This window comes from Sciurus vulgaris, assembly GCF_902686455.1.
Source record: "Sciurus vulgaris genome assembly, chromosome: 2".
NCBI classification, from domain to species: Eukaryota; Metazoa; Chordata; class Mammalia; order Rodentia; family Sciuridae; genus Sciurus; species Sciurus vulgaris.
In genome coordinates, this window is record NC_136462.1 from 6,180,403 (window position 1) to 6,316,212 (window position 135,810).

The window sequence follows — 135,810 nt, forward strand, 5'->3', positions numbered from 1 at the left end:
AACTAATTAGAACAAATTTAAAAATCAAATAAACAATAGTTAAAAACAACTCCTGAGCATGCATGACGTGCCATACACCACGCAAGGGGCTTGGTCACTTAGTCCTCACAGTGGGCCTCTGAGGAGCTCATTTTCATCACTTAACAATCAAGGAAACTAAGAATTGTGGGAGAGGAGTCACAGTTTTCCCAACAACATAGAGGAAAGAAATGAATTAAATTTATCTGATTTCAGTGCCTACAGGCTTAAACACTGAGCGATATTAGAAAAAGAAGCAAAATTTCTAAAGATGTAGAAAATCTGAAGAATCCAATAAATATAAAAGCAATAGGAAACATTATGAAAGACATAACCTGGAGAGTTATGTGAACGAGTTCTTTAAAGTTTTCAAGGAAAAGATCATTTGAATGATGCAATATGGTACAGAATGAAGAAAAAATGAAACGTTCTCATTGATTTTACAAATCCAGCATCACCAACACCCAGATCAATCAACAAACAGATTTAGAAAATCCTAAACACAATACTAGCAAAGAAAATCTTATTAAAAGAATGATATCCCACAAAAACAGAATTAGATCTAAAAATGTTTCAAAGCTATGAAACATTATAATTCACTATGTCAACAGATCAACAGAAAAACAACACAAATAATTCTTAGGTATCAAACGTGCATTTCATAAAATTCTAAATCAATTCCTGATGTTAAAGTCATCTATGAACTAGGAATACTTCATTAGCAATATGAAAAAACTTCTAGACTAAAAAATGCTTAGTAATCAACTTAACATAAACTAAAAATAAGACAAGATTTCCGTTATCACCAATATAGTGTTTTAGAAGATCTAACCAATGCTATAAGGTAAGAAAGACAAGGTAAAATGAAAATTTGCATTATATAGATATGAATGACTTTTAACCTAGAAATTACAAAACACTCAGCTAAAAGCTTGTAGAACAAATTAAATAATCCAGTGAGACAGACAATAACTACAATAAACACTTCCCTACATACCAGTTGCAGCCAGTTAGAAAATATGAGGAACAAAGAATCAAATTTACAATAGAAGTAATATTTTATTCCTTAAAATAAACAATGACAAATTGTGAATTTGTCAAATTTGACAAATTATTTTTATATACATAAATGTAAAACTGCAAAATATAATGCAAAGCCCAAATATCAAAAATATCAGTTCTCTTTAATTTTCCACCAAAAATCTAAAATTCATTTTAAAGAATAGATAAATGAGATTACCCAAGAAAATCTTTTAAAATAAGAATGAAAGAAAACTATTGAATAATAATATGTTATAACATAACACATTAAAAAGGCAATACTAGCCTAAAAATTAACAAGTCAATGGAATAATCAAAAGCCCAAATAAGAACCCAAACTATACAAGTGTCTACCATGTGGCACATACGGAAATGGGACAGATAATTATTTCTCACAAGAGTTAAATTGACAGATTAAGGATTCAAATATAAAAAAATGAAAGAAGTAGAAAGAAAGAAAATTGACTATTAATGAGTTCCATTTGGGAAGGGTCCTTATCAGAAAGTGAAATGCAAATAAAGAAAATATAAGGAACAACAAATGATAGATTATTAGATGACAATTTAAAAACTAACTTAAAATCTCCACAAACAAAATTGCATAGCAAATGGAAGCAGGGGTGGCAGTGGGGGTGGGGGTAGGGGGCAACAGTAACACAAGGTGGACAGAGAATCACTAGGAAAGTGCTGGAGCAAACGGATCCCTGTGCACCTGCGAATACGCCCCAGCGAACCCCACTGTGCACACTTACAATGCAATAATTAAAGCACACACACAAAAAGAGATGAGCACACCAATAAAGAAGGAAAGGCAGCTGGTGGACTGCAGGCTGATGCTTGCTGTGCACCCCAAAACGGGGCCAGGAGACGGTAAAGAGCTTCTCAGACTGAACCTGCACAGGACAGGGGTCAGGGCAGAAGAACCCTGCACTGCTGGAGAAGAAGGCTGGGCTGAACCCCAGAGCTCTCACAGGAACTCAAGAGAAAAGAGCGGACAGCACCAGGGGCCTCTGGGTGGGCAGGAAAAGCTGGGCTACAGAGGAGGAGTTGGCTGGAAGGCTGTGAAAGAAGAAGCTAGAACCCAAATTTCTCAGCACATGAAGAGCCCTCCAGGAGCCCAAGGACAGCCTGAAAATGTATCCCTCAGAGAAGGCAAAGCAGAGGGTCTGCGGCAGAGCCAGCAGGTGCCCTTGAGGATAAGACTTCAAACCCAAAAGGGGAACAGGGAGAATGTACCAGCTGGAGACTGAGAACCCCAGTCCTCCACATGCTGCTCAGAGCTGGGCCAGAAAAGGAGGAACTCAGAACAGGCAGGCAGTCCACAAGAAAGAATCCAAGGTGCTAAAACTTGGTTCCTGAGGGAAAGACCAGCTAGCTCAGTCAACAACAATGTCCAGAGTTCAGAGAACAGCCAGAAGTAGCAGGAGCCCCCAAGTAGCCAGGGTGTGTGTGTGTGTGTGTGTGTGTGTGTGTGCGCGCGTGCACACGTGCGCACATGCACGCATGCATGTGCTCACTTCATTCATACCTATATTTCTGTCCATCAACAGGGAGTTCAGAAAAGCATCTAACACCCAACTAGAGACACACACAGTTGGAAAAGTAAAGATATAATCTTAGAGACTGTGCAGAGAAGAGAAAATTTTCAAAAAAAAAAAAAACCTGCCATGAATATTATGAGGGTCATCAATGAAGCAATTATATCCATGAAAAAAAGTCATTGAATAATATTGAAGGCATAATAAAAATTTTAAATGAGAGATATGAAGACAGGTAAAGGCCAGGGAACTCTTGAGGAAAATCAGAGGGAAGGGGAATATTGGAGATTCAGCTAAACAGGCCAACATGCAATCCAGTGCTAGGAAGGTGAACAGGGGTGAGGAAGGCAGCCAAGCAGTTTTCCCTAAAAACCTTCTAGAGTTGGGAAATAGCTCAGCAGCGGGACACTTGCCCAGCACAGGCAAGGCCCCGGGGTCCATCCCCAGCACTGCGGACACACACACACACCAGAAAAGTCTCGGGAATTAAAAGGAGATGAGTTTCCAGATAAAAAGGGCCTGGCAAGATAGATGAACACAGATCCACGTCAAGACACAAACACACGAAATCTTAAAATGATGGGAGACAACGAGAAGACCCTACACGTTTGAGAAAGGTTGTGGACTCACAGAGGTGTAGGATTTTGATCCAAAGCTCTGGAAGCTATAAGACCGTGATTTAGGACTTCAAAATCTGAGGAGGAAAATAAAAAAGGTTTCTGGCTTAAAATTTTATACCCAGCCAAATTATCAATGTTGGTATGGACATTTTCCTATTCAGAGGCGAAAGATCTCCAATAATTACCTCCCATGAACTTCTCTCTAGAAATTGCGGGGATGTACTCTAGTAAAACAGAGAAGTAACCCAGAAAGGATGAGAACATGGGATCTATGAAATTAGGGGACCAAACAAGGAGAGAGGATCCAGGGACCCCCCAAGATGGCACCAGGATACCTCAGTGTTCACTGACCTGTAACACATCAGGCACGGAGGATTCGGGAAGAGATTTCTTCACAAAGATCTTTTTCCACATATTTAAGTTGGGTAAAAAAACACAAGTAATGTAATTGCATGTATGAAGAGGCTTGTAAGGAATCTGAGCTCTGTTCAGAGAAAAAAAAAACTAACACATCAAAGAGAAAGGAACACAGGCACACCTACATAGAAAGGGAGCGTTAACTCCGGGGGGAAATCGGGAGGAAGAAGATCCTCACCCTGCTCCTTTGTTCAGCATTCAAGAGTGTTTACATTCTTACAACAATGTAAACGCTGAATGTTGATTAAACCAAAACCACAAAATAAATATATGGAGAGGATGATACACAGAGGAACGTGTTGGGGTCAAGCCAAGGGCGTATGCAAAGTAGACAAAGTCTTCTCTTCTGAGATAAGTCAAGATAATGCCTGAGCTTTAAAAAAGTCAAGATAATGGCTAAGCTTAAAAAAAAAGAAAAGAAAATCATGAAGTAGAAAAATAAGAATGTTGCTTAGGATTATGGATGTAAATGTCAGGAGAGTCAGTCAGGGAGTTGCAAGCTGCCGCACCCGAGCAAGAAACCTGGGTGGAGTCGGGAGGGTGGGAGGGCTGACGCTTCCCTGTCAGAGAGTCACAGAACTCTCTGACTCTAAGTGAGGCGTGTGCATGACTTTGACAAAAATAAAAACTAAATGAGAAATGAAAAGTGCAAAGCCTGGGCTGGCAAATTAGGATACAAATAACCAAAGAAGCAGCAGGGGAGGGCTGCGTGCTCAGACGAGAACAGAAAGCCCGCAGCAGAGCCACATAGGCACAAACTTGGGCCCCACTCAAGCTACCTCCAGGACACACGTGGCCGTGAAGTCTGTGGGGGCAGCTTGGCCACAAGGCACTCACGCCACTGGGCTTTCAGAATGAACTGCGGGAGAAGAATCAGATGAATGCACAGATGCCCACTGTGACCTGCACAACTTGGATTTTAAATGCATTCTAATACCAACAAAAGCAAATCCACAAAGTTATTTATGATACAGTCAGTAGCGAGAAGACTCTGTGACCTTTAAGGAACAAGAATAAGAAACTACTTAATAGCATAGGAAATGTTCAGGATATATAGTTAGGTTGAGATACAGAATAACAACCAGTTCAATCACACACACACACACACACACACACACACACACAGACCTAATTTTCAGAAGTAAACAAAAAAACAGAGGCTGGTCACCAAATGTTGGCAGTGATTATCTTTGAATGGTGGGACCAGGAAGATTCTCATTCTTCCATCTGTTCTCAATATTTTATAAGCTTTGGCAAGAAATATGTATTTCCTTTTTCAATCAGAAAAAATATATATTACTTAAAATCACTATTATTTGTGCCCCTAATGACTTAGGGTCTTTGCTGAGAAGATCTCACATGCTCCTACTCTTTGCTTTCTCCATGACAGTAATTAACGAACGGACTGCAAGGCTCTGGATACGGGTGAGAAGGTAACCCTGAGCCCCAGCGCAAGCTGCCAGAAAGGATGCACAGTTGACATGGCCCCCACCCCACGGTGGAGATGAAGGACTCCTCTGGCCAGCCCTGGCCTGGACTCAGAGAAGCAGCTGCCAGAATGGCGCAGCCTCTGCTCACTAAGGCTGGAGAAGCACGTGTATCGTGGCCCCTCTCAGAGGCACTCAGACACACTCTGGCCCTGTGTAAAGGTCATCTGCGACCACCTGCAGTCTCTGCACGTTCTAGACTGGCCCTGTCACAGGCACACAGCTGTAGAGAGTAGCCAGGAAAAGCAGAGCTCACCCTGCAGAGCCGCCACTGCGCCCATGGAGTCATCCTCTGGGAAGCCAGCGGCACGAGGGGCCACACCTCCAGGGCTCCGTGCAGAAGGACCTTCCAAGACAAGAGTTACAAGCAAGTCACAGACAAGACCCGGCCTTTCAAGCTGGTGGCTGTGGGGTCAGGGGAACCTGTAAACATTCCCTGGGAGGGATCTGGGGTGTGGCCACTTGGACCCAGCTGGCTCCTGCCCTCTGTGTACCCTTAATTCAATCCACGCTGAGCAAGTGTGGGATTAAACACGGGAACTGGGACAAATGCCCCCCAGCAGGTTTGGGCGGGGCTGGGGGATGGCAAGGAGATCTGGAGAGTGAATTGGGGCGTTCCAAGAGCCTCAGCGAGGCAGGAGATCCTGAGGCACGGCCTGGGCACTCTGGGTGCAGGGACACAGGAGGCAGAGGAAGGGAAGAATGGCTGTCAAGTCAGGTCAGGCACGGAGACGAGCCCCGACTTCAGGGGCAGCTGGGAGGAAGCAGGGAGGGATGGAGAGACACTCAGACACACGGGGGACCTGGAGCGTGCCGGAGAGGAAGGAGGGAGTGGGGCCGTTTGAGACAAGAGATAAAGGAGCCCAGGAGGGCTTGCGGTTTGGCTCAGAGATGGCGCACTCACGATGGGCACAGCTGAGTTGTCGCTATCAGCATCATTACTGCCACTGCTCCTGCCCCTGAGCTCAGGTCATGGCACTGGGCTAACCTGTCAGCCCATACCTGTTATTCCATACCTGTCAGCTGTGCTCTGTGAGTGGCATCTTCGTTTAACCTTCTGAGGATCCAGAGCACACCTGTGAGGACACCACTGTGACTGACATCCACAAGGCCTGCTCCCCGGGCCGGTCAGTGGGCCCACAGGCTCCAAGGTCACGGTCTGAGGGACCCCAGGCTGGGCTCCATTCCTGGGCTCAGAAGCCACCCCCTGGTGTAGTCACTGACTCTTTCGGATCCGGACAGTCTGGCCACACACTCTTGACCTTGGCTGAGCTCAGCAGGCTCTCTCCTGCTGTGGAGGGAGGGGGACTGCTGTCAGTGACCAGTGCGCATCCACCTGGACCCTCCCTGAGGTCACAGGAGGAGGTGTCTGGGGACAATAGGCACCAAAGGCCAGGTGCTTGGTGGGACAGCCTGGACAGGCCGAGGGTGACCCCCACGGGAGCACAGCAGCTGCTGCAGCCCCTGTGTTTCGCACCTCCGGAACCACAAAGAGTTTTCCAGTGCTTTGCTGCAGGGCCTGAGGCAAGGTCTCAGCGGGTGACGCTGGCGGGAGAGCATTCTGCGAGCTCATCCTGAGGAGCAAACCACTAACGCTGCTCTGGGGGCTACAGCTGGTCCTCACAGAGAGGCCCAAGGCAGAGGCCCCAGGCCCCTTCTGCTCCAAACTCTCCAGCCCAGGCATCCCCGTCCGCGGGTTTCAGTGTCCCATCCGCAAAAGGAGAAACGGAGGTCCCCTCCCACAGACTGCACCAGAACTACAGGGAGCGCGTCAGGCTCCGCTGATACAGGACGGGCACCATCTAACCTGTTTTCCTCCTCCTTTCAAGGCCCCAGCACTGCCCAGTGCTGCTCCAGTGGGCACGGCGGCCCTGAGCACCCTCTCCTCTCCTGGCCAAAGTCCCAGGCCCATCTACTGTCACCCACTCCTCCTGTTGTCTCCAGGACCGATCCAACCCCTGCTGGCTCAAGGAGGACTTGGGGCTTTGGCCAAAAGTCTGAGAGGGGAGCCAATGAGGGGCGCAAACACTCCAGCTTCAACAGCGAGCAAAACCAAAGCGTGGAATTCCAAAGGCAGCTCCTCAGGCTTCTCTCCCCCCATCCCTTCTCCAAGAGGAGGCCCCAGGGACCCCTCAAGCCAGACTCAGCCCTGGCCAGTGGCCACGGGGTTTCAAATTTTGAAAGAGGCCTTTTGCAAAATGCTGGGCTTCAAGCCCTAGTCGGATTGCCCGCATCCTGTCCAGACCCCTGGGGAGTGAGATTTACTTAAGGAGGGAACAAAATCCCCATGTTCATGCCACTGAGTGAAAACCCGCTCCATCCCAGGCGATTCCAAGGATTATGGTTACACATCTCTTAATGAGTCACAGACGGAAGGCAAAGTGGAGCTGGCGGAAGGAGGGGCCCAGGCCTCGCCATGAGGAGGTTCTGCTGCCCCCTCGCCAGCTCCCAGGGCCCTGCCAGGGATGTCCTTTGTCCCCAGTGGGGTCTGGCCGTCCTTCTTCAGTGCATTCGCAATCCTCCTCCCTGGTACCCACTGCTGTCCCTCCTTACCACCAGGTTCTGTCCTGCTTTGGGGACCTCAGCCAGGGCACTCAAGGTTGGCTTGACCCAGAGATGTGTCTGAACACAGGTCAAGTGAATGACTGGGTTCAGACTTATCCTGCCTGGGGGAGGTGTCCCATCGCTGCTGAGGAGCTGGGTGAGGGGCCGAGGCCAGGGAGGGGTGGGGCAAGGCTGGAGCCAGCCATGAAGAGCCTTGGGGTGAGGTCAAGGAGCCTGGGCCCTCTCCTGGGGCCTGGTGGCTGGAGAGAGGGCTCTACAGGGTGCAGGGCCCGCAGGGTACACCCCAGTAGGCCACATTGGAGCGAGTAGGAAGGCCAGTTCAAAGGTTGGGAAGCTTGTACTGGCATGGTGGTGGTGGAGGTGGCAGAGAAGGAGATGAGGAGAAAGGACCATGGGTTCAGGGAGACGCTAACGGGGCGGGAGGGTGCTTTGGTGTGGACTGAATAGTGCAGGCAGACCTGGGGAGACTGGGGCGATGGTGCGGCCAGGCAGGCCGCAACGCCATTACCAACCAAGCTCTTCCTCTGCAACACGCTGCGAAGCTCAGAATGTTAAGGAAATGTCAACTCCTCATCCATTCTACCCTCAGTGTGTCACCTGGCAAAACATCTAGAGAAATACCTGAAGGCTGACCAGAGACCAGAGAAGACCAAACACTTGGCAAAGACTTCACCAATACACACGGTGCTTGAGTGAAGGGCAATGTCTCCTGCCACAGCTGCAGGAACCCCCCAAATCCACAAATCTTTTCTCTTTCCTCCACAGTGAGCAAAAAGCCCACTCTCCTGACCCCAAGGAACCAAAACCACCAGAAAGCGCCAACCATGGCTATAGCCTTGTCCTTTGAATCCTTCCTCAAAACTAGGTAGAGAAGCAGAGGAGACTTAGGAGGGTCAAGACCAGCCCAGCTGGCCACACTAACCAAGACCCCAGCAGCTTGGCCTCATAGCGCTTATCACAGTGTAATTAAATAATCTTGCCCTGAATGAATGTTAATTTTAAATCTAATTCCCACCCAGGACTTGGAACTCTGCAAAGGCAGAGGTGGCATCTGTCTTGTTCCTTGCTGCTTTTATACAGCCTCTGACACAGAAAAGACCCAATACTTTTTGAATCCATGAATGAATGAATGAATGGTTAACTCAGTGAACCCTGCCCAATGCCTAGACCTTCTCAGGCTCTAAGGATGCAAAAAAGTCCTCTTCCCAAGAAGCACGTAGCCCTTTGGGAGGTACTGGCAGCTCATAACTAATAATATACACAGTTCCACTGGGACATGGAGTGGGGTGAAGGGGGAAGAAAGGATGGACCCTACCAAGGGACTCAGGAGCTACGCGGGTGAGACACTGAATCCTCAAGAGTGAGTTACTTAGTCAGCCATGAATAAGACTGAGAAGGAAGGAGCAGACATCTAGAATCAATTCAGAGTTGAACGCGGTGAGGTTGGGAGGCTTCACTTACCCCGGAATTCTGGGAAATGGTGGGCTCCTAACTCAGTTCCCTGTATCTGCACACATTTACCAAGCGAATCCCAGATTCCAGCCCAAAGTCTGCTGCCCAACTCAGCGTCAGAGAACTCTCTTGCCACAGTATGCCTGGACGCTTCTCATGAGGGGCGAGGGTTTCCCAGATAGGAAATAGCCAAACTGGAATGCTCAGAATTTCAGATGTCCAAAATTAGAAAGGGGCTCTTCAGTTTGGTCTGAAGCAGGAAGGCCAATGGCTTAAGTCCAGATGAAACCCTCACAAAGGAGTAGGCTGATCCCACACCAGACGAGCAAGCACTGACCCCCAAGTCCCCAAGCGGGAGGTAAGACCAGGGCAAGATGCCATCCAGGGTCAGAAGCCCCAGGGGCAGTGGAGGAAGAGGAGTGGCCAGTGTGAGGCCGTGGAGGTGCCGGATGCAGGAGGGGCAAGAGAGGGAAGATGGGATGGGAAGTGGGTCTTGGGCACAGGAACTGGGACACCAAAGTAGGGCCAGCTCACCTTCCTCTCTGCTCCCTGGTAGAACGGCATGTTTCGATGCCGTACAGGTGCAAGGCCTGGCCTGGCCTGCCAACTGGCATTCTTCCCAGAACTTTGATGAACCCTCTGGTCTTCTGGAACAGGAGAATTTGGGTACCACGTCTATTTGGGAGCTTTTAAACCATGGCAGTTGAAATCACCAGGTATAAAGGTGCTGGGCTGCAGAAGGAGAGGGTGGCATGTGACGTTTCCCAGGCAGCGGTTTCCTCCCAGGTACCAGGATGAGTACAGAACACATCTGAAGACATTTAAGGACCCTTGTAAGAAGCCCTTGTAAAGCACACAAGCCAGTCAGCTCAGCACCTTTGCCCCACCCCCAGATGCAGCTGAGGTCAAGAGGGGCTTCACATTTAACCCAAAGTCCCGCCATTAGAAACAAGAAGAACGTGGTTTGCTTGGAAAGGCAAGGAGCGGGCCCACTCACTGGAGACATAAAAGCAAGACTGGGTTATTTTCAATCTCCTGTCTTGGCAGAGCCCAGGGCAGCTTTCGGGAAGACCCAGGGCTTCCATTCCTCCATGCCAAGCCAGCGTTGCCCAAGGATGGGCCAATGGCCAGGGCAGTCAGAACTGCCAGTATTCTGGTGCACTGTCTGGCAGGGACGCTGGACTCCAGCGGGAATCTGGACTTGAATGGGAGGATGCCACAGACCATCTGACAGGCAGCACGCTTCTCCAGAGAACAGCTCCCAGGCCATGCCGCTGCCACAAAAGCACATGTATTTTTAGTTACTTGCTCGTTCATTCATCAGTAATTTACTGGGCGCCGACTAGGCTCCGGGCTGGGCCGGCACTGGGGATACCGAGGAGAATGTGACCCAGTTCCCGGCCCTCAAGGCACTTCTGTTTTAGTAATGACACGTAAACAACACCCGTGACCAAGGAGGAGGGCGCTCCTGCCCAAACGTTTGCTGGAGCCGAGGCGGAAGCAGGGCGGCAGGAGCAGCGAGCTCACCCCTCCGGGCCGGCCGGTGGCGGCTGGCGCGGACACCCGTTCACTCGCTCATTCACAGAGGCTGACGGCCCCGGACCCCACGTCACTGGCTCCTCCGCTCTCCCACCGGCTCTTTCATTCATTGGCTACTGGGGCTTCACCCGGCCGTCCACTTGCCTCTTCAGGCACTGATTTATCATTGCATTCTTTGACTGTTGACTCAGCTAATATTTTGCATATTTTCCTCTTCTCCTGACTTTTTCATTCACTCACTCGTCCTGCACTGACGGATAGAGTCCTCCACCTGGAGGCTCACGCCCGGCCCCCTGGTTGCCCGGTTGCACACGGGCGTGCTGGGTCCTCTGTTCCCTTGCCACTGGCTAGGCTCTGTGTATCCATCAGCTGGAGAAGCCCCGGGGCTGAGCCTCATGGCCACCGTGCACCTGGGCACTCGTGACCTTCAGTCACTGACCTTTCGTCCTCTTCTATCCACCCACTCCTCAACAAGCTCCTGCTTGTGCCCAAGGTTCCAGGCACAGAAGCAGAGCTGAGAAAAGAGGGCGGGGTCCCAGTGCAGGTGCGTCAGCGCCCTCAGATACCAGGCGCCAGAACATGGGGAACGAGGGGCATCAGGGCCTCCTATCAACGCCTGCAAACAAACAAGTCCAAAAGTCTGTGCCAGAGACAAAGACTAACCATGTAGATACCAAGAAAATATCCAAAATATTTCAGTATCAAATCCCCAGCACTGCAAAAATAAAAATAAAAAATAAAAAAAATGAAAATTCAGGAGTACATGCAGAGGGGTCCGATCACTGCATGCCATTAGAACAGAGATGCAAAGACAGAGGCCTTCTCTCCTGGATGTGGGCAGCACCGAAACATATTAATTATGACTCTTGTTCCAGAACACATCGTAATCACTGGTTCCTGATTTGATTGCTTCTGATTTACATTTTCATAAACTGATTTACTAAATAATAATAATGACAATGCTAATTCTGTGAACCCACCAAAATATAAGAAAAAAAAAAACAATGAATATTTTGACACGTCTCTTATTTCTTTATACATAGAGGTAACAGATTAAATCTTTCTGGTTAAACAAATTTCAGAGGAGCAAAATTAAGTTGATGGGAATATTTGTTTCATGAAAAAATTTCATCATTGCATAATCCTGGTCATTTTAATTTTCTGTATATATAAATTTTCCTTGTTTATTAATTTAGTCAGTTACCCATTTTAGAAAATAAATTCGACAACAAAGAATCTACAGCCAAACAAGAGCAGGGGGTTAACAGATATAAGTCTTTGCATGGACTCCTTGAAGACGGTAAAACAGCTGACCCCAGATGAATGAATCCTTGTTTCATGACATGGTCTCATGGGTGAACACTGTATTTACTAACATTTTGACTTGTTTTGCTATTTATTACTTTTAATAAAACAACAAAACCAAAAGGAAACACAATTCAACCAAGAATAAGGCAAGACCTTCGGCTGAGTCCAGAACCTACTAATAGGTTCATCTACACCATTTAGCAAAGTGAACGGGTCTCCATGTTACTCAGGACACATTCTTCTCACTGGCCCAGTCTGGGCTTCTGTCATTCTGTGATTTCATGAAGTCACTCATTCTTTAAAATAATAAACAGTGGCAGACTCTAATAAAGAGATGAAGCAAAATAAAAATCTATCACTTAACCCATTGAGATTGTCCTTGGACACAAAGGTAACACACAAGATCTTCATCCTTACATCATGATTCAGACATCCTGTGTGCACACAGACAGGACACAAAGAGGAAAGAAATGTCCTTATCCCTGGTTCACATCTCACACTCACATAATTGACCATTTGTTTATTCATTTGTTTGTTTCATTTTAACCCTTTTTTCATGATAAATCAAAAACCCAGGAGTCCACAGCAAACTAAAAACAGAACCTCACTGACAGAACATCTACCTACCTAGCTGCCTCTCGTAAGAAAGGGTAACTACTTTAAAGTGCTTTTCCCTTTCTGAAAAACCATGGTATTTCAGAACTGACTAAATCAAAAGTATCCCTTGCTTCATAATATATCCTCCAAATTGGCTCATGCTTTGACTTGATTTTCTTTCCTCATGAATAGGTTTGCTTATTGACCCATTCGTTTATTCACTAAACACTTAGAAATGATAGCCATGAACCCTCTCAAACTCCAGGAGGAGGGCTGGGGATGTGGCTCAGTGGTAGAGAGCACTTGCCTAGCATGTGTGAGGCCCTCGGTTCCAACCCCCACACCACAAAACAACAACAACAACAACAACAAAAACCCTTCAGGAGATCTCTTCATGGACTTCTCTAAACCCTTCATGGACTTCTCTAAAATCATTCCCAAGGCAATTCCCAAACTCTTTTTTGGCAGTGGACATCAGTTACACAAAAAATGCTTGACTCTGATTTTCACTCAGGAGCATGCCACTCACATCCCTGAGCCACAGGAGGCCCTGCTGCGCTGAACGTAAACGTGCAGATGCTGTCCTGCTCAGTGACACCACCCGACTTCCTGAGAAAGGGGCTATCAAGAGGGGGTGTTTAAATAATAAGACATTTAAAACTTATGAAAATTAATGGAAAAACCAAGGTTTTCTTCCCCCCCTTGTACACCATCGTGTGTTAAATTGGACTGATTTTGGTTTATACCACTTTCTTATCATAGGACTGGACGTGGCCTCCTAAAATCTAATTATCTTTATAATGACACAGTGGAAACCATGAGCTAACGGCCCAGATCAAGAGCTTTATTACTCACATTGCATGATATTCTCCTTACCCAGAGGGACAAGGCACAGACCCTCACGACTGGAGGATGATTTAATCAGATATGCTACAGGCACCTGTGGACATAAAGAGGCACCAGCAAATGAAAATCTGAGATTCAGGCTTAATTTAGTGAACATGAGGTCCCATCACAGAAATTAATCACGAAGCGTGATTTATGCCACATTTGTATCTCTGACTCATGGAAGGGCCTTCGTTTTATTAATTAATGTAGGCAGTTATCCACATTGATAATATCATGGACATGCTTAAGTGAACCACCCACCCAACCTGGAGAACCAGGAGCGTCACAGGCGTCTGGTGCTGTCCCTTACCAAAGGTGAGAGCACAGGGCTCCTTAGATGTCTTTTTTCCACCCAGTAGTGGGGATTGAATCCAGGGGCTGAATCCCACTCTGTTTTATCTTTTCATTTAGATATAGTGTCTTGCTAAATTGTCTAGGCTGGCCTCAAACTTTCAATCCTCCTGCCTCAGCCTCTGGAGCCACAAGATCACAAGCATGGCCATAATACCCCTCTAGAAAATTCTTTAAAAAGGGTTTCCATTGTGTTGATCTGGATACATCCTGAACCTCGACTGATAACCATCTCATCACCGGTCCTTGTGTGATCTTCCTTGAATTTATTCCAGATTTTTAAATCACACACTGAAAACTTTAAACAGACCAGCACCCAAAACACAAAATCTTGAACTACAACTCACATTAAACCACAAAGGACTCCATCATTATAGAAAGATCATTGACGGGAGTTGTAGACATTCTACAGAATGAAAAGCAGATGGCAAGAAAAAGGCAAGAAAAACTTAAAGAGGGGGATGAACATGCATCATTCTGCGACTTTAAAAGTCTTCCATTCATCCAAGTAACTCACAAAAAAGGGGGAAGGACACATGGACTTCTCTCCATCGATCCATGTTTTCCCCTCAATTTATTCAGCTGTTTATAATCAGGTCTTGATTAACTAGTGAAATTATTTATTTCCATTTTTCTTAATAAAATAGATTTGGACTCACAACTGTCCCAGAGTAAGAACATTAACTATTGTTTCTGGCTATGTGACCTTGACCCAGAGAGGGAACATCCCCAACTGACTCATTTGTTAATAAACTGCAGGGTTCTAGGCTGACCGCTGATGGTTAACATTTGAGAACTCAGGTAAATGGCTTTCCTATTTAGTTATAGGAAACAGCAGACACACTCAAAATCCATGCGTTTCTGAGAGATTAACATCAACACCCACAGCACACACAGGTGCTTCAGCTCCTGGGGAGCAGACTGGCAGGGCCTCCTGCTTCATGGCCGAGCCAAGGCTGGTCTCACACAGCCGCAATTCTGCTCAGTTATTCCTGCTTCCTGAGTTCTTCAGGCCACTAATTCACTTCTAATCTCATCAGGAGCCGTGAGCCACAAGAGCACAAGAACTGGATAAGTGGATATTTGTAACCACTGGCTAGAAGATCATTTCCAGCAGAACAATAGACTACCTTTCTCTTATGTTGAGCTCAGACTTCCTGAAGTAGGATTCATCAGCCTGACTCCAGCTGCCAGGCCTCTTCACAGACCCAGGATCACGAATCCTCTCTTCCTTTATACCTCGTCCACTCATTTTTCATTCATTTCTCGTTTATAACAAGGAAAGGTTCATGCGCTGTGGGGTGGACCAAGAGCCCCTCTATCCCTGACATCTGTCCTCAGATCACTGCCCACAGAAATTTGAACTTGGTGTTCCTAACAGGGCACAGTGACCCTGTACTATTGACTTGTGCAGTATTCCTCATACACAACACTTGTGAAATGTGCAAAGGACCCAGAGCAGGTGCCTTGACTGTGGCTTACCAAGTGTCTGACCCGCTGTCATTTCTTCCCACTCCCTTCAGTGAACACCACCCCTCTCCTGGCTATACGTATGAACACCTGGAATGCACCTCACTCCTCTCATCGCTAGCTGCATCGACAGGTTGCTTTTTTATTTGACTTACATTCGTGCCATTGGAATCCCAGCACAAGACGGTCTCTAACACATCATGACCTTCGGGGTTTTTCCAACCCAGGGTAGACGGAATTTCTACTGTGCTGAACTCAGTACCAGACAGGAGTAACCAGTGGCCCACATCGCACACGCCAGAAGCAGAAGCAGCATCTCTGGCTCCGTGATCATTTTCTTTGCGTTTTTATTGATTAATTCATCAGCTCACTAAAAGTAATTACCTAAGAGACACAAAGTTTAAGAGTAAGATCCTTGAACATCTCTAACACTTTCTTCTATAATGACTACTCACAGCAATACGCTTCTTTCCTTAATAAGTTTTACCACCCTCTTTGCATTAATCAGCATAGTTTTATATTAATCCCGTTTTTACCACCGAGTCAAAGTTTCCTTTTGGTGATCATACTTTACACTTTATAATACCGTGGATGCCTTTTTCAAAACACTGACACCAAGAGAAGACCTGTGACCATGAAGTGCTCACACAGGTCTCCATACTTACCCCGCAGAGGGGCCGTGGACAGGCTGGCCGGGAGAGTGCCGAAATCAGCTCCAGCGGGCTGGTTCTCAGGAGTGCTGAGCAGACGGAGAAAAAAGACGGAGACGTCGTCTGCGCCGGCCTCTGCCTTCACCCACTCAGCCAGGTGAGCAGGCGACAGAGATGTCGCGTACTTTACTTCCCCTCGTGTGGACACTGGCGTGGAACCTGAGCCCTGGTCCTCCACTGAAGACACTAGCATCTTCATGGTGCCCAGGCCCTGATGGGGGTCAGAGCTTCCAACACGGAGAAAACTTCTCCTGCCTACAAACACTTTCCTCGCTAGATGGGGCCGACCCCTACTTAACAGCATGTGTTTGGATCCTGGACTTGTCATCGACGCGGTTGCAGCATTAGACTGAAAATGCACGTCCACCAGAGTGGCCTCAAGCACTCTGTGTGTCCCTGGCACCTGTCTGTGGCACCACTTCTAAGGGCCAAAGGAGCTCAGTTGCCATGCGATGAACGCCCAGGCCTCACTGAGCTGGCCCCCAGTTGCGACCCACCCAGGATCAGCATCTCTTCGTTTATCACCACAATATTTCTTTAAAAAGTAGTAGATTTTAAACACTGTGACCCACAAAACTCCAGGAAGAGCCTTGATATCGCCCACCTGCACATGTGGACGCCTTGTCAAACACTGGCACCCTGACTCCACACACGTGCCTCAACATGATGCTCACACCCTTCCCTGTCAAACACCTGCTCTGTTCTGCTTCATGTCTTTCTTACTCCTCTCGGCGTACAACCTAGGACAGCACAAGCGCTTGACCCTCACTCCTAGGTCTGCAAATTCCTCCAGCAGTCAGGACCATGAGGCACGAGAACGAGCAGAACGGACCCAGCTAAGGGTCCTCTCCCTGGGGACCCCTGGGGCTCAGCTTGTTAAGACTCCTTTAACAAGCAATAATGTGGAGTAAAGGCAGTTCATCCCCTTTTAAGAAAAAAATGAAGAACGCTAAACTTGTGATCGACCCAGAAATGGAACACTGTCTACTCCACCATTAGCCAAGCAGGGGAGAGGTATGTCAGGCCACACTGAATTCAAAATGTTCAAGAGTATTTCTTGTCTCACCACATATTTTGATAAATTGAATAATGCCTAAATGTATCATCTTGATATATTTGCTTACTGATTCTCACATTGACCCATTTAAACAAGTAGAACTAATGGCGTAAACACAACACAAAAAGAAACGTAGTCTATGTTCCTGACCCCTGTCTATAGGATCATTTGAAACGGGGCGAAGAAACTTGTTAGCTTTGGGGATGGACCTCAAACTTCCAGACACCCATAAACCACCTGTGGCCATCTTCAATCCACAACTGGCCCACGATTCATTTCTACGCTGTCTATAGACAGTCTTAACCCACTAGGTATTTTAAGCCTATAAATCAAAAATACAAAAAAATTATTATTCCTACTGTACATATAAAATGACTTGAATATTAAAATATTCATTAATATTTAATATAATTATCCTCAGCTTTAATGTGCATGAGCAACAGAAAACTTCATATGAATTAGACATACTTCGCCACTTTTCTCTATTTATTCATACATTTGATTCTTTGATTCTAACAGCTGCGATTTTAAATATAAAATAAAAATATGCAACCTCAAGAAAAGAATGGAGATTTCATCTTTAGTGGACCTCAGACGTGCAGACATCTGTTCATCATTATGACTCATGTGTCCCCAACAGCCATCATGAATCCTGGATCCATGTTTTTTTCCAGTCATTTCTATGCTGTCTATAGATTAACTCATTATTTCCTGATAATGATTTGAAGCCTATTAAAATACAAACAAGCCCAACACTTCCTGATCTATATATGGAATAAGCTCTTAATAATCAATTGAATGTTTCCTGTCACAACTATAATCTTCATGGGAGGAATGTGGTGTTGTGATTTGAATGTGAGTTAAGTGTTAATTAAGGAATGTTCGCAGGTAAATGATTAGATTTACAAGGGAGATAACCTGATGGATTCAGCCGAGCCGAATGGTTAGACTAGGTGGTAAATGCAGGCTGGGCAAGGCTGGAGGAGGGGAACCAAGGGGTACATCTTAGAAGGGTTGTGCCTCTTATTGTCCATCCCCTCCAGCGCGCATTGTGCTTCCTGAACCCCCAATGCTGAGTAGCTTCACTCCTCCATTGGCCGCTTCCACCATGATGTCCTGTCTCACCTTGGGCCCAAGGCATTAGATTTGGCCATCTAAGGACTAAGACCTCTGAAAATGTGAGCCCAAAACGAAATTTTCCTCCTCTAAGTTGTTCTTATAGGGCATTTTGGATACAGCGTCAGAAAGTGGCCTAACACAGGTGAAAACCTTTGATGAAACTGGACACGTTTAGTAACATATGGCTCTGCTGAGCACAGCACTCACAGGAGGACAGGGGCGAAGGCTCTGACCCACGTGGTCTCCCAGCTCCCAGCCTCGAGGAAAACAGCAGTGACCAAGGAGCAATCCTACGACCAGCAAGCCATCCCTTCTAAGAATACAGAGACAAAAGAAGATAACGAAAGAGACACTTTCACTATGGATCCCAGATTGCCACCCTCCTTCACTCTGTCATTTAGTACATTTATCTCACTGACTCTTAAATATGTGAATAATTTCAAACTCAGAAGCAAATCAGAACTGCAATGGTGACTGTATTCTCAGAATCATCTTCAGCCAAAGAGACAGAGGGTGGGGGTGCCTCCGCTGTGACCTAGGAGTGCTCCCTCCCCTCCTGGTGTTCTCACAATGGAAGAACAGCTAATCTTATTCATTTAATTTCCTTGTATTTGTTTATTCTCATGTTGATTCATTAGAAGAATAGGATGAACTAGCAGGAATGGATCTATGAATAAGATGAAAGAAACATCAATATCTGAGTTTTTAAAGGACCTCAGATCCAGAGGCGGTCACCGTCCTCACTCAGACACCTCCAGCAGTCATCATCGATCAGCAAGTGGCCTCAGTCTTTCCAACCCTTGCTACGTTGTGATTAATTAACTTATTAACTCAATAATTAATTAATTACAAGCCCTATGGTTCACTACAGCTGAAGGGCCTTGTTATTACTGGTCGGCATGTGGAATCATTGCAACATGGAAACATCAGTCCTTAATTACTATCGCACGTGCATTATCAGTGCCATGCTTCCTGCCCCTCCAGTTATCTACTGAAAGACAGAACCTCACATGTGTGACCATGCTGTACCCCTCCAAAGAATTCATACAATGGTCTTAAAGAAGCCACCCCGTCCCCAGCAGGAACTCTATCATGACTCACACTGGCAGCAGCTCCTTCTCAGCAGGGTGCTAATGGTGCCTGACCATGGAGAAGTCCTCCCATCCACAGGCCACATCCATCCTGAGGAGCAGAGAGCAGAGAAGATGACAACAAATGGAGAAGTGTCCTACTTGTCACCTGTCACAGTGACACATTACACAACCACCCATGATTGGAGTCAGTGAAGGACCTCAGATCCAGAGGTAGTCACCGTCCTCACTCAGACACCTCCAGCAGTCATCATCGATCAGCATGGGGCCTCCTTTATAACAACCATTGCGACTTTCTCATTCATTACTTTATGAATTCATTAAGGACGAGCCCTATGCACGCCACCCTGACCCAAGCAGGAACGAGGACCATGACTCACACTAGTCTGCAGCTCCTTCTCAGCAGGGACCATGCAGGACTCTCCAATCCGCAGGCCACACCCATCCTGAGGAGCAGAGGACAGAGAAAATGAAAACAAATGGAGAAGTGTCCTACTTGTCACCTGTCACAGTGACACATTTAGACAATCACCTATGATCGGAGATAGTGCAGGACCTCAGATCCAGAGGCTAGTCACCGTCCTCACTCAGACACCTCCAGCAGTCATCATCGATCCAAGATGGGGTCTCGTTTTTTCCACAATTGCTATTTTTGGATTCATTAACTTATTAATTGAGTAACTCTAAGCCCAATAGCTCACTACATCTCAAGAGACTTGTTACCACTAATCTGCATGTGGAATCATTGCAACATTGACACACCTATGTGCCATTAATTACTGTCACATAAGCATTATTGTGCAATGCTTCCTGTCCCTCCTGTTACCTACTGAAGGTACAGGACCTCACATGTGTGACCATGCTGTACGCCTCCTACAAATTCAGAAAATGGTCTTAAGGAAGCCACCCGTCCCAAGCAGGAACTCTGTCATGACTCACACTGGTCTGCAGCTTCTTTCCAGCAGGGTGCTATTGGCACCTGACCATGGAGAAGTCCTCCCATCCACAGGCCACATCCATCCTGAGGAGCAGAGAGCAGAGAAGATGACAACAAATGGAGGTGTGTCCTACTCGTCACCTGTCACAGTGACACATTACACAGTCCCCTTTGATTGGAGTCAGGGAAGGACCTCAGATCCAGAGGCTAGTCACCGTCCTCACTCAGACACCTCCAGCAGTCATCATCGATCAGCATGGGGCCTCCTTTATAACAACCATTGCGACTTTCTCATTCATTACTTTATGAATTCATTAAGGACGAGCCCTATGCACGCCACCCTGACCCAAGCAGGAACGAGGACCATGACTCACACTAGTCTGCAGCTCCTTCTCAGCAGGTACCATGCAGGACTCTCCAATCCGCAGGTCACACCCATCCTGAGGAGCAGAGGACAGAGAAGATGACAACAAATGGAGATGAGTCCTACTCGTCACTTGTCACAGTGACACGTTACACTGTCCCCTATGATTGGAGATAGGGAAGGACCTCAGATCCAGAGGTAGTCACCGTCCTCACTCAGACACCTCCAGCAGTCATCATCGATCAGCATGGGGCCTCAGTCTTCCTATCCAATGTTACTTTGAGACCCATTAATTTATGAATTCACTAACTGACTAATGATGAGCTCGACACAGTCCACCCCATCCCAAGCAGGGACACGGCCAGGACTCACACTGGGCTGCGGCTCCTTCCCACACGCTGCTAATGGCACCTGACCACAGGGCAGTCCTCCTTCCACAGGGCACGTCCATCCTGAGGAGCAGAGGGCAGAGAAGATGACGACAAATGGAGATGAGTCCTTCTCATCACCTGTCACAGTGACACATTACACAGTCCCCTTTGATTGGAGATAGGGAAGGACCTCAGATCCAGAGGCAGTCACCGTCCTCACTCAGACACCTCCAGCAGTCATCATCGATCCCACGGACCTTCTCCTCTTCTCTAAGCATCACCACATGTGTGTTGACTAATTAGTCCACTAATAACGATTGAACGCTATTGTTCACAAGACTCAAGCCGAGTGCCGACGTGCCTACTGTGTGGCTTGGACAGGTTTTAAATTGATAAGCCTCTTTCCCTATCATCCTGTTTCTCATGATCGCATTCTCAGTAGACTACCTATGTCAACCCATATCTATCACTGTGATTGTACCATACCCTGTGTTAGCTCATCAAATACTCTGAGCAACCCACCCAAACCCAAGCAGGAACTCTGGCATGACTCACACTGGGCTGCAGCTCCTTCCCAGCAGGGACCGGGGAGGACCCTCCGTCCACAGGCCACGTCCACCCTGAGGAGGAGAGAGCAGAGGAGATGACAGCAAATGGAGATGTTCTCACTGCTCATCCCTCCTGATCACCAGCCACTGAATAATTATGTGGAGCACGTTGATCGTGTTTTCACTTTATTCCAATAATCAAAGCATGTAACCACGGACAAGAACACGTACATCTTACGTGTCTGAAATCTGTCTGTCTATGCTTTTGACATATAGGAATGGACCAGATTTCTTGCAATGGACCTGAGAGTTCCAGACACGGATTCATGATACCACTCGTATGCCACCAGAAGGCATCATTGATCTAGGACTGGGCCCTTGTTCCAGGACTTTTTATACTGTCTGTTGCTAATTAATTAATCCTGCAATAATAACTTAAGGCCATATTAATCCTGAATGTGTGTGTATTCATAACACATAACTGTGTACATGTGTGCATGTGGTACACATAGGTATGCGTGCATATATGTAATGTGTGTGTGCATAGGTGTGTGTATATGGAAGGCACAAATGTGTGTGCATAGGTGTGTCTATATGTAACACATCTGTGTGTACACAGGTATGTGTGTGTATATATGTAACACATGTACCACAATGACTCCCACCTTTATATATATCTATGATATACTAATTTTCTAAAAAAAGGAGGTAAGGTGAAGGTCAAATGATCTAGACAATCTTTGTTTCAAGTACAGCAAGTTCACCATGTCTTCAGAAATGAAAAATGTTGATTTCAATCTAATGAATAACACTTTATGCCCTACTCCATACTTTGTAATAAGATAATATTTAATCTCTTTGACCTTTATTTACTTACATATGTTTATGAATTCTCATGAGTCCATTCTAAAAAAGAATGAGAACACATGAAACATAGGCCAAAACAAAATTCAGCTATATAGCTGATATTTATCCCTGTAATCATATGAGTCATTGACAGAAAAATTATCGTCGGATTGCATCTCAGAATTCAAGAAAAATATTCATTTTTTATGAGTCAGACATGATCGGTGCTCATCATGAATTCAAAAGATCTTTTATATTTTTCTCCATTATTCAAGAAAGTTAGTTCATTAATCCATTGTTTCACTAATCGTTTTAAATACTATGAGTCATAAAGCCCACGACTGTGCTTGACATTCCTAATCTGCACCCATATTGCACCCAATCATTCCCATATTGCTACATCTGTCTCATTAATTGAGCTCATTTTCACATGCGCATTATCACTGGGACACTTCCTATAACCCCATACCTATCAGTGACCCACAGGGGGCCATGATTAATTATGCTACACTTTTAAACACTACGCTAAATATCTCGAGCAAACCACACAAGCCAAGAGAAGAAGGTGACACTACTCACTCTGCTCTGCAGGCTCCTGGTCTGCACCCTGCAAACAGCCCCTAACCCTGGGGAATGATCCGCGGTCCACATGAGAGGGTGCACTCTGAGGAGAGGAGGGCAGAGAAGATAACAACGCTGAGGTACTGCCCGACCGTCCTGCCTCCAGCGTCTCACCTGGCATGGGGAAACACTTCCGAGTACACTCACTGGATCCGTAATAAGAGAAATGAAGAGTCTGAGCTGCCACTGACAAGAACATAGGTCACCCATGATTTCTCTGTTGATACCATCATCAGCCCAAGTGACCGGCTTGTACCATGCAGTACTCCTCCTTGCCATCACTGATTTTAGCATATTTACTATCATCTCGAGACCCGCCACACACATTCAAGTAAATGGTCAAGGCTTCACTAATTTTATCTCCACTTAATTATATGTTTGTCCACTAAGTTTGCATTGATCCAATTACACATGGGGTCAAAATATGTCACACAGAGAAAAACAAATGCATTCTCTGATGTTAACCTCTCTTGGAAAGATCATTTGAAAAGCAGGAAAGGGTGAGATTCTTTAGGGATCTGTGTGTGTGAAGGACCTCAGATCCAGAGGTAGTCACCGTCCTCACTCAGACACCTCCAGCAGTCATCATCGATCAGCATGGGGCCTCAGTCTTCCTATCCAATGTTACTTTGAGACCCATTAATTTATGAATTCACTAACTGACTAGTGATGAGCTCGACACAGTCCACCCCATCCCAAGCAGGGACACGGCCAGGACTCACACTGGGCTGTGGCTCCTTCTCACAGGCTGCTAATGGCACCTGACCACAGGGCAGTCCTCCTTCCACAGGCCACGTCCATCCTGAGGAGCAGAGGGCAGAGAAGATGACGACAAATGGAGATGAGTCCTTCTCATCACCTGTCACAGTGACGCATTACACAGTCCCCTTTGATTGGAGATAGGGAAGGACCTCAGATCCAGAGGTAGTCACAGTCCTCACTCAGACACCTCCAGCAGTCATCATCGATCAGCATGGGGCCTCAGTCGTCCTAACCATTGCTCCTTTCTGAATCATTAATTCATTAGTTCACTGATAACCCCTGATTCACCATATCTGAGGCACCGTGTCACAACTGACCTTCATAAGAAATCATGCCACATTGTAGCACCTCTGTCATTAATTAGGTCACATGTGCATTATCAATGCCATGCTTCCTGTCCCTCCTGTTGTCTGTTGAAGTACACAACCTCCCACGTGTGACCAGGCTGTAACCCTCCTAAGAATCCAGCCAATGGTCTTAAGCCAGCCACCCCATTCCAAGCAGGAACAGTGTCCACAACTCACCCTAGTCTGCCTCTCCTCAGCAGGAGCAAACAGCACCTGACCAAGGAGCAGACATCTGTCCACAGGCCACGTGCATCCTGAGGAGCAGAGGGCAGAGAAGATGATGACAAATGGAGATGAGTCCTACTCGTCACCTGTCACAGTGACACATTACACAGTCCTCTTTGATTGGAGATAGTGCAGGACCTCAGATCCAGAGGTAGTCACCGTCCTCACTCAGACACCTCCAGCAGTCATCATCGATCCCACGGACCTTCTCCTCTTCTCTAAGCATCGCCACATGTGTGTTGACTAATTAGTCCACTAATAACGATTGAACGCTATTGTTCACAAGACTCAAGCCGAGTGCCGACGTGCCTACTTTGTGGCTTGGACAGGTTTTAAATTGATAAGCCTCTTTCCCTATCATCCTGTTTCTCACGATCGCATTCTCAGTAGACTACCTATGTCAACCCATATCTATCACTGTGATTGTACCATACCCTGTGTTAGCTCATCAAATACTCTGAGCAACCCACCCAAACCCAAGCAGGAACTCTGGCATGACTCACACTGGGCTGCAGCTCCTTCCCAGCAGGGACCGGGGAGGACCCTCCGTCCACAGGCCACGTCCACCCTGAGGAGGAGAGAGCAGAGGAGATGACAGCAAATGGAGATGTTCTCACTGCTCATCCCTCCTGATCACCGGCCACTGAATAATTATGTGGAGCATATTGATCATGTTTTCACTTTGATCCAATAATCAAAGCATGTAGCCATGGACAAGAACACATACATCCTATGTCACTCTAATCTGTCTGTCTGAGCATGGGACAGAAGATTGGACCAGGTTTCATGCAAAGGACCTCAGAGTTCCAGACACGTATTCATAACATCCCTCATACGCCACCAGCAGTCATCATCGATCCAGGACTGGTCCTTTTATCCAGAGCGTTCTGTTTGTTGATTATCCCAGTAATAATATCTCAAAGCCTTATTGACCATAAATCCTCAAGAAGAGGCCTGGTATTCCGACTCTGCATATGGAATCATTCTACGATTCATACAGCATTTCATCAGGTTTTAGTTTTTCATAGGAACATTATCAAGAGAATACTTGACACAACTCCTCCAAGTGTCCCTGGATATGGGCAGCCAGCACTGATTAAATACTGATGTTTTCCATGCTATTTCAAATGCCCTTAAGCAAAACCCACACCCACTCAGGAGTGTTCCCTGTTGCTCTTCAACAAAGTGACCAACATTTCACTCAATCCTTTTAAATGAACCACTAAACCCAAACAGGAAAGTTCCTGAGACTCACCTGCCCAAAAAGCTCCTCCTCTATGGCGTGCTTCCAGAGCAGCTGACCGTGGAGGAATCCTCCCATGGACGCAAGTCATTCATTCCAAGAAAGAGCAAACAGAAATGGAGATGAAAACATTCAGACAATCTCACCCTGATCCATGCATCCCCCCACCATGTAATCCCGCGTGCAGTGTTTCAAACAAAGATTATGTACTTTTATTTTTCTCTTAAAATTTTCTACAACCTACAGAACAGTACTTTGTAATACTTGTTTACACTTCAATTGTACCTAGTGTTTTTGAAAGAAATATAGTTTTTTGATGTGGATTCCCCAATCTTGAATTCGTCTGTGTGCAACGTTGCATGACACATTGCTCTTCTGATACCACTGCAGTTGAACAGAGGTTTCACAGCTTCTATTTTTCTACTGTTACTAATAAGCATGTAACACAGACTGTATCTTACATATAGTTGGTACTTCAAGTAAATAGCTTGTATAGAAAAAAATGAGTATTCTCAATCATGACAATGAACACAAACATGAACAGTGTCTACAATTTACATTACCTTACCTCAAATAGCTTAACTAATAACAGATAGGGGTACTTTATCTTAGAAATAAACTGATTTAAGTAAGGGTCAAGAATAGAATTTCCTTCTTCACCTCATTTTATAGTAATTGGACAATGTCAATCATATTGACCTTTACTTATATATATATATGTTGAGTCTCACATGAAATCATTCAAGGAAATGAGAAATCATGAACACAGAGGCCAAAACAAATCATGATCTATTTCTGATATCAATCAACATAACCATCTGAAACATTTGACTTTGTTAAATTTGATTTTGTGACAGATTTCAGAGTTCTGGAGATGTATTTATAATTTATGATTCACATGTCACCAGTGGTCACCATGAATGCAGGATCTATTATCTTTTTCCAATTATTCTACCAGGTTTGTTCATTAATTCATTGTTTCACTAATCGTTTTAATACTATGAGAGTCATAAAGCCCACGACTGTGCTTGACATTCCTAATCTGCACCCATATTGCACCCAATCATTCCCATATTGCTACATCTGTCTCATTAATTGAGCTCATTTTCACATGCGCATTATCACTGGGACACTTCCTATAACCCCATACCTATCAGTGACCCACAGGGGGCCATGATTAATTATGCTACACTTTTAAACACTACGCTAAATATCTCGAGCAAACCACACAAGCCAAGAGAAGAAGGTGACACTACTCACTCTGCTCTGCAGGCTCCTGGTCTGCACCCTGCAAACAGCCCCTAACCCTGGGGAATGATCCGCGGTCCACATGAGAGGGTGCACTCTGAGGAGAGGAGGGCAGAGAAGATAACAACGCTGAGGTACTGCCCGACCGTCCTGCCTCCAGCGTCTCACCTGGCATGGGGAAACACTTCCGAGTACACTCACTGGATCCGTAATAAGAGAAATGAAGAGTCTGAGCTGCCACTGACAAGAACATAGGTCACCCATGATTTCTCTGTTGATACCATCATCAGCCCAAGTGACCAGCTTGTACCATGCAGTACTCCTCCTTGCCATCACTGATTTTAGCATATTTAATATCATCTCGAGACCCGCCACACACATTCAAGTAAATGGTCAAGGCTTCACTAATTTTATCTCCACTTAATTATATGTTTGTCCACTAAGTTTGCATTGATCCAATTACACATGGGGTCAAAATATGTCACACAGAGAAAAACAAACACATTCTGTGATGTTAACCTCTCTTGGAAAGATCATTTGAAAAGCAGGAAAGGGTGAGATTCTTTAGGGATCTGTGTGTGTGAAGGACCTCAGATCCAGAGGTAGTCACCCACCGTCCAGCAGTCATCATCGATCAGCATGGGGCCTCAGTCTTTCCAACCCTTGCTACTTTGTGATTCATTAACTTATTAAGTCAATAATTAATTAATTACAAGCCCTATGGTTCACTACAGCTGAAGGGCCTTGTTACTACTGGTCGGCACGTGGAATCATTGCAACATGGAAACATCAGTCCTTAATTACTATCGCACGTGCATTATCAGTGCCATGCTTCCTGCCCCTCCAGTTGTCTACTGAAGGACAGAACCTCACATGTGTGACCATGCTGTACCCCTCCAAAGAATTCATAAAATGGTCTTAAAGAAGTCACCCCGTCCCCAGCAGGAACTCTGTCATGACTCACACTGGCAGCAGCTCCTTCCCAGCAGGGTGCTAATGGTGCCTGACCATGGAGAAGTCCTGCTGTCCACAGGTCACATCCATCCTGAGGGGCAGAGGACAGAGAAGATGACAACAAAATGGAGATGAGTCCTACTCGTCACCTGTCACAGTGACACATTTAGACAATCACCTATGATCGGAGATAGTGCAGGACCTCAGATCCAGAGGCTAGTCACCGTCCTCACTCAGACACCTCCAGCAGTCATCATCGATCCAAAATGGGGTCTCGTTTTTTCCACAATTGCTATTTTTGGATTCATTAATTTATAAATTGAGTAACTCTAAGCCCAATGGCTCACTACATCGCAAGAGACTTGTTACCACTAATCTGCATGTGGAATCATTGCAACATTGACACACCTATGTGCCATTAATTACTGTCACATAAGCATTATTGTGCAATGCTTCCTGTCCCTCCTGTTACCTACTGAAGGTACAGGACCTCACATGTGTGACCATGCTGTACGCCTCCTACAAATTCAGAAAATGGTCTTAAGGAAGCCACCCGTCCCAAGCAGGAACTCTGTCATGACTCACACTGGTCTGCAGCTTCTTTCCAGCAGGGTGCTATTGGCACCTGACCATGGAGAAGTCCTCCCATCCACAGGCCACATCCATCCTGAGGAGCAGAGGGCAGAGAAAATGACAACAAATGGAGAAGTGTCCTACTTGTCACCTGTCACAGTGACACATTACAGAGTCCCCTTTGATTGGAGTCAGGGAAGGACCTCAGATCCAGAGGCTAGTCACCGTCCTCACTCAGACACCTCCAGCAGTCATCATCGATCAGCACTGGGCCTCCTTTATAACAACCATTGTGACTTTCTCATTCATTACTTTATGAATTCATTAAGGACGAGCCCTATGCACGCCACCCTGACCCAAGCAGGAACGAGGACCATGACTCACACTAGTCTGCAGCTCCTTCTCAGCAGGGACCATGCAGGACTCTCCAATCCGCAGGCCACACCCATCCTGAGGAGCAGAGGACAGAGAAGATGACAACAAATGGAGGTGTGTCCTACTCGTCACCTGTCACAGTGACACATTTAGACAACCACCTATGATCGGAGATGGTGAAGGACCTCAGATCCAGAGGCTAGTCACCGTCCTCACTCAGACACCTCCAGCAGTCATCATCGATCAGCATGGGGCCTCAGTCTTCCTATCATTTCTTCCTTCAACTCATTAATTCATTAATTCATTGACTAATTATAAGTCCTATGGTTCACTAAATACGAAATGAATTATTACAAATGCACATGGAATCATTGCAACATCAACACCTCTGTGTCGTTTATTTATTGTCACATAACGCATTATCAGTGCAATGCCTCCTGTCCCTCCTCATATCTACCGACTATGTAAAAGCTCACGTATGGGATTAAGCTGTCCACGTCCAAATAATTCAGTAAATGGTCATAAGCCAGCCAACCCCATCCCAAAAAGGAACTCTGTCATCCCAAAAAGAAGGAGTCCTCAGCTCCTTCTCCACAGGGTTCCTCAGCACCTGACCATGGACAAGTCCCCCATAGACAGGCCACATCCCTTCCACAGAATAGAAATCACAGGAAGTAGATAAAGAAACAAAAACTGGTGATGCTCTCACAGCTCATCCCTGCCTTCTCGTTATCAGTGGTCATGTAGACAATCACTCACTGTGTTTCACTGATTTCATTCCTCCGTAGAACATGGATAATTTCAGATATTTCGATAGCCCAGAAGTTCAACACTTTACTACAATTTAGTCTCTACACCATCAACTGCCAAGACAGTGATAGGTGGGCTCCATCTCCTTCTCTGTGTACTTCAATGGTCTCTTCAGAGGTTAATATGATCCTTGACTTCTCACATTTATAGAACTGGACAATGCTCCACGCATTTATCTCTGTGTATTTATGTTTGGTTCTAAAGGAAATGGACCACATGTTTTTTATAATGAACCTTGGTGTTCCACATACGTATTCACCAACCACGACTCGTGTAGAACCATTGCTCATTAATCCTTGATTGGTCTACTTTTCTAACCTTTCTGTATCATTCATTGTTTTTCACTAATGATAATTTGAAACCTGTTAATAAAAAAAAACTAGAAAAGCCTAATTACATATAATTTGTGTATGGAATCATCCTAACTGTGATATATTACTTTCACTAATTCTTTTGAACTCTCAATAGTCAATTGACTGCTTCCCATCACTCTTACTCCCTTCACTGGAATAAAGTGATGTAATGGTTTCTGTGCTAATTCAGGAGTATGCAGACCTGAAACGATGAGATTCTAAGGACTGTAACCTAATGAGTCCATCCTAGTTTGAAAGGACTGACTGGGAGGGGAACACAGGCAGGGGATGTGGTTACAGGAAGCAGGTCACGGGGGTGTTGATCCTATTGCAGGTCTTCCCCCTGGTACTGAAAGTTTCCCCGGTACAATGAGCCCAATCTACATTTTGTGCTGCCTCAGCTTGGGCCCAGAACAATGGATTTGGCAATCTATGGACCTCTGAACCTGTGAGTCCCAAATAAACTTTTTTTCCCTCTGTGTTGTTCTTGTAGGGTATTTGGGTCAAAGTAACAAAAAAGTGGACTAAAACAAGTGACCATGTTGGATGAAATTGGACACTTAAATAACCCATGAGTCCTCCTAAGCAAACTATTGAGACCAGGACAGGAGCAAAGGCTGTGACTCACGTTTTCGGTCTTCAAGCTCCCAGCCTTAAGACAACCAGCAGTGACCAAAGAGGTCCTTAAACTAGCAAAACCAGCCCTTCTAAGAACACAGAGACAAAGACAACAACGAAAGAGACATTTTCATCATCGATCCCAATTACCCCCATCCTTTACTCTGCCATACATGCAATCGTTTATACATAGAGCATATTTATTTCATTTCCTCTAAATAAATGAATAATTTCAAACACTGAAATAAATCAAGATATGAATATTAACTATATTGTCAATAACTTCAGCCAAGAGAGGAAGTATGTGTGAGTGCTCCTCTTTGAACTAAAGGGTATTTGCTCTCTCCACAGTTTTATAATTGAAGAACACTTAATTTCATTCACTTCAATTTGTCAAATACGTATTGACTGATTCTCACATTGATCCACTTATACGAAAAGGATGAAAATGCGTGAACACAAGAACCAAAACCAAACTCCCCTATATTGCTTCCATCTGTTGTACAGTATTTTTAAACAACCAATTTTGTGTTTTGAGGATCTCAGATCCAGAGAGTATTCTTGGTTCTCACTCAGACACCTCCAGGGGTCAGCAGCACTCATCCCACATGACCTTCCGTCTCTATTCACTTCCATAGTGTTTGTTGATGAATTATTTCACTAGTAATAATTTCAAATACCAGTGTTCATGAAATCCAAGAAGAGTATCGACGTACCTGAATTGTACATCGAATGTTTCTAACATTGAAATATCTGTTTGTTTATGTGTTTACTTTTCTTCTTCTTCTCCCCCCGCCACCAACCCCGGTACTGGGTTTGAACCCAGGGACATTTAACCACTGAGCAACATCCCTAGTCCTTTTTTTTACATATTTTATTAGACATAGGGTCTCATTGATTTGTTAAGTACCTCCCTAACTTGCTGAGGCTGGCTTTGAACTGGTCATCCTCCTGCCTCAGCCTCCCTAGTCACTGAGATTATAGGTGTGTGCCACCACGCCCAGGGTAATACATCTGTTTCACTGATCATCTGCAGTTTTCACATATGCATCCTGAATACACTACTTCATATCAGCCCCATGTCTATCACTGGGTAAATTTGGCCATCTCTGATACCATACACTGAGTTATATTTCAGTAAATACTCCTTATCTATTGACACTGACTATGTCAATTCCACAAAGGAGAACACAGAAGACAAAAGAGAGAGAGAAAGAGAGAGTGAGAGATGTTCTCACTGTTCATTCCTGCTTTCTATTTATCGTTACTTGGCCATTTAGACAGTCATTCATTGGAATATACTGATTTCATTTTCTCTATAGAAAAATGACCAATTTCAGATTACACAGGCCAGAAGCTGAACACTATATAATTCACACTGTCTACACCATCCATATTCAACACAGTGACATATAGGCACAGCTTTACTCCTATTTGGACATCACTGAATGCTTTAGATATTAATAAAATACTTGCCTTCCACATATTTATACAATTGGAAAATGAAAGCTTTATCTATATTATATTGATTTATTCATCTTTCATTATTGATTCTTGCATTGCCATAATTAATTATGCATATAGGTTAAAAACATGTAACACAAGAAAATAAACAAATATATTCTCTATTACAGAAATTTTCCAAAGGAGTATTTATATGAAGACAATGGACCAGCTTCTTGTACAGAGGATCTCAGGGCTCCAGCAACCTTTCCATCAATTATGGCCACCTATACTCCTCATTAATCCTGATTTGCTCCTATTTTTCCAATCATTTCTATGCACCCTGCTGATCAATTCAGTATTTGCTAATAAAAATTTGGAGCCTGTTAATAAAAAATACTTAAAAAATCCCAGCTATACACATGGAATCATTTTAATAATGACATATCTGTTTCATAAATTACCCTTGGCTCTTAATAATCAATTGAATTTTTTCCATCTTTTCCATATCCTTCTCTGGGACACAGTGGTATTATGATTTGTATGTGAGGAGTTCCCCCAAAAGCTCCTGTGTTAATGCAGGAAAATTCAGAAGTGAATAGCAGAGTAAAATGATTAACCCAATGAGTCCATTCTAGTCTGAAAGGTCAGCCTGGGTGGTAAGTGTTGGCAGGTAGGGCATGGCTGGAGGAGGAGGGCCACTGGGGACACACCTTGAAAGGGTTGTTCCTGTTATGCCTCCTGCCACCTGCTTCCTGAACCCTCCATGAGCTAAGCAGCTTCCCTCCTCCGCTGGCTTTTTCCACCATGAGTACGACATTGACAGGTAGGTAACATGCACTTCTCTTTTGACCTCACTGATATCTTCCAATGTTAATAAATCCCAGACTTATTATATTTAGAGAACTGGACAATGTTCTAACCATTTTATATCTACTTATTTTTATACTTGATTATTCATACACATATATTCCCAACTGTGCACAGAGAATAAAATATGTAAACACAAGGAAAAACAAATTAATTCTACATTACTGTAACCTTCAATGTAGTGTTTAAATGAAAAGACCAGAATTACTCTGTAATGAACCTTAGAGTTGAAAACACCTATTCTTCAGTTAGGCCTCATATGCTACCAATACACAATATTAATTCTAGTTCAGATGTCTTTTTCCAAAAATTATTACATTGTTTCCTGATTAATTCATTATTCACTAACAATATTTGAAAGCCTATTAATTTAAAAAAAAAAAAAAAAAAATGGAAAAGACTAGCTACTCCAAATCTGTATATGGAATCATTCCAACAATAAAATACTAGTTACATTAATTTTTCTGCATTCTTAGCAATCATTGAATGCTTCCGATCACTACTATATCCCTCCCTGGGACACAGTGGTGTTATGATTGGATGTGAGATGTCTCCCAATAGTTCCTGTGTTACAACAGGAATATTCAGAGGGAAAAAATGATTAGATTGCATGAGCGATAAACTACTGAGTTCATCCTACCTGAATAACTGCCTGGGAGGTAAAGGTGGAAAGGTGGGGCGTGGCAGGGGACTGGTCACCATTGTGTGCTGTGGAAGGGCTGCTTCTCCTAGGGCCTCGTCTCCTCTCTTTCTCTGGAGCCTGACTTTTCCATAAGCTGAGCACCTTCACTCCCCCACTGGGCCCTTCCCCCATGATCAGCAGCCCCACCTTGGGCCCAGGGCCGTGGATTTGGCCATGGATAGCTTGCGAGCTCTGAAGTTGTTAGCCTCAGATGAACTTATCCTCCTCTAAGGTATTTATTTGGTCAAAACAACAAAAAATCTGACTAAATCAAGTGGCCACCACTGATGACACTGGACGTATTTGGCAACCCGTGAGTCCTGCTGAGCCCACCAACACACGAGGCAGGAGTGAAGCACCTCTCAACCTCCCAACCCTTGATGCAAACAGCAGTGACCAGGGAGGAATCCTATGAGCCATTCCATCTAAGAAACAGAACATAGGACCATAAAGAATGAGACGTATTCACCATGGGCCACAGATGCCCCTCCACATTAATGCAGTCATGTAGGCAATCATTTCAATAAAGACCATTATCATTTCATTTCTTTCTAAAGAAATGAGTAATTTCAAACTCTGTAAAGAATCAGAATATAAATACTGACTACACTGTCAATATCCTTAGCCAAGAGAGAAAGCAGGTATGAATGATTACTTTATGAACCAAAGATTATTTCCTGCCTCTCCACATGGTTTCATATTGAAGAATACTTACTCTTTATTCATCTCAATTTACTTACATTTGTTGATGGACTCTCACTTTGTCCAATTATTGAAAATGCCTAAACCAAGAATCAAAACCAAATTCACCTGTGTTGCTCAAGTCTACTATAAATATTTTGAAACAGCAAAGTTTGAGTTAGTGAAGGACCTCAGAGGCAGAGGGCAGTCACCCTCCTCACATCACACCTCCCACACACATCATCCATCCCACGTAACCTCTCCCCTTCTCAATTCATTGCCACATGTGTGGATTGGTGACTTCACAATAATAATTCCAAAAGTTATTGTTCACAAAACCAGAGAAGAGTGCTGACGTGCCTACAGTGGACATGGAATATTTCTAACGTCGATAGTCTGTCTCCATTCTCAATTGACTGCTCCTTATCACCCCATGTTTATCATGGGGAAACAGCTGCTCAGTTCAGATTATAAAATATACTGTGATATATTTCATTAAAAATTCCAAAGATCACCCGCCAACCCACACAGGAACACTGTCACACTCACGGGGGGGGAGCAGCTGCTTCCCAGCAGGGTGCTAATGGCTCCTGACCATGGGCCAGTACTCCAGTCAACATGCCACGACCAATCTGAGGAGCAGAGGGCAGAGAAGATGACAACAATGGAGATGAGTCCTACTCGTCACCTGTCACAGTGACACATTACACAGTCCCCTTTGATTGGAGATAGGGAAGGACCTCAGATCCAGAGGCTAGTCACCGTCCTCACTCAGACACCTCCAGCAGTCATCATCGATCAGCATGGGGCCTCAGTCGTCCTAACCATTGCTCCTTTCTGAATCATTAATTCATTAGTTCACTAATAACCCCTGATTCACCATATCTGAAGCACCGTGTCACAACTGACCTTCATAAGGAATCATGACACATTGTAGCACCTCTGTCATTAATTAGGTCACATGTGCATTATCAATGCCATGCTTCCTGTCCCTCCTGTTGTCTGTTGAAGTACACAACCTCCCACGTGTGACCAGGCTGTAACCCTCCTAAGAATCCAGCCAATGGTCTTAAGCCAGCCACCCCGTTCCAAGCAGGAACAGTGTCCACAACTCACCCTAGTCTGCCTCTCCTCAGCAGGAGCAAACAGCACCTGACCAAGGAGCAGACGTCTGTCCACAGGCCACGTGCATCCTGAGGAACAGAGGGCAGAGAAGATGATGACAAATGGAGATGAGTCCTTCTCATCACCTGTCACAGTGACACATTACACAGTCCCCTTTGATTGGAAGGACCTCAGATCCAGAGGCTAGTCACCGTCCTCACTCAGACACCTCCAGCAGTCATCATCGATCCAAAATGGGGTCTCGTTTTTTCCACAATTGCTATTTTTGGATTCATTAATTTATAAATTGAGTAACTCTAAGCCCAATGGCTCACTACATCGCAAGAGACTTGTTACCACTAATCTGCATGTGGAATCATTGCAACATTGACACACCTATGTGCCATTAATTACTGTCACATAAGCATTATTGTGCAATGCTTCCTGTCCCTCCTGTTACCTACTGAAGGTACAGGACCTCACATGTGTGACCATGCTGTACGCCTCCTACAAATTCAGAAAATGGTCTTAAGGAAGCCACCCCATCCCAAGCAGGAACTCTGTCATGACTCACACTGGTCTGCAGCTTCTTTCCAGCAGGGTGCTATTGGCACCTGACCATGGAGAAGTCCTCCCATCCACAGGCCACATCCATCCTGAGGAGCAGAGAGCAGAGAAGATGACAGCAAATGGAGAAGTGTCCTACTTGTCACCTGTCACAGTGACACATTACACAACCACCCATGATTGGAGTCAGTGAAGGACCTCAGATCCAGAGGTAGTCACCGTCCTCACTCAGACACCTCCAGCAGTCATCATCGATCAGCATGGGGCCTCCTTTATAACAACCATTGCGACTTTCTCATTCATTACTTTATGAATTCATTAAGGACGAGCCCTATGCACGCCACCCTGACCCAAGCAGGAATGAGGACCATGACTCACACTAGTCTGCAGCTCCTTCTCAGCAGGGACCATGCAGGACTCTCCAATTCGCAGGCCACACCCATCCTGAGGAGCAGGGGACAGAGAAGATGACAACAAATGGAGGTGTGTCCTACTTGTCACCTGTCACAGTGACACGTTACACTGTCCCCTATGATTGGAGATAGGGAAGGACCTCAGATCCAGAGGTAGTCACCGTCCTCACTCAGACACCTCCAGCAGTCATCATCGATCAGCATGGGGCCTCAGTCTTCCTATCCAATGTTACTTTGAGACCCATTAATTTATGAATTCACTAACTGACTAATGATGAGCTCGACACAGTCCACCCCATCCCAAGCAGGGACACGGCCAGGACTCACACTGGGCTGCGGCTCCTTCCCACAGGCTGCTAATGGCACCTGACCATAGGGCAGTCCTCCTTCCACAGGCCACGTCCATCCTGAGGAGCAGAGGGCAGAGAAGATGACGACAAATGGAGATGAGTCCTTCTCATCACCTGTCACAGTGACACATTACACAGTCCCCTTTGATTGGAGATAGGGAAGGACCTCAGATCCAGAGGCAGTCACCGTCCTCACTCAGACACCTCCAGCAGTCATCATCGATCCCACGGACCTTCTCCTCTTCTCTAAGCATCACCACATGTGTGTTGACTAATTAGTCCACTAATAACGATTGAACGCTATTGTTCACAAGACTCAAGCCGAGTGCCAACGTGCCTACTGTGTGGCTTGGACAGGTTTTAAATTAATAAACCTCTTTCCCTATCATCCTGTTTCTCACGATCGCATTCTCAGTAGACTACCTATGTCAACCCATATCTATCACTGTGATTGTACCATACCCTGTGTTAGCTCATCAAATACTCTGAGCAACCCACCCAAACCCAAGCAGGAACTCTGGCATGACTCACACTGGGCTGCAGCTCCTTCCCAGCAGGGACCGGGGAGGACCCTCCGTCCACAGGCCACGTCCACCCTGAGGAGGAGAGAGCAGAGGAGATGACAGCAAATGGAGATGTTCTCACTGCTCATCCCTCCTGATCACCGGCCACTGAATAATTATGTGGAGCACATTGATCGTGTTTTCACATTGATCCAATAATCAAAGCATGTAGCCATGGACAAGAACACGTACATCCTATGTCACTCTAATCTGTCTGTCTGAGCATGGGACAGAAGATTGGACCAGGTTTCATGCAAAGGACCTCAGAGTTCCAGACACGTATTCATAACATCCCTCATACGCCACCAGCAGTCATCATTGATCCAGGACTGGTCCTTTTATCCAGAACTTTCTATACTGTTTGTTGATTAATTCATTAATCCAGTAATGCTTTCTCCCTCTAGGTAATCTCCCATTTAGGCAATGCAATTATGCCAATGAACATGAACATGAACCATGTCTATCATTCATATTTGCTACTTTAAAAAATGTCAAACTACCCAGGACAAGAGAAGAAGGTTACCATTACTCACACTGCCCTGGATGCTCCCGTTCTGCACCCTCGAACAGCTCCCGACTATGGGGGAATCATCTGGTTCTCACAGGTTGTCCATCCTAAGGACGAGAGACCACAAGAATGACAAATGGAGGTGTGCACAACGTTTCACTTTTCACAGTGAATTACATATGCTCCAATCTTTGGACTGGAGTCAGTGAAGGACCTCAGATCCAGAGGCTAGTCACTGTCCTCACTCAGACACCTCCAGCAGTCATCATCGATCCAGCATGGGGCCTCAGTCTTCCTAACCATTGCTGCCTTCTGAATCATTAATTCACTAATTATGGGCTGGGGAGATAGCTCAGTTGGTAGAGTGCTTGCCTCTCAAGCACAAAGCCCTGGGATCAATCCCCAGCACCACAAAAAAAAAAAAAAAATTTTTTTTCACTAATTATAAGCCTCATGATTCACTAAATTGGAAGTGCCTTGTTTTTATTAGTCTGCGTGTGGAATCATTGAACATTGACACCTCTGTGTCATTGATTACTCAGAGAGGCATTATCAATACTGCTTCCTGTCCTTCCTGTTATCTCCTGTAGGTAGAGAACCTCTCATGTGTGACCATGCTGTACACCTCCCAAGAATTCAGTAAATGGTCTTAAGGAAGCCACCCCGTCCCAAGCAGGAACACCCACCAGGACTCACACTGGTCTGCAGCTCCTCACCACTGGGCTGTCCTCCCATCTACAGGCCACGTCCACCCTGAGGAGGAGAGGGCAGAGGAGATGACAGCAAATGGGATGTTCTCACCCTCGGTCTCTGCTTTTCACCTACCATTATTTAGTTATAGAGATATTCGACAGTCTAAGTTTCACTTTTAAGAAAAAGAATGATTCTGAACTTATCACTGGACCAGACCATAAATTTTGTTCAATAGTGTCTATGCAGTTGTTACCCAAATAGATGACAAGGGTGTGTCTTTAATTTTTTAGGCTGTTTTCAGTATATGTTAACAGTATTTGTTGCCTCACCAGCTTTTCCTAATAAGGCACTGTTTCACACAGCATATCTTTTTATGCTCCATATGTATATAGATTTTTTTTTATTGATCTAACTATAAAAGAATAAAGTCACAAGGTAGAAATCAAATACATGCTGCATTCCTCATATCTGTCTGTAGGATCCTCCACACAGAGTGCATGGACCAGACTTTAGTCAGAGGCCGCTGATTAATATCTGATACTGTTTTCCTTGGTGGTACTGGTAAGGCACCCAGAACCTCACATATGCAGGCAAGGGCTCCACACTGAGCTGCATCCCAGCCCTTTATTGAGGAAGGGGAGCAAGGGGAGGTGAGGGAGGAGAGGAGGGAAAGAGGAACTACTGGGAACTGAAGTTTATCCCATGCACATGATAACACAAATGAACACTAAAATGCACTAATAAATAATAATAATTAAATAATAAATAATAAATTAAATAATTAAAAATAACTAAAATGCACTAATAAAAACAAAAATAATGACAAAAATAATCATAAAGAATGTTGCTACATGACAAATATTAGAAGGTAAATATATTTTCCAATCCTTCTTAATTAGAAAAAATAATCTTGCCACTGTAGCATTTTTAAAACAATAAAAATTAATTTTATTTTGAGACAAAGTCTCGCTAAGCTTCTGAGACTGACCTCAAACTTGGGATCCTCTCGCCTCAGTCTCCTGAGTAGATGGTATTACAGGCAGGTGTCACTGTGCATGGCTTGTTTGATATTTTCTAATCATACTATAAATACTCCCAAGAAAAAGACTGTACCAGAGACTGGGTATGAGGCTCAGTGGTCAGGCACTTGCCTAGTATGTGTGAGGCCCTGTGTTCCATCCCTAGTACCACACATACACACTCAGAAAAGAAAGAAACGACTGAACTCAAGACATGAACATTGACTATATGACTATTTCTTTGATCTAATTAAAAAGTAGAGTAAAAATCCATGAGCAAAAGATAAATATCAGATATACTCTAAATTTCTACCATCTGTCTCCACAATCCTCCAAACAGAGGAATTGGTCCACATTTCATTTAAAAAAAAAAACACATTGATCTCCTTCAGGAGAAAGAAGAAACGGGAGAACTTAACATGACAGAGAGTTTAAAGTAGCTCAGTAAATCTGCTCTGACGACTATGAAGAGGACATCGTGGTAAAAAAATTGGGACATTCTGTCCATTGACCCATAATTTTTATCTTCAATTTACCTATCGTTTAGGTCGTTATTAATTTAGGGGAATATTTACTTACTTTTCTTCTTAGAAAGCTTCACACTTGGCCAGATCTCAGGGCAAGCACTGTTCTTGGTGGTATGTCATCAACAGTCAGCACAGCCAGATGCCTGGCCCATGAATCACCCGTTCCAATATGCACGGGTGTTCTTCCTTGTTACTACTTCAGTGCTGAACAATGTGTTGCCTCTTAACCATTATTCATTTATACATTCATTTTGATACTACCATTGATATTTTTAGGATGATATTTTCAAAGCTCAGAGCAAGACCAAGAGCCAGGTCCGAGGTGTCCCTGCCACCGCTCTACAGCATCACCGTGAATATGTAAAGGCCTCGATCCTCTCTGAGTGGTGCTCAGCGTGCCACGTGCAGCCAAGCACACCCTGTCTTCAGTGCTCAGGAACGACCTTTCTCAGCACCCACATCTACTCTTCTTCATGGATCCACAGCCCCACTTAAAACTGGGTGCAGTGGAAGACACCCACAGTCCCAGCTACTCAGGAGGCCAAGGAGATGACGCCTTGAGCCAGGAGTCTGAGATTACCCTGGGCAACCTAACAGAGTGAGTTCCCAGGAGGCAGAGAGTTGAAGAGGGGGACAGGAACCAAGAAGGAGAATCATGCAAATCACAAACTGTAAGCTCTTCAACGTCCCCAGAAGTCAATTACTTTATATTTACAAAGAGCTAAAATCTTTCATTAATGGAACTTGGGCTTCCTTTATACATTAAAATAATATTTCATATCAGTCTACAAATATTAAACATTGACACAAACCAAGACAAGAACAGAATATTACCCATGCTGCTGTCTCTGTTCCCAGCATGCCGAGGCGAGCACGGAGCGCGCCGCTCCAGTGGATCATCCTCAACCAACACAGGTGCGTCACTCCAAGAGAACAGAGCAGAGGAGAGGATGGGAAAGCCTGAGACACTCTGTCAACTGACCCCAGTGCTCCATCTACGTTCACAGTCTCCCAGGCTATTTGTGACGATATTTATTTTTCTCTTAACAAATCAAACACTAAATGTGTAAATGGCTCTGATCAAACAGTTTTATGTATTCCCTTTCCATTATCATATTTAGTCAAAACAAAATACAGGGGATGAAGTACACTCGTTCCGTTATTACTCAATCCAATTCATTAGTATCATTTTCCTTATTACAGAGTGTAAGAACAGACATGTTTGCCACCTCCAACTTTATCACTGCGTGTTCCCTTACGCTACCACTGATTCCTTGTAATACCATTGCTATGAGTTCATAAACACAAAAGCTTCATACAAGATCCTTGTATGTCCCTGGCACCGCTTGGTTGGATGGTTCCCAGGTGGGAATGGCTGTCTACTTACAAGGGTCAACATGTTTCTAACACACAGACAGAGCCGCAGAGCTCCTGCCCCTGGAAGAGGGCTGAGATCGGCGGGAGCAGGTCCGTCCTGAAAAGTACAAAGCAGAGCAGAGGACAGAGACTGCCGCTCTGCACAGATCCTTCATCTAGCCAGCCACACAGGCAAAATCATTCCTCAAAATGTATGCATTTTTCTCTTAACCAAGCGAACACCTTTGCAACTGCCATTAGCACAGAGCAGTATGCTGTAACTCATTCTGTGTTGAGCACAAAAACCAAGACCACAATTAGATCCTCCGGCAGGCCCACCATCTCCCTGTGGGAACCCTTCACACGGGGACTGGATGAGACTCCTTGGTGCTGGAGCTCAGTTTCAGACACGTGACAGTCATCATCCTTGACTCATTCGCCACCAGGCATCATCATTGGTCCAAGAGTGGGCCGCTCGTCCTTGATTTATTTCTAGGTATCTTGTTGAGTAATTCAGAAATTCACTGGTAATGATTTTAAAGCACTATGATCCACAAAACCCATGAAGAGTCCTAATATCCCTGACCTGCACATGAAATCATTCCCTGGCCAACATCTTTACTAAAATTCTCACTTTTCATAAACGAATCAATACATAGGGTGCTTCATGGCTACCGCATGCTTGCCACGGACCCTGAGCTGGCCTTCTACATATTGATGTCACAGCGGACACTCAGAAATGAACACAAGGGCACCATTACTCACATCAGTCTCCAAACTCTAAGGAACAGATGCAGCCATAGAACACGGGACCATGAAGGACGTGTGAACCATCCTCAGCGAGTCCATTCCACGCGCACATCAGAGCTGCTGATCAAGAACAGAGACTCAGTCTGCGGATCCCTGCTTTACGTTTTCCTGTTCTCATTCCGGTATCGGTAATTCTGAGTAAGCCGCTCCTCTTCTCTCAAGAAAATGAATGACTTCACACTTGCCCAACTCAGCACTCGGACACTGCCTGCCTGCCTGCCCTCCCCACTCACGCCATTAGCCAAAGAGCCGTCGGTCACAGCATTCACTGCTCTCTGCCTTCCATGTTTCCAACGTGTGTTCACCGTTTCTCTTGCCTCGGCAAATATTTCTGTACGTGGACAATGCTTTATCCATTTTATGTGGACTCATCTATCCACGCATTCACTGACTCCTTCATTGATCCAATAATAATAGTCAATAGAAAGCGGACGAGAACACAGACAAGCTTGCCTCTCTGTGGGGCTTCAGCGTCCCCGATGTGCACCATTCATAGAGACACTAGCATGTCATCGTGGGCCTGGGGGAGACCCACTGTCTTCATTCGCTTTAAATTATTTAATTCATTAATTATAATTTTAAAACACTCTGAATGACCAAAGTCCAAGAAAAGACTTAAAATCCCAGATACTCAATGAAGACCATTCTCACTTCACTAGATCTCTTTTCCTGGTCATCCTCAGTATTTCTTCTATACATTAATCAAAACCAATAATACTTCATATGAATCCCTTATTTACCACTAGGCAACAATTCACCTTCTTATTATTTTTCATGCTTTTTAATAATTCATGGTTTCAATATCTACAGTTTGAGTTACTCATAGATGGCAATGGTCCTGGAATATTTAATTAAAAATTTCAGGAAAAAAATCATATTTTAAATAACTTCTATTTGAGTATATTGTGATAACTGCCCTATTTTATCATTAGTTATCATTGACCTTTCACTACTCCTAGTCCATGATTCAACTATTTTAAGTATATACATATAGGGAAAGACTAAGTGTGTGTGGTACAGTGCTGCCCAGTGTCAGGCATTCACTGGGGGTCTTGAAACACATCCCAGATGGACCAGAAGAACCACTGTCCTTAAATAAACACCCAAATCAAGGTAAGAAAGGCTCTCCGGGTGCCTAGCGTAAATGCACGCCAAGCAGAGGCCTCGGCCAGGGGGAGGGGTCCATTTTGATAAGCATAAATGAGAGCAAGGGACTTTTTAAATGGGGACACTTTCTGCACTGGGCCTTGATCTCGACCCTGCATGTAGCCAGTCATTGAGGTGATCAGTGATTTAAAATAGATATTCTTACAAAAACAAACAATGTTGAGCATACTCCTGACATAGAAAATGAAACTTTGTTTATAACCTGCTCTCTCTAAATGGTCCTTTGCCACAAAGGGGAACAGTGCTGTGGCGTTTCCTTACGCTGGATGTGGGGTGCACACAACTTCAACAGATATTTTGAATCATCATATATTTTTACACTAGGGCAACGTTTTAGTCCGTTCCTCTCTATGTATATTTACTGATAGGTTCATTCATTGATACAAGCATAAGAGTTTGAAGATATAAGGCCACAGGTACTAGACCAAGGTCCCTGTGAACCCTGATGCCTGTCAACAGGACCGCATCCACCAGAAGGGGATAAGAGGCTGGACCTGAGCTCCAGGTGCCTTTTCCATGCATACAATTCACATGAGCCGGGCAGTTGTCCCTGGCCCAGACTGGCCCTCTCCCACCAGTCACCTGCCTCCTTTCATGAGTCATTTTATTCTATCTAGTAATGAAATTTTGAGAATATAAATTTAAAACTTTAAATACCATTCAGAAGAGTTAGGAGTGTCTTTTTGCATTAGAAGACGCTTTATAACCCTAATCTATAAATGTAGAACCACTCTCCGACTGGTGTATTGTTGCATTTTATCCTGTTTTTATAGCTACATTCATTACTACAATGCTTCTAATATCCACAGATGTCACAAGAAAAAATTGTGTAATTTAACCTATTTCACACTTTTTTTAAAAAAATAGTAATAGATTCAATTTAGGTGGAATTTAAGCAGGCAAAAAGAGTTGAAAAATAAGCAAATAGTAAGAGACTTTTCTTTCTCTTTTTCAAGTTTATATTTATACGGAGCTTAAAAGATCAAGTTAATTTAATTTTTTTCTTTTTTATTTGTCCAAGTTAATTTTAAAATTTAAAAAAGTCCTCTGTAATCCTGAATCTTGTTCTCCACACAGAATCAATTCTACACAGCCCTCTGTTTTTTGGTATTGTTTTTATTTCTAAAGACTATGCTTCCCATCCCTGACGAACTCCTTTCCTTCCAGTCCTCCCAGGTTTGCTTTAGGTTTTGAACACTGTCTATTACATAGGTCCCAATGTAGACATTCCGCTAGGAGAAGACTGATATAAAATGCTTTTCTCTCTGACCAAATTCCAAATCAAAATTTCAGATTTTTAACAAAACATGAAGACCGTGAAACCAGGGAAAAAACCTTAACCATTACTCATGTGAACCTCAGCACACTTAAGCAACTATGGAGCTAGTAACCAGGGAAGAATGGGTAAGGCACCTCAGTGCAGCATTCTGAGAGAAAAAAGGAAGTTCTGCGTGCACCGATTCTTATGTTCTGCATTTCATTCATGCATTTAGTTGTTTATTGCTATTTCATTTTGTGCTGGGTGTGTTTGTGTGTATGCATATGTATGTGTATATTGTGTGTGTGTGTACATACATATGCATGCAAGCACACACATCTTACAAAGGAATACTTCTATCTTTAGCCTAACCCAGAATAATAAATTTGACTCTTATTTACTGTCTATGCAATTCTCACCTAAGAGGTAACATTGTTTCTAAATAGCCACAAAGTGTTTTATATTGCAACCAATATTTCTTGCTTCAGTATAAATGCTCATAGAGAACACATCACCTTTTCTTCATGCATTTATTACATTAGCTTAATGACACATTAATAATAAACCTATTACTATAAATGCAATGACATCATCTGCATACATCCCTGACATTTTTCTAGCCAACTCAAATAGAGAAAAAGGATTAATTTTACAGTGTGTTGGACCTCAGAGTTTCAGACACGTATTATTCATAGTCCAGAACTCAAACGCCACCCGTTGTCATCATTGGTCCATCACTGGGTCACCTTTTCTCCATTTATTCTGACATGTTGATAAACAAAAAGATCGTAACATTAATAACAACAGAACTGCACGGTTTAGAACAAACCAGCAAGGTTTCTGAACATCGATTTAAGGAACTGTTGTCCACATAAGACTAAAATCAATTTGAATAACAATGTTTCATCTGATATTGATAATTAGGCCATGGTAAATATTTCATTCCTCTAAAACTTTTGAAGTTTTTAGTTGAGAGATAAAATTTATGTATCCCTCCAATACAACATGAGTTTTAAAAGTCTACATGAAATGTGCAATGACTTAATCTAGCTAATCAACATATGCTTCACCTCATGTGTTTTGAGGTCAGAACATAGAATTTCTCTCTTCAAATTTTATGAATAGAATATATACTATTGACAATAGTCATAATGTTGCATAAAGTATCTTTTGAATTTATTCTTATTGGATTAACTTAATCGTATTTAATTTAAAATGAACACACTCTGATGAGCAAAGCCAAGAAAGAATTTTGGCAGAAACTTACCTTCAGTCTTTCCTAACCTAGAGGAAGCAAGAGAAACTTCAATCAGGTGACTGCATCACTTCCAAAGAATACAAAGCAGGGGACATGATAAAAATCTTCTCTGTATTGATCCATACTTTCTACTATAAATGAGAAATGTATACATTAATTAATCTATTTTAATGTCTTTTCCTCTTAATAAAATGTCAAATTTACCAAGAGTAATAATTAACTATTACCTATTATGTTAGTGTTCATCTGCCTGTTATATCTGTGTTAATTTTTAAATAACTACATATTTTATTAAAAAACAATACTTGACCATCTTCATCTTTCTTAATTTCTATCTTTAATTATCCATTCTTGGTCATTTATAATATTTTCAAAACTCATGAATAGAAGGAGCAAAAATAAGACCCTCAAACACAGATATCTAAAGATAAGTTCACATAAAAATGAAGAAGGCACAGGCTCACAGTCGTCAGACCTCAGAGTTTCAGACACCAGGTACTCATCGCACAAAACTCACATGCACCAGTTGTCATCATTGGTCCAGCGCTAAGCCCTCTTTCAACTAAAACTAATAGAAATGGATTTCTTGGTCAATTCATTAGTAAATACGAGAGCAATATCATTAACCTACTAATTCACTGATAATATTGATAAGAGCCTATGATTCAAAACACCACCTGAACCAAGACAGGAACAAGGACCAGGACTCACACTGACCTCCAGCCTCCCCGTGGAGATTCAGCCAGGGAGCACCTGACCACGGAGGACTTCGGAACCAGCTCAAACGTGTCCATTGGGACAAGTGCACAGCAGACCCAGCATGGAAAAGCAAACAAACAAAACGACACTGAGACATGCTCTCCACTGATCCCTGCTTCTCATCTGCACTGAGAACTCACCTGTGCGACCTCTGCATATTAACTAAAAGTGTATTTCCTTAGACCTTATCAAAAGCCACAAATTCAAAATGGCCCCAGATTACAACATGAGCGCTGTATGACCCCTGCACTCACTGCGTCCTCCAAGCCAAGAAGCCTTGGCCATGGAACACCAGCGCAGACTAGACGTGTGCACTGCCACTAAGCGTGAGCCGTGTTCCGTGACCCACCACGAAGTTCTGTCATTGAACAACTTTTCAATTGTTCCCTCTTTGGTGTTCCTCATCTAACTACGGTTGTAGAATTTGCAAATGTGACCACCAAGAGTAAGACCGGGATCCTTGCATGTCCCCAGCCTGCACCTAGAGGTGGTGCCTACCAAAAGCAGTTTCTGTTCCTCTCGTGTTAGACATCATGTCCCAGACCCACCTTCTCCCTCTCCTGTGGCTCATGTGAAAACAGCCAAGACAACAAGGTCACGTCGTGGTCCCTTAATGTTCATTCATTCGCAACTGTGTTTTGATTAAGCCATTAATTAATGTATAAGAATAAAATGAAACATGATGTACACAAACCCAAGCCGCCGGACAAATCCGACGTCTGTCTGTGGAGTCCTCTGCCACACAGACATCTCCTTCAATATTCAACCTGTGTGTGGCTCATGATCAATTAATAAATATAAGGTTCCTCATCATATTCATTATTGGGCCACAGTTAATTTTTAATTTTTTAAGAATTTTAACAATACTGTGATACCTTTACACAAGTCCCTGGAGGAGGAAAACCATCTTCGCTATTACCCCCAGTGAGCGCCTTCTTAACACAGTGTCCTTACAGGAAGTCCCCAGCACAGCAAGATGCTCACACCAGGTTGGGACAGTCACTCTGAAGCACAAAGCAGGCAAGTTCGCAGTAAGCCTCTGAGGTTCTCCCCCCGATTGTGGCTTTCACCAATTTATGGCAAAATGTATTTTTCTCAAAATAGGATAAACTCTAACTTGCAAAAGATCAAGAGCATTGCCCAACTATAATCTATCACTGTCTACAATATTCTGACCCCAGAGGAAACACAGGATCAGCTTGTGCTTGTTTTTCTCTGTGCTTCCAGTTTCCCTATCACGTACCATGCCAGTGGATGATGCTGCAACGCTAAACGTGTTTATGTGCTCACCCTGAATTAGCATACAAGAGTATACATGAAATGCCTGGAGAGAAGGATACAAGTTCTACCATCTCCTGATGTTGCACATAGGATCCATTCCTGCCTTGGAATGGACAAGAGTCTGCTTCTGTTGGACTTCTGATTGGTTTATTGGTCCAATTAATATAATAGCATGAAACATGAAAATAAAGATCTAACCTCTTGTAGAATGGACCCAGAATTGCAGACACTTTTTTTTTTTTTTTTTGCGGGAGCAAGGGGGTACTGGGGATTGAACTCAGAGGCAATCGACCACCGAGTCACATCCCTAGTCCTGTTTTGTATTTTATTTATAGACAGGGTATCACTGAATTGCTTAGTGCCTTGCTTTTGCAGTCTCCTTTGAACTCTCGATCCTCCTGCCTCAGCCTCCTGAGCTGCTGGGATTACAGGCATGTGCCACTGCACCTGGCTGCAGACACCTTGATAGTATATGACTCACATACCACTAGTGGGCTACTGATTCCACCACTGACTCACTAATAATCGATGAAACCCCTCTCCTTCCTAGAAAGCCCATGGATGGACCTGGGGGTCCTCATCTGAACGTGGACCATCTCCCACCACAGAGCCCTTCACCAAGCACCCCCAGTTTTGCACACATGCGTACTCCAGTATATCACTCACCATTCATCCCGTATTTGGCTTTGGGTGTGGCCTGATGCATTGTAGTTCACATTTTTTACAAATGTAGCAAAGATCCTTGAATGTTCCAGCAGAGCCACCCAAGAACACTGCCTACAACTCACATTAGTCCCAAGTTCTGACGTGGAGATGGAACCCACAGGCCGATGACCAGGGAGATATGGCTCCTCTCCTTCAGAAGCAGCCATGCTGAGGAATACAGAGCAGAGCAGATGGCAAGGAGTGAGACACTCCTCCACCCACCTTCGCTGATCCCATGACCTTTAAGGTTGGACCTCAGAGTTCCAGAAACGTATTATTCATGACCTGAGCCTCATACGCCGGCACTGATCATCACTGGTCCAAGGAGAGGCCCACCTCGCGGAACCTACATCTTTCCATGTCTACATTTAGTGTCTGCATGAGTATGTTCACCTTGACCACTTGGGTTGTGTACTAATTCTTATTTTAATTGTACAAATTTATGAGAAGCAGTATGAAAACGTAATCCATGTGTGCAGCACAGGCAAGAAGTAGACGAGGTAGTTAACACTTGCATCGCCAGAAACATTCTTCTGCCTCTGATGAACAAGTGGAAACAGCATAAGTTTCTCTGCACAGGGTGCTACTTCAAAGCATGTGTACAACTGCTCTCATCCTACCAGGATCATTAACATTGCCATCATTACTCTCACTGTGGAAACTCTGTGCATACCTCTTGTACTTGTTAATGAAACATATAATGGGTTTACTGAACTGCAGTCACGGTTAATCTGCTAGTTCACTCATAATGTTCCTCAAAGCCTATGATTCACAAGCACCCAACAAGGGCATAACTCTGCAAGATAGAGATCCAATAAGATCCTCACTGAAATGTGCATCTATTGCTGCTCATCCACACTTTTTATATCTCGTTTACTCGTATCAAGATTCATCTTACTCCAAAATGTAAAGTGATTACACTGGGTGTTTATGTGGTTGTGCTACACACATTTCAAAGATGCAGGGAGTTCCCCTAAACACACCACCCACACCAAGACAGGAACAAGGACCAGGACTCACACTGACCTCCAGCCTCCCCGTGGAGATTCAGCCAGGGAGCACCTGACCACGGAGGACTTCGGAACCAGCTCAAACGTGTCCATTGGGACAAGTGCACAGCAGACCCAGCATGGAAAAGCAAACAAACAAAACGACACTGAGACATGCTCTCCACTGATCCCTGCTTCTCATCTGCACTGAGAACTCACCTGTGCGACCTCTGCATATTAACTAAAAGTGTATTTCCTTAGACCTTATCAAAAGCCACAAATTCAAAATGGCCCCAGATTACAACATGAGCGCTGTATGACCCCTGCACTCACTGCGTCCTCCAAGCCAAGAAGCCTTGGCCATGGAACACCAGCGCAGACTAGACGTGTGCACTGCCACTAAGCGTGAGCCGTGTTCCGTGACCCACCACGAAGTTCTGTCATTGAACAACCTTTCAATTGTTCCCTCTTTGGTGTTCCTCATCTAACTACGGTTGTAGAATTTGCAAATGTGACCACCAAGAGTAAGACCGGGATCCTTGCATGTCCCCAGCCTGCACCTAGAGGTGGTGCCTACCAAAAGCAGTTTCTGTTCCTCTCGTGTTAGACATCATGTCCCAGACCCACCTTCTCCCTCTCCTGTGGCTCATGTGAAAACAGCCAAGAGCACAAGGTCACGTCGTGGTCCCTTAATGTTCATTCATTCGCAACTGTGTTTTGATTAAGCCATTAATTAATGTATAAGAATAAAATGAAACATGATGTACACAAACCCAAGCCACCGGACAAATCCGACGTCTGTCTGTGGAGTCCTCTGCCACACAGACATCTCCTTCAATATTCAACCTGTGTGTGGCTCATGATCAATTAATAAATATAAGGTTCCTCATCATATTCATTATTGGGCCACAGTTAATTTTTATTTGTTTAAAAAATTTTAGAAGAGAATTGTTAAATGTCACCATTTTTCACTTATATTAACATTTACAGGGAACAAATATCTGTCACATACTGAGCTTCCTGCTCTCGTATGGATCACTCAATGTAACAATATTCATTGAATACCTCATATGGGAATATTTTACCTGCTTTGGTTATATTTAATTTTTTAAATGTAGTAAATACCTCTTAAAAACAGTAATATCGGTTATTACTCACATTGTAATCCAAACTCCATGACTCAGTGGCATGAGTAGGATCAGAATCATCCTCTCTGAGGAACAGAGAGGAAAGCAGACCATTAACACAGGATGACTATCCCCTGATCTTGGCCTTTCATATTTCCTGGAGGATATCTGTATTATTTTTACACAAAACTGAATAACAAGAAACATTCCATGTCCCAGATGTTAAGGTGCCTATCAATCAACCTGTGCGCAACACCCTCACCCAAGGAAGGTACAGCATCGTAACATTTCTTTACACTGCTGCTGATATTTTCCATATATATTACAGACTCTTGTCATCCCACTTAAGTATTTCCATATGTATGCATATATATAAATTTTTTCATTGATCCAATTACAAAAATAGAATGAAAGTGAATAAACACACAGTCCAGAAGTAAATATGTTCTATGTTACTGACACTATCTAACAGGACTATTTCAAGAAGAGAATGCCAGACATGCATTCAGGTTCTATGACTCAGGAGCCACCAGTACTCATCTATCCAGCATTGATCCTCTGTTTGTCCAATGACTTCTACTTTGCTATTAATTCATTAATTCAATAATTATAATCATAGGCCCTTGATTCACAAAACCCAAGGAAGACCTGAGTTATTCCTAATCTATAATGGAATCATTGCAATGTCAGTATGGTGGCATTAATTCATTAATGAGCCTCGGTTTTTCATGTATGCAGTATCGATACTTCGTGCTGCATCTGTATTTATCACAAGTATACAGTTGACCATTTTTTAATATATTTTACATTTTACATAACTGAGGAAGTACTCACGCAAACCACCAAACCAAGACAGAACATGCCTCTGACACACATGGATGTGCAGCAGTCCTCCTTGAACAGGGCACACCCAACCTGAAGGGCAGAGGGCAGAGAAGACAACAAATGGAGATGAGTCCTACTCGTCACCTGTCACAGTGACACATTACACAGTCCCCTTTGATTGGAGATAGTGAAGGACCTCAGATCCAGAGGCAGTCACCGTTCTCACTCAGACACCTCCAGCAGTCATCATCGATCAGCATGGGGCCTCAGTCTTTCCAACCCTTGCTACGTTGTGATTAATTAACTTATTAACTCAATAATTAATTAATTACAAGCCCTATGGTTCACTACAGCTGAAGGGCCTTGTTACTACTGGTCAGCACGTGGAATCATTGCAACATGGAAACATCAGTCCTTAATTACTATCGCATGTGCATTATCAGTGCCATGCTTCCTGCCCCTCCAGTTGTCTACTGAAGGACAGAACCTCACATGTGTGACCATGCTGTACCCCTCCAAAGAATTCATAAAATGGTCTTAAAGAAGTCACCCCGTCCCCAGCAGGAACTCTGTCATGACTCACACTGGCAGCAGCTCCTTCCCAGCAGGGTGCTAATGGCACCTGACCATGGAGAAGTCCTGCTGTCCACAGGTCATGTCCATCCTGAGGGGCAGAGGACAGAGAAGATGACAGCAAATGGAGATGAGTCCTACTCGTCACCTGTCACAGTGACACATTACACAGTCCCCTTTGATTGGAAGGACCTCAGATCCAGAGGCAGTCACCGTCCTCACTCAGACACCTCCAGCAGTCATCATCGATCAGCATGGGGCCTCCTTTATAACAACCATTGCGACTTTCTCATTCATTACTTTATGAATTCACTAAGGACGAGCCCTATGCACGCCACCCTGACCCAAGCAGGAATGAGGACCATGACTCACACTAGTCTGCAGCTCCTTCTCAGCAGGGACCATGCAGGACTCTCCAATCCGCAGGCCACACCCATCCTGAGGAGCAGGGGACAGAGAAGATGACAACAAATGGAGGTGTATCCTACTTGTCACCTGTCACAGTGACACATTTAGACAATCACCTATGATCGGAGATAGTGAAGGACCTCAGATCCAGAGGCTAGTCACCGTCCTCACTCAGACACCTCCAGCAGTCATCATCGATCAGCATGGGGCCTCAGTCTTCCTAACCATTGCTATTTTGTGATTAATTAACTTATTAGTTCATTAACTGAGTGATTATAAGTGCTATGGTGCACTACATCTGAAGTGCCTTTTTATTACTAATCTGCATGTGGAATCATGGAACACTGACACCTCTGTGTCATTACTTATTGTCACACGTACATCATCAGTGCCATGCTTCCTGTCCCTCCTGTAGTCTACTGAAGGTAGAAAACCTCCCATGTGTCATCAGGCTGTACACCTCCCAAGAATTCAGAAAATGTTCTTAAGGAAGCCTCCCCGTCCCAAGCAGGAACTCTGTCACGACTCACACTGGCAGCAGCTCCTTCCCAGCAGAGGCCATGAAGCAGTCCTCCTGTCCACAGGCCAGGTCCATCCTGAGAGGCAGAGGGCAGAGAAGATGACAACAAATGGAGATGAGTCCTACTGGTCACTTGTCACAGTGACACATTACACCACCTCCGTTGATTGGAGTTAGTGAAGGACCTCAGATCCAGAGGCAGTCACCGTCCTCACTCAGACACCTCCAGCAGTCATCATCGATCAGCATGGGGCCCCAGTCTTTCCAACCCTTGCTACTTTTCCTGTTGTCTATTGAAAGTACACAACCTCACATGTGTGACCATGCTGTACACCTCCTAAGAATTCAGCAAGTGGTCTTCAGGAAGCCACCCCATCCCAAGCAGAAATGCTAACTATGACTCACACTGGTGAGCAGCTCCTTCTCAGCGGGCTGCTAATAGCACCTGACTGTGGTCAGTCCTCCTGTCCACAGGCCATGTCCACTCTGAGGAGGAGAGAGCAGAGAAGTTGACAACCGATGGGATGTTCTCACTACGCATCCTTGATTTGTGCAATTCATTTAACTATTATTTGGAGTACATTAATGTCATTTTCTCTTAATAAAATGAAAGAGGTTGAACTTGTCATTGGCCCAAACACTGTCCATAATTATACCTGTACCACCATTAGTCAAAAGGAGACATGCTCGTACCAGTTGCCTCCGTGTGAACTGCACTGGTGTCTATACACATAACATAGCACTTGCTGTACACGCTACCACCATGCTTGCTCTACCACGCAGCCTCAGCTTACGATGCAGAGCACATGAGCACAAGGCTGGGACTCCTATTTGTGGCCCAGGCACTTCATCTTGCCCTTGCACGGTCTTGTACTGCACAGGGAAGTGGGAAATTCACTGTTCTTCCCTGCAGAAAACCCACACTACAGAACTTGATTATAGGCTGCATACACCATGCCCATCCAGAGAGGGCATACACCATGCCCTCCCGAGAGAGGGGAGGATAGTGGAAACATTGGCATTTCTTAATAAATGTCGGTATATCCGATGTGTTAATGGATTTAACTACCTAACCACCGACAGGAATGGTGGGCATGCTTCAGTCTTCATCATATCATATCTGTGCACTAACTCTTTATTTGGGTCATTTTCATGAAAGAGAGCCTTGAACTTTCCTGATATCTGTCCATGGGACGCTTTAAATAGAGGCAGTAGACTCCACCCACTTTTTTATTGGACATGAGAGTTTCAGACATGGGACACTCCTCCTGTGACTCATGATGCCACCAGTCTTCATCCCTGGTCCAGATGAGGGCCTCTTTTTCTCCATTCTCATCTGTTAATTGTTAATCTGTTATTTGTTAATTGATCAATTAACATACTAATATTAATTTTAAAACTAAATTTCACAATAACCTAAGAAGCAGTGCAATGAATACCATGCATGTCTGCTGAATCATTCAGCACATTCCTGTATCTTTTCCTTTAATTTTCATCACATTTGGATTTATAAATATAATATTTCATATTAAGTCCACCTTAATTGTTGCCCATGGTTGGCCTTTTGAATGACGTTCCACGATTTTAATAACATAGTGACCACTCCTGAAAAACCTCCCCCAGAAAGACATGAACCCTAACCATTGCTCACAGTGGTCCTACGCCCACAGCATGGAGGGAACTCAAAACTCGGACCATGGAGGAACACTGAACTCAGAGGGAGCGTCCTTCCTGAGAACAATGAGACAAAGAAAATGCATAAAGATCAAGATGGGGGACATGCCATATAGCCCATGTGGTAGGGTGCCTGCCTTACACGCCTCAGACCCGGGTTCGAGTCCCCAGCACTGTGGGATTGTGGAAATAACAAAGGAAAGATCAAGATGGTCCGTAAGTAGTCCTTACTGTCTTCCTTCAAGTAGCCATTGAGGTATTATTTTCATAATATAAACAGATGTAAACATATAAACGTGGGTGTGTGTCTGAATGCTGCTGAAGAGAGTCATTGCCTACACAGCCCTTAGTAAAAGTCGCGACATCTTTGGTCCATGTATTTCTTGATGTATATTGGTACATCGCTTATATTAACATTACTTCCTGCTTTACCATACATTCATAGTTGGACAAGGCTTCATTCACTTATTTACTGTTTGATATATATGCTGATTTATTGTTCCTCAATGAATTCATTAATTTGCATTTATTTGAAATGCATGAAACAAACAAGACCCTTACCTATCCCTAACACCTACCCATGGGGACCGCTCAGGACAGGACCTTGTTGTGTCTGGCCCAGACATCCAGATACCAGTGTCTGTTACCACTGACTCCGCTGCCACCAGCTGCCCTCGCTGGCTGAGGTTTGGGCTTTCCTGCATTCTCACCTAAAGTGCTTTTTAGATTGATTCCATGCTTCACTAATAACAATTAAATACCTGTGAATCACAAACGCTCAAGGATGAAATCTGTGTGCCCACCTTCTGACTTGGGAACCACTTGCCTGATTGACTAGGCCTCCGACTGACCAGCTTCCTGTCACAAACTGTCAAGTGGCTGTGATTCAGGCAGTCCCAGGTCACTCACTGGGCCACGGCTGGCCTCTTTAAAATTCTACTTCATACCAATTTTAAGTACTACAGTGAATGCCCTAGGAACACAAGCCAAATCTAGACAGAAACTTGACTGAGCCTGGTCCGAGCAGTACACCTGTTGTTGAGTGAGCAATTCAGTATATATTACTTTGGGTTCATGTTTGTTATTTTGCCATAAGAAAATGAGAAATATCAAAATTGCCACAGACCCAGATAAAAACTGAGCCAGCTCTCAACAGCACCCTTGGCCAAGGAGATAAGACACTTGAACCATCCGACTTCTTCAAGGAACTTAGTTGTTTCCACATACCGTCAGTTTTCAGTGAGGTACTGAGAAGTGACCCTCTGCCCGCTGCCCGCTGCCTCTGCCCTGCCTCGTTCACAGCACACACTGGCTCTTCTGAGGGTACACAAATGACGTGAGAATCAAAATTCATGAACAAACCGAAAAAATAATCCTTTTATATTCCTAAATCTGCCTAACGTGAGTATAACATTCTAGTTGGGTTTTTTTTTTTTTTTTTTTTTTTTTTTTTACCATTTTAATTGACAAATAATCATATATATTTTCAGGATATAATGTGCTGTTTTGACATATGTTTACTCTGTGGAATGGTGAAATCAAGCTAATGAAACACATCTATCAAGTCACAGCCTTGTCATCTTTTGTACATATTTTAGTCGATTTTTGTAAATAGTCCCATATTTACCAGTCCCATCTTGGAGCAATTCTGAAATGTGCTACCCATGGTTCCTGATTGCTCTCATGGGCGGACAGCTGCCGGCTGTGCTATGAACCGCGGCCCGTCGCTCCCTCCCCTCCTCAGCCTCTGGGAACAACTATCTGGATTCCTCCTCTCGACACCCGGGACGCACGTAGCGCCAGTTCCATCAAAAGCCCGGGTGTCACATGTTTTAATTCTCATCCACGATTCTTCATTGATTAATTTGTGAATCCATGAATATTAATTTCTTACAATCCTGTGAGAAAAAAAGGTCCTAGGGGACAAAAACATCAAGGGACAAAGAGAAAACAGAACAAAGGCTTGGTACCCACGTGCTTCTGCAGAACCATTGTCAACACCAGCGTTATCCGTACGTGGTCCTCAGTGTTTCTCGGATGGATCAGATAGAGTGGTTCAAGTGTCCCCAGAAACGTCTCCAGAATCACTCGCCACTGGGTACCTATGTCTTTAATCATCCCGTCTGCCAGCAAAATGAGTAAACAACATCATGTTTCCTGTTGATCCCATGTTCGCTTTTTGGAATTATAATTGTTCTTTTTACTTATATTTAACACTTTTTTTATGTTGACTTTGCTCCAAAGTCAACGAAATTCCCAAAGATGGTAACTGATGACCACCAGTGTTGGTCTCCACGCTAATGCACCTGGAGTCCACCACAGAGGTCTCAGTCGACACCAGAGGCTTTGACGAGCTGGGGTGCGTCCACTCTAGGAGAAAGCGGAGCACATGGCAGCGTGTCTGGGATGTCCCCCTCTGATCGCACACCCATTGTCATTACTCAGTCACTGAGGCTACTCCTAATTTGGCTTGATATGCATTTCACATTCCATTAAGAAAAAACAATGTCGAACTTCCGTCAATGCGGAACTAGAGGCTGGCATTGCCCACGTTCCCTCCGTCATCAGACCCAGAACCGTTTTTCCTTACCTGACTGTTATCACTATTCATTAGTATTTTCTCTCACCTCACCTACTCCTGATAATAGGACGATGCCACAATGTCTTCATTTTGATTGTACGTTGATTTCTTTCATCTTTAAATCATTCTGAATAGAAATTCCATACATTGAAACAGTGCAACATATTATAATTGTACACTGATTCTCTATTGATCGATTTATTGCAGAAGAATCAAAATTCACCAAAAAAAAAAAAACAAAAACACCCTGATGAAATCCTAACTCCATCTCCAGAGTCATTTCCATGAGACAACAAACGTCATTTTCATTGTGGACCTCAGAGTTCAGGACATCTTCTGCACCTGTGACTCAGGCAACAGCAACACTACTTTTTTTTTCACCCCCATTTCACCCATTTCATGATCTCTCTTGCTTGACCACCTACACTAATAATTAAGCAATGTTTCATTCCCTATACTACAGCAAAACATACTTACTGATTTATATTTTTATTTAATAGTTTCATCATTGATCTATTTATAACAATACTATTAAACCCATAAATCAGAAAAAAAAGAACAAGCTCTCTGTATGTTCCTAATATCTCACCCAAAGGTTATTTGCAACTTAGTGAATGGCCTATATTTCTTATCATAATGAACCTCAACACTTCAAGCATGTATTGTCATCAGCACTGACTTACAAGCCAAAAACCACTATCATTTCTCCAGGCCTGGCCAGGCTTGGGCCTCTTTCTCATACTTACTTCTATATATCTTTTTTTGTTTTTTTTTTTAATGACATAGGGTTTTAGTAAGTTGAGCAAGCTGACCTCAAAATCCTGGATTCAAGTGATCCTTCACCCTCGGCCTTCCAAATACCTGGGGCTACAGGTGCTTATCACCACATCTAGCTCATTTCTGTGTCCTTAATGATTGGTTTATCAGTCATCTAACAACAATAAATACGTATGACTGAAAAACATAAACAAGTCCCCAAAATCCTTGAGGACAAGATCCTTAAACATCCTCAACGCCCACCTACAAAATCATTTACTTCATTTTATATTCTTCTCCTTAATCATATTTGAAGCTGTAAATATTAATGAACATATTTCTTGCCCACCCTATATCTATTTGGGTCTATAGATAGGTTTTTCTTTGATTATTTTTGGTACTTATTTATTACAGGTAACGCCCTAAACAAACCACCACAACATGATAAGAACATTAGCCATGATGCACGTAGGTGCCCAAGCTCAGACCCAGATAGGCAGCCTTTGAACACGTGACCAAGCAGAATGCTCAAAGCAGCCCAGGTGCTCCCTGAGGGAAGTATAAAGCAGAACAAAGAACAAAAGTAAAAATCAACACCTGATCCCCATCTCTCCATGCAGGCCACCTGTCAATCATTAATCATTTAGGTACTTATTATTTGGAATTAATATGTATTGATATTTCTTGTAGTAAAACCAACAATATCTATGTTGGCACAAAGAGAAGAAGAACATTAAAACACGTACATACACACACACACACACACACACACACACACACGCGTGCAGGTATTTATGTGTATGTATTTTCTTCACTCCCCCTTATCCCACACAATGACACCTTCCCATCATTAATTTCTGAGGAGACTGCACTGTTTTCAATGTACATTATTACTTTCTGCGATCTCCTGTGATTTATATAAGAAAACATCGCGCTCATTCATATTTATTCGTTCGTGTTTGCCGATTCTTGCACTGATCTACTTGTAATGAAAACTAAATCCACGAACACAAAATGGAAACCGCGGTTCTTTTTTATTCCTGACATCTGCCGACAGGACCAGTTCAAGCAGTGGCCAGAGGCGAGACTGCTCTGGCTTGGGACTTCCCGACACAGTGGTCATCACACTGGCTCATGTGCCACTGGGTCGCCATGGCTCCTGGCTGGGCCTATCTTTTTTCATTCTCATATTCAGTTCTTTACGACTGAATGCATTAATTCTCTAATAATAATAAAAGGGCCATCACAGGAAATTAAAGGGCAGGCGCCTTGTGATGCTGTAGCTTTCTGTAGACTCAACTGCTACATCTGTAGGTACTTCTGCTCTTAATGTGTATACATGGATTAGTTTATGTAATACATCGTTTGAATTTTATCTACACATTTGTAACACATTCGTTATTGCATCCTGGATGGCTTTCAATGATTCCATTTCACACTTTAATACAGAGGGGACACCCTTGACAGTAGCCTACACGAGCAGCAAGTCTGGGGCGAGGACTCACCCTCGCAGCATCCGTAACCCCTGCTGGCACAGCTACTCAAGGAGGACCAAGAAACACTGTGACTGACATGCTGAGCCAGGGCTGCCCTGGCCTTGCCACCAGCTCAGGCCTGTAGATGCATGTTCGATTACATAATTGGAAAATACTTCACATATTTGCTCATCTTAGTTTATTAATTCTTCATTGCCCTATTTGTACTGATCATAATGATTATTACTTGTACAATTTATATGATCATTAGCTAACATTCTTAAATGATGTCTTTCTAAATAGACTTCAACATTTCTAATTTACTTATATTAATGGGTTCTCTTCCTTCACGACACACTTTCATAATTGGATGGTACTTTACCTATTTATTAATTTATATTGATTTGCTGATACTTTTAATACATCCAACTATAATAATGGGATTAAAATCCGTGAACGTAAGAGATCAAGAATGCAATACTCGCATCTCACAATCTCGCTGCAGGATCAGTTTCTGCTGAGGCAGCATGCTTTTGGTTCTGGAACTTCTAGTTGCTCACAGGGTGTTCCTCACCCAGGCACATGAAAGGTGAATTCACATGAATGCATGTCTATCATCACAGACAACCGGCTTTCTTTGACAATACTAAACACGTGATATTAATACGTGGAATGCCTACTTGAAAAACATTCAAACAGCTAAACTATCACCACTACTCACATTTCTATCAGTTCCCCAACAAGACAGGCAACCTCAGAAGTCAGGACCCTCCAAAAATCCTCAATCAGATAGAGAACATCCATTCTAGAAATGAGAGAAAAGCGGGGGATCAAATATGGACATGCTCTTGACATTGACACTTCAATCTGCAATTCAGAGAGACACACGTGTAGGTTTTGATTTGGAGTAACACATATTCTACTTTTCCTTAGACATTAAAAAAAAAATGATTTCCAAAAACTCAGAATAAGAAGAGTGGCTATTTGTTTTATCATCTGTAATCAGCTTTAGATAGAGGTAAAATACTGGAAAAATGTATCATTAATACACTTACATTTTCAATAAAAATCAATAACACATTTCAAATGTCAGCTGACTATAAAAATGCTATCATGCTTCACTTATTCATATGTATTCATTTATAGTGAATTACTGATACTTTCATTGGACTGTTTACCTTAATATAAAACAAAAGCATTAGTACAAACAGCCAAGAACACAACTGCTACTCCTGCATCAGGCAACAAGGCCACGTCCAGGAGAAGAAATGAGCAACACTTGTGATGGCGGCTCAGGACTTCCAGAGCTGAAGTCATCGCCCATGGAAGCATGGCATATGTTTTTTCCCCATGGGAGAGAGCCTTGCCCACTTCTTGCCTTATTTTTATTTTCTGATACAATTACAAAAAACAGAAGTTCAAGAGCACAGAGACCAAGGACAATATCCTGACTCTTGCCAACGTCAACCCCTAGGATAACAAAGTACACACTAGATGTCTTACGGTGTTGGACCTCAGACTTCCAGACCTGCAGTCATCATTTTTGACTTATGCGCCACCAGTGGTCATCATTGATCCAAGACTTGCCCTTTTCCTTTCTGTGATATCAACAGGTACTTGTTGTGAATTTGTAATGTCACCCATAGCAACTAGACAAGCATGTCTCAAACATCTAAGATCAAGATCCCAAAGGACACAGCACAGACTTCTACAGGATCTTGGGCCCCATGGCCTATATCTCTTCCCCTAAGCCATGTTGATTTTGCAAACTGTGGTCAACCAATGTGGTCATGGCCACGCTCTGTTTATCATCCAGCCATTGTTGATTTTCATAGACTAGGTACAATATTTTTCTAGGACAGTGAATGTCCTAGAGAAACAACCTCAGTCAAGACAAGAGCTCTTGACGCTACTCACCTTGCTCCTAACACACACAGGGACCCATACGTCACAGGACCAGAGAAGAATGCTTCAATTATCTTGAGTGTCCACTCTAAGAGTACAGAGCACAAAAGATTAGGAAAAGACTGACCTTCTGTCCCTCGATCCTTGGCTTCCGCCTTTCATTTCAATTCATTCAGTAGGAGTTAAATCACACTTTTGCTCAAGAAACCAACAGCAGTGAGCATGGCCTTGACCCTAGCAAGGATTCAGAACCATTATTTTTACTGCACATGCCATCCTCGCCTGAGATTCTTAAAACATCAGCACTGCTTCTCTCTGAATAGACTCCCATGTTTTTCAAACGTTTTCTTGCTACTTCTGGCCTTGACAAATATTTTCATAACCGGACAATCCCTCACTCACTTTATCTTTACATCAATAAATATTGTACATATTGATGTAAAGGTTTTACCATTGTTCCAATTAAGAAAATAGGATGAAAATCTATGGACCATAGGACCAAGAACAACATCCAAGACAACACCTATTATCTATCCCTAGGGTCAGAAGCGAGATGTCCTCTGGTGTGGACCTCAGACTTCCAAAGCTGTCATCAGCCATAACACATACGTCACCAGTGGTCACCACTGGTCTGAGATTGGCCCTCATCCTTGCTCTTAATTTCTGCCTTCATTTATTGACTTAACCATCCATTCGATGATAATATTTTGATAACAATGTATCAAAAGTCCCTAAGATAACATCCTGACGTGTACTTTACGGCCATCTACAGGCGCTTTCCCTACTCTGAGTAAGGCTCTTTCCGCATTCAATAATAACATAGCCATTGTTGATTAGTTCACGTGATGATTCACGGCCATGACGAGATCATCATTTGGCCATGGTTACTCTTCTTAGATGGCAGGTACTGTTTTGATGAGCACAGTGAACTTCCTTGTAACACCACCCAACCCAGGACAAGAAATTTGACTCAACTCATATTGGTCTCTACGCTGTGAACATAAGCAGGCTCCACGGACCTCGTGGCCAGAGCAGAATGCTTTCGTCGTCCTGGGAGCACCCGCTCTGAGAGTACAAAGCAGGACAGATTTTAAAGACACTGGCATTCTGACCATTCATTCTTCTATTACTTCTTCAAGAACTGTGCACTAAATTATCACACTTTTTCCTGTATAATACAAACACCATTTTTTTAAACTGGATACAGCATCCATTCCAGACAAAACATAACTCATCCATTTCCTCCCAGATAGACTTCTGGAGAAAGCCTTGCCCACCTCTTTCCTTATTTTTATTTTTGATACAATTATAACAAGTAGAACTAAAGTTCAAGAACAGTACACTTGACTCTTGATAACACCTATCTCATGGTGTTGGACCTCAGACTTCCAGACCTGTAGTCACGATCCTCAACTCACACGCCACCAGTGGTCATCATTGATCCAAGACCAACCCTCCTCTTCAATATTATCTTCAGTTGCTTATTGACAAAGTGTCACTCACAGCAACTAAAAAACTATGAGTCTCAAGTATCTGAGATCAAGAACCCTAAGGACAAGGCGTGGCCTTCTACAAGACCTTTGGCCCCATGACCTACATCTCTTCCCCTATGCCATGTTGATTTTGCAAGCTGTGACCAACCAATATGGTCACAGCCAGGCTCTATTTATCATTCAGCCATTGATTTTCATGGATTATGTGTAATGCTTTTTCTAAGACTGTAACTGTCCTGGAGAAACCACCCCGCCAAGACAAGAGCTCTCAACTCCACTCACCTTGCTCACAATGCTTCTGACACACACAGGGAACCATACACCACAGGACCGGCGAAGAATGCTTCAATCATCTTAAAAGTGTCCATTCTGAGAGTACAGAGCACAAGAGATTAGGAAAAGACTGACCTTACATCCCTTGACCCTTGCCTTCCTCCTTCATTTCATAATTCATTCAGGAGGAGTTAAATCACACTTTTGCTCAAGAAACTAACAACACTGAACCTGGCCAATACCCATCCAAGACATGTTTATCTTCTAGAAATTTTTGCTCTTCTGAAATTATATATACTGCTTTTATAGATACAATAAGTCTCCTGAAACACCAACCAATCCAGGGAAGAAAACCTTACTCCACTTACATGGGTCTCTGCTCCAAGAACACAAGAGGGATCCACGGACCTCGTAACCCTTGGTCTTCTTTGGAATACTCATTCTGAAAAGCATAAAGTACAACAGATTTTAGAGACACTCTTACCCCATCCATTTATTCTGCATGACTCTTTTATTTCATATGATTCTTCTTCCTTGAGAAAACAAACATTGACCAGCTCTGAACAAAGACACAGGACATTTTTTCATGAATACACCATCCTCATCCAAAGTGATAGCCCCTCTGATCCTTCACTTCCTAATGGATATCTTCATTTTGATATACATCATTAGTGTTTTGTGCCTTCACACATCATTTGTCCTTTGGAGAATGCCTCTTCTACATTGCTAATTCAGATTATAGAACAAATTATAAAAATAAAATCAAAATTCAAGAATCCAGAGACCAAGAAAAACATCTTTAACTCTTCCTAACTTCTGTCCCTAACATCACACAGTGTATACTCGATGTCATTGTGGATTGGACCTCAGATTTCCAGACCTACAGTCATCCTCCACGACTCATATGCCACCAGTGGTCTTCACTGATCCAAGTTCGTCCCATCTCTTCTCCATTAATACCTACAGTTGCTTAATGACCAATTTATCTTCTCCTGATCATATTTATGTAACTATGAGTAACAAATCTCTGAGAACAAGATCCTTAAGAACAGAGCATTGCCCATTATAGGATCTTTCTCCATAGTGCACACATCCCTCCTTAATAAATGTTACTTGTACAAGTGTTGACTAATCAATATAATATTTCTATGTTCATGCCATATTTATCATTCAGACATTTTTTTAGATTATATGTAATCCATTTGCTAACATCACAAATATACTTACTATACCACCCTATCCAGGACAAGCAATTCGATTCAACTCACATTGATTCCTACACTGGGACACATGGTGGGACCCATGGATCTCATGACCACGGAAGAATGCAGTCACCATCTTGGGAACATCCAACTTGGGAAGACCATCATGAGAACATCTCTTCCCTGGTACAGACAATTGCTTTCAACAAACTAATTCAAAATGGAGACATTCACTATTATTAACAAGAGTCTTCATGCTCACAGACCAGCAGCTTGGGAGTACAAGGTTGAAATCAGGTTGGAGGCTCAGAATAGAGTGAATGGTAAAATGGAGATCTGTCTTTATTAGTCTATTTGTTGCCCTTTCCCTTTAGGTATCTATTAATCTGTGATAATATCTACATATTTCCTCTATGATAAAATTAACACTGTCAAACTTGATATGACCCAGAAAAATTACATTGACTATTACTCCTAGTCACTACCTTAAAGCTCCTCAAGGAGGTATCACGCGGACACACATGGATTCAGAGTTGGACAATGTTTCACCCTCTTCTGTTTATTTGTAGATTTCCTTATCGGTTCTGTAATGGATCAACTTACAATGATAAAATCACAACTTTCTAACTCAAAACCCGACAGGAGTTCTCAGATATGAGAACACTGAGAGTTGCTGGGGTCAGCCCTGCACACCACATCCACACTGGCACACGTCCACGTCTCCGTCACCAGAGACTAATGAAACCAGCTGTCAGCCATTCAGGCTGTGACACAGAAAACTCATCTCAGAAGGAAGGAAACTCTGTGGTTGTTTTCTGTGTTGTGGATGTCATATATGAATGAAATAATTAAAGTCCCTGAGATGTGACAGAGTTTTGCCACTGGCTTATGATTGGCTTAGGATCTTCTCATACGTACTTTTTAATTGTATGATGAATAAGATTAATCAGCAAAGGCAAGAGAAAGAGTACATCTACTACGAGCAGCTATATTGATGCCCTTCCTATGTGGATCACAATGTTTGTCTACTTTTAATATGGAATGTTCTCAAATCTAATCAGTCTAAATGACTGATGGAACAGTCTCACCATTGGGCCGTGGTTACCTCTGTTGATGAAATGTGTAAGTTGGTGAGCATCTGTATTTATGCTATATGTACTTTCTCATTGATTAATTTAATCATGCATTCACACTGCTAAAGAAAAATCAATGGGGTAAACAAACCAGCAATGCAGAAGTAAAATAAATGAGTGCTTCTCCCTGCATTTGTAATACCCACGGCACAGGAAGCCAGAGTCTTCTGTATCTGGGCAGATGTTGCAACCAATAGGATAAATCATCATTTTTGTTCCATAAACCAGGCTTCCCTGTACTGTCTGGTCATCTTTTACTTAGTTACTAGGTGAATCTTTCATATATTTATTTGACATTTTTTCTTTTCCTTTTTTGTAATAAAATTAACAACTACCAAATCACCCTATTAGAAAAATAAGAACAATGCCTATTACTGGGATCTGTTTATATGCTTCTCAGCCAGAGGGGTCCTCATGGGTGTAAATGATACTGATTTGGCACTGACCACATCTGGACTCCCCATAAACTTGGTTCATATCCAACAAAAACCCAGCGCTCCCTGTTCAGCATTCCTCATCGTCTTCATTCATACATTTTCTCATGGCTCATGAACCCACTAATAATATAATCAATACTTAACGGGAGAAACTGAAGTTTCTTATTGGACGGGGGCTACAGCTCAGGGGTGTAGCACTTGCCTAGCAAGTGCAAAGCCCCGGGTACAATCTCCAGTACTGCAAACAAATAAATGAATTTCTTATAGAGAGGAGTACCTAATACCTCTCCAAAGTTCATTTCTCAGAGAGAAAGTAAATAGTTCTCTTTAAGTAACAGACTCGGTTTTGTGGATCAGTCATTAAAGAGCACCCTTGCTTCCTATCAGTCCCATTCCCTCACTAGTCAGGGCTGGATCATCTTTTGGCTACTTCGCCCATTTTTAAGGCTATGACAAAAACAAGCATGAGCACACCATTTTTACTCCACACGTGCAGTGCTGACAATATCTTACATCTTGGAATGTGACTAAACTATGTTTTCATAAGCAGAGGGAGGATAAATCAACCGTCACTCAGAAATAAAACTGAATAATGAATGTTACATTAATTAAATCACGAATAAATTAACTATGAAAATAGAATGGTCTTGCTTCTTTCTCCTTAATGGACCAAAGATATGATGAATTAGCCCAGGTATGACCTTCATTCATTTCTCTTGTATACGTACCCACTTATTCCCTCTCAATGACAGAATTAACACCCATGATAAACCATAAAACCAGAATCAATTAATCTGTTACTTACATAGATTTCTAAGCTCATCATTCAAAAGGATAACAACCAAAACCTTCCTCACTGGAGAAAGATTTATCTCTGTGCATCCATTCTGTTGAATAGAAAGGGAACAGGAAAAAAGGCAGGTTACATAGATAGATGGATATAGACGGACTTTTTTAATTCTGTTCAAGCCAATGGTATTTGATCAGCATTAACCTCAGTGCTTGGCATACATTTAAACCTGAATGGCATATCTACGGACTCAGTGATTGGGCAAATATTAAATAAATAAATATTAAATTTACTATAATGAGCACCAGTCAAAAGAATGAGAACCCTGACTACCTCCCATGTCTATCTGCACACCCCTGCCCACCAGACAGGTGCTGGCCCTTCTGAGTGAGTCCTGGTGCAGGACCAGGACGTAAGCATATTTTCGGCCATGATCCACGTGCACATGAACACACGGGACTCATGTAGGTGCATGTGAGCTCATTAAGCTATTCCATTTTTAAGGAAATTGCATCCACAGGCCAAAAAAGGGAAATTCTATCTAAATACATAGATGTAATCATCATTCTAAAAATGCAAGGTCCTAGGTCTGTTTTCGTTATCTGGAGCGCGTGTGTGGAACTGAACTGATTGAACTCCTAGTTCATAACCCGGGGTCCTCTCTGGTCCATGATTTGCTGTTTTTAAATGATTAACTGAGGCATTAACTTAGTCTTTTTCAAATTGATAATGAGACCATTATTTCTGTAACTCCACAGGAACTGCACAATATTAATGCCTGTCTAGATGCTCATTAGACACAGAAAAACGATCCAATCGTTTTTATCATTTTTTTTTTAATTCAACTAAGGAACTGACGTTAAACACAGTGAAGATCACCACATTAATCAGAACTGGTCATGTGACAGGCTCAACACAGATCCCTACCTAAGCCCTCTTTCAATTAATCAATAGCGAAGTTAAGTAAATATTTTGCCCTTTGCTTAATAAAAGAAAAAACAACATAATATAGAACAACAACGTAGCCTCTAGCATCCACTGTCTCAATGCCCCTTACCCCAGAGGGACAGCTCTGATCAGTCTCTGTCCCTGGAACGGTTCTCCTAAAATGTGTCACTGACGTCTCTCACTGCTTTATCAACACTCACATTTAGAACAGGAATAATCCATTCCCTCTGCATTCATTTGTAGGTTTCCTGGTTTATTTATGCTCTGTTTTACTGAGAATAATATATTCCACACTTAGAAGCCCAAGAATACTATCCATATTATTTTTAAATCCTAGAATAAGCTCATTTCCCATAGAGATAACAAATAGCAATCTTCTTGCAATGGACCTCACAGTTACAGGGTTTAGTCAAAATCCTTGATTCGGACACCACGGGTGCTCGCCATTGATTCAGAATGATAAGCCATCTCTTTCTTAATTTCTACCTTTATTTATTGATCTATGCACTGCTTCACTAGAGTAAAAAATATCAATAGTCATGAATGTTTTTAAAAATCCAAGAACAACAACCTGGAATATTACCAGGATCTGGTTAGAGGTGGTTTTCCTACACTAGGCTTTCTACCTCGACAGGGTCTCTTGATGGAGCGGCGCTCGGTGCGGCACGTGTGCCCGCGGCCGGCCTGTTCCACGTGTCCTTCTTCTCGCCCTGTGTTCCTCCTCAAGGAGGAGCTGCGAGAGGAGTTCGTGTGATGCTCTAAATATGCTCTCAGCTGCCTTCCCTGAGCAGAGAGGACTAAAGCTACTGGCAGATAGAACGCAAGAATTCATCTAACTCCAATCATTCAAAACACAAACGGCCATATATGGACAGGGGAGACCCTACTGGACATGGCCATCCTAGACTTTATTACTGCAGATATAAGATGACTCTTTAGCTCTGAAAGTGAGTGGACTGTCTTCTGTGTTTTAACTATGACTGTGGTTAACTGGATCAATCTTCAACTTAGAGTCATAACAAATCCTTCTTCCATGTGTGGCTTAATTCAAGCAATTCAATAAGCCACTAATGAAAATTTCAACCAAATTGACAAAACGTTAGCTATTACTTACTTTAGTCACTGGGTTTCTTACTCACAAAGGCAACAGCCAAGATCTTCTTCAGTAGAGACTAAATAAATCAGCCTTGGTCTTCATTCTGTGGCATCAAATATCAATTTTTAAAAGAATAAACAGCACAGGGTTAGATATTTTAAAAGACATGAAGTTGTATAGCAGGTTGTGGATTCAAGTCCAGTTTTCATTATTAAAGGACTCCTTTTTATTTACTGACCTATTAATTTTAAATAATAAGATGAACACTATTAAATTCATCAATCAAAAGCAAGAACTAATACTTTTGCACACATATGTCTACAGACCCTAACTCACAGATAATCTTTTTTTTTTTTAATGTAGTCTTAAAAATAAATGCATGACTTTAAATTCCTGGTTCATTGCCAGCCCTCACCAACAATCTGTATTGACCCTACTTACACATTAATTTTATCATCCACTGTTTTACTTATTTGCTTATACAATGAGCCACAGAATGTTTGCTCATCTATTCACATGCACACACACAGACACACATATACACAGTGGTAAACTCAAGAGCCCCCCGGGCAGAGCTGGCTTTCATGTTCAAGTGCCTACACTCCCACACACAAACAAGGAAGAGTGTCATTGTCACTTCTTCCTGGACCATGCTTTGCCCACTTTTAAAAATTAAGATGTGAGCCATGTATGGGGGCATGTACCTGAAACCCCAGCTACTCTGGAGGCTGAGACAGGAGGATCACAAGTTCAAGAGCTGCCTGGGCAACTTACAATATGTACAATTAGCACATGTAAATCAAAAATCAAATTAAACAGATGGTTTTATTTATTTCTAATATAATTCAGAGTTCGATTAATAATAATTCCTTTCCTCAAGATGAAAATGTGCATTCATATCTCCAATTACATTAACACTTATTCTATTATTTATTTATATAATTTTCCTTTCACTGAGCAAAAACAATTAACAAACAACACCCTACATCAAAATGCTAGATCAGGTCTTACATACATCAGTCACATACTTCTTTCCAATAAAGCAACAGCTTTGTTCATATAAAGCAGTGGAGTTCAGTGCTATAGAAATATACAGTAATAAAGCACAGTGCATTACGGAATTGAACCACACTCGGCTCTCTCTAGATTTACCCATCTCTACATTTCTTTATTTATTCATTCACTGAATTACTTATAAACCAGTCTATTCCCATAAAGTGTAAACATTGCTAATCAAGACACCTGAAGAGTCTGAGCATCTGCCCTAGGCTCATTTTCCTAGAGGAGAACGGGAGGCTACTATTTAAAGCGGACCTCAGAGTTCCAGATGGCTTTAATCAAAATTTTTGATTCAGACACCCTCCAATCTCATCACTGGTCCAGACTTGGCATGTTCTTTCTCCATTCCCTTATTCCTTCATTTCCCCATGAGTCACAGGCTCCAAAGAAAAGATCCTTGGTATGACTACGAAATGTCCCTACACGCAATCCCACAAAGTGCACAGTCGAGGGCTCAGTGCCAATCCTGTGAAGTATTCAGTGAATCTGGCTTCACATTGGTACCATCCACACCCAGGATCCATGAGGGCCACATTCACTGAAGATGATATAATGAGCAATCAGAATCCACACGGTGCCCTACAACAAGGACTCAAATGATACGGGTCATCTGTTAAGAGCCTCCCCCAAGAGTTAACTGCCAGGATGTCCACCACTGCGGAAGGTCCAAGTCAGCCGTGGTGCACGAACAATGCAGAATATCAAACAGTTCTGGAAGTTAAATTCCTTCCATCGTTTTACTTAAGTTGAGCTAAAAGGACTCATCCTGCTCACTGACCCTTCACACATTTCTCTGACAGGTCCATACTTCCTATATTCAATTTTTGTGCATTACAGTCTTTGGTCCCACACTTCAAGAACCACAGATGAACAGAGACTAGGATCGCTACTAACACTGCTCCTTACCTACAGACACTGTCAAGGTCTTCATCGTGGGAGATGGACCAAATCCATGCTACTGTGCTCATTCAGGAGGAAAAGAGATTTCCAAGAGAATAAAAAATATAATATTTTAATATTTTTAAATAAAGTTTAGTTCTGCATTATTTGATTAATCACAATCATTGGTTTATATCACACAATCATCATCAATCCAACAGTGATATTATCTTCAGGTACTGAAGTACTTTTAGTATGAAAGATACATACAATTCTGTGACTCTATCACCCAACATCAAAAAGATGATTAATAAATATCTAGATAATCTTACCTTACAGCCAAAAGACCAGATAATCTAGGGGAGGGGGGGGGTGCTGGGGATTGAATCCAGGGACTCTTTACCACTGAGATGCATCCCTAGACCTTTATTTTTGAGACACTCTTGCTAAATTGCTGACAGTGTAACAAAATTGCTGAGACTGGCCTCCAATTTGCAATCCTCCTGCCTCAGTCTCCTGAGTTGCTGGGATAACTGGTATGCACAAACATACCCACCAAGGCCGGATAATATTTTAATGAAGAAAACTTTTACAAAATAGGATGAATTTGAATTCATGTTTCATGGCACAATCTTGACAATGGGCCACACTGTACTTTAATTACTATATTTACTGCTTCATTAATATAACAATAATTAATAATTTACCTGCTACCTAAAACTAAGCACCATTTCCTGCCACTTTCTATACCGGCCCTCTCTCCCTCAGGGAACTTTCTGCAGTGATAATAGAAGTTCTCTGTCGGCACCACCCAATATGGCAGCCACGATGCACGTGCCACTTGGGAAGTGGCTAGTATGACCGAAGACTGAACTTTAAATGCAAATGGCAAGATGTCTCTTACTGGGCCATGGCTTGTTTGTTTTTTTAAATAGTGAATTGTGATGTTATTCTTTCACTCATTATAAAAATAGAAGCAAGCCAGGAACAGTGGGTGCTGTAATCCCAGAAGCTCAGGAGGCTGAGGCAGGAGAATCGCTAGTTCAAAGCCAGTCTCAGTAAAAGTGAGGCACTGAGCAACTCAGTGAGACCCTGTCTCTACATAAAATACAAAACAGGGCTGGGGAGGATTTGTGGTAATTATATTCATACTTTTATTATTTTTATTTATTTTTTAACATTTCTTGCTTAGGCTTTTTCCATGTTTCAATAACTATTTATTAAAATACTATTATATTAATAAATTTAGCAGAATTATTGGGTGTAGAGTTATTATGGAATATACATAATTCATATGTATATCAATGTATTTGACATAATCATAAATATTATATTATTATGTTATGGCATAAGTGCTATTACATTATTATGTTATTATGATATAATAATAAATATGACATTACATAATAATAAATATTATTATAACATAATAAATATTATTATGACAAATACAAAATTTAATTATATAAATTGTGTGCCACAGCTTAAAATAAGACATGCAATAAGCAACTCACCACTAGCCCAAAAACAACATGGGGAGCAACTCTTTCAACACCCACTTTATTTGAACTCAAAATTTTAGAAATGAACAATAAAAAAATCCTTGATTCATTCGCTCCCTTCATTATTAGATAAGTTATGGCCCTCCTTGTCTTTTTCCATGCATTTATTTACTTAAAATAATACAGTTTATACACATGAAAAACAAAAGAGCAAAAAATACATTCCCTAAGCTGGGTACAGTGGCACATGCCTGTAATCCCAGCAACTCAGGAGGCTGAGGAAGGAGGATCTGAAGTCGAGGCCTCAGCAATTTAGGGAGGCCTTGTCTCAAAATAAAGCTTTTTTAAAGAAAGGGCTGGGAGGGCTGGGGATATAGCCCAGTTGGTAGAATGCTTGCTTTGCAAGCATAAGACCCTGGGTTCAATCCCAAGCACCGCAAAAAAAAAAAAAAGAAGAAGAAAGGGCTGGGAATGTGGCTCAGTGGTAAAGTGCCCCTGGGTTCAATCCCCAGTATAACCAAAAAAAAACCAAAAAAAATATCCCCTTGAATACTTCTAAATTCCTCTATAAGCACATTTCATATAGATAGAATGGACCTCAGAGTGATAGACCGGGTTTAATCAAAATATTTGATTCAGATGCCCCACGCATACTCATCATTGATCCAGACGTGGTATTCTGTGCTTTTACTCAATGTTAATAGTCCTGATTTATTCATTGATTCTCCAATAATATGATCACTGGCCATGAATGGGAGTGGGGGGGGGGGGGGTCCTGAAGATATAATTATGTCTGTCAAAGCTCACACCGCCAAAAAGCTGGGGACTTAATCTCTGCAATAAACCTCAGAAATGCAAATATGAATTAACCCACCTCCAAGCACCACATCCATCTGCTCTGATTTGCTGGTCCATGCTTGGGCCACCTTCATTTAAAGTACATCCATATTTTCAAGATGGTGCAATGAACTACCAACTTATATCACAGCTAATGAAAAAGATCAGAGTCTCCATTTCCTTCCCTACTCCCCTCAATGGGTTAAGAATCTATAACAATATCAACGGAGAAGTGTTTAAATCCATTGGGGTATAAAAGCAAAATTACATATTAAAATTTCTTAACATGACAGAAAGGCCTTTTGTCTTTTTGTTCTAACCTTAGAACAAATTGTTCTGAATTGGATCAAACATATTCTTAATTTATAAAAATCTCACCATTGGTCAATGCATGACCACTTTTGAACTGATCCCTTTAAATAATTCTGCACATACACGATCAGGCCCTACCCCAGCAAAAACATGAACTTTGATTTGTACTTACATAGACATCTTCTCTCCTTATCCAAAGAGGGGACAGGGAAGGGCTTCACGGGAAACAGTGATGGGATAGGTGGAATGCTCCCCTGCGGAGTAAAAAGCAAGTGGTCAAAGGGATTGAATAGTTGAATTTACTGGTTTTAACCAGACCATACTTGTGCAGCAATCAATTAACCATAAACCTTGGTTTGTGTTCTATTCTGAACACTGGGAAAGAGAGCACTACTTTACATTTGCTAATTTCTTTAATTTGGAAGAAAGGAAAATATTTTATTAACGTATATATAATATTTTTGTTGAGAATGATATAATGAACACCACTGAATCCAGCATTGAAAACAAGAAAAATAACTATTAGGATTTCCTCTCTGTTACTGCTGCCCACATAGGTGGGACCAAGATCCTCTTTTTGTTGGGTTTTGTGCAAAACTGGACACACGGGAGATTCGATTTCTGATACACGCTTGCTGATGGTCCAAGAAGGAACTTCATTAATTCACTAACTGATTTATTAATTTACTCATGAGATAATTTGTGTAAGAGAACTCTTTGAAGTTTAAACAACCATCAAGATAAAACTGAAACACTAATATAAGAAACGTCTACGTGTACCACTAGAAAGGCCTAGAAATCTTTGCCTTCCAATGGATATGAGTTACGAATAATAAGATAATCAAGATCTTTACACACAATAACATGTTTTCCACTGGCACTTTGAATACTAACATTTTGAAAAATGAAGACACAAATTTATGAATTTGTTCTCTTAGAATTGTAATTCATTATACGTGAGCCCAACTACACCAGATAAGTACCCTGAATAACATTTACATTTTTCTTATGTAATTACCCCAAAAAGTAGCAAATTGGTTCAATTTGTTTGCTTAAGTAAAACTGCATAGTAAATTTGCATTCATTTGCAGTTGTATAAAAGTCTCATCTTTGCTCCAAATTCTCACTTATATATTCAATCAAAAACGTATTTATGTAAATGCTCTTCCATTTTCTTAATAAAATGATCAGTGGGCACAGAACAAAATCGCTGCCTCTTATGTCCAGATGACCACATGGTCCTACTGTACAGAGACTCAACTATTAATTCATCGGGTCTAAGAATCTCAAAATGGTTTTAATCATGATCCATGTTTCATTACATCTCTTAAAAAATTATCACATGTATTTCTTATTCTTCACTCATTGCCATATTCTTCATTCATGGCTAGTTATGGTTATGACAATGTCATTCATACCCCCAAACCAAAAGAACCAGATTCCGTGGGCTTTCCCCCACAATGGGATAAACACTGGTGCCTCCTGGCAATGGACCTCAGAGTTGCAGATGGGTTTAATCACTGTCCTCGAGTCAGAAACCCCATGCCATTCATCATGGGTCCATTTGTGATTGATTCACCTACTCAGAAATAACAACACAGTCACAAAATCCCCGAGACAAGATCGTTTGCCTTGTGGTTAAAGTTCTTCAATGGCACTCAAAGGCTTTATTTTACTTAATTTGTCCATAGGCAAACATGGCTCAATGAAGAATAATGACTACGGCCCTCCATCACCTGAGACACTCACAGTCCTCTGTGCTCTTGTGGACTGTCCAAAGGCGGTACCAGTCAGGATCTCTACACACGTGGGAATGCTGAAATCAACCAGAACAATTTCAGAATAAAGAATAATATTACACTCTCCTGAGAATCATTTAAATAACTTCTATCTTCTTTTAAAATACCTTCAGTTGTGTTAATGTGGAAGGTTTTCCTAACACATTCCCATTACTGCTCCATATTTGGAGAATTTTACTTATTTTATGTATGAAGACATTTATTACTTTGAAATTCTTTGGCTAATAACCATGAAAAACTGAGCCAAGCACAGATCATGAACCAAGGGTCTTACCTTTATCAGCATCTCTGCTCCTCATTCAGAATGATAATTCTTGATTAAATGATTGAATCAGCAGCCTGGTGTTCACCCTGGGGAGGGAAAAGATTTAGAAGAGATTTAGATTTATTTTTAATGAATTATTCAAGCAGAACTAGGTAGCAATAAACTTTCATTCAAAAATGCAATTTTTCATTAGTTCAGTGTTGAACTTTTAATTTGAAATAATACAATAAATACTATTGACTACATCACCTAGCCCAAAAATAAGATCTATAACCATTACAAATACCTACCTAGATAAATATTTGTAAGTAGATGAGTATTCAGAGGATTACTGGCTGATACAAACATTTTCCCTTTTCTTAATTAAAAAAAAAAAAACGCAAATTAAAAAAAAAAACTCTTGTAACTATCAGTATCATAATGCTTCACATAAAAAAAGATTATAGACTCTGTTCATTTTACTTCAGATTAATAATTGTACTTCTTTATGGCAAGTCATAATGCTAACAATATTTGTTTTATTGTACTCTACTAATTGCTCCATGAATAGGTCTATTAATCTTTCATGTACATTTCTCAACTCACATAGGTATTGATTTACTTGGTATAATACATTCTGTATCTTCAAGCCACAAAATCCCAGGGCTAAGTCTATTGCATTATCCTACCTTCTGCTCTTAGGTAATGTCTACAGAACATACGAGCTGCCTCTTGTTCTGTAAGGAACTCTGGAGTTACGGGGGGCTTCATCAGAAGGTCGACTCAGGCACCTCCACCAATGCTACCCACTGACCCACTGGCTTTGTGTATTTATCCCCCCTTGAACCAGTTCAGTCATCCTCTGATTCATAAATAATAATTATACATTCAGAACCCGTAATGGCAAGAAGACTGAGGACAAAAGGATATAAGGGAATCAAACTGGGTTCGCTGCTTCTTTTCACTCAGAGCAGAGGAGATACCTTACCACAGGGAGCCCCTGGTTCCAACCTCCAAATCAATCAGCATGTCATGCTGTAGGGGACCCTCACTTCTGATTGGCTATTCCTCAGAGCTGGTGCAACCAGCAGCCACGGACCCCTCAACAAAGCCCTCGCTTTTCAAAACTGACATTGGCTACTTTTCAAGGCATCCTGCCTCAAGGAGTTAGCCAAGTTCCATGTTGGTAAATAAGGTGATGGTTGGAAAAGACGTAAGTGGGAGGTTAAATGTGTGAAAGGCACCCCATGTCGTTAGTCATGGTCTTTAGTTGGGCTGAGTTGAATTACTTAAAATCTTCTGTTCATGACACATTCCAATCACAAGTCTGTGTCTGGCATTCTTTAAATTCATGTACTATTAACAATTATTTAATTGAAATAATTTAGTGGGTTCCCTTGAAGAGAGGCCATCTGTGCCCAGAGTACCAACCCATGCTTACTCACATGGGTCTTTATGCTCCTTGTCGGAGAAGTGACAGCATTGGTTCCCTGATTAGAGCAATAACGTCTCCAATGTGGTTTGCGTTCTATGGGGTGGGGAGGGAGCCTGCTTTTAAAAAACATCCTCATGATTTAAAGAACCAGATTAAAACTCCATGTACATCTTTCCAAAACTTACAAGAGCTCCTGGTTTCTCTTTTGGCAGGGACAAAAAACGTGGATAGGAATTCTCATATTGTGACATGGTTTGCTGGCTTAAAAAAAAAATGGAGTCATAAAATCATGTATATCCATAAAAATGCAATCCTAACTAGAATAAGATATATCCTATGCTTATATAATTATATCAAAATGAATTCTACTGTCATGTATAACAAAAAGGACCAAAAATTTTTTTAAAAATCATGCCTTGCTTTTCAAAGACACCAAAATCTGTAATGTCACAGCATCAGGTCACAACACGAAACAGTATTTACACGTCCATAGTCATTGACCTCAGGACAACAGACCCATTTCTTTTTCTATTGCTTTAGTAAAAATTAGTAAAGAGAAAAGATTAAACAGTCTGATGATTGACCTCCGCTTGCCACACAATTATGTGTTATATAACAACTATTTATATGAATAAATGCACTTTGTTTCCTTAACAAAATATCCAGTCAGTAACCATCACGAAGACGGAACACGAGCTTTTGTGTACAAATGACCACCGGCACCTTCACCAAAATGGCAAGAGCCTTGCTTGACTTAATTTGTTGGGAGTCTCAGACAAGTTTTATTACATTCCTTTATAAGAATTGTATGATGTGCCCTCTTTTTTCAGGCATTTTTTAATTGATAGGCTGACTTTCTAATTTAAACAAAAAGTAAACTCTGGGCTGAGGGTGTAGCTCAGTGGTGGAGCAGTTGCTGAACTTGATCACTAGCACTGTACCAATTAAAAAAAAAAAAAAATGAAAATATATCCCCAAAAGCACAGAAACCCAAGGAAACATTACCTTACCTTAACTCATTTCCAAAGGAGGAATGATTACATGTCTCTTTATGGACCTCAGAGATACATATGGGTTTAATCAAAATATCCTGTTTCAGATACCCCATGGTACTCATCACTGGTCCAAGCGCATCTTTCTTCCTTTTTATCGTCCTTCGTTTATTGATTCGTTAGTTAATGAACAATACAATCACAAAATTCTAGGAACCAGATCTCCTGGGGAGCTGCCCTTCCCTCATAGATTAATATATTAATCTGCAAATGCCCTTCAACACAGGACCTCAGGAAGATGCGGAATCAATGACACCCGTGTGGCACAGCAGATCTGCCCGGGGCCCTGGTCCTTCATGACCTTCAGGGACTCCATTCGCCCAACTGCCAAGGGCGGCCTAATGAAAAGTCATGACACCACCCGGTAACGCTCACGGCATCTTACGTTCTCCCGCGGTGGCATGCGCAGTTATCACTCAGGACCACACAGATCGGGAGTGTCCAAATCATCGGTGGTGGAAAATGAGATACAAAGCTAATCAGTTCTGAAAATAAATTAAACAACTACTGCCTTTTAAAAATCACCCCCAAAACTAAAAATGAAAATAAAGCCACCTTTATTGCATCTAATTAGATCAAGCATGCGTTTGGGTTTGTGACATGATCCCATCACAGGTCCATTCCTGGTGGCGTTTATTTCTCTTGTGCACATGGGTGTCTCTGCACTACTACTAAACACAGGAGCAAAGCATCGCAGCGAGGACGTGGAGGTGAGGTCTCACTTACATTGTTCTGTTTGTTACCCACAGAGCTAATCACCCAGGCCGTGTTTCTCGGGAATAAGTCATTCTCCTGTGGTCTCCCTGTGGAAGAAACGTAGACTTAGCCAGACGGATTTTGTAATGAATGTTAATTATGTGGAACTAGATAGTAATAAACACCGATCATTTATAATTAATTCAGTATCTTATTTTTGCTTTTAAATAATGTAATAGTCACTGTTGCATCTACCACCCAAGAATAAGATCTATCCCTGTGAAAAATGTCTGCCACACAAACACCCTCCTCACCCAGGCAAACTCCTCGTGGGGTGAACATTCACCTACCTATTCCATAGCATGTCCTCACTATGCTACAAGATTTGCCTGCTACTGGTACTTCTGGGTGTGTGCCTAATCACTCTGCAAGTTCATCCATGATCTTTATTCACCAAAGACGTAGCCAAAGCCAGTAAGAGACTAGCTAAAGCAGGTGTGTGGCATTTAATAAATATAAAAAGAGAGAAAGGACATTTTAAATGACAAGGATATGATACAGACTTAGATTATTTTCAATCAATACTTAAGTTAATCAGACCCCTGCTTTATGTCCAATTCTCCTCATTATTTATTTAGTAAATTTAAATAATACAGAAAAACACCACTGAATCCACCACCAAATAAGAAAGATAACACCTGTCTGTGAAAAATATTTTAATAGCTTCAACAAACATAAAAATCATTTTCGTGGATTCTACTTTTGCAGAATTTGTGGACATTTAAATCATCATTCAATTCCTAGTAGTATATGCTTAATTCTATCTTACATCGTAATTTATTGACTCATTTAATCACTCATGGATGATTTGACCATGTTTATTATCTAAAGAATAACCAAAATTGTAACTGAGCCAGTAATTCACAACTGAAAAACATCTCTGTGCAATGATCTACATATACTTTATCAAAAATGGCAGTAGGGGCTGGGGCTGTATCTCAATGGTAGAGCACTTGCCTAGCACGTGTGAGGCACTGGGTTTGATACTCAGCACCACATAAAAATAAATAAATAAAATAAAGGTATTAAGTCCATCTGCATCTAAAAAAAAATTTTTAAATGGCAGCAGGCTAGGTACTTTCCTATAAATATCAGTGGTAAAACTCAAATAATGGTCATTCTCTCATAAGACATCATTCTCATTGATCTATGTTTTGTCTTCTTTCAAATAAAATTTTTTTATTCGACTATAATAATACATTAATCTGCAAATGCAAACATAGTGGAAATGAATCCTGAATAAACTAACCTCTGTCTATCCCATTCTTTGGTCAGCGAAAATGGTCAAGATCATTTTGGAGTTGTTAACAAAATTCCATGTTCTTTGTAGCACTGTTCCCAAGAGCCAACATATGTAATCCACCAATGTCCATCAGCGGATGAATGGATAAGGGAAATATGGTCTATGCACCCAGTGGAACACTACTGAGCTTCCAATGTTGTGTTGACAATGGTGGATCTTTTGTCTCTCTAGTTTGTTGACATCCCCAAAACAACCTTCTGGAATTTTCATTGGGATTGCTTTGAATCTATAGATTAAGATGGGGGGCAGGGGGGACTGACATCTTGAAGCTATCGGTTACTAAACAATACCCCCCCCACACACACACACACACAAATCCAGATCAAAATACCAATACTGCTACAGTTGAGAAACACTGCTTTACCCTCTCCAAAATAATTGGTTGAAAGATGAAGATATTTATAGATTCACTCACAACATCATCAGTATCTGTGAGCATGGAAATGAAGGGCATTAGAAGTCTGAAGTGGGACTGGGATGAAGCTGGCTGGTAGTACTTAGCATGCATGAGGTCCTGGGTTCAATCCCCAGCCAAATAATTAATGAAAGAAGGAAGGCAGAAATCTGAGTAGCATGAACAGCTGCCCACATGCTCATTATTCCCTGATATGACCAAGAAGATCTTATTTTCTCATTTTCCAAGCTACCAGCAACTTGATAATGCAGGACTATAACATTAATTTCTCAGTATTTAATCTCTAGTTGTTTCTTACCCAGATAGGCATCAGAGTTAATCAATTTGTGTTGGAACTGACCACTTCAAATGTAAAATATTAATAAATATATTACCCGCTCTCATAAAGAGGCTGTGTATGGTTATCCTTTGTCTTCAATCCTTGACATATTTGCCTTCTTATTCTTTTATTGATGTATTTATAGTAATAACATCCAGACCTATGAACCTTAATAACCTAAGAACAAAATACTGAACGTCCCTACCTTCTGCTGTGAGATCATTTATCATGAAGGCATTCATAAAGGCTGTTCTCATAATGGACCTCAGAGTTACAGGGTTTAATCAAAATCATTGATTCAGACACCCCAGAACACTCATCATTGGCCAGGCTCAGCACACCTGTCCTCACGCAGGCAACCCTCTGCCCTTCGCTCACAGAGTCACTAATGCTAGCGAAGTTGACACACTTGGAAATATCTAGGTGAAACCCACCACCGTGCCCACCCACAAGAAAGGCTTCCTAATCAGAATAAGATAGGTTCTATGCTTGCATGATTTTATCAAAATGGATTCTACTGTCGTGCATAACTAAGAAGAACAATAAAGTTAACAAAGATGGAAGGTTTTTTTTTAAAAAAGCCACTGTACATGAAATACAAACCTGTGAACAAGATCCTTAATTACAACCATGCTACTTCTTCTGGGTTAACCTCCACCGACCTGAGAGGCTGCGTCTGTCCTTCACACACGTTCCCACGCAGATGGCCCGCCTTCCCTGCCCACACTCCGTCCAGGTTCAACCTCCTTCTGTGTTACCTGTCCACAGTGTAGAGACAGTAGATGTGGAAGCCAGCCTCCAAGATGGCTCCGGGCAGCCCCGCATGCACACGGCCTCGTGTCAGACGACCTTTCTGACTGACAGAGCCCTGCAGAAGTGATGGCTATGCCTCCTTAGGGTTCCACCTTGCTCTCTTGGACTGACTGCTCTGGGGAATTCAACTGTCCTGTGTGTGAGCCAGGAAGCCAACCCCATGGCACCATCAGGTCCACAGCTGAGGTGACTCCACCTAACGTCTCACCTGCAACCTCACGAGAGACCCCAAGCCACAACTGCCCAAGAGACCTTCCCTGGATTCTTGTACTACAGGAAATGTGAGAAAGAACAAGGACTACTGATGTTTTAAGCCACTAAGTCGGGGTGATTTATTACACAGCAATATGTAGCTAACATGACACGGGGAGGGTGTCCCTTATCTGGAAATGTTTGAGACCAGCAATATTTCAGACTTGGATTTTTTCTGGTCTTGGAATATTTGCATACACATAATGAGATATTTTAGGGATAGGACCCCAGTCTTAACATGAAATTCATTTATATTTCATACACATAGTATATGCGTGGCCTGAAGGTAATGTTAAGCAATACTTTTAGTGTGCCTGCATTCTGAGTGCAATCCATCACCAGAGGTCAGCTGTGGAATTTTCCACTTGTTAGTGCTCAGAAAGTTCCAGAATTAAGAGCACTCCGGATTTTGGATTTTCAGGTTATGGATGCTCAACCTAGACCAGGAACATTATGAACCACCATCTCGCTCACACAACCTCCCACTTCTTGTGTTTACCCATCTGAACAAATCCATGGCCTCAATATTTATGATTGAAGAAATATTAAATCAATGATGGTACAAAATAAATTTTAATATTTTAATATTTTAAGCCCCCCCCATCATTATTAATGGACCTCAGTTGTTCTGAATTGGATTCATCACAAACTTTGGTTCATTTTCACTATTGGTTACTGCATGGCACCGTTTTACCTCTGTATTTAGTCATTTATTCATTTGATAAAATTTAGTGGCAAAAGAACCACATAAACCCAGCACATGAAATCTGACTGTTCTCTGTAATAGTCTCTAAGCTTCTTACCCACAGAGGAAAAGCTAACATCTATATTATTGCTGAATAATTAAATCAGCTATGGTTTTCTCATTCTGCAAAGTAAAATGCACATTTTATAAAAAAAAATGGAACAGGATAGACTTAACTTCTTTTAATAGACTTGAGTCATGAGGGATTAGATTAATCATAAGCCTTGGTTCCTCTCACATTCTCATTACTGACTTAAGAATAATGCTACTTTTTATGTACTGACTTATTTACTGTCTAATTTTTAATACAATAAACACTTAAATCTACCACCCAACACAAGAGAAATAAATAATACTATCACAATTATCCACCTATATACTCCCTAACCACAGAGACCCTAACCTTATTAATCTTTTGTGCATTGCTAAGAATGTATCATGAAGCATTGATCCAAGATTTACCCTAATTTATGTATTAACTGACTCACTTGTGATTTTCTTTATTCAAATAATAATTTGGTACTATTCAGTTTTTAAACAAGAAAGAATAAAACCCACCAGTAGTTCATGATTGAAATACCATTTCATGCACCCTCTGATTTTTGGCATTTTTTCCAAAGTGGGATGAGTCTAGATTTCTTTTTTCTTCCTATGCGAAGAAAAAAAAAGTATTAATCAAAACTTTGTTTCATGACACCTGCTCCTCACCAGCCCAAGATATGCCTTCCTTTAAGTAATGGACTAAGATATGAACTCACACATTCATTCACTTTTAACAATCCATCAAAATGAATAAAATTGAGACAAGACAAGGTCAACAACTAATAGTACTGGTATCCGTCCATAAACTCATGGCCCACAGACATCACTAACTATGTGCTTTTCTTTCTAAACAGTGGGCAGTGAACAGAACAGGATTAATAATATTAACTATCACATGCACAACCACAGTCTATGCACGACCTCCTTTTGATTAGGTACTTACTTCAATGATCATTTCTAACATGAAAGATTTGCTTCTTTTCTAAAGAGAGCCAACAACCAGCTATCCCAAACCACAAAAACAACAAGGACTCCCATGCAATAAGTTATGCCCTTCAGGGAAAACACTAAGGATGACTTGATCTGTTTATGAGACTCATTGCTTCAAGAAAATGATAACAATGAATAATAGGTTATTTGCTATTTATCTATTATCTATTATCTTTATCTATTCTTAAATTGGTTCCATTTTGATACAATTCAAGACATGAAGAACAAAGATCCAGGACTTCGACCATTCTAACTTTTGTATACCTTCCCCACAGAGAAAAGAGGATGGGATTTCCTAATAGACCTCTAAGTTACAGAATGCAATCAAAATCTTTGATTCATACATCTCAGAATATATGTTGCTCTATGCTTGCTGTATCTTCATCCTTTGTTTATACATTGATTATTCTTTAATCCAATGATGCACTAAAAACAGAATAAATTCTGATGAATCAAAAGTCCAAAAACAGGGGCTGGGGAGATAGCTCAGTTGGTAGAGTGCTTGCCTTGCAAGCAACATCCCTTGAATGCTACTCATAACTGTCTAAATGCCTATTTTCCACTGACCTAATACACAAGATCACATTTTGCACACATAAACTGGCTGACATTCTTGTTTCCTGTCAGCTCCATGCTAGCCACTCACCTGGGCCCTTTTCATTTAAAGATGGCGTGGCCAATAACCAAGGAGCCACAATCTTACTCCATAAGGAACACTAACAATATTGTCCATCTTCCTATGTGCTTCTCTTTCAATTTAGTCAAAATCTTTACAGGGAGGAGTACATAAATGAATCACGATGCAAAAATAAAACAGAATATGAAGAAAGTTTATTGGATCAGGTTAACCCTAAATCCAAAATCTAAGCACAAACTCATCAGTGGTCAGAGCTGCTATTGTTGGTTTTACTTATGAATATATTCATTTACTACTTTGAAAAATGTAGACAATACCAATAAACCAACCGCCCAAGCAAAGAACATGAAACTATAGCTATTACTTACATAAATCTCTTCTCTCCTTACCCACAGAGATAAAAACCAAGACCTTTAGCATGACAGCATCGTTAAATCAACAGTGGAATGTTCATTTGGTAAGTAAAACAAAGATCAAAAGAAAGCAGCTACCCTGAGGTATTGTTTAATGAAGTTTATCTTGCAGTATCAGGCAAACCTGTCGTCTCATAATTTTATCATTGCCCTGAAGGGTAATTTTTAGTTTTTGATTTACTTCGTTTTTATTTTTAAACAGTATAATAAATATCATCATGAGAATAAGAGTCCTATCGCAAACATCTGTCTACACACTCTCTATCCATAAATTTAAGGACTAAATTTATTGATTTTAATGGACCTCACTTGTACAAAACTGGATAAATGTAGTTCTTCATTTCAAGGCATGTCCACACAAAAGATGAACAGGTTTTTCTGATTTCCATGGCTAGTGGCTCATGTATTTATCTGTGTACTTAATTATCATAGAATAAATTAATTATGCATTTTCCTGCACTTCACCCAAAGTGGGGGTCGGCAGGGGGCCTCAAGTGCTATTCATTTATCTGGACAGCCACTTGGGTACAATAGGAGTAACCATGGACTTTGGTTTTTTGACCCTTCTTTTGTGAAACTGATCAAGATGCAAACATGGTCCTTGGTTCTCTTGAGAGCAGTGAAAGTCAGCACGAGAGGCAGGAATATGGAATATCTGCCCACGTGCTCATGACCCATGGACGTGACCAACTAAACCCTCTGGATTTTTAAAAAAATGATTCAGTGAATATATTTGGATTAATCATAACCCTGATCTGATAGGACCTTCTCAATATTGGCTCATGTTTGGTCCTCTCACAATTAAAAAAAAAAAATAGTAAGATCACAAATAATGCAAAACTGAAATATTCTCCTTCCCTAACTGTCTCCGTGAATGTAGTGGAGACAGCAGCTTCGCCCCCATCACACGCCATGTGCTGCCCATCGCTGGCCTCCTCTTAAGTAATCACTGGATGAGCACCTTCGCTCACTGTTTTAAGTTACCTAAGAACCTACACTTTCCTCTTTTCAGCACTGGGGCTCTAGGTCAGTACCTGGCACATGCTAGGGAGACACACTCTACCACTGAGCTACACTCCCACCCCTTTTTATTTTGAAATGGGATCTCACTAAGTTGCCTAGACCGGCCTCAAACTTGTGATCCTCCTGCCTCAGCCTCCCAAGTAGCCAAGACGTGTGCCACCACTTTTTAAGCCACACTCAACTCCGTGTCCAGTGGACTTCGGTTGCCTGAGACGGCCTGATCGACGGTTCACTGCTCATTCCCAATGTGCCCCGTGTGGCATTCTCGATTGTTTTTGTTGACGTGAGTCTTTGATTGAATGATAAAGGTGTGTGCATTAGCGATGCACAACATGATGTTTTCAAGTACATGGCAAGACGAGATGACTGACTCTAGCTAATTAACGCATGAGGCACCTGCGCAGTCACGGTCTCCAGGTGCAAAGTTCGACCGCCCTCCGCTCTCACCAGCAGTCCCCTTGGTCGCAGCGCACCATCAGCATCACTAGCCCCCTGCAGGCCCCAGCACGGATCTGGTACTTACATGGGTCCCTTTGGTCCTCAGTCAGAGAAACAACAGCCACGGACAGTAAATGAGTCAGACTTGGTCTATTGGCTCTGTGGAATGCAAAGCAGTTTTTAGAAAATCCCAGCAGTGCAGATTTAGGCTTTGTTCACAGGACTTTACTCCTACGGTACCGACCCGTCACATTCCCATTGCTAGCCCCGCATGGCCCCCATGTTCTTTACGTGGTACAAGAAAAACTGCCGACACTAAACACCCCAGTAGCAGAGTCAGAACTACACCTGTCTCATTCTGTCTAGGAAACGGCACTGTACAGGGGAGAAGTTGGGTTATCTCCTCTCGATGGGTCCTCCTTGATGGTGACCAAGTTCACCTTCTTATTCCCTCCACAGCTTCACCAATTATCCACCTTTGACCCTACGCGGTGGACTTTATTCAATTATTCATTTATTTCTTATTGACCCATGGAATGACTTTTTTAATCTTCATAGAAAATGCAAAACGGCCTGGAATATCATTACAGATAACTGTCTCTATGCTTTTGATCCACTGTAGGCAGAATCTCAGGCTCCTCTTATTTACATGGACATTAGTGGGGCAGAAGAAGAGCAACAACGAGTCTTCATTCCTGCATTGCTTAGTTACTTACTTGCAGTCCTGGAGATGGAACCCAGAGCCCCCACGTGCTAGGGAGTCCTCTACCACTGAGCTACATCCCCAGCCCTGAAACTAACTTCTCAAATGACACATCGTCCTCCACAGTCCGTGTCTGCCCTCTTTGACTCCCTTCCTTCATTCACTGATAAGAATGCCGTCACTGTCTGTGAGCCTACACACCCTGGGAAAGAGTCCTACATAACACTAACGCCTGCCAGGGCACAGGCGGGAAACTCACGGAGCAGACTCCTGTCTTACGACACCTCGTTCCATTGGCCAGCACTTGATCTTCTATCAGATAGGAAGTTCTGAATCACTTGCTATGTTTTTCTTTTTTCCCTTCTCTTAAAAAAATTGATTTTCCTGGTGCTGAGGATGGAGCCCAGGGCTGGTGCAGCTAGGCAAATATTCTACCACTGCAGTACACTCAAAGCCGCCGATAAAATTCTTAACAGAATTAACTAGCACCAGCCTAGAAACAACTGAAGCTCGCACACATCCATGCGTGCTACTAACCCACATGGCAGCACCCTTGGCCCGTGGACTTGCTGCAGCCCGATTTCTCAGAGATACTTTAATAATAATCAATATCCATTACATACTGTCATAATTAATGAATACGTAGCCACTGCCATCCCAATTCACTGGAGGCAGATCTAAGATCTACTGAAGACCAAACCAAGATGATGCCTGTTTTCCTCCCTGTGACTACAAGCTCTTGTCCCACTAAGACAATGAATTAGGTTTGTCCTCAGGCTCAGTCAAAATCCTTAACTCAGACACTCCAGGGTGCTGATCACTGATTGAGGCTGGGGAGTGATTTTCTCTATTCATTTCCAGATTTGTTATTGGTTTAGTCATTAATTGGCTAATAAGTACTTAACCACATATCACAACAAAGCTAGAATAAGATCAGGAATACTACCCACTTCAATCTTTGGGCTGGCTTCTCCAGGCTAACACACTGGGCAGCTTGCCCTACGGGACCACTAATCCACAGGGACGAGCCAGTGTCCCTTACGCAACACTGACCCCCTTCCTTCAACTTGCCCAAATTGTTAAATATTTAACAAAGAATATCCAGAAACCTCTCATTTTACTTCACCAACAGTATTTCCACCCTTCCTATGTTTTCTTTCTCTTAATAAATCACAGACCTAAATCTTTATCAATGGCAGAAGGTGTGTATCAGCAGGGAGGAAGTCAAATGAAATATTAAACTACAGTTTTCTTCCTCCATCCTTTTTAATTGATCCCACCTGTTCACAACTGAAGCGATATTAATTTTGTTCCATGGAACATTTGTCCTAATGGCATGTCCTCCAAGTACTATTTTATTTTTAATTGGCAAATCATTCTTGACCCTCTATATAACTGTTTGTTTATTGCTTCATTTAATGTTGTAGAAAATTTAACGCTATCTCTGTCTTTTCACATGAACCTACATGGGAGCCTTAAACACACAGGAGCCTGGCTTAATGCCATTTATATGGAAATGAGCCACATGTGAACAGTTGGATCTCAATATGTGCTTCTTAATTTATTCTCATGACTGACCCATCACCTGCTTCTCTTAACTAATTGTGACATAAACTTATTCACTTGTTCCTTTATAATTCATAGCTGGAAACCCAAAGAAACAGGACAAAAATTCTATATAAAACTAACATCTGCTAATCTGTCCCTGGCCCACAGAGATAATCAATTATATCTTCATTGGATTAATAGAAATTCTTATTACCTGCAATTCTCAATAGTGGTTTTCTTCCATTTTCTTATATATATAAAATGTTTCTCTTTTTAGAAACAAGAGCCACTATCCACCTGTGTGCACATACGTTAATGGACTTGGTACTTCAAAAGCATATTAGCAACAGTTCTTGTTGCACTACATGCAGGCATCATTGGTCCCTGCTGGCCCCCTTAGTCACTCATTTACAGGATTGTTTAATGAATTTGTTTATACACTTATTCAATTTTTAATGATTCACTCATTGATTGACTTATACAATAAGATAATCAATATCCATGAGCCATTAGAGTCTAAGATCCAGACCCTTAAGCGTTCCCAGCCCTAGCTGCAGAGAAACAGGATGCCTTCTGGGGTGGATTAAAAAGAGAGACCCCAAAATATGCTGCCTCCAAGAGACTCACCTCCTAGAAAAAGACATCCACAGACTAAAGGTGAAAGAATGGTGCAAAATATACCATGCACACGGACTCAGTAAAAAAGCAGGGGTCTACATTTTCTTTATGTACCTTATCCACCCAAGTAAGAGTCAAAGTCCTCACAAATGTTACATGATAAACTAGAATGTGTCCTTTCCATGCAATAAGAAGCAACTATTAGAAAACTAAACACCCTGCATCATTTTTAGTGGCCCCTGCTGGTGTAGAGTCGGATTAATAACACCAAAGTTAATAAATATCAGCCTCACTGGTCTATGATTGGCACTGTTCAATTTTATGTATCCCTTAAAATTCACAAAAGAGCAGGGCACAGTGTCCCATGCCCATAATCCCAGCAGCTCAGAAGCTGAGGCAGGAGGATCACAAGTTCAAAGCCAGTCTCAGGAATTCAGGAGACCCTAAGCAATTAGAGAGACCCCATCCCTAAATAAAAAATTAAAAAGGTCTGGGGATGTGGCTCAGTGGTTAAGCAACCCTGGGTTCAATCCCTAGTGCTAAAAAATAAAATAAAAACAAAAATTCATGAACAAATATCCATATTATCACGCCCAACAAATAGAAGACTACCAATACCTTTTTCCCTACATGAGCCTCTTTCACAGTTAATATTCCAGAGTTCAACAATAATAAAGCATCTATATAAATGATAGTGCATAAATAGTAAAATGCTTTAAACTAAATGAAAGTATAGATGTTACTGTCTTCATCTCTCTTAACTTTGCAGAATTGTATAGGTATAAATTTGAAGTCATTAAACATGATCTTCATTACTCCATCCTTGACCCTCTGATCCTATTTATATAGGCATCCATTTATTTTAATAAATCTATATACACATGAACCCCCCACCCAACTCCAAAACAAACATATATCTCACCTGTTATCTGATAGACATTATTTATCTGTAAGCAGATGTATAGATATATTCCTTTTTCCTTTGCTACTTCCTACACAGAGAATAACCTAATGTTAGTTGTCTTTAATTTGGTGACATTCAGGCCTAATTCTACTTGTCACTCCAGATTCCCAACAATCTCATCACTGTCCTGTGCACAGTCGCCTTTGACTTTATGTACATATCCATTTACGCTTAATAATTCAATAAAACAGTAGCTTACAGCACTAGCCACAACTCACCTTGGCTGGTTCATGGCACTTCCCACAGAGGTCACCACCAAGGTCGCCGTTGGTAGAGTGGCATTGCGCCCACAGTGGGGTCCCCTTTGCTCTGTGAGACATAAGGCAGATGTTACAATGATGACAAATCCTACACCTTTTGGTGGCCACTGGGGAGCAGAACAGGACAGATCACAGATTTTGGTTCATGACACAGTCTTACCCACTGGCCCAGACATGACTCTCAGTATTTGTATTTACTGGTTTTTATTATTACAATAGAGAGGCATTAATTTAGCATCCAAATCAAAACCATGCATTGTTACAAAAATCTGCCCCTACGCTTCTTATCCACAGAGGAACCACGACATCCTTCCTGAAGACAGGCATGCAAGGTCAGCCATCATGACCCTCGAAGCCACATAAAATCTCATCATGACTTCCTACTCATCCTTTTATTGCTTTTATTTATTTTTTAAATACAATAAGTACAGATGAACCCAGCACTAATCCACACAAATTGATTAATTAGTACATCCAAATGCTTCTTATCCACAGAAGTAAATCTTACTTTAAATGGTCTACAATTGTACATGCATAGGTGAATCTTAATTCTTAGTTCAGAATACATCATTTTTGGTGGTCCATTTTTGACCTTCTTGCATCTCGTCCTTTATTTATTCATTCATTTAATTCATGCTTAATATACAACAAATACACTTGAAGCCCCTCAGCCCAAGGCTAATGCCAGTTCTAGACATTGTTGGTAGCTTCTTGCCTGTAGCACCACAGCCTAGAGCTTTGGGTGAGGGTTTGAAACAGCCTTACAGAAACACAGAGGAGGAAGCGGTTAACAGGGGTCAGCAAGTGGGGAAACCATGAGAGGCTGGTCAAGGGGTACAAGCATGCAGTTGTGAGAAAAATTCTGGAGCATGGTGACTGGAGCTAACCATTCTCGGAATTTGCGAGGAGTGCCTCAGGCGTACTCTTGCCACACTCACAGAAGAGGTAACTGTGACGTGCGGCACAGGCTGCTTGCCTTGGATGTGGAGATGGCTTCCCTACAATGCACATGGGGAAATGGAGACATCCCATCTCAGGGATGTGCAGTTTTCACGCCCAGCTGGACCTCAACAATGCTGGAGGGGACGAGCCCGCTCAACCTGGGTCCCTGCCTGGCGCTCTTCGCTTTTCTGTGCGCCGTCACTCATTTTTACCCACTGAGCGAACATCCATTAGGCCTGGCTTTTACCTGTCCACAGTCTCCTCTCTGCCAGAGGAACCCCAGCGTGCCCGTTTGAGGGAACACAAAACCACTCTGAAAGGAAGAAAAGGGTCGGCTGGACCCTTCTGTTCGTTAATGTCAGGTTAGCAGCCTGAATTAGTCACGATCTTTTGTCCAGAGGATTCTCACAACTGTTCCATTCAAGGCCTTGATTACATTATTTCGTATTCTTTTATTATTTCTTAATAATAAAATTAACAGCCACAAACCGTTCTGAGTTCTTTCTCTGTGTCCCTCAGTTGTGGTGGCTTAGTCACAGTCCCCGGCTGACAACCCACTCTGCCCTTGCCCCTGGCGAGCCTCGCTCCTACTTTATTGATTGTTAAAACTAGTTATGGCCAGCCACACGTGCCCACCTCCACTCTCCCCTGCCCTCCTTCTGCCTCCGCAAACCTCTGCAACCACTCAAGTCTCTGGGGGCCTCCCGATCCCCTTGTTCATGTGTACACTTTTTACCTATGTGTTCATGAACCCATCTCTGTGGGTCACCTGTGTGTGTTCATGAAACCGTCTCTGTGGTCACCCGTGTGTGTCCATGAAATCCGTCTCTGTGGGTCACCCGTGTGTGGTCATGAAATCCGTCTCTGTGGGTCACCTGTGTGTGTTCATGAAACCGTCTCTGTGGTCACCTGTGTGTGTTCATGAAATCCGTCTTTGGTGGGTCACCTGTGTGTGATCATAAGATCCGTCTCTGTGGGTCACCTGTGTGTATTCATGAAATCCTTCTCAGTGGTCACCTGTGTGTGTCCATGAAGTCCGTCTCTGTGGTCACCTGTGTGTGGTCATGAAATCCGTCTCTGTGGGTCACCTGTGTGTGTCCATGAAATCCTTCTCAGTGGTCACCTGTGCGTGGTCATGAAATCCGTCTCTGTGGGTCACCTGTGTGTGGTCATGCGGTCTGTTTCCGTCAGTCTGTGGCTGGCTGGGCCCCCAGAGGTTTCTGCTGCACGCACAGGCACCAGTGGGGAAGGAAATTCTCTAGCCCCACCTCAAACTGCTCCCACCTGCGTTTCCTCCAGGGACTTGAACCCCTGGCCCCCACTCCCTGGACCGCTTCCCTGCACTGTCCTGAGGCAGAGTCTCCCAGGGGCTGAAGCACACAGGCTCACACTACTGCACCTGACTCTGAAGCCAGCCCCAGCTCTGACTAAATCAGGTGACATTAGGAAAGCTCACTAACCTCTCTATGCAACATAGTCACAAAACTAGTGCTCCAGCAGAGTTAGTTACCATTTGCATGCCACGCAGCCAGTGAAAGCCCCCGCCCCCCTCTGAGCCCCTCATCCAGATCTTTCCCACTGCAGCAGCGCCCAAGCTGTGGTGCTAGACAGACAGACAGACCAGGTTCCACCCCAGCAGGCACTCATGAGCTGTGTAACTGCAGAGACGTGACCTGGCCTCTCTGTCTTGTGCCCGAGTTGTGCGATTTGTAGAATGAGGACGGCCACACCCTCCTGGGTCCAATGCGAGAGTGAAGGACTACCGACCGACGGGCGGACCCATCCTCACACAGCTGCCGCCCTGCACACCTGCGCAGGCCATGCCCACTCCTGCTGCACGTCGCACACCCCACGCGCCCTCCCCACCAGTCCAACAGGTCCCTGTCGGATAAGAGAAACACATGGTCTCAATGTTCAGGCCAAGCCGAGGGTCTCAGGGAGGATGGGCCTCAAACTCAGGAAATTGTTGGAATCTGTTCTTTTTTGGACATGGCATCAAAGCTTAAACAAGGGCCCTGGAAAGCAGAAACCCACCCAACGAATGCACTTTGGAAAACCAAAATTCATTGCATGTAATGGGGCTGCTCACTGGGGAGTCCATGCCTCAAGATTCTTAAAAGTCCAATTATTTCCCAGGAACCAGAGCAGGTTCCTACTGACAATACACAGCCAGTCTCCACCCAGGCCTCCCAGAATGGCCTGGGCAGGTGCCCAGCACACCGGCCTCAGAGCCACTGAGAGACATGAAAGTGATTCTGTAAGTTATGTGTTTGAGCAGAATGTTATGCATACATAAACACATCCATTTGAAACTTCCACAGAAACGCCCTGGAAAGACCACCAGGCCGGGCTCCCTCTCCTGCCTTTGCCTTTAGGCAAGGCCTATGCCCTCGCTGAGCCTCAGGGGGCAATAATTAAGGCAGTCTCCCTCCCTCCCACCTGGTATGAAGATGCAAGGTGCAACAGTGAGGTGCAGGTTCCCTCCCAGCACCCGGGACTTTTCACATTGTACCTCCTGTACCCAGCACACAGTGTTCACAGCATGGGTTAGCATACATTATCCTGCTTGATCCTCACAACCATCCTGTGAATCAGACATAATAATCATTATTAGTCAATATTTATTGGATGCATACTCAGGACCCAGCACCCCGCTTCCTGCTTTGCATACCACAACACTCAGGTGTGGATATGATTCAATGGCACCAACTCCCCCCACCCTTCTGCCCCTAAAAGTTTTTAGTGCACCTGTGCTCTGTTCCAGGCACTGGGTCCAGGTGCTGGGGACACAGCAGTGGACAAAATGGGCAAATTCTCTAAGAATCAACATCTCTATAGGTAAAGACAGGAACAGAGAATATTGAAAATAAATACATGTAACACATGTGGTAGGGGATGGTAACAAGAACCCAGGAGAAACATAAAGCAGGAAGTGAAAAGGACAGAGAGCCTTACCAAGACGGTGGCATCGAGGCAAAGATATTGTAATAAGTCCTCTCAGCACACAGGGAAGTCGAGCCCCAAGGAGGTCGAGTGAATGCATCAACTGTGCTTTTGGAGAAAGAGAGTGCCCACAGTTCCTACAGTCATTCAGACTCCAAATCCAGGCCATGCAGGGGCCACAGTGTCCACTCAACAGCAGCCAGCGAGTCAGCACCAATGCAAAGCCTGCCTCCCCCACCAGCCTGCAGGGCATCCGGTGGTAGCCACCCTGCCATTCACACACAGTCTCAGGCCACCTAGGCTCAAGTTGCAAAGGTCCTGCCCAAAAATGGGAGGTGGTCACCTGTCCTCTTGCCTCACATGATATAAGATTTAGAACTGTTCAAAATGATCAGGCCAAGAAACCGGTCTAAAGTGGCTAGTTTCTAAAATAAATAAATAAATAGAAAGGAAAAGAAGGCTGCATGTGGGAACAGGGTCTCCCCACTATTTCCAGAAGTGCTATCATTTAACTAACTTCTACTTGGGAAACTTCAAGGACAACAATTTGCATTTGCTTCCTGCCCTTTGCCTCCCTCCATTCCACACCCTACGCTGCTTAGGAATTCACCAAGTCTGTGGGGTAGTCTTTCCTTAGATGACCATGGCCATTAGACATGATCACATCCGTTTGGTCTGCTCACTCCCATGGCCAGAACTAAAATGTTTTAGTCTTAAATTTGTGTTTCTGTTTCTATTTCACTGATTCGTTCTCCAGAAGAAAACTCACATACCTGTCTGAGCACCTGTCTGGGTATCTATAAAATGTGGGCAACAGTTCTTACCATAGATATTAAATGATATCTCAATGAGAATGGTTATAACAATTATAATTTTCATTATGATGAAATATTGATTGAGTGCTCACCCTGAGGAATCACTCTTCTAAGTACCTGATTATGTTTGATTCTAACCTACATGTACCCATTAATAGTATGGTTGTATCAATATTTCCATTTCACAACTGAGGAAACTGAGGCACAGAAGTTAAATACCTTGTCAAAACATACCGCAAAACTAATAGAGGGCAGAGTTGGGCTGAAATCTCAGCATCTTGGATGTGCATAACAGCTTGACCCATAAGCAGGCTCCCAAAACACACCTGGTAAATGTTAGCCAATTTGGCGGGTGGGGGTGCTGACTCACCTTTCCATCCTCTGTTTGGTCCCCTCCTTCCTTGCGCTGCACACCCGAAGGCTCTGGAATCATTTTTACGTCTGCTTCTGTTAGCATCTCGTCACCAGCTGAAACATGAGCATTCGACACTGGCTATGCGGCCCGAGAGACACATGTGGCCCCCGTTTGTGTGATAATTGAAAGTAGGGTACACGAGGGAAGGTGTTACTTGAGAAAACGAACAGAATCTGATTGGCTAAGGCAGGGCCTGAGAGCAGGTCTGGTCAGCAGGAAGCCCGAGGAGTACAAACTTTTTTCAAGAACTGCCATAAGGAAAAGGGAAGAGGTTAAGGGGTATGTCTGGATGGAAAAGAGGCCCCCGTTTAAATCCTGGGCTTGCACTTGCTCTCTGTGAGTCTCTCGGTACATTCTGCACCATGCCTACACCTCGGTTTCCTTTTCTCTTAATTAAGGATGGCAGTTGCCAGAGAGGAGATAAAACAACGCCAAACACTAGGGAAGGACTCAGCACGCGGCTGGGGTCGGGCTAGTTATCCGGAGGGCAGTGGAAAGGCAGCTGCCTATTGCCGCCAGCATTACGTGAAGACAGCAGGCTGAGAACCGCCCCAGAGCAACTCCAGCATCGCAGGCGAAACATGTCCCAAAACTGGTAGCTCACCTGTTGTCCCAGAACCACCTGAGCCAGTCAGTACACCCAGAGGCAGCACAGCAGTGAGGAATTCCACCAGCAACTCCATTCAAGGAAGTCCGACCTGGAAAATCAAGTAAGCATCTGACCTTGGTGAGAGACTGCCTATTCTCTCTCATTCATCTCCCGTCCTTCACCTGTATGACCAACATTCATCAGCCAGACAGCCCTCTCTTCATGAACCATCCACCCGTCAGATGGAAACCTCTATCCTTCCGCCTCTCGCTTTGGCAAGGATTCAGAGGAACCTGGGCTGGACCCTGGGTCTCGTGTCCTAGAGCAACATGAACAAGTCACTGACCTCCCCAAGTTCTCTCATCTATAAAATAAAGAGAAACCGGATGTCGCTGGGATGAAGAGGCAGATCGAGTGGCGTTCTAGGGCCTCCCCTCAGTCAATCGTCCTTCAACATTCATTCTCTCTACTTCTGCTATCAGGCTGGGATTTAAGCAGGGAAAAAAACCACTGTGTCTTGCATGACATGTTGAGAAATGCTTCTGAGAAAACATCTGCAATGTTTCAATGGTGTGCACACTTTAGAAACAGCCAGGGCCCAGCCAGAGGGGTAATGGTCTGCCCTGGAGTCACAGAGAAGGATTCCACCTAATGGATCAGCACCCCTCAGGGACCCCTGTTGATCCCAGGTCACAGAAGTTGCTGCCAGGCACTGCGTTATGAGGTCCAAGTGGACCAGACCCCCAGACTGCAGGCTGCCCTGCTTGTGATGTGGTGCACGTACTGCCTTAATCACTCGGGGCCCTGGACGGCCAGGAGCCTGTTTGTGGATGAGAGCCAACTCTATTTTGCCTACCCCAGCCCAAATCTCCTTCAAAGGCTTCTAGGAAAAAGAATAATTCTGACAGCTACTCTTTACTGAGTGTCAACTGTGTGTAAGACCCAGGGCTAGGGCCTTCATGTGTGACGTCTCTAAGCTTCGCAGTGCCTCTGGAGAGACCCAAGGCTTGCCCCATGTTCAGTGAGAAAAGCAAGGTTAGCCAGGGTTGTGTTTCTGCCTTGAGGTCTGGGCAATAGCTGCACTGACCTCCCAGAACCCACCTGTCCCCTGAAGTACAGGAAATCATTTGGACACAGATCTGAACCGGAGCCATAAAAGAAATTTATAGGTGAATCAGGAATATGGCAGTGCTGAGGAGAAGCTGGCTGGCATCGAGGACACACTGCTGATTTTTTAATTGTGATAATGGCATTGTGTTATATGTTTTTATGAAAAAAGAGAGTCCCTTTTTAGAGATACATGCTCAAAAATGCTCAGGGGAGATGATATATTATCTGGAATTTGCTTCAAAACAGTCCAGAGGGTGGGATTTGGGAGGATTAGAATTGGGGGTACAGTTTGGGGTTTGGGGTTTGGATGAAACAGGAGAGGCCTGGATTTGATGGCAACTCTATCTGGGTAATGGGGATAGAAAAGTTAAAATTATGATTTTAAAAACTGCATTCATTTTCTCTACATGTCTGTCATTTGAAATTTCCCATGATAGAAGGATTTTATTTTTTAAATCTACCGGTAGTAGTAAAGTGCAAGAGATGGGCAGGGTACTCTGGAAGGCACAAAGTGGTGGGGGTCCAAACAAAATCCTGGCGTACAGACTGACAGGGAGCAAATGCCTTGAACGGAGAGGGGACTAAAGGGACAAACGGTTCAAGGGTGGGTGGACCAAGGAGAACGGGCAAGGGTGCCACATGCTCTACCCCACCTCCTGCCACCCTGCCCCCTCAGCGTCCCCCAGGCCCTTCCCTGGCTCTAAAAAGACTGCGGGTCTCTCTTCCCTTCGCAGCAGAGCCAGCCACCTGAGGGTGCTGGTGGCGGTTTGGTGACTGGGACAATGCTGTCACCCATCAGACATGCTCTGAAGGAAGACCCCTGAGCGGCCAGCTCAGTCTGCTAGAAGGATTCGGCTGTCTAGCTTTCCAACACTTGCCTCTCTCTCTCCCTCTGGTCCTCTCTCTCTCCCTCTGGTCCTCTCTCTCTCTCTCTCTCTCTCTCTCTCTCTCTCTCTCTCTCTCTCTCTCTCTCTCTCTCTGTGTCCCCATTTCCCCCTTTTTGAAGAAACAAGAGTTGGTGCTTTGCTTTCCCCTAAAACTGTGCCAGACCACCCTAGGTCATTCTCAGCCCCTCACAGTACAGCAGACGGACTCACCCCGCAACCTGGGGTGGGGTCCTCACCTACTTCCCGACCCGCTGTCCGCCCGCCCCCAGCCCTCCACTGCCCCCACCTTCCTGGCCCCTCTGCAGCGGCAGCCGGAGGCTCCGGCCCCTCTTCCCTCTCCCACCGGCTTCCTGGGCGCGCAGCCACTGCGCACTCCGGCAAGCTCTCCCCCCGCGCTTTCACTCCACTTTGGGAAGCTGCGCGCCGCCGGCCAGCTCCGGACAGCTCCAGCTCTGACCCTCCGCGACTCAGGCTGCTGCACTGCAGCACCGCCTGCAGCCGGGGCCACCCCCTCCTCGCAGACCCCAGCCGGGACAGTCGTCCCGCCTGCCCGCCCACCCGCCTCTGCCGCAATTAAAAGCGCCACACGCGGGTCCCTTTTGACCGTCTCCCCCTCCTCACTTTGCGGACTCAGAAATGTGGCCCAGGCAGCCCCCTTGTGGCACTTGGGGGCGCCACAGACTCTTGGCTGGTGTCTGAAGAATTCAGACTGTCTGATTCCACCGCACCGTGAGTTGGCACAAATCTTAAGTGGCCCAACTCCTACCCGATGCAGAACTCCGCTCCGCTGCTGCGCTGAGTGGGGGGCTCCTCTCCCTCCCCCTCCCGGGCCGCATCATTCCTCCTTCCCCGCGGAAGGGAACAGCGCTCTCCTGTTGAACACTGCTCTGACAAGCAGACAGGTGTCTGGCAACAGTGGCAGTGGCCAGGGGATGTGGTGGGAACAGGGTCTTTCCTTGCAATGAGGTTGCTTTCCATCTCTCTCCAGATGGGAAACTGAGGAGGGGGCAAGCGCGGGGCTCCAGTGCGTGTCAGAGCAAGGTCTGGGTATCCTCCCCTCTCGGGGGTCCCAGCGTGGGGCCCTTCCCTAAGGCGAGGGGGCTGCCCTAGGAGGTGTCTGCTTCCAGCTGTCAAGCCTCAGCCTCTCAAGGTTGGTTCTTCCCATCAGGAAGCCCTGGAGGGCCCCTGGATGTTCTCTGCCTCTCTAGCTCACTGTCCACACAAACAAACCCCAGCCCCCTCCATCTCCATCTGCAATCTGCTTGCAGACAGGCAGAGCCCTCTGCACATCAGGTTAATAATGCCATTTTCATAAGCCTCTGCCCATAGGTGCTAACACCTAATTTTGAATCTGCCCTTCAAACGGATTGGGCCACAGAGGAGCTGGGATCTCAAGCACCACTGGGAGGTGCTTATAACTAATCGATCCATCCCCTGCCCACCCACACCCCCCGCACTCGGCACAGCCTCGCTGAGCAGTCTCCAGCAGCAGGGTGTGGTGGGGAGCCTCGGAGAGCCTGGGGTTCCATCCTGGCCCAACCTCACACCAGCTGAGACGGTGAGTATTGGACTTCCCCTTCTGTGCCTCAGTTTCTTCATCAATCAAATGGGGATCATGAGACTACTGCCTAGTGGTCCTGTGCAGGCAGCTCAACTCTGAGCTCCTGAACAGAGCTCCCTGAATGCCAACTGCCCTCACTCCCCCAAGCACCCTGATCTAGAGTGACTTGTTCCCTGTTTGTTTCCCCCACCAGGCCGACTGAGCTTCGGGGACAGGAAGCCGACTGGCATCGCCTCAACCCAGCCTCACTCTCGGGTCAGGACTGGGCCCGGGGAAGGTAGGTGCACTGCGGGGTTTGGGAAGGGAGTGAGTGGAGGGACAGCAGCTCCCCAGGCTCTGGGATGCTGGACCCTACTGGGTTCTCCCCCCCAGACCCTCTCTGTCTAAGCTGGCCCTTCAAAAAAGTAGCAGGGAAAAATGTTCCTTTATGTCTTCATGCTTTGCCTTCCGTGCTGTTATATATGATGCAAATTCTGGGTCCGTTAAATGCAGACGTGGGCTCTGCGTGTCATTTCTGCCGCCTGCTGCATCTACTGTGAGTCCCGCAGGCCGGGGGCTGCCTGCGGCTGACTTGATTTGTGCGATTAAGCCGGCAGAGGGGACTCTGCCAGGAGAGGCTCCCGTTTGTATTCGGTGCAGGGTCTTGAAAGGCCAGACTGTTTTCTCTCTTAGGACACTTGTTACATGTATCCCTCCCTCCCTGGGTCCTACCGACCATTCCACAAGCATTTATGAAGTGTCTGATGTGTGCTAGGCTACTCTTATCTCATTGAGTCCTCTCTTCAAGCCGATGAGAGAGAAACTCTCATCTCCATTTCACAGGGGAAAAACCAAGACTCTGAAAAGTAAAGGGAATTGCCGTGGTCTTGTGGCTAGAGCGCGGGAGTCAGGCCGGTGGGTCTGGATGGGGAGCCCCCCCGGACCTGCTGCTGCTGCTGCTGCTGCTGCTGCCGAAGCAGCACTGACCAAGGCCAGCCAGCGGCTCCCGCAGGAAAGGCAGGGGGCTCTGCCTAGAGATCCTGCTCCCTGGCAACTGGCGAAGGGGCCATAAAAAAACCCAAGAGGGCTCAGAGCTGCTTAGCAGACATACGTGGAGAGCCCCCTTGGGGAGTGTCACACCCTCCCCTGGGCTTCTGGCAGAACAGCAGGGCAAAGGGCTCTGTCTGAGGTGCCAAGAGGCAGAGGAGAGGTACCCCAGACAGGTGTAGAGGCCCCAAAACCTGCTCAATGGTGTGGGTGGGTGGGGGGTTCTATTCAGCACAACAGAAAGGACTGAAAGGAAAGTGATCTGGCAGGCTGCAAAGACCTGAGGACAGAGAGGCCGGGGGTGCTGCAGCACAGAGGCAGAAGGCAGGCGAGAGCTGAGAAGAGCAGCTCAGTGTGTCAGCCCGAGCAGACTGCTCAGGGAGGAAGGGAGCTCCCTGTCACAGGAGGCATCCAAGCAGAGAGGCAGGCCAGTACTTGCTGGGGAAGCTGCAGAGCAGCTTCCTGCCCAGGCTGGCAGCCCACACACCAGGCCTTCGAGAAGCGCCCACAGCTCTAAGTCCTGAGCAAGTGAGTAGGGCCAGCCTGAGAGGTGCAGGCTGGGGTCAGGGCAAGGATGCATGACCTTTGCCCCGTCATCTGCCCCGGGGCTAAATGGCAAAGGCACAGAGATGGTTGGGGGGCACCTCTGTCCCACTGAGGCAATGAGGGAGGGGCACAGAGAATGGGGGTGAGTGCTCGGGGCCTGTGGGAGTGGTGGGGGCTGTCCCACAGCTAACTGCCCTCTTAAGGGCTGGGCCAACTGGAGTGACCAAGTGCCAGCACAACCCCCAGGCCCAGAAATGCTGGCCAGGGTCATCTCTGGGCAGTAGGGTGGCTAACTACAGAGAGAGATCAAGGATGGTGGGGCTGGGGTGTCTGGCTAGTTAGGTGCCAGTCGGTCATGGAAAAAGTCTGTTTTGGAGGCTGGGTCGTAGCCACAGGTCCAGCTGGCTGAAGGACTGTGTCTCGGATGCTCAGGGTACTCATTACAGCCCCCCTCGCCTGCACTGGGGATGAGGGGCCTGCGTGCACACAATACAGCCTGTGCTAGGGCCCAGAGCGACCCCCTTAGCTCATTCCCAGGGCCTGCGCGTGGACAGGGCCTTCATCAGAGGGCCTCTGCTAGACACGCCTGCGTCTGCAGCGTCTGAAGAGGTTTCTCGTCTTTGTTCCCAGGGCAGGCACTCAGCATGTGTGCGTAGCCAGGGTCTCGTGTGCACGACTTGACGGGGAAGCCTGAGAATCCTCAGGGGCAGGGATGCACCTCCCCGGGGCAGAGCCCTTCGGGAAGAGCATCCCGGGGCTGCTGCCTAATTGTCCCGCTCCGACAGCCCAGCCTGTTGGCCTCAGGGTCGCACAGCTGCTCTAGCCCGCCGTGGGGGGGCAGCATCGCGTTGCAGGTGAGAGCGCCGGCTGGCCGGTTCTCTGCGGGGCCAAAGGACAGACAGACTGCCCTGGCCGCCTGATTGAGCGCCGCGCGCCGGGAAGAAACGGTTTGCTTTCTCTTATTTTTTGTTGTGCTGTTGTGGCTGATGTTGTTTTCGCCTATTAAAGGATCGATCTGAAACTCTCGATGTAAACACGTTTGGCACTGCGACATGTGCATGTGTGTCGCAGCCCCTGCGGCAGAACCTGGGAGGGGGACCACAGGGACCTGGAACCAGGAGGCACTGGCACGTGGAATTTTTTGAACAAACCTTTCTGGTCGGGAGTGGCTGAGGAGCGTTGGTGTGAATGAGGAAAGCATGTTTACCCCAGGACCCTAACCAGGAGCAGAGACTGCAGGGCAACAAGCCCCTTAGCCCTGCCGGGCAGGGAGGAACACAGGGCCACGCTCTCACTACCAGTGGGGCCTGGCTCCCTCTCCCAAGCTTGAGGAAGGTAGGAAATGGGGGTCTCAGCAGAAAATCCGGGGTTCTGCTGCAGAGACCTGAGCTGGTCTACAAATAGAGATCTCCCTGTGTGAGGCTCACACTCCAGAGAAAAGAAACTGAAAATCTAGGAGAGAGGGGCCTTTGTGCCCCACAGAGGGCTGAGGAGGCTGGCCTCTGCATGAAGGCAGCTTGCAAGTCCTGCCTCACAGCCACCTTGTCCCAACACACAAAAAGCTCATTTAGACTGGGCCTGGCCCAGGGGGATTTCCTGTGAAACTGAGGAGAAGTCAGGGCTGGCCCGGACTTTTTCCAGGAATTTCTACCTCTGGAGACGGCAACCACGGCTCCTTCCCAGCCCCCCTGGCCAAACTCTGCAAAATATGAGCCTGAAGAAATCTGCCTGAGAGCAGTCTGACTTTTTATATGTATGAATATAAAAATAAAATAAACTCTCACCAAACTTTTCAGGAGAACCAATTAAAAAGCTACGGCAGGAGGTGGGGCAGCCCCTTCTCCAGCCCCAGGTGTCTGAGAAAAGGCACACGTGTCTCTGGGGGGCGTCGGCCAGGGGCGCGGGCCACGGGGCCGCTCTATCTTCTCTGCGCGGCATTCTCTGGCGCCGGCCTTTTTGTTCCTCTGTTGGGTCTCACTCTCTGAAAGGAGCGGCTGCGGCCCCACAGGACGGGTTAAGCACTCGGGATGGATGAGCTGGGGACCACAGGGGTCTTTGCTGGGCACGCCGTGCCCTGTGCTGGCTACTGTGCTGGATGATTTATCTGCGTTATTTTCTCACTGAGATCTCAATAGCCCTGTGTGAGGGAGATTATGGTTCTTTTTTTTTTTTTTTTTTTAATATCAAGAAACCAAGGCACAGAAACAATTGGGGACTTGCCAAGGACACACAGCCCTGCTCTGTAGCTGGGTCTGAGCTCAGGATGGCTGGCTGCTTGAGATGCCTCCCTGCCTGCCCGTGCCTGGGAAAGAACACGCTGGGAGCTCTGGTTCCCTGACACGCAAAGTCCTGTGCCGAGCCCACCATGGCCCCTCCCTGTGCTCCTTCTACAACATGATTGTCCCAGCAGCAGAAGGACCCACTCTCAGACCAGTCCTACCCTGTCCCCAGAGCCCTCACATGTCCCTAGCTGTCACACGTCCTAGGACCAGACCCCCTTTGCCCCTGGCAAGGAACAAGCTGTAAAGATGCAATCAGCCACGTCAAGCTGTGATTACACCGCGACACTCATCACAGAAGCCCCAGCCCAAGCCCTGTGCCCTGTGTCCTGGTCCCAGGGCCTGCAGAGAGGTACAGAGCAGTCTGGGACTGTGGGCCCCCCAGGGGTGTGTGTGTGTGGCTGTAGAGCAATCCACAGACTCACCCCCACAGAGCAGGCAGCAGGACCCTCTGACAGCACGATGGACCCAAGGAGAACATGATGTGGTCCCAGGGAGGGGAAGTCAGACCCGCACATGGTGGTGTTGGGGACTTCTGGAAAAGGACAAAGGAAAAGGGGTGATTATCATTTGGCCACTTATCAATTCTAGAAATATGTGAACACCCTCTCATACTTGGAAGCAGTACCGATGAGGTGTGGCAATTCAGGGACTTTGGAACAGGTGGAGGGGAGACTCGACTAACTCTGGGTTCACCATCCCGGACATTTCAAGCCTGCTCTTAAAGGTCAAGGACAAGCTGGCTGAAAGACCACTCTGTGGCGTCAGTGGGGCTGGAGTGTGCCTAGCAGGGAAATGGGGTCGGGGGCACAAGGTGGGAGGGGGTTTTTAGCCAGACCCCAAAGGAGATGTCATGCTAGGCTAAGGCTTCATTTTTTCTTTTTTCTTTTTTTTTTTTTCTCTTTTTTGGACCATGTCCCGGAAGCTCCGGGAAGTCAGATAGAGAATTGAAGGCAAGACAGAAACAAGGTCAAAATGGCATTTTAGAAAGATCGCTCAATGAAAATAAACTTGCGTGAGCCGTTTAACACAGCTGTCCCACCTCCATGAAGGTGGGGTGAGTGCAGTTGGGGTGTGTTTACAGATGTAGCTACAAGACTGCTCTCCGCAGTGCTCAGTAACAGCAAAAGGTGGAGACAGCTTCACCGTGTTCACTGGCATCAGTTGAGCAGAACCCTAGTAACTAAAATGTCGGCTTGTGCCGTACCCTGTTCACTGAGTCCCGTGGAACACCTTTATTTACGTACTCATTTTTATTTTTTTTAATAACATAATGGGCACTCACAAACCCATGACCCACCCTGACAACGAGGACTTGGACCAAAGAGTCTCTGCACACATTCTTCTCCCCCAGAGGAGGTACAGCTGGGCTTCTCCACAATGGAGGAGGGTGTGATAAAGAATGGGGCCCACATACCCCGGAATATTAAACAGCTCTTAAAAAGAATGGAACAGCCGAGACCTATTGTCTTTTAATGGACCTCAGTATTTTGCGCAGAACTGGATTAATCATGATCCTTTGTTCAGAGAGACTTCCTCATCATTGGTCCACGCATGTCCCCTTTTATTTTGCTAATTTATGCATTCATATATTCATTTGTAATAATGTCATAAACACTCGTGAGCCCACTCCCCAAATTCAGACCTTGGCAATTACTTACACCTGCCTCTGCAATCCAATCCAGCGGAGGGGGGCACAGGGGTTTCATGGCAGCAGTGAGGTAGTTAAATAAATCCTGGGTATATGAATCAGAGGGTACCAAGAGGCTATTGTAAAGAATGGCGTTGATCTTTATTTCCTCAGAGCAGATTCTGGAGGGAAGAAAAACAAGCTGATGCAAACCGCAAAGGGAAATGTACACTGAGATACAGTTTATGTAAAATAGAAACAAAGTAATATATTGTAGGGGCACATTTACATACATATGCAAATGCACAGAGAACTATCTGGAACAATATACCTTAAACTGATCACAGAGATTAATTTGAGGAGAAGGGAGGGTTAAAGATGGCTTTAACTTTATCTGCATGTTTGATTTTCTACTAATGAGTATATTAATTATCAATGCATTTCTTGTATAATTAAAATAAACATTTCGTGTGGGTTTCTTTGTTTTGGTTGTTTGGTTTGCTTGCTTGTGGCATTCTCTGCTTTTGCTGTTGTCGTTACTAATGCAAAGAGCCCTTGGCTGACGAACCAGAAGCCGGTTACATATGCCCAAAGCAAGCTCTATAGACACGGGGGATTTGGACTTCTATCATTCTTTTCTTTTTCCCCTTTCTTTTCTTTTTCTTTTTTTTTTTTTTCTTTTCATTTTATATGTGCTAACACGGGAGCCCGGGGCCTTCCGGCAGCCTGTCAGTGACAGGAGCCAGCAGGTGTGTGCCTGCCTATGGCTATGATTTCACCACTCACAGCCCCAAATCCCTCCGAGTCGCCGCCCGGCAATGTCAGCAATGCACCCATGGGGGAGCGCTTTCCTTTTCGGTCTTTAAGAAAGCTAATGCCCTGGCCCATGTTCTCGGGGATTAGCCGCCTGGAATGGGAACTCGGGGGAATGTGACACGAGATAGGCCCTGGAGAGGAGGGCACGGGCCCAGAGAACAGCGCCACAGCCGCTCGCCGCACCAACAGCCGGGCCTGCCTGCTGGCAAAGAGCCGGGGCCTCACCAGGCCCCTGACAACCCGATTCCCTGCAGCAGACCCAGAGGGCCCGTGGCAGAAGGGCGGCAGCCCCGGGAGCCTGTCAGCTCTGAGAGAGGGAAGCAGTCTGGCTGGACGCAGCCCACCCGGGCCAGGCAGCAAACAGCGCCGGCCCCAGCAGGAGCCCCTTCCCAGAGGCCCCCAGGCTGGCTCACAGGCACATACAAACCACTTGGGCCCCTGCAGCTGCCGCAGGCTGTCAGGATCTGTGAACACCCAGGCTGTGTCGAGGCTGGGGTGATCTGCAGACTGAGACTCAAGACCCTAGAAAACACAACCAGGTGACTTCAGACTCAGCCGTCTGAAGACTTGGCCAGCTTTGTCCTGGCCTCCACCTGTACAGACCACTGGTCAGGGAGTTGGTGACAGCCCTCCTCTGGGCTCACGAGGGTCCACGGGGTCTTGGGAACTTCTCTCCCCTCGGCCAGGCAAAACCATATTTCCAAGCATGCCTTTGCGCAGACGTTGTGAGACAGCTCAAATGGCCCTGTACTGCCTGTGTGTCCAGCCCTCAACCACCTTCCCACACGCACGACTCTGCCATTTATTACAAGGTGCTTTATTACGAACTGGTTTCTGTCCTCGTCAATACCTTGAGGTGACTGTCAGAGTTTTGGAAATATGAAATAATTTTATGATAAACAAAAATAAAATGCAGTCCCCAGACTGAAGTTCCCTGCACCCAACCTGCAGGTTAGGGTGACCCTATGGAGCAACAAATGTCCCTCATTAATTCATAAATCCAGGCAATGCCAATCAAAAAGTTAGTTGCTTCAAGAACATGCCCTCTGGAAGCCAACACTGTCCTCCCTCTTGAACCTGTTCCCCTTATCATCCCTCTGAATTCTGAACCATGAGAAGTGTTTTCAGAGGAACGCAGGGGGGACGAATCTACCTAAGCAGCCGCCGTCCTATTTGTTGAGCAGCTACCAAGGGCCAGGCCTTTTGTATTTCATTTCATTAAGGCATCAAAGCAGCCCTTAAAAACTGCTGCCCACCCCACAGAAAGAGAAGGAGGTCACGGTCATGCACCCAGCTCCTTGAGGGACAGACTACCTTCTCTCTATCTGTCGTGGTGATAGGTTTTAGGACGTTCCTGGGTCACACGTAACAGAGACGAGGTTAACAGGGTTATTCTGTGGAGGTTGTATAAGCTCCCCAAAGCAGCTTCAGGTGTACGAGAGGAGGGCTACGCACCTAGCAGGTCACGGACGCTGGGATGCTGGTTCTCCAAGGTCAGCCAGGAAGGTGGCCACACTGGGAGAGGACAGAGCTGCCTCAGGAACCTACTGACTCACTGCCCATGGGGGGCAGTGAGCCCGGGCTGCAGAATGAAGGGCGTGAGTTAGTTCCGGTCTAAGAAGTTTACAAATTTGCAAATTGTCTAAACGGACACATGGTGGCAGGGGCAGGAATCATTTTTCAGACCTTTTGATTCGATCCTGGTCCAGGCATTTGCTCCCTTCTGGGAGAAAGCAGCCATCTCACCTCCAGGCCACCTGAGAGGAAGAAGAGAGACTGCTCACCAGGTGTGACAGGCAGGGACCTCCCGTCTCTCCGAGCCCTCCTCCCAGGCCTCGCCTGCCACCAGCAGCCCTGCTGCACCTTGGGGAGAGGGAGGGACTGACACCAGGGAACAGGGCCCAGCATGAGGAAGGTGGAGGTGAGCAGTTGGGAGGAGGAGGGGGAGCTGAGGGAGCTGAGAGATTGGCCCCAGGTCCCACAAGGGCCCAGGCCCCAGACTCACATCAACCCTGTATTCGTTAAAGAGAAAATTGGGGCTTCTAAGTGCCTCTGAGCCCGCTACCATGGAAAAGGCCTGTGTGTCAAGAGGACTGGACCTTCACTGTTAAGAAAATGCATTTTTCCAATAACTTTTTAGAGAGAAGCTCGCTTCAAGTCCAGTGGGACAGGAGGAGATCCACTTGGACCCTTGCAGCCAAGGTAAGACTGGGGGTAGGAGGTCCCATGCTGGCCTCCACCCAGGGACTGGGAGGGAGTAGGTGGGCGGACTGGTGATAACAGGGTGGGCCATGCTTCAGAAGAAAGGTTAAAGGGTTATTTGTACAAAAAACCAGGACATGGTTAGAGGTACTCAATACCTCTGTTCAAACACTCGAGCCGCTAAAATTAGAAGGTCTGCAGCCAGCTGTCCTGTCCCTCTGCCGATACCAAATAAGCCAAAATGAGTCGGGAATGAGAGCACAGGCCTTTTGGGGAGATGGAGACAGACACTGAGCCCCACTTCTGCGACCTGGCAGCCCGTCAGGCCACGTGCTGGCTGCATCAGCTCCGTGGAATGAAGGCAGCCTCTCTGGCCACTAGGCCCTCTCCAGGTCCCAAAGGGCAACTGCTGACCCCACCCTGGGTGTGTGCTGTGGCCTGCACCATCTGCTGGGTCACGGGAGAAAGTGGGCTCTGAGCTCTACCTCTAGCTCTGCCCCTGCAGCCCCGTGCGAGAGCCCCAGGCCCAGCACCAAGGCCTCCACACCTCAGCTCGAGTCTACGACATGGGGCAACAGTCCCACCGTAAGAAGCAAACCCATCTTCCGCTTGTCTGCATCCCATCCCTTGCCAGACAGGTCAGCCCACCCCAGTGGGGACAGTGGCGTCCAGCTGCCACTGGTTGTCAGGGTTCCTGAGCAGTCAGGCCACCCTCTGGGCTCCTGTGGACCCACTTTCAAAGCTGGGCTTCATCCCTTGGGGGGCTAATGGGAAAATTAAAGACGACACCATGCCTGCAATGCTCTGAATCTGACCCTTACACTGGGGCGGGTGTTCTAAAAGCAATGGCCATGAACCCTAATGACAAGAACAGGCCCAGACTCCAGAAGGAGGTGGCCCTGCATCTTGTAAATGGGGAAACTGAGGCTCTGCGCCATCTTCCACTCTGCCTCAGTGCCGGCTTTAGTTCCAACGGCCCCAGGGCCAGGCCCTCCTCCTGTGCCTTGAAGTCACCACTTTCTGACTCTGAGGACTGCCACACCCCAAGCCTCCACCACGCAGGTGCATCCACACAGCCAGGAGAACACAGGCCAAGCAGGGAGCCCACCAGAGACAGCTGTGAAGTCGAGGCGAACACTACCGAAGCGACAGGCTGTGCTCTCGGCCACTGCCCACACACACCACTGTTCCTCAGGGAACCCCACAAGCCACCTCTAAGGAGTCCCAGAGCTACAGATACAAAGGAGAGGACCTACACCATCTCCCCATCAAAGAAGGGGAAACTGAGGCTGGGGAGGAGAAGGTCAAGCGGAAAGTCATGCAGGCCTAGAGCTCACAGGGCTGTGGCTGCCCGCTTGCCTTGAAAGGCAAGAGCAGGCTCGGGAGCAGCTGATTGGCTCCACAATTTGGGCAGCCTGCAGAGGGGCACACATGACCGCCTCGCCCCCGCCCGCCCCCAGGGTTATTCTGGGCAGAGTGAGCCAGCTGCCCCTGGAGCTGCCAGTCAAGTGTGGAGGGGCAGGGATGCAGCCGCAGGAGCACCACTGGGTCAAGGGCTTGGCCCTTCCTCTCAATGGCACAGGGAGGTGAGGAGCAGGGGGCCCCTCAGGAGACCCTGGAAGGGGTGAAGGCCCAAGCTGTCCTTAGCCACGAGTCAGGGTCACGTAGGCAAGGCAAGGATGCCAGCAGGAGGGACCCCAACATGTGCCATGTCCGCCTGGCTACCTGCAGGCTCCATGGCCACTGCAACCATGGGTCCTGCCCATGTACTTCGTGGGGCCTGTGGAAGTACCCCCGAGTGTCCCACACCTGCCTGTCCCCCTCCACCAGGGGGTTAAATAAGAAGAGTGACCCTCCAAACCACTGCTCCTTATGAGGGAAACTAAGACAAATCCCAAGCCTCGGCACATCTTGCCTTGACATTTGTTTAACACAATAAGCAGACAGCAATCCGTGGTCCTCACCGTGTTCTTGTGTGCCCACCCCCATCCCGCAGTTTGACTCCCACACAGGCCACCAGCAGGCCTGGCGGTGGGAGAGGAGGACATGTTCATTTTAAGGCCACTCAGACCTAAGACTCATGGCTGTGTCCCTCACAATCACGTGGCTCTGAGCATCACTCACAAGGAGGGCCAAGTGACAGGGGTCTTCACCTGAGCCCCCCCGCAGCCTGGAGAGCTGGGGCTGTAGGTGTGCCTGGGCAGGTGTCTAGGAGTCAGGGAGAGGAGCTGTGCACACTGCTCCCTCATCCCCCAGCCCGGGGCTCACCTTGCTCCTGAGTTCCTGAGGGCCTCCCGCCCCCTGCTCTGTCCTCACCTCTTCCCTAATTCCTCCACCCCCCACCCCCCGCCCGTGCCCAACTCTGCTCCTAAATATCCTCTCATCTCCTCTTCCAAGCTCTATTTTTAAAATCAGATTTCCTTTACTGTACAGGGAGAGGTATTCGCTGAGGGATTCCCCCCCCCCGCTCCCCCCCAACCCAACCCTTCATAGATGCACGTTGGCAGCACTGACCCCATGGGCCACTTGCTCAGAGACAAGCAAGGAGCTGACCTGACCGAGGCTCTGGGCACTGACAGTGGTGAGGCTGGGGTGTCTGTCTGAGTGTTGGGGGGCAGAGGGACCCAGCAAAGATCTGAAGAGCAGATCTGAACCCAAATACCAAATCCAGATTTCTTTTCTTGTTCTTTTCTTTCTTTTTTCTTTTTTTTTTTTTTTTTTTTTTTTGGTAAGGTGGGAATTTCCTAATCAATAGCTATTTCTCACAAAAAGTCCATGAAGTTTGACAATGATGTTTATGGAGATCCATTTGAAGGATTGAGCATATTCCTTCTGCAGAGCCCAGAGTGGAGGTAGGGTAGGCTGGCAGAGGGTAGAAGCCAGACAGGAAGCCCACAGTGACTGTCACAGCCACATCAGGGGCACAGGACAGAGGACTGAAGACCACCAAAGGGCAGAGCCAAGCCTCCCAGGAGACACTCACCAGGCACAGAGGGGCACAGACCCTGCTCACCTCCAGCAGCACCAGGGGGAGGCTTCCCTCTCCTTGCTGGCGATGGCACGGAGGCAGGCTCCTGCATCTCTTGGCGCTGGGCTTCTGGACAGGGCCTGGCCCAGGAAAAGAAAGAGGGCATGCTGCTGTATGAACTCAGGAATTGTGGGCTTTCAAAGACAATCAAACCAGGATGCGTGGGGGGTGAGGAACCAGACGCTCAGTCTTTCTGGAGAGGAGCCTCGGGAGAGGGGCTGAGCAGCGCGTTGTAGATGCTTGAAAACTGGGGTTTTAGGCAAAGGAATTCAAGCTTTCTATCCTGAGGAACACAGGGTGCCCTAAAGATTTTCAGCATGAGACACACTCTCTCTCTCTCCTTTCCATCTCACACTCGGGCATTTGGATTTCGTGTGCTGTACATGAAATATGAAAGGCCTGAAGCCGAGAGCAGCAACGTTAAGTCTGGGTGCCATGCAGAGACCGGGGGCTCCGCTGGTGCTGGAACCACAGGAACAGATTCCAGGCGGGGGGTCATGAATAGATTTGGGTCTCATGGAAAGAAATCTGGACTTTATTTTAAGGTGACAGGTTCGAAATTCTACATCATGCTAAGGAGTTTGGATTTTTGCCCAAGTTTTAAGAAACATGAGGGTGAGATTTTGGTGGGAGATGGGTCTGCAGAAAACATGATCAGATCTGTCTTATGGCTGATAGTTTTGGGCTCTAGATTACAGGCAAGAAGGAAACATCGAAAAATTGTAAACAGAAAAGTAACAGCCCCGAATTTAAGGATCATGCCCAAACATTCTGACTTTATATGTCGAGGGAATGCCAAAGTCTGATCTGCAGTGTGGGCCAAGACCTGATTCATGTTGACACCAAAGTTGAAAGGTTTTAATCAGAGGAGTTACATGATCAGCACTGTGAATATGCAAAGAAATTTGGGATTTATCTAGAGGTCCTGACATGACGAGATTTTTGCACATGCCTAGGAATGTGATTTCTCCAATAAAAAGTTCAAACAGAGTGATGCAGTGAGATGCTTGTGTGTGGTAAACGGTATGCAGTAAAATTAAGAAATAAAATTTACATTTCACACCAAGAATCTAGACTTTTCTGTCATACACAATTAAAGAGGTGGAGTTACAAGAGCAGATTTAATGTATTGTGCTAGGAAGTGTGAATTTGATTTTAAAGGATGGCATGATCAGATTTTTATACCATGCTAATAAGTTTGGATTTAAGCCAATAAAGGACTTAAGAGAGTGAGAGGGTGAGACTGGAGGTTTTTTTATAGACCAGTCTGGAGATAAATTACATGGTAAAATGCTGCGTTTTATGTTAAGTACTTGGGACTCAATGTTACAGGAAATGAAGAAATTGTGAAAAGTTTAAGTTGGGGAGTTACATGTTCCAACTTCTGCATTTCGGCATGGCCAGAATGGATTTTTACGGTTAAGATGATATGATCAGGTTTTTGTAACATGCTAAGGAGGTTGATTTTATGTGCAGGCCAAAGGCGCTGGAGCACGCTATTACCGGAGGGAAATGACTTCATTTCTGAATCCTCATGCAGGGGCACTTGGGGTTGGGAGAACACAGGGTTTTGGGGAGTGGGCTGATGAGTGTCTTGTCTCCAGAGGAATCAGGTGGTGAAGCACACTCTAGCTAAGGTGTCTGAAGCTGACGAACCAGACAACTAAAGGGCACTGGCCCCCTCCTCCGGAGGCCACCCCTTAGCACAGGGAGCCCCGCCTGGGCCCTCACTGAGGAGCTGGGTCATCTGTACACCGGGCAGAGAAGTAAAATTATGATCAAATTTATGCTGCATGCTAAGAAGCTGGGACACAGTTTTGAGGAATGACAGGATCACATTTTTATGCCATGCTAAGGAATTTGGATTCCATCCATTAAAAGACTGAGCGAGTGACATGGGGAATGCAGGTGGGGGATGAAGCGGTCTGCACAGAAATCACAGGATATAATGTATCATTTTATGCTAACAGTTCAGACCTTCTCTCATAGGTAATTCAAAGACAGTATAAAGCTTTAAGCACAAGTTACAAGAGCAAAATCCATGTTTCTTGCAAGAAGTGTGACCTTTGGAGACTGTTGAGAAATAACATGGCCAATTTTTTATATCTTGCTAAGAGGTTTGGAATTAAGCCAAACAAAAATTTCAGGGAGTGGCCTGGTGAGATTGTGGATTTTCTATTGATCAGTTGGCAAATTAATTACATGGCGAAAATTTTTATTTTATGCTGTGGTCAGAACCAACAAAAGGGACCTTTATATATTTTGAACACAGAAAATATGGGATGATTTTTATTTATCTTGCTAAAAATTTTAAACTTGGATGTTAAGGGTTAAGGAGTGTAAAGACTTTTGTGACTAGATTTTAGGTTGAAAGCAGGAAAGTTGAAAGATTTAATCTATTAGATATAGATTTTACATTAAGAAGGTTTATAATCTGGTTTTAAAATCATCTTGCTAAGGAATTTGAATTTTAGCCAACGAAGGATTTTAAGTGAAAGACATGCTGAGATTTTTATTTCTGATAGATGAGACTGCAGATGAATTACTTAGCCAAATTTTGTGTTTCAATTAGAATTTTATATCAGAGACTTGGAATTTCACAATAGTACAGACTTCAGAGGACTTTCATGAGGAGGAAATGAGTTAATTTATGCAATTGCTACCTACATGTTTCTGTGATGATGATAATGACGGTGATTTTGCCTAATTTGTGCACTATGCCTAAAAAATGTGAGCCTTGCTTTGAGGAATGACATGTCAGAATTTCATATCATGTTAAGACCTTTAAATTTTGTCCAGAGAATGGTTTTGGTGAGTTTACATGTCAGATATGTTTACACTAAAAGGTTTGGATTTAATATTGCAGACAGTAAATAAACAGTGAAAGGCTTTAATCAGAGGGATTGCATGATCAAATTTAAGTGTCACGCTAACAAGGGCACACTTAATTCTGAGAAAGAGCAGATCTGAGTTTTGTATCCTGTTGGAAAGTTTGGATCTTAGCCAGCGAGGATATTTTACAAAAGGGAATGCCTGCTTTTATTTTTTTTTTTTTTATAGACCAGGCCAGTGGCCCTAAGAAGAAAACTGAGAAGTAACAAAAAGCATTAAATTTATAAAGAGTGATAACTTTATGGCTTATCTATCGAATAGTCAACACTGAATTTGTTCTGCCCCAGAGAAGAAATACGCAAATAGTCCCAAACCAAGGCAACTCTTTAAATTCCATCTCATCCCACTAAAACCACCCATTGCCAGACTTTCCAAAATTTCAGGACATTCAGGTTTCAAAGGTATCTCATGCCCTGCCCCCACCCAAGGTCACATCTCTGACAGATACACCCCTATGTAGGTGGAAATCGATCAGGGACAGAGAGAAGGGGCATCTACCAGCACGAGGCCAGCCCCTCCTGAGCAGAGGAGGGGACTTGGGAAGATGTGATTGGAGAGGCCCGCAAATACGTTTGCATGCATAGAATTGAGGCCAGATGTGGGACGTTCCAGGAGGCCAGCAGACCAAGAAGGCAATCCTGAGAGAGTGCAGACCTTAGGAGGGCGGGAGGTTACCTGAAGATCTCCTCCACAGCTCAGAGCTGGAGAGAACATGGCATTGGAAGGAGATCAAATCAAGAAAGAGAAATCCCCAAAAAGTGTGGCCTAGGATCAGGTAACCAAGGTGGAGTTATCCAACACACAGTAGGCATTTTATAAACATTTATGGGGGGGGCATTAAAAATAAAAGCCAGAACCCAGACTTCAGTTTCTCCCCTCCATATTCTTTATTTTGAACCTGGAGGAGGAAGTAAGAGCTATTTTGGGCTGCTGACCCAGCTGGCAGGAGAGTGGCCAAGTGCCCGTGTTCTCCTCTCCCACTGAACTGGAGGGAAAGCGGGTGCCTTTGCAGGAGTCTCCTGCCTCCACAGTCACACAGGCTGGGCTTGCTCCAAAGCTCCACGCCTGCCAGGGGTGGCTTGGAATGGCACTGAGATGTGACCTCTGGGACTTTCGGGTGACCAAAGACGGGGAGGAGGACTGACCAGGCACGCGTGCCAGGGAGAAATGGGGCAGCCCTAAACCCTGCCAGGTGCCTGCCTGCTTGCCACGGCAGCCGCTCTGGGCCAGTTGCTCCACAAAATTTATGGGCTGTGAATTTCTCACACCATGGAGGAAGTAGGCGGGCTGGGCAGACAGACTCCGCCTGGGAGGCAGGTCAGGGTTGACTGAATCTCTCCCTGGGGGTGCCCAAGTGACCAGCCAAGGAGGCTGGTTTGGACACGCGAAGGTTTTCCCTGGCTCCTCTGTGTTCTGATTGCTTGGGCATCTGATTTGTCCTTGAGAACCTGACCCTGACCTCATGAGACCCTAAACTGCTGCTTTTACTCCCCACTCCATCCCCTCCATTCCTAGGTTCTGATCTCCACGGCCCCAGTCGCTGACCGGAGGGGGAGCAGCCTTACCGATCTTCAGAAAACACTCCTTTCCAACCGACGAAATGATAGAACCCTCTGAAGACTCATTTGAGACGATGATGGAGCGTAAGAATCCATCATCAAAACAAATGGAGTCCTCCGAGGGCTCATCCAACACCACCATGGAGACACCGGGCAGTGGAGCGCAGGCGGCGGCCGGGCCATCCAGTGGCCCAGCCCAGGAAAGAAAGGAGCCACCCAGTGGCTCACTCCAGGAAATGGAAGAGCTGCCCATTGATCTACTCCAAGACATGGAGGAGCCATCCAGTGGCCCACATAAGGAAATAGAGGATCCACCCAATGACCTACTCCAAGACCTGGAGGAGTCATACAACGGTTCACACCAGGCAGAGGGGGATCCACTCAATGAAGCATCTGAGAGAATGAGAGAAGCATCAGTAAACCCGTCCAGAACCCAGGAAGAGCAAGAGGCAGACAACACTGACCTGAAGGAGTCAGAAAAGAAGGGGAATCCTGAAGAGGAAAACCAGCCCGAGAGCTCTCCTGCAGAAATCATGACCATGATGCGGTCCATCATCTCACTGTACTTCCGGATGCAAGACCTCAAGGAACAGCAAAGAGTAGCAGAAGAGATCTTGGTACGGGGCATCAATGCAGGCCAGCTTCCCTCCCCAAAGCGCTTCTCTGGCGATCGCAGAGAATACCACGAGTTCATCGTGCTCTGCCAACTGATCCTACAGAGCTACCCGAGAATGTTCTACAGTGACCGCCTGCGGGTTAAGTATGTCATCTGCCACCTCTCCGGCCTAGCCTTAGAATGGGCCAAAGCTCTGCTGCAGCAGAACAGCCCCCTGATGGGAGACTTCCCCGCCTTCCTGGAGGCCATGTCAGAAGTGTTCGAGTACCGTCAGACTCTGCGTGTGGCAGAAGAGGCCATGTTCAACATCAGGCAGGGCAATCGCTGTGCTACCGAGTACATCAATGAGTTCCAGAGCCTGGTACCTACCCTGGGCTGGCCGGACGAGGTCCTGCAGGCCCACCTGTGCCAGGGGCTCAACGAGGACATCAGGCATTATCTATTTCGTGTCCCACAACCGGATTCCCTGGACAGCCTGATTGTGCTCATCCTGCAAATAGAAGATAAGCTGGCAGAGAGAAGAGCCATGCTCAGGCTGCCCCCAGAGGCCCGCCCACGGAACCTAACCTGGATCGACTCACCTGCTCCAGAGAGGTGGATGGTTAGCAGCTGGCTGCCCAGCGAATTCCATCCGGCCATCAATCGCGCCCATCTCTTCCTGCTGCTCTTGGTGAGAGTGAACCCCTACCACAGTGTGGCAGTCCAGGCCCTGGTGGATTCCGGAGCAGAAGGCAACTTCATGGATGAGAGGTTTGCCCAAGAGCACTACGTGGAGCTGTATGAGAAGCCCTATCCACAGTCCATCCAGACCGTGGACGGCTCACTGATCGGCAACGAGCCCATCTGGCTCTACACTGAGCCCCTGGTGTGCATTCACCAGAACCACCAGGAGTCCATCGAATTCGACATCGTACCTTCACCTAACTTCTCCGTGGTATTGGGCATCAACTGGCTCCGAGTCCACGCCCCCGAAGTCGACTGGATCAAAGGCCGCTGCACCTTCCACTCTCCCTACTGCCTGAAGAACTGCTTCCGCCCACCCCCACCATGCATCGCACTGGAGAGACACAGCATAAGCCTGCTGCCCGGATTGCCGCACCCATACTCAGACCTGGCCGACGTGTTTAACCCGAAGGAAGCAGATGATGAGACTTCCGACCAGCCAAGCTCAGACGGATCCGATGATCTTTCTGAATCAGAGCCCTCTGAGCTTCAGCAGGCTGGAGACAGTGATCACAGCGAGACCTTTTACGAATGTCCCTCCACCGCGCCTTGGGAACCTGTTGGTGCCAGGATGCAAGAAGAAGCCAGGCAGCAAGAGGAGTTCTGGGAGCTGCAGGACATGCTGACCGACAGACAGGACTACATACAGATGATTCCGGAACTGTTTGACCAGTTACACGGAGCTGCATGGTTCACAAAACTGGAGCTGCGTGGGACCATAGTGGAGGAAAGCATGAACGCACACCGGACAGAAGATACATGGAAAGCAGCGTTTGGTTTGGAGCTTCAAGACATGAAGAGCTACCAGCCCTTCGCGCTGTCCCCAGACCCTATCATACCGCAGAGCGTGATTCACTTCATCCTGAAGGACATGCTAGGTTTCTTTGTGCTCTCTTACGGCCAGGAAGTCCTGGTCTACTCCATGTGTCAGGAGGAGCACCTCCAGCACGTCCGCCAAGTCCTAGTCCGCTTCCGGCACCACAACGTCTACTGCTCACTAGACAAGAGCCAGTTCCACCGACAGACGGCGGAAATCCTGGGCTTCGTCGTATCCCCCAAAGGGGTGAAGCTGAACAAGAACATCATGAACATCATCACGGGGCACCCGACCCCGGTCTCCAGGAAGTCCCTGAGGAACCTGATCGAGTTCGTCTTCCCCTACCGGCACTTCGTGGAACGCTTCGCCATCATCGCGGAGCCCCTGGTGCGGCAGGTGCTGAGCACCCAGCCCTTCTACTGGGGAGATGAGGAGCAGGAGGCCTTCGAGTGCCTCAAGAGGGCCTTCCGCAAGGCTCCCATGCTCTACCACCCCAGGCCCCAGAACCAGTTCTACCTGGAAACGGGCGTCACCAGGACGGCCCTGTACACCTCCCTGATTCAAATTGACGACCAAACTGGCAAGAGAGTCACCTGCGCTTTCTACTCCCGAAACATCTCCCCCATCGAGGTCGAGTACCCTCTGGTGGAGATGAAGGTCCTTGCGATCCGGGCTGCCTTCATGGTGTGGTGCCGCTACCTGGAGAACACCGAGGAGCCCATCATGATCCTTCTCAACACGGAGGATCTAGCCTCTCTGAATAATGACAGGCTCACCGTACTTCTCCCCGGGCATTGGGTCTTCTTCTTCTCTCACTTCAACTTTGACGTCATGGAGCTGCCAGAACAAGACGGGGGCCGCCCCCTGACACCCGTGAGAAACCGGGGCCGAAGAGGGCTCCACAGCAGGGCCACACGGCCCATCCTGCTGTTTGCCACCAGAGGATCCCCCAGGGATCAGACCATCGAATCCGAGGAGGAGGAGAACGAAGATGAGACCGACCAAGATGAGTTCAACGAGCAGAGCCTGCAGCAGGAGCTGCTGGCCACGGTACCCATCGACCAGGTCCTCAACAGCTTCCTGGCGCACTTCAGCATGGCCCAGATCAGAGCGGTCATCCTGCACTTCTTCCGAGGCCTCCTCTACTGGAAGAACGTCCTAGCCCTGGCAGCCGTCCTCGTGCTACTCAAGGTGAGACAGCGACCGGCCCTGCTGCCGGCCCCCGCAGTGGCCATGGCTCGGCCCCCACCTCGGCGCTCCCTGCGGCTCATCCTGGACTCGACCCTCATTGCGGGCAGCAGCATGGCCACGGCCATCGCTCAGCTGCTCGCCCAGATGCCCCCTCTAGTGGGCGCCAACACTGTCCCGGCCCAAGAGCTGGCCGAGCTGTTCCTGGGCCCCGGCCGCTGGCAGAGAAACGCCATGCACCCCCAGAGCACCGGGGGCCTGCGGTTCACCCCGGGGTTCTGGCTGACGCTGTGTGAATTCTTTGGTGTCCGAGTCACCCCTCCTGAGGGCGGCCGCCCTGCCCCACGCCAGAACCGGTACTTGGAGCTGCACGTCGTTGGCGATGAGGATGTCGTCTTGCGAGAAGCCCTGCAAGACGACCTGCAACGTTACCGTCAGTGTGGCCTGCATGACGGCCTGCAAGACACCTCGCAGGACGCGCAGGACAACGACGCGCAGGAGGCCCTGCCCGCCCAGGCGGCCGGCGCCCTCGCGCTCCGCCCACGCAACCTGATGGACCCTGAGGTCCTGGACTTCCTCCACAGCCGCCTGCTCCACGTGCGCGGTGCCGACGGGAGGCTGACCCTGCTCAGCAGGGAACAGGTGGCCCAGGCCGTGACCCGATTCCTGAGCATGACCTACAGGCAGGCCCCGCCCGCCCCCGCCTCTGGGGACCAGCGGCGGGAAGGGGCGAGCCTGGAAGAGCTCCCCGACCTGGAGGACGCAGACCTGGACTGAAAGCACCTCCTCTCCAGCAGGAGGCCCCTCTCCTCCAACCAGCGCCCGGCAGCGCCTCTGCCACGCCCCCTGCGCCTCAGCCAGCTTCGCTCAGACCCGGCGCCCCTCCTGCCGCTCCTGACCCAAGGGGAACCCACTTGTGAAGGGCAACAATTTCTTCAACTCATCAACCAGCAACGCCATCCGTGCTAAAGGACTATCGAGTCATCAGTGACCCAGAGTCAGTTCAGGGCTACACAATCCCGTCCGAATTCTCCAGGTCCCAGGCCCACGACTGGGAGTGACATCCACGAGGAGAGAGCAGTGATGAGCGGGAAATGACCCATGACCCAAGGCCAGATGCAGAAGCAGGCACAGCGGGTGCAGCCAAGCAAGCAGATGCCAGGGACCCCCGCCCACAGCGGCGCGCAGCCCCCTGTGCATCCTGGGACACTGACCTCGGGTGCTCCACTGACTTCTTCTACCTCCACCACAGGTGCTCCTGCTCCCCTGGGCCCCCACCCCTCCCCCTCCCGGCCTCCCGAGGTCCTGCAGCGTGGTGCCTCCCCCTCCCCAGCCCACCCTGCAAGCAAGCCCACCCCCACCGTCTGGTTCGGCTCCCTCGGCACTAAAGACTTCATCTGACCCTGAGCTCTGGCCTTACCTGGACAGAGCAGCTCCATGGTATGTCTGACGTGCCAGTACCACTTACCAGATGGACTTGCCCACCTTGATGGCCCCCGAGGTTCAGGGGACACCGGAGCGGGCAGCTGTGCTCACAGCTGGACAGTGCATAGCCCCCAGGCCCCCAGTAGAGGGAAGGGGCCCAAGAGAGACTAAGGAAGGCCCCAGACACCCAGCCCCTGTGCCGAGGAGCCAAGAGTGCTCCAACCAGACCCCGCTTCTCCCCAAGGAGGACCCCTCCCCACACCTCCCCACCCCACACCGCTTTCCAACCCCAAATAAAGCAGAATAAAAGAGCATCTGACTTTGTGGTTTATTCTGGAAGGTGGGGGTAGGGGACAGGCAGGGAGCAGGTAGACGGGCAGGGGAGGGGACAGGTAGGGGAGTCAGGCAGGAGGGGGTGAAGGAGTGGGGGATGGGCAAGTGGGGTAAGGGGTGGGGCTCCCTGGAAGCAGCGCGTGGGACACACAGCTGGACACTTGTTCCTACCACATGGACATGGCTGCTCATCCCAAGAAGGGAAGTGCAGAGGAGGGAAGCACAGGTGCCTGGGGTGGGGGTGCTGGGAGCACCCAGACAATAAGCCCCCCAGCCATGTGGGGAACAAGCCTCAGTGCCCACGGCCCAGAGGGCCTGTAAGCCCTGGCCTCATACCTTACCCCCATTTCCAAGGGACCCCTGCCCTAAAGCAGCCAATGACTGTCCTGAGGCTGTACTGCCCTGGAAGGGGGAAGAGGCTCCAAGGGGGCAGCAAAGCAGGACGGAGGCACACTCCCTGGCTTCAGGCTCATCAGTCCACAGTCCAGCACACATGGACCCCTCTGGCCAGCAAGTGACCCCACCCCCAGCTGCCATCACAGCAGCCCTGGGAGCTCTCGGGAGTGGCCAGCCTACACTGCTCCTCCTCGTGTGGGGACCCTGTAAGGAGGCGGAGGTGAGAGACCGGGACCACTCCCAGCAGGATGCAGACCTCCACTGGATGCCAGGTGAGACAGGTTCCGCGCACGGGCCCTCATGCTCCAGGGACATCAGCTCTGCCCTCCGTGCCCTGTCCTGGGCTCTGCCTCTGAGCCAGACCCAAGAGATCACGCACGAGCTCAGGTTCAAAAGTCAGAGCGCTGCAGTGGCCCAACACTGTGAGCCCTGCAGCACGTAGACAGTGGAACCCCCTCCTGCTCTCCCACCCCACCTGCGCCTGGAGTCCCTGGAACAGAGAAAAAAATCCCACGAGAGCCCAAGATCAGTCTGGAAGCTTGGCCATTCCCTCTGCACCCTCCCGGGCCCCTCGCTGGACTCACTGTACCCTCATGATCCCCAGGGGGGCCTGGCTGCCTCCTCCCACCCATCCGTCTGAGGAATCTACCCCTGAGAGCAGCACCCAGAGATCATGGTTAGGATCCCCGGTTTAAGGTCAGGGGCTCGGCCTCACCTCCAGGCTGATCCCTGATGATCAGGAAGTTGCAGTGTGCCCTCCCCAGCCCTGCAGACTGGCTGACCTCTCAGCTTCCCCATCTGTCATCCAGACCCAAGAGGCGCTGTAACAGTTCAGAGGGTCACAGACGAAGTGCTGTGCACAGCTCAGTGCCCCTTCCCTGCCCTCCAGGGACTGGGTGTCACCTATTCAGGTTGTGCTTGGGAAGTCGCACCCAGAGAGAGCTGCAGACAGTGGAGGACAGAGTTAGGATGGAGACTGGTGGCCTTCGCTCTCTCATCTCAACCTGTGGTCACAGCATCCAGCAAATGACCCCCACCTACAGCTGACAGCAGCACTGTGTGTCCATTCTGCCCCTGACTGCAGCTCCAACACAGGCACCTTGGGTCACAGGCTCCGCTGCAGGAACTCCAGCACCCCCTTAGCCACCTGGTCCCCGCGGGCCCTGACCCTCACTGGCTGCGATTTCAGAGTGGCTGTGCATCTTCCTGCCTGCTCTCCCATCATCAAATAGGGGACGCAATAAGGGAGGTGGACAAGAGACAGTCATCAAGTTGGTTCTTAAAACCCCACTCATTGCAGATGATACCCTTCTTGGGCGTCCCAAGATCTGCTATCTTGAGCAGAGCCTGGTGTCCTGGTGTGGAAGCCACCCCAGTTTAGGGACCCACTTCAAGTCACATGGATGTGGCCCCGAGGGGAAGCCGGAGGCTGAACCTCCAGGGAAAACCTCTGCCCCTGTCTGGTAGGGGTTTCCCCTGGGTACAGGTGGATGAATGGATGGCTGCTCATTTCCCTGTGGCCCAGGGCCTGTGAGGATCACCATGTTTCCCTGCTGAGTTCCGGAAAGATAGAGGAGCAAACAGGACAACCTCCCAAGCTAAGGCCACACAGAAGCCATCACCAAACAATCAGCCCTACCCTGCAGGGACCAGACACCCACCCAGGCTTATCCACGGGGACAGCATGGACGCGCGCTCACGCACGCGTGTGCACACACACACACATACACACACAGGTACAGGGTGACCCGCACAGCAGGAGCCCCTGCCTCCCAAACCCAGGAAGGCTGCTCCCCTTCACAGAGATGAGGCACAGCCCCAGCACAGACTCTGCTAACGAAGAAAGAACATCAGGTTATTTTGTCCCCATCTTCTGGGGGGGAGGGGGGGGACATGCACTACAAACCTTTTTTCTCCTGAAAAATAGAAAAATGGCATTAATGAACATGCTACTCAATGACATCATGGCCCTCACAAAAACAAGAGGACGCTCAAGACCAGCTTCTGGTTACACTGCCCAGGGGCTATGCAGCCTGGCACCCCAGCTGCTCACCCCCCACCGAGCCCCTCCATCCCACCACTTCTGATGGCGTCCAGGGGATGAAGGGGAACTCAAGGTCCAACCCGTCCCCTTCCCTCACTACCCCCTACTCCATGCAGACCCCTCAGCGGGACCCCGGACTCCAGGAAGGCTCCTGCCGGGCCTGTTTCTGGAACCTGCAAGAACACACACTTGCCAGCTGCCCGGGGCTACTCACCATCAGGTCTGGCTTGGCTTGTTCCTCTTGCAAGTGGTCGTGGGTCAGATTAGGAGCCCCAGACTTGGAATCCCGTGCGGGAGCCTTGGAAGCTCCCAAAATCTGGCCAGAGCAGAGGAAGTGGTCACCTCACCACTTACCTGTGTGGCTCGACTCTGCCTGAAAAAGAAAGTGACACATAACACCAGCCCACCCCCACTCTGCTGCCCCCCCCCCCCGCCCTGCCACTGGGCCCACAGGTACCCAAGTCACACTTCATGCCCATCAGGTGAGATCTGAGACCCAGTGAGCCACATCAGGCCCTCTGTCCACCTGCCTGAGCCCAACAGAACCAGCTGGTCCACCCAACGCCTGCCTGGAAGACGCGAGGCGAAAAGGTAGAGGAGGGCAGGGAAGGGCGAGAGGGTGGGAGGGGAAGCGAGGGGTCGAGCTGCCCTGTCCCACACCAGCAGCTTCACCCGGCAGGCAAGGCCATCCCCACAGCCACCCATGTGTCCCAAGCTGGCTGTGCTGCCTCTTCATGCATTAATGATACTGCTGTCCCAGGGGCTGGGAGGGGGTCACTTGGACCACACACCCCTGTATGACCAGGTGATGCAGAACCCCGAGGCCAGCGACTCCTGTTGCTGTGGCATGCCCTTGAGCCCCCAGCCTGGCACAAGAGCAAGAATAGGGGTGGCCGTGGACAGGTGCTCCAGTACCCAGAATTGGAATGCTCGGGCGGAGGGGGACTGTATCGGGGGACTCGAGCAGAGAGTAAGAGACCGCCTGTGAGGGGCCTCAGCCTCCTGGTCATGGAAAGTCCTGGGTAGAGGCAGAGGCCCCTCAAGGAGACCCTCCTCCTGGGGCGACCAATGACAAGGGGCAGGTTGCTCTGTCTCAGCCCTGTACCCAGTCCTGGGGACAAGGGGCACCCTCTCCCCAGCTTCTGTCCCTCTGTCCTGTAAGCTGGATCATCTCAGAGGGCTCCTATGGGAACAGAGCCCCAGAAGCTCCAGGGCTGGTCCAGACTCTACTCTGTCCTGTCTGCCCTAGGCCACAGGCAGAGGGACCCTGGGCCCAGTCCCAAGGAGGGTCCCACTGGGGGCACAGCCTTCCCCTGGCACAGGCCAGACCCTCCCCTCCAGGAACTCAGACAGCCATGGAAGATAGGGAGAAGGGCCAGCAGCGCGTGCAGAAGAGGAGCAAGCTGAAGGACCCGTCCCCATGCAGCCAAGGATGCAGAGGAGGGTCCCGAGTGGCACGTGGTTGAAGGGGATGAAGAAAGGCACCATCTAGGAGCTGGGGAACTGTACGTCACCTCCTGCATGGAGCCGTTCCCACCCCCCAACTGCTGACGGGACCGCAACCCTCCTCCCAGGAAGCGCACCTGGAGAGCAGGTGAGGAGCCTGCTGCGCGGTTAGTGCAGGGGTGGCAAGGGACAGCTGGTCCAGTGGCACTGCTGGGCATCCGCAGCACCGTGGCACACGCCCACCCCGCCTCCCCCGCTGGACCTCCGCCTCCCTTGGCTGGGCACCACACAGGACCCCAGGAGACCCCAGAGCCAGGCCAGGTAATGGGGGTAGGCAGGCTTGGAGCTGGCCTCAGAGCTGAGTGGCCATCCAGGGCTCGATCCTGGCCGTCCACAGCTTTTTCAGACACTCACCACTCCGCATCTCTGAAATAGGACTATGGCGGCTTCAAGACCTAGGAAGGAACCCTGGGCCCAGCAGTGGCCAGCGGCTATGTGGCTGCTCAGCAGGAGGGCGTGGGGGGCAACCCCTGGGCCCTGAGAATGATGCGAAGGCTCTCACGCCAGCTGTGCAAGGGAGCCCGCAGCTGTGGATGAACTACGACCGCTGCTTAGTGCATTTCAAGGCAGGTGGCGTGTGCGTGTGCGGGTGTCAGTAAGGTGGGCAACACCAGAACCCGCCCTGTCCCGCACAGCTCCACCACCACACACAGGGTGACACCAGCAGGTGGCCAAGACACACGGAGCGAGTGACCTGATGATGAGGATCCTGATGGAGCGGCCGGGAGAGGCACCTGGCCTGCAAGGAGGAGGTGCAAGAGATGGCAAGGGGGACAGAGGAGGGCTTCTGAGTGTCGCGAGTGGCAGGGGGCTCCACAACGGGTGGGAGAGGTCCTCCCTAACATGCAGAGGGAGGGACAGAGGAGACGTGTAGGGGAGGGGCGCCGTGACACAGGACAGAAGGAAGGACTGAGTGCGACCTGGGGGGGTCCCATGACACAGGAGGAGATCAGGGTGCGCTCGGGACTCAGGGGACTCACGAGCAGGCCCCGGCGTGTCGAGAGGCTTCCTGGGGTGGGAGAGGGGCGGTGCTGGGAGTCCTGGGGGCCTGCTCGGGAGGGGGCCGCCTCTCAGCGCCGCAGCGCAGGTGGGGGCTCGTGAGGCTGAGGAAGATAGGGTCTGTGGACCAGGACGAGGGGCAGCTCGGGGACCCACCAGGACTGTGCCCACGGGAACAAGGACGAGGACCAAGCCTTGGCCCAGGGAGGGCAGGGAGCGTGGCCTGGGACACAGGATGACAGGAAAGAAGGGCTCAGGGGTGACGAACGGGGAGGGAGGACGACATTCAAACCCAGGAAAGGAGGGACGAGACTAGAGAGCGCGGCAGAGGGGCACAGAGGGCTCCCGACAGGGGCTGTGGACACAAGGGAAGACGGTCCCCCCGCAAGGGCCCAGGGACTGGCCCAGCAATGGGGGAGCAGGCTCAGTGTGACCAAGGACCCTGTGACACAGCAATAGAGAGGGTCCCTGTGACACAGGAGGGACAGGTTTAGTGTCACACAGGGACTCTGTGACATAAAGTGGTGAGGGTCCCTGTGACACAGGAGGGACAGGATTAGCGTGACACAGGGTGTCTGTGACACAGGAGTTGGGAGGGTCTTTGTGACACAGGAGGGACAGGATTAGTCTGATACAGGGACTCTGTGACACAGGAGGGACATGTTTAGTGACACAGGGACTCTGTGACACGGGAGTGGGGAGGGTCCTTGTGACACAGGAGGGGACAGGTTTGGTGTGACACAGGGACTCTGTGACACAGGAGTTGGGAGAGTCCCTGTGACACAGGAGGGGACAGGTTTAGTGTGACACAGGGACTCTGGACACAGGAGGAGGGAGGGTCTTTGTGACACAGGAGGGACAGGATTAGTCTGATACAGGGACTCTGTGACACAGGAGGGACATGTTTAGTGACACAGGGACTCTGTGACACAGGAGGCGGAGGTTCTCTGTGACACATCAATATGGAGATTCCCTTTTGCTGTACCCTGGGTAGCACTTGGTGTGACCCCTGAGAAGTTCTGAAGTAATCGAGTTTAAAGGAACATTTGCTGTGACCCTGGGAGGGTTCCCCAGGTGACACCTGAGTGGGGGCATCTCTGTGTGACCTGCATGGCCACGGGCAGCATGGTCACACAGTGTGAGCTAGCACTGTCTAGGACACAGGACTGAGGAAGGACGCCATGTGACCCAAGGCTAGGAAAGGCCTCTGGGTGTCACACAAGGGGAGAGCTTGCTGTGACACATGGTGAGCTAGACATGACACTGAGTGAAGGAGACCCTCTGAGACGCTATGTGTCACGGGACTGGGGAGCTTGCTATGACCCCCAGGTGGGATGAGGCTCAGTGTGGAGGTGGGGCTCAGAAGTGTCCTGAGTGGCACATTGGGGTGCTACCTGTAGCCCAGCGAGGGTGATCAGCGAGGTGTCACTGTGAGTGTGGGCTCTGTGTCTGGGTGGAGCAGGAGCCCCAGGGGACATGGGTGGGGAGCCCCCTGTGACCCATGCACGGGGCACACTCAGTGTGACCCAGGTGAGCAGAGGAACATGGCTGGGGACACCTTGTGGAGTGGGGTCCACATGCACGTGGCAGAGGGGCCGCTCAGGGTCCCCAGCCAGGGGCTCTGGTGACACCTGGGTGAAGAGAGGCTCTGCCTGACAGGGTCTCGGGCAACCACAGTGAAGCAGACTCATGTGTAGGGGGCAGGGCTCGGGCACTACATGGGGTGCTGGGTGGGCCTCCAGCTCCAGGGTCCTGGCAGGTTCAGGTGACACGGGGTGGGTCAGGTGCTCTGCACAGTTTGCAAAGGGGGTTTCATGCGGCACCTGGCAGGGACTCCATGTGACCCAAGCATGGAGGAGCGCAGTGCGGCAGATGGGTCAGTGTGTCACAGACGAGAGGGGTCCTGTGTGAGGGCAAGGGTTCTGGTGCTGCCCTGGGGGGCAGCTGATGGCAAGAGGGGCTTCTGGTGCCAAGATCAGCGTGGTGCATGAAAGCATGTGGGGTGCTGTGACTCTGTGCGAGGAACTCACCGTGGCCCCCATGACTCCTGGCCGACTCGGGACGCAAGGTGAGGAAGCTCCAGGTGAGGGTAGAGGTGGGACCAGGTGGGCTGTCTGAGTGGGGTGGGCTGGCTGTGCCAAGCTGGACGGCAGGGCTGGTGTGTCGGCGGCACGCGGGATGCGGCCCTCTGAGGCACTGACTGGAGGGAGGGACCCGGGGCCACTCACAGGAGCAGACGCCTCTGTCCTCATGCAGCGTGGCTGGCACCCAGGGTGGACCGGCGTGGCGTGCACTGAACCTCTGTGTGGCAGCCGCAGGGCATAGGTGGGAGCAACCCCTCCACAGAGGAGGGACAGTCCCCAACAGTCGAGTGCGAAGCACCGGAGTGCAGGGTGGGGAGGGGACGGTCATAGCACTGGGCAGGCGTTTGTGCCACAAATGGTGCTGGGGGCTCTGACAGTGACACAGGGGCACAGGAGGAAAGCCAGGTCACATGCCTGGGAGCAGGGACACCGTGGAAGGGTGCAGAGGGACACAGTGAGGGGCTCAGTGACCCAAGCATGGAGGAGGCGCTCACGTGAGAAGCCCTGGGGACACTGGTGGGGGCTCAGTGCCATGTGAGGGAGTGACAATAGAACACCGATGGCAGAAGATGCAGCTTCGTGTGACGCCTCAGTAGGGCTCTGCATGTCACCAGGAGGAAGAGAAGCCCCCTGTAATGGGGTGACACCAGGCGAGGAGACCCAACGAGAGACATGACTGGAAGGAGCTCTCTGTGACACATGGAGACAGGGTCCACAAGGCACGTGGGGGAGTGACTCCCGTCCCACACAGGGAGAGGGAGCAGGTGACACCCTCACGCTTGACAGGGGAGCTCAGGACAGGTGAGGGCGTGAGGCATTGCACTGTGACGTGGCAGAAGTGCCAGGTGCACTGAGAGTGCAGGAGGACCTGGCCTGACACCCAGGGAGGAGGGCTCCATGACATGTGGGGAGGGCTCCAAGGGACACACCTGTGGAGGAGGGGCTCAGTGACATGTGGGGGAGGGATCCAAGTGACACACCTGTGGAGGAGGGGCTCAGAGACATGTGTGGGGGAGGGCTCCAAGTGACACACCAATGGAGGAGTGGCTCAATGACATGTGTGAGGAGGGCTCCAAGTGACACAACAGTGGAGGAGGGGCTCAGTGACATGTGAGGGAGGGGTCCAAGTGACATACCTGTGGAGGAGGGACTCAGTGACATGTGTGAGGGAGGGTTCCAAGTGACACACCTAAGGAGGAGGGGCTCAGTGACATGTGAGGGGAGGGCTCCAAGTGACACACCTGTGGAGGAGGGGCTCAGAGACATGTGTGGGGGAGGGCTCCAAGTGACACACCAATGGAGGAGTGGCTCAATGACATGTGTGGGGAGGGCTCCAAGTGACACACCTATGGAGAAGTGGCTCAGTGACATGTGTGAGGAGGGCTCCCAGTGACACACCTGTGGAGGAGGGGCTCAGTGACACGTGAGGGAGGGCTCCAAGTGACACACCTGTGGAGGAGGGGCTCAGTGACAAGTGTGGGGAGGGCTCCAAGTGACACAAGAGTGAAGGAGGGGCTCAGTGACATGTGAGGGGAGGGCTGCAAGTGACACACCTGTGGAGGAGGGGCTCAGTGACAAGTGTGGGGAGGGCTCCAAGTGACACACCTGTGGAGGAGGGGCTCAGTGACATGTGTGAGGGAGGGCTCCAAGTGACACACCTGTGGAGGAGGGACTCAGTGATATGTGTGAGGAGGGCTCCAAGTGACACACCTGTGGAGGAGGGGCTCAGTGACATGTGAGGGAGGGCTCCAAGTGACACACCTGTGGAGGAGGGGCTCAGTGACATGTGTGAGGGAGGGCTCCAAGTGACAAACCTGTGGAGGAGGGGCTCAGTGACATGTGTGAGGGAGGGCTCCAAGTGACACACCTGTGGAGGAGGGGCTCAGTGACATGTGTGAGGGAGGGCTCCAAGTGACACACCTGTGGAGGAGGGACTCAGTGACATGTGTGAGGGAGGGCTCCAAGTGACACACCTGTGGAGGAGGGGCTCAGTGACATGTGAGGGAGGGCTTCTAAGTGACACACCTGTGGAGGAGGGGCTCAGTGACATGTGTGAGGAGGGCTCCAAGTGACACACCTGTGGAGGAGGGACTCAGTGACATGTGTGAGGGAGGGCTCCAAGTGACACACCTGTGGAGGAGGGGCTCAGTGACATGTGAGGGAGGGCTTCTAAGTGACACACCTGTGGAGGAGGGGCTCAGTGACATGTGTGAGGGAGGGCTCCAAGTGACACACCTGTGGAGGAGGGGCTCAGTGACACGTGAGGGAGGGCTCCAAGTGACACACCTGTGGAGGAGGGGCTCAGTGACAAGTGTGGGGAGGGCTCCAAGTGACACAAGAGTGAAGGAGGGGCTCAGTGACATGTGAGGGGAGGGCTGCAAGTGACACACCTGTGGAGGAGGGGCTCAGTGACAAGTGTGGGGAGGGCTCCAAGTGACACACCTGTGGAGGAGGGACTCAGTGATATGTGTGAGGAGGGCTCCAAGTGACACACCTGTGGAGGAGGGGCTCAGTGACATGTGAGGGAGGGCTCCAAGTGACACACCTGTGGAGGAGGGGCTCAGTGACATGTGTGAGGGAGGGCTCCAAGTGACAAACCTGTGGAGGAGGGGCTCAGTGACATGTGTGAGGGAGGGCTCCAAGTGACACACCTGTGGAGGAGGGGCTCAGTGACATGTGTGAGGGAGGGCTCCAAGTGACACACCTGTGGAGGAGGGACTCAGTGACATGTGTGAGGGAGGGCTCCAAGTGACACACCTGTGGAGGAGGGGCTCAGTGACATGTGAGGGAGGGCTTCTAAGTGACACACCTGTGGAGGAGGGGCTCAGTGACATGTGTGAGGAGGGCTCCAAGTGACACACCTGTGCAGGAGGGGCCCAGTGACATCTGTGGGGAGGGCTCCAAGTGACACACCTGTGGAGGAGGGGCTCAGTGACATGTGTGAGGAGGGCTCCAAGTGACACACCTGTGGAGGAGGGGCTCAGTGACATGTGTGAGGAGGGCTCCAAGTGACACACCTGTGGAGGAGGGGCTCAGTGACATGTGTGAGGGAGGGCTCCAAGTGACACACCTTTGGAGGAGGGGCTCAGTGACATGTGAGGGAGGGGTTCTAAGTGATACACCTGTGGAGGAGTGGCTCAGTGACATGTGAGGGTGGGCTCCAAGTGACACACCTGTGGAGGAGGGGCTCAGTGATATGTGAGGCAGGGCTCCAAGTGACACACCTGTGGAGGAGGGGCTCAGTGACATCTGTGGGGAGGGCTCCAAGTGACACACCTGTGGAGGAGGGGCTCAGTGACATCTGTGGGGAGGGCTCCAAGTGACACACCTGTGGAGGAGCGGCTCAGTGACATGTGTGGGGGAGGGCTCCCAGTGACACACCTGTGGAGGAGGGACTCAGTGACATGTGTGAGGAAGCCTCCAAGTGACACACCTGTGGAGGAGGGGCTCAGTGACATGTGTGAGGGAGGGCTCCAAGTAACACAACAGTGGAGGAGGGGCTCAGTGACAAGTGCGGGGAGGGCTCCAAGTGACACACCTGTGCAGGAGGGAATCAGTGACATCTGTGGGGAGGGCTCCAAGTGACACACCTGTGGAGGAGGGACTCAGTGACATGTGTGGGGAGGGCTCCAAGTGACACACCTGTGGAGGAGGGGCTCAGTGACATGTGTGGGGAGGGCTCCAAGTGACACACCTGTGGAGGAGGGGCTCAGTGACAAGTGTGGGGAGGGCTCCAAGTGACACAACAGTGGAGGAGGGGCTCAGTGACAAGTGTGGGGAGGGCTCCAAGTGACACACCTGTGGAGGAGGGGCTCAGTGACAAGTGTGGGGAGGGCTCCAAGTGACACACCTGTGGAGGAGGGGCTCAGTGACATGTGTGGGGAGGGCTCCAAGTGACACACCTGTGGAGGAGGGGCTCAGTGACAAGTGTGGGGAGGGCTCCAAGTGACACACCTGTGGAGGAGGGGCTCAGTGACATGTGTGAGGGAGGGCTCCAAGTAACACAACAGTGGAGGAGGGGCTCAGTGACAAGTGTGGGGAGGGCTCCAAGTGACACACCTGTGCAGGAGGGACTCAGTGACATCTGTGGGGAGGGCTCCAAGTGACACACCTGTGGAGGAGGGACTCAGTGACATGTGTGGGGAGGGCTCCAAGTGACACACCTGTGGAGGAGGGGCTCAGTGACATGTGAGGGAGGGCTCCAAGTGACACACCTTTGGAGGAGGGGCTCAGTGACATCTGTGGGGAGGGCTCCAAGTGACACACCTGTGGAGGAGGGGCTCAGTGACATCTGTGGGGAGGGCTCCAAGTAACACACCTATGGAGGAGGGGCTCAGTGACATGTGTGGGGAGGGCTCCAAGTGACACACCTGTGGAGGAGGGGCTCAGTGACAAGTGTGGGGAGGGCTCCAAGTGACACACCTGTGGAGTAGGGGCTCAGTGACAAGTGTGGGGAGGCCTCAAGTGACACACCTGTGGAGGTGGGGCTCAGTGACATGTGGGGGAGGGCTCCAAGTGACACACCTATGGAGGAGGGGCTCAGTGACATGTGTGAGGGAGGGTTCCAAGTGACACACCTGTGGAGGAGGGGCTCAGTGACATCTGTGGGGAGTGCTCCAAGTGTCACACCTGTGGAGGAGGGACTCAGTGACATCTGTGGGGAGGGCTCCAAGTGACACACCTATGGAGGAGGGGCTCAGTGACATGTGTGAGGAGGGCTCCAAGTGACACACCTGTGGAGGAGGGGCTCAGTGACATCTGTGGTGAGGGCTCCAAGTGACACACCTGTGGAGGAGGGGCTCAGTGACATGTGGGGGAGGGCTCCAAGTGACACACCTGTGGTGGAGGGCTCAGTGACAAGTGTGGGGAGGGCTCCAAGTGACACACCTATGGAGGAGCGGCTCAGTGACATTTGTGAGGGAGGGCTCCAGGTGACACACCTGTGGAGGAGGGGCTCAGTGACATTTGTGAGGGAGGGGTTCTAAGTGACACACCTGTGGAGGATGGGCTCAGTGACATTTGTGAGGGAGGAGTTCTAAGTGACACACCTGTGGAGGAGGGGCTCAGTGACATTTGTGAGGGAGGGGTTCTAAGTGACACACCTGTGGAGGAGGGGCTCAGTGACATTTGTGAGGGAGGGGTTCTAAGTGACACACCTGTGGAGGAGGGGCTCAGTGACATTTGTGAGGGAGGGGTTCTAAGTGACACACTTGTGGAGGAGGCGCTCAGTGACATGTGTGAGGAGGCCTCCAAGTGACACACCTGTGGAGGAGGGGCTCAGTGACATGTGTGGGGAGGGCTCCCAGTGACACACCTGTGGAGGAGGGACTCAGTGACATGTGTGAGGAAGACTCCAAGTGACACACCTGTGGAGGAGGGGCTCAGTGACATGTGTGAGGAAGACTCCAAGTGACACACCTGTGGAGGAGGGACTCAGTGACATGTGTGAGGAGGACTCCATGTGACACACCTGTGGAGGAGGGGCTCAGTGACATGTGTGAGGAAGACTCCAAGTGACACACCTGTGGAGGAGGGGCTCAGTGACATGTGTGAGGAAGACTCCAAGTGACACACCTGTGGAGGAGGGGCTCAGTGACATGTGTGAGGAGGGCTCCAAGTGACACACCTGTGGAGGAGGGGCTCAGTGACATGTGTGAGGAGGGCTCCAAGTGACACACCTGTGGAGGAGGGACTCAGTGACATCTGTGGGGAGGGCTCCAAGTGACACACCTGTGGAGGAGGGGCTCAGTGACATGTGTGAGGAAGACTCCAAGTGACACACCTGTGGAGGAGGGACTCAGTGACATCTGTGGGGAGGGCTCCCAGTGACACACCTGTGGAGGAGGGACTCAGTGACATGTGTGAGGAGGGCTCCAAGTGACACACCTGTGGAGGAGGGGCTCAGTGACATCTGTGGTGAGGGCTCCAAGTGACACACCTATGGAGGAGGGACTCAGTGACATGTGTGGGTAGGGCTCCAAGTGACACACCTGTGGAGGAGGGACTCAGTGACATGTGTGAGGAGGGCTCCAAGTGACACACCTATGGAGGAGGGACTCAGTGACATCTGTGGTGAGGGCTCCAAGTGACACACCTATGGAGGAGGGACTCAGTGACATGTGTGAGGAGGGCTCCAAGTGACACACCTGTGGAGGAGGGGCTCAGTGACATGTGTGAGGGAGGGCTCCAAGTGACACACCTGTGGAGGAGGGGCTCAGTGACATGTGAGGGAGGGCTTCTAAGTGACACACCTGTGGAGGAGGGGCTCAGTGACATGTGTGTGGGTAGGGCTCCAAGTGACACACCTATGGAGGAGTGGCTCAGTGACATGTGTGAGGGAGGGGTTCCAAGTGACACGCCAGTGGACAGGGTCTCAGTGACATGTGAGGGTGGTACTCCATGTGACGTGCTATGGATGGGGCCCAGTGTCACTCAGGGCAGGGTAGTTTGACATGAGTGAGAGGCTCCATGTGACACATAAGTGGGTTTGGGGGAAGGTCTGGGTGACACAAGATGCATGGCGCCTAGGAATGGGTTTCCCCTCCATGACCAGCCAGAGTCCCCCTCCTGGGGCACCTCAGCCCCACAGACCCAAGGCGTCACCACTTGCCCAGTTCTGCCTCGGCATCCAGCCAAACAGCGGCTGCGCAACCCTGAGTTTACAGGCCTTCGTCCCCCGTGCGCTCCCTTAGCTGCCCAACCCCAAGGCCGGCGCGTCCCCATACCAAACCCTCACAGAGACCATGAAGGCGTCTGAGCCCAGCTTCCCCAGAACATCCACAGGCCTTCACAGGCACCAGACCTGGACACTTCCAAGATGGACACTGGACAACCGACACGTAATAACAAACGACATTCCTATCACACACCATCATCATTTTACAGCCCAAAAGTACATTGTTAGCAGCCCGAGGACCCCGACGCAGAGGACAGCCCAGGAGGCTGACCCAGAGACCAGGGTGCAGAGCGCAAGGGCCAGCCCTGGAGTGGCGAGTCCTGCCAGGACCTGGGGCAAGAGCCCTGGAGAGCCGTCCAGGAGGGCCTGGGCATCCTCAGGGCAGGCACCACCACCGCTGGCAGACCCTGCAGTGCATGTCCCCACCCCCATCCCCAGAGTCAGGTGCCGTCCTCTGCACCCGCGTCCATGCAGCCCTGCTGCAGGCTCTCCCGCCGTCCGCCGTCTGGCGTGCGTCTCCCCGAGGTGTGTGCTCCCAAGGGCAACGTCCATCTACACGACGCCTGGCACAGGGCCTGGCACACAGTAGACCTTCACCGAATGTGCAGACGAATGAATGAAAGCCTACCATGTACAAGGCCCTGGAGGCCAGAATGAGCCCGAGGCCGGAGGTGGAGGTGAGGTGGGTGATGGAGGCGGGGGCGCAGAGATGAGATGCTGTGCCTGGGTGGACAGAGGCCACATGGAGTGACAGGAGCCGTGGTGATGGAGTCCATGGAGACAGGCATGCGTGAGATGGACCCCCACACCAGACGAGAGGCGGAGGAGGCGGGGCCTCCAGCTGGCAGAACACGTCCAGCTCACCCCTCCCCACCCTCGTGCACTCACAGAACCGACCCTGTGGGACACCAGAGCTTCAGAGCCAAGAGTCCTGCCAGGGAGGAACAGCAGATGCCCAAAACAGGGCTTGGCAAAGACTTTTTTTGTACCAGGGATTGGACCCAGGGGTGCTCAACCATCTACAGCCCTTTTTATTTTATATTGAGAGACAGGGTCTCGCCACATTGCTTAGGGCCTCGCTAGGTTGCCAAGGCCGACTTTGAACTTGCGATCCTCCTGCCTCAGCCTCCCGAGTCGCTGGGATGACAGGCGTGCGCCGCCACTTCCAGCTTTGGCAGAAGTTTTTTTTGCCTGCAGACCCCACCATGGAATTTCAGAGGGCCATGTAACACCCCCTGCCCCACAGCCCATTTCCAAATTGGCATCAAAACTTGGTGAATTTAGAGAGTTGCGGTGATGGGGCCTCTATGACGTTGTCTAACAGATGGGTGACTCGCTTCCCAAACCTCAGAAGTGCATTTGACTTGTCCACTCTAAACCTCACTGGCAAGGCAATCTGGCAAAAACAGACTTTTTTCAGAAAAACTCTGGTGTCAATTTTGACCCTTGTCAATTTTCAAATCAATGTGTTCATATGCACAAACGTTTTGCCTCTGGACTCGGCGTCGCGGCGATGATCCCAGTGCCTGCGTGGTAAGGGGGCAGGGGGCAGGGACTCACCTGGAGGCCGGGTGCAGAGCGCGGCAGGCCAGCAGACTGCAGAGGGGCGCAGGTGCCGTCCAGGCCCCAGGCTCTGCTGGGGACATGACGTAGCAGCCGAGGTCTAGAAGGTCCCGTCGGTCCTCAGTTTCCTGGTGCCAGCACCACAGGGCGGCAGACACCC

General features: G+C 46.8%; 2 protein-coding genes and 3 long non-coding RNA genes across 6 annotated transcripts; 1 reads left to right on the forward strand and 4 right to left on the reverse strand.

Moving 5' to 3' along the window:
* Positions 1 to 9,753: 9,753 nt before the first annotated feature.
* Positions 9,754 to 18,698, reverse strand: LOC306654774. The gene is made up of 3 exons (XR_013762053.1): positions 15,447 to 18,698; positions 13,004 to 13,522; positions 9,754 to 12,972 (listed from the first exon to the last, which is right to left on the reverse strand). It is a non-coding gene; the product is annotated as an uncharacterized lncRNA (long non-coding RNA).
* A 4,856-nt stretch (positions 18,699 to 23,554) lies between these two features.
* LOC306654773 (uncharacterized protein) lies at positions 23,555 to 53,039 on the reverse strand. The gene is made up of 9 exons (XM_079128634.1): positions 52,930 to 53,039; positions 52,364 to 52,429; positions 52,002 to 52,082; positions 28,692 to 28,757; positions 27,745 to 27,825; positions 26,793 to 26,877; positions 24,793 to 24,857; positions 24,242 to 24,318; positions 23,555 to 23,757 (listed from the first exon to the last, which is right to left on the reverse strand). Exons 2-9 carry the CDS (start codon positions 52,394 to 52,396, stop codon positions 23,697 to 23,699), a joined length of 549 nt encoding a protein of 182 aa, XP_078984760.1. The 5' UTR covers positions 52,397 to 52,429; positions 52,930 to 53,039; the 3' UTR covers positions 23,555 to 23,696.
* Positions 53,040 to 55,623: 2,584 nt separating this feature from the next.
* LOC306654397 lies at positions 55,624 to 63,599 on the reverse strand. Of its 2 annotated transcripts, XR_013761958.1 has the most exons (5): positions 63,431 to 63,596; positions 62,286 to 62,360; positions 61,323 to 61,398; positions 60,127 to 60,210; positions 55,624 to 56,963 (listed from the first exon to the last, which is right to left on the reverse strand). It is a non-coding gene; the product is annotated as an uncharacterized lncRNA (long non-coding RNA). The 2 variants fall into 2 exon arrangements; XR_013761957.1 differs by having other exon boundaries at positions 61,323 to 62,360; positions 63,431 to 63,599.
* Positions 63,600 to 65,525: 1,926 nt separating this feature from the next.
* LOC306654396 lies at positions 65,526 to 116,600 on the reverse strand. Its single transcript, XR_013761956.1, has 21 exons — positions 116,478 to 116,600; positions 116,266 to 116,404; positions 110,785 to 110,909; positions 107,286 to 107,356; positions 107,055 to 107,181; positions 106,914 to 106,953; positions 104,817 to 106,121; positions 95,760 to 96,108; positions 93,731 to 95,208; positions 93,495 to 93,566; positions 89,999 to 90,089; positions 86,033 to 86,106; positions 82,963 to 83,053; positions 81,257 to 81,352; positions 76,935 to 78,604; positions 75,345 to 75,421; positions 73,444 to 75,087; positions 70,648 to 70,699; positions 68,701 to 68,785; positions 66,654 to 67,858; positions 65,526 to 65,755 (listed from the first exon to the last, which is right to left on the reverse strand). It is a non-coding gene; the product is annotated as an uncharacterized lncRNA (long non-coding RNA).
* Positions 107,298 to 119,853, forward strand: RTL1 (retrotransposon Gag like 1). Its single transcript, XM_079127890.1, has 2 exons — positions 107,298 to 107,801; positions 115,237 to 119,853. The coding sequence occupies exon 2, from the start codon at positions 115,322 to 115,324 to the stop codon at positions 119,399 to 119,401; it is 4,080 nt and encodes a 1,359-aa protein (XP_078984016.1). The 5' UTR covers positions 107,298 to 107,801; positions 115,237 to 115,321; the 3' UTR covers positions 119,402 to 119,853.
* The last annotated feature ends 15,957 nt before the right edge of the window (positions 119,854 to 135,810 follow it).

What these genes read in the sequence shown, in the direction of transcription:
- RTL1 (XM_079127890.1), top strand. Translation starts at nt 115,322, where the DNA reads ATGATAGAACCCTCTGAAGACTCATTTGAGACGATGATGGAGCGTAAG.
- LOC306654773 (XM_079128634.1), bottom strand. Translation starts at nt 52,396, where the DNA reads ATGGTCCCTGCTGAGAAGGAGCTGCAGACTAGT. An exon ending in AGAAGGAGCTGCAGACTAGT is followed by an intron (nt 52,083 to 52,363) that starts GTGAGTCATGGT and finishes TCTGCCCCTCAG; the next exon opens with GATGGACATGACCTGTGGAC. An exon ending in CCAGGAGCCTGCAGAGCAGA is followed by an intron (nt 24,858 to 26,792) that starts GTGAGTAGTGTC and finishes TCTCCTCCTCAG; the next exon opens with GGTGGACGTGGCCTGTGGAC.